At 46.4% G+C, this 135018-nt stretch overlaps 3 protein-coding genes and 1 pseudogene across 3 annotated transcripts; 2 read left to right on the top strand and 2 right to left on the bottom strand.

Annotated features, from left to right (window-relative positions):
• Positions 1–19529: 19529 nt before the first annotated feature.
• On the bottom strand, positions 19530–43239 carry Slc39a6 (solute carrier family 39 member 6). Its single transcript, XM_052201361.1, has 10 exons — positions 43147–43239; positions 40632–41510; positions 39061–39244; positions 37717–37886; positions 36252–36470; positions 30883–30988; positions 24847–25224; positions 23499–23579; positions 21826–22016; positions 19530–20738 (listed from the first exon to the last, which is right to left on the bottom strand). The coding sequence occupies exons 2-10, from the start codon at positions 41499–41501 to the stop codon at positions 20586–20588; spliced, it is 2352 nt and encodes a 783-aa protein (XP_052057321.1). The 5' UTR covers positions 41502–41510; positions 43147–43239; the 3' UTR covers positions 19530–20585.
• On the bottom strand, positions 26045–26635 carry LOC127664114 (proteasome subunit beta type-3-like; annotated as a pseudogene).
• Positions 43240–43797: 558 nt separating the features above from the next.
• On the top strand, positions 43798–78257 carry Elp2 (elongator acetyltransferase complex subunit 2). The gene is made up of 22 exons (XM_052201360.1): positions 43798–43982; positions 47206–47284; positions 49571–49641; positions 51598–51754; positions 52119–52196; positions 53888–53952; positions 54650–54716; positions 55364–55501; positions 56954–57049; positions 57991–58091; positions 58305–58436; positions 61392–61541; positions 61787–61975; positions 64601–64670; positions 65102–65194; positions 65356–65413; positions 65931–66003; positions 70362–70554; positions 71901–72022; positions 73468–73601; positions 74047–74154; positions 77775–78257. The coding sequence occupies exons 1-22, from the start codon at positions 43845–43847 to the stop codon at positions 77926–77928; spliced, it is 2466 nt and encodes an 821-aa protein (XP_052057320.1). The 5' UTR covers positions 43798–43844; the 3' UTR covers positions 77929–78257.
• An 11042-nt stretch (positions 78258–89299) lies between these two features.
• Mocos (molybdenum cofactor sulfurase) lies at positions 89300–134212 on the top strand. Its single transcript, XM_052155752.1, has 15 exons — positions 89300–89539; positions 95301–95390; positions 99706–99772; positions 101263–101904; positions 105845–105921; positions 109628–109827; positions 111970–112086; positions 114487–114912; positions 118198–118360; positions 121616–121694; positions 125183–125307; positions 128714–128819; positions 131950–132088; positions 132653–132757; positions 134023–134212. Exons 1-15 carry the CDS (start codon positions 89398–89400, stop codon positions 134131–134133), a joined length of 2589 nt encoding a protein of 862 aa, XP_052011712.1. The 5' UTR covers positions 89300–89397; the 3' UTR covers positions 134134–134212.
• The last annotated feature ends 806 nt before the right edge of the window (positions 134213–135018 follow it).

Here is a 135018-nt window from a genome sequence, read left to right as displayed (position 1 = left end):
AGTTTTTGCCCAGCAGCCTAGCATGCAGGAAGCACTGTCTTCCTTCCCCAGCACAGCAAAAACAACCTAGCCATCTGCAACCCCATGCCTGCAATCCCAGCACTTGGGATTTGAGGGCAGAAGAATCAGAAATTCAAGCTCAGTCCTGACTACATAGCAAGTTTTAGATCAGCTTAGGATAATGAGACCCCTGTCTCAAAAAGGAGGTAGGGGACTGGGAAAATGGCCCTGCTATTAAGAGTGTTAATTGATTTTGCAGAAGACCTGATTTCAATTCCCAGCATCTATGTGACTCACATCTTGTAACCCCAGCCCCAGGGAATCTAACACCCTCTTCTGGCTGTCTAGAAAACTGTAGGCATGCATACATGCACAACACATAAAATAAAAGAATTTAAAAAAAAAAATCAAAACAAGAACCAGATGGACATAGTGACACATGCCTTTAATCCCAGCACTCAGGAGGCAGAGGCTGATGGAACTCTGTGAGTTCAAGGACAGTCTGTTCTACAAAGTGAGTTCCAGGACAGCCAGGGATCTACACAGAGAAACCCTGTCTTTAAAAAACAAACAAAAAATCCAGGAACCAGTATAACTCACCCAGGGGATCCACAAGGTTTAGCTGTTTTTTTTTCCTTTCCAGACTCAGATATTGCCAACTTTCACAACTATGTCCACCAGTCGTCGTTGCTCTGTGGCCTGCCTGGGCCAAGCCCTACCCTCAGTACTTGCTTTTCCTGATGCTCCAGGTGTCTTGAATTTCAGAAGCCCAGACCTAGAAGGTGCTTTGTGTCCTCACTGCTAACTGCCAATCTCTTACAAGTTATTCCTGTTCCCAGGGAAGAGTATGCAAAAATTAGTCCCCAGTGTGCCATTGGAAGTATGGGATCACGACCTTCCTGACTCTACCCACATGTAAGAGCACACAAACCCTGGAGACTTTGACTATACGAGTGACAGTCACCACGCTGTGTGTGTGTGTGTGTGTGTGTGTGTGTGTATGTGTGTGTGCCAGGCAGTGGTGGCGCACGCCTGTAATCCCAGCACTTGGGAGGCAGAGGCAAGCGAATTTCTGAGTTCAAGGCCAGCCTGGTCTACAGAGTGAGTTCCAGGACAGCCAGGGCTACACAGATAAACCCTGTCTCAAAAACAAAAACAAAAACAAAAAAAAGATTGAGGATTACAGAAAACAAAAAGAAACACAGATCATTGAAACTTAAGGAATACAGGAAAAAATACATCCTTTGTGGTTTTTGTGACTACTGCCCACAGCAGAGCAGCCAAGCAATAGTAATCCACTCCAGGAGTAGTGTTCCAGCTGTTCTGTTCCATGATACACATCACAACATGCACATAGAGATTTGAAAGATGGAGTTAGTGGATCTGTTTGTTTATTTTAAGTTGAAACAAGAAAATTACCACTTAACGCCTGTTTAAATTTTTTTTTTTTTTAGATAGGATCTTGTCCTGTATTCCTGACTGTCCTGTGTCATGCCACCTAGCTCATATTAGCTTTGAACTCAAAGATTTGTCTGCTTCTGCCTTCTGAGTGCTGGACGAAAGGTGAGCACCACCACACCCGGGGTGTTTTTTAAATATGTATTTTGTATGAACTGAGAAGTACTTAAGTGTGTTGTCCTGTAACTCTCACTATGTAGACAAGGCTGACTTTGAACTCACAGAAATCTGCCTGCCTCTGTCTACTGAGTGCTAAGATTAAAGGAGTGAGCATTGTTTTCATCTGTTAACCACAATTTAGAAAGGAAGAGGTAGGGCTGGGCGGTGGTGGTGCACGCCTGTAATCCCAGCACTCTGGGAGGCAGAGGCAGATGGATTTCTGAGTTTGAGGCCAGCCTGGTCTACAGAGTGAGTTCCAGGACAGCCTGGAACTATACAGAGAAACCCTGTCTCGAAAAAACCAAATCCAAAAAACAAACAAACAAACAAACAAAAAAACAAAAAAAAACAAAAAAAAAAAAGAAAGGAAGAGGTAAAATGATTTATATCCATAAGAAGCTTGTTGAGTGTGGTGGTGGTGGAGTGTGTCCACCAGAGAACACTACTTGGATTAGGTCAATTGAAAGTTTTTATTAGACAGCGACTAGGGTCTTTAGGATCCCAGTATAATAAGAGCCTTTTTCAGGGTGAGGTTTTAAACACAAAAACCATCTCCTGTGTTGACATATTTCAGTTAACAAGAACACTTAACCAGAAGCAGAGCAACAGAAGACAAAAAAATAAGGTTAGTACATTTAGGGACTTTCCAAGAATTATGAGCTTTATGGACTACGCCTTTGTTTTCATGTTGGCAGGTGACAATGCCTATGTGCTGAGTTTTATGGCCTGAACGGCACTTCCATCATGGAGTTAGTTGTGCTAAGGCCTGAGGTAAGAGGATCATGAATGTATGTATAAATTACAGGCCAAGCTAGCCTATGAAATAAGACCCTGTCAAAAACCAAAACAAAATGCATAAGCCAGGACTAGTGGCGCACGCCTTTAATCCTAGTGCTTGGGCTGCAGCTGTAAGTAATCTTGGTGAGCTCCCAGCCAAGCAGGGATGCACAGTGAGATTCTGTTTCAAAGCAAAACACCATACTTCTAGCAAAAAGAAGACAGACACAAAAGACTGGATATTTTGTGATTCCATTTATATGAAATATCCAGAATAGGTTAGCCCAGAAATAAAAAGCAGTTGCCCTAGGACTGGGGAAATGGGTGACTTGTCAATGGAAATTTCCTTTTGGAATGACAAAAGTGTCCTGGAACTGATAGAACTGATAACAACATTGGAGTCTTGATGTACTAAACACCAATGACTAATATGCTTAAAGACAGTTAAATAAAGAATTAAAAATCAGCCGGGCGGTGGTGGCACACACCTTTAGTCCCAGCACTTGGGAGGCAGAGGCAGGCGGATTTCTGAGTTCAAGGCCAGCCTGGTCTACAGAGTGAGTTCCAGGACAGCCAGGGCTACACAGAGAAACCCTGTCTCAAAACAAACAAACAAAAACAAAAAAAGAATTAAAAATGAAAGTAAATGGTTATTTCTCCATTTGTATAAATTTTGCCTCAGTACAAAAGAGAAGAAATAAACAACAGGAAAAATAAATGTATTTCTTATAGGATATAATGCGAACGAGGGAGAGTCATGGGTACCTTTCATAGACCTGTGCCAAGAGAAATTACATCATGCAACAGATCTACTGTAAGAGGTTTTTTTGGGAGGGGGGAGAGCGAGGAAAGATAGAGGCAGACCTACAGACGGGGAGACAGGGAGACAGAAACGGAGGGAACAGGAGAGATGAGAGCGAAGACCAAGAGAAGACAAGGAGAGAAACAAGAGAGAAGGCAAGAGAACACAGAGGGAGGGAGAGAGAGAGAGAGAGAGAGAGAGAGAGAGAGCGAGCAAGGGAGGGAGAGAGAGAGGGAGGGAGAGAGAGGGAGAAAGAGAGTGAGGGGGAGAGAGAGAGTGAGAGAGAGAGAGAGTGAGGGGGAGAGAGAGAGTGAGGGGGAGAGAGAGAGTGAGAGAGAGAGAGTGAGGGGGAGATAGAGAGAGAGAGAGAGCGCGCTCTGGGGTGTCCGGGTGGCTGGGGGCCCTTTTATGTGCACACCTGGCACACCTGGCGCACCTGGCGCACCTGGCACACCTGGCACACCTGGCACACCTGGCGCACCTGGCACACCTGGCAGCAGCAGCTGATGACATAAGCTGCTGCTGGGTCCCTGAGAGCAGGCCAGTGGGAATGCCTGTTTACTATCAATTTTCCATCTATCAATTACACGTACTTTTGTATTGGGTGGTGAGTATTGAACCCAGGGTTTCATGCATGCTAAAGATAAAATACCACTGAGCAACACCTCCAGCCACATTCCTCAAATTTTAATTAATACCAAATTATTTTTTTTTCCTCTGAACATCTTCCACGTACAGGCACCAGCTTTTGGGACAGCCCTCACTCCATTTGTTCAGGACCCACATGAAGACCAAGCAGCACATCTGCTACACATGTGTAGGGAGACCCAGGTACTGCCTGTGGATGTTCTTTGGTTGGTGGTTCAGTCTCTGAGATCCCCAAGGGTCCACCTTAGTTGAATTGTCTTAAGGGGACCTCCTATTCCCTTAATAGATGTAATCATTCTTCCTATTTCTTTTTTTTTTCTGATGAATATATATGCAAAAAGTTCTTTCTTTCTTTCTTTCTTTCTTTCTTTCTTTCTTTCTTTCTTTCTTTAAATTTATTTACATTTCAAGTGTTTATCCCCTTTCCCAGTTTCCCCCTCCTGGATAGACTCTATCCCATCCTCCCTCCTCCTACTTCTATGAGGGTGTGTGTTCCTCACCCACCCCACTCCCACCTCTGTACCCTCAATTCCCCTACTCTGGGGCATCTCTCAAACCTTCAAAGGACCAAGGACCTCTCCTTCCATTAATGTCTGACAAGGCTGTCCAGTGCTACATATGCAGCCAGAGCCATGTACCCCTTGGTTGATGGCTTAGTCCCTGGAAGCTCGGGGGTGGGGGTGGGGTGGGGGAGGGGAGGTCTGGTTGGTTGATATTGTTGTTCTTCCTGTGAGGTTGCAGACCCCTTCAGCTCCTTCACTTCTTTCTCTAACTCCTCCACTGGGGACCCCGCACTCAGTGCAATGGCACTCAGTGCAATGGTTGGCTGCAAGCATCCCGACTCTTGTTTGTCCAGCTCTAGCAGGGCCTCTCGGGAGACAGCCATATAAAGTTCCTTTCAGCAAGCCTGACACCAAATTACTAATGAGGGATCTGTGTTTACCAAATTTAGAGGAAAGAGAAAAGAGGTATGTCTTAGTAAGGGCTCTGTTACTGTGAAAAGACACCATGACCGTGGCAACTTTTATAAAGAAAAACATTTAATTGGGGCTGGCTTATAATTCAGAGATTAAATCCATTATCGTCTTGGTGAGATGCATGGTGGCAGGCAGACAGACCTTCACGGTGCCGGAGGGGAGAGTTCTACATCTAGGTAGGCAGGCAGCAGGGCCACTGGGCCTGCCTTGTGCTCCAGAAGCCCCCAAGACCCTCCCCAGGTTACTCACTTCCGTCAATAAGGCCACACCCACTCCAAGGCCACGCCTTCCATAAAGCCACTCCCTATGAGCCTATGGGAATCATTTTCATTCGAAGCACCACGAGGTTAGTCGGCCCAGCCTGCGGGAAGCCCTGGGTCCAAGCTCCTGCCCCTCATCCGGAGCACGGTGTCACACGCTTGTTATCCCAGCGCCAGGGAGATGGAGACAGGAAGATCTTTCAATGTCATCTTTAGCTACATAGAGAACTGGAGCCTAACCTGGGAGACATGAGAAGTTATCCACATAAATACCAAAAAGAAGGGGGGAGGAGAAGAAGAAAAAGCTAGCAGTCTAAAGTAAATCCAATCTTTTCAAATGAAGTAATGTGTGAACGGGGCTGGAGAGAAGGCTCAGTGGCTAAGAGCACTGACTGCTCTACCAGAGGTCCTGAGTTCAAATCCCAGCAACCACATGGTGGCTCCCAACCTTCTGTAATGGGGTCCGATGCCCTCTTCTGGTGTGTCTGAGGACAGTGACAGTGTGCTCACATGCATTAAGTAAATAAAGCTTAGAAGAAGAGGAGGAGAAAGAAAGAGGAGGAGAAAAGAGAAAGAGAAGGAAGAGGAAGGGGAGGAGAAGGAGGAGTGCCAACATAAACCTGGACCTGTGAGGGCAATGAAACAGCTCAGCTAATAAAGATCTTTGTTACTGAACTGAGCTGGAATTCAGCCCCTGGGACTAGAGAGATGGCTTTAGCAGGTAACGTGCTTGCTAATGGACAATACAAGCCAGTAGACCCAAATTCAACCTCTGAAACCAAGGAAAGGTCAAGAATTTCACAAAGTTATCTTCTATCTTTGCATGTGTCTCCCTCCCTCCTCCCCTCTATCACACACACACACACACACACACACACACAATGTCTTTATTTTAAGAAAAAAATAATTCTGAACTTCCCAGAGCTAAAGAATCACACAAATGTTTATCTACAAGCACAAGTAAAAGCCCACAGAAGATTTTAGTCCCAGGTTCCCAGGTTTAAACACCCTTGTCAACTGATATCACATTATATGTTTTATTTTATTTCTATTTATTTATTTATTTATTTATTTATTTATTCCTGTTTTTTCCAAGACAGGGTTTCTCTGTGTAGCCCTGGCTGTCCTGGAACTTATTCAGTAGACCAGGCTGGCCTCGAACTCAGAAATCCGCCTGCCTCTGCCTCCCAGAGTGCTGGGATTACAGGCATGTGCCACCAACGCCTGGCACATTGTATGTTTTATGAATTAAAAGACTTGTTATTGTAAAAGATAATCTTGCTATCTACAATATAACAATATTCTTAGAATAAACTGATCTTTAATCAAGTCCCTAGTTCTCCTTTGCTTTGATAATGCCCTGACACAGTAAATTGGAGAAAGCAATTGAGCCTGAGTGTCAGTGGATAGGAACCATCCCAGCCCTCACCGGTCACGTAAGCAGGCTCATCAGGCCCTTGGACCAACCGCTTCTAGTTCTAGAGCAGATCGGAGAAGAGCCAAATGGGAAGGACTTCAACCAATTAAATGGCAGAAGACTCCGGAGTGTTGATAAAGTACTGGTGTCTAGGGTGGAGCCTGTGTGTGAGGGGGAGATGACCCGTCAGTTAAAAGTGCTTGCTGCTCTTGCAGAAGACTGGGGTTCAATTCCCAGCACCCACAGCAACAGCTCACAACCAACTTTTATTTCTATCTCCAGGGCATCTGTTAGCCCCTTCAGAACTTCTCAGGCACCTGCCTGTGCATGTAAGTATTATCACACATTCTTACAACATACGGAAAACTAGTAGAAATAAACCTTCTTTAACAAAAAAAGATGGAAAACGTGTCATATCAAAAAAGGCAATCTGTTGTACTTCCATCCCCATGGATGTCTGCAAAATTTTCAGTATTACTAAATAACTTCTAGGAAACAAAGAAAATGGAGATGAGATGCTTTGGTTGAATCTCCTGTTCATACAAATGCCGTTTCACAGCCAGGGTGACACCGCTTCAGCCAGAGAATCTACGTTTCGCTCCAGGTGGGAAATGGGTCTTTCTAGGCACTGGGTATCTTCATTTATGTCTGCCTTTAAAGTGTTATTTTTTTTCTTGTAATGCTAGCATAGCTATCCCAGTGCCAGCCCCGGTTAGTCCTGCCCCTGGAATTAATGCTAAATGCAAAGAGTTAGGTTTCCTCCTTTGTCTCATAAGGTCTCCCTCAATTTGTCCTACTAAGGCCCTCAATACCGTTTCCTCTGAATAACAGATTATGCAGGGCACTAACTGAACCAAAATATAGAACCCATCTGGGGTAGAAGAATTAAGAATCGTCCCATTCATGCAGGGAGTCAGTCCTGTCGAACAGGCCCACCATGCCTGTTCTGGGGAAATAATCCCTTTGGAACGAACTGTAGGAATGGTTCGATTGCAGAGGTGTTGATGTGACAAGGGGACTTTCCCTAGACAGATACCTTGCCCAGATATCATCTGGAGGGTTAAGCTGGGCTTTCCTGCGACCGGCTACATGCAGAGTCCCTTTCAGAAACATTACACTTAGCTATTAACCCAATGCCTTCATAAAAGGGGGTCTGCAATACACACAGTACATACAGTTAGCAGGGAGAGCAAACTCGGGACTGAGACTGAGTCAATCTTAACTCGAGGGGGTTGGTGCCCTCTATTCGGGTACACCTATACAGAGGATTCAGAATACTAGTAAATCTGCCCTTCAGACTTACTTCTCTATGGCGCCCTCTGCTGCACAGGCTTCCTCATTGCAGAAGGACAAAACCCGATAGGTTTAAATGTTCTTGGTGGTCCTTGTCAGAGAGAGCCTGGACCTGCCCAACAGTTAATATGGGCCAGGCACTGGGTATGCAACAGCAGCTAAAACAGACAAAAAATTCTCAGAAAATTTTTCTTACGTGGAAATGAAGAATGAGATGTGTAGTTTCTGGTATAATATGCGGCATCAGTTCATGCCTACTGGTTTGAGGCAAAGGGAGGTATGGGTTCTAGAATTTTCCAACTAGTTTGCCAGGAAAAGCTTTCCTGAGGTGACATTCCAAGATATAAAGGAGGGAAGCATGAACCGCATACCTGTTCAGGATGTCAAGCCCAAGGTAGGCTGGGGACCTTGAACGGTGATCAGAGAGGAAACGTGGGGAAGAAGACGGTTTATATGGCACCTGTAAGGGCTTTGGCTTTTACTCCGACAGATAGCACATTCTTGGAAAGCACTTGAACAGGAGAACAGGATGGTCTGGCATTTCAATTAAAAACAAAAGCACTCTATCTGTTCTGACCAAAGGAACCCCAGGTGGACAGCATAGATCTACAGAGACCAATTACTGCTAGCACAGGAAGAGAGGAACAGGCAGGCTCCGGGGGAGTTCAGACCGGGCTGACGAGTGGGAACGCAGATGAGAGACAATGAGGTCAAAGATGTTAAGCTTTTCAGCTGAGCTGAAACCGGAAGGCTGACGCTATCATTAGCTGAGACAGAGAAGACGATGGGAGGGCAAAGTTTTGAGGAGCAAAACATCAGGAATTCATATTAAATTTGCAATTTAAGTGGGCAGTGTTAGGTAGGTGGATTCAGGGCAGTCTGGGCTGCAGCTATAATTTGGGGATCGTGAGTACAGACAGTTGGATCTACAATTGAGACAAGCAAAGGCAGCTTGTAGACAGATGGGGGTCATGGGCTGAGTTCAGGGCCCCAAATGCCCAGAGGTTGGGAAGTGAGAAGAGACGAATGACAAATATTCAGTGTAATAACCACCAGCATCAGGGGACCGCGGTGTGGAATCTTGGCACCTGGAAGAATGGATTCAAAGGCAGGAAGTCAGCTGTTGAATTCTTTTGGCAGATCAGTAAGATAGGATCTGAGACTCCACATCAAAAGCGTAGTTGAATCACAAATCAATTACCTTATTTGGGCTTTTTCAGGAGAAACACCTGATTTCTTTCTTTTCTTTTCATATTTATTTATTTATTTATTTAATATATGTGAGTACACTGTAGCTGTCTTCAGACACTGCAGAAGGGGGCATCAGATCCCATTACAGATGGTTGTGAGCCACCATGTGGTTGCTGGGAACTGAACTCAGGACCTCTGGAAGATCAGTCCGTGCTCTTAACCACTGAGCCATCTTTCCAGCTCTAACACCTGATTTCTTAACATTATTTTATTCTGTGAATTATATAGATATTTTCATACAACTATATAATGTACATTGGATATATTCTACCCCATAATTCTTTTTCTAAATGTAACTTCCTATTGATTCCCTGTGAACATCACATCATGCACCCCAAACCTTTCCTCTCCCTATCCCTTCCCACTCACCCTCTGCTCCTACAATCATCCCCGCAAAAGAAAAAAAAAGTCTCATTGTGGAAGCTGCAGTGTGTCACAGTGTGTCCCCACCCCCCAACACACACACACACACACACTTTTGTTCCTACTTCTTTACTTACAAATGTAAATGTTCATTACAACGAGGCCTCTGGCTTCTGCTACACTACCAATACTGGGTCCTTGTGGAGACCCCTCTTGCATATCCCATTGATGCTTATTGTGGAGATCCTGCAGCTTTGGATCTACAGGACCAGCTAGCTGCTCATGTGTTGGATGTTGCAGAGGGCTAACTCAAGGGCCTGGGTGGTAGTTAAGCTGGTTAGATCACCAGCTTTCCCACACCCACACCACCAAGGCTAGCCCTCCAGCATTGTCCCAGATAGCTCACCCAATGTCCCAACCGGTAAGGAGCTCTTTCACTGTCACGCCCTCAGGGCCAGCTTACTCTTACCCATGGCAGCAGGGCTAGCGCTATTGTTCTACCCAGGTGAGGTGCAGGGTCTGCTCTCCTAACTGCTGCAGCCAATGAGGGGCAGGACCAGCTCTCCCACCTGCCACAGGTAGTGAAGGGTGAGGGTGGAAGAAGGCATCTCCCTTGCCCACGCCACCATGGCAGACAAGTGACAGGGCCAGCCCATTCACATGCTCTTGGCGTACCACCAACAGGGTCAGCTCTGCTGTGCTTCCTGGGGGAGGTGCAAGTCCAGTTAGCAGAACAGCGTGTTTCAATGTGTCAGATGGCTCATGTCCACTGTCCTAGCACTTGAAAGGCTGGAGTGGGAAGTTTGCAGCAAGCCAGAAGCTAGCTTGGCCTCCATAGTTCAAGGCTAGCCTGGGTAGAACACTGGGACAACTTCCCAGCCGTGGGAGACCGGTGTCCTTGTTTATTGGTGTCACCGTCACCATTTAACTGTAGTTAGATTCTGATTTGGCACAAACAACATTCCTCACGGTTAAAAGCCTGCGGGATGCCAGGTTATTGGCATGCTTTTCTGAACTGTTAATAAAATGTTTCTAGAAAACACAACAGAACACCACCAACGTAGAAGGTCTCTGGTCACAGTAGGAGCTCAGAACAGATTTACAAATCCATCTCGACAGTAGTTCATTCTTTGGACTGTGTTCCTAATGATCAAATGATCAGGCTATGCTTAGCTAAGTCCTGGAACACTAGGCTGACTCCTCTCCATGCAAAGCCTGGTGTTTTATGGTGCAGCCAAACAAGTCCAGCCTGTTTGACAGATGTACCTCCTAACTACATCATGCCTCACTACTCAGAACCACACACTTTCCTGGTGTGGGAAAACAAGATCCATGACCAACGGAGCCCTCACATCTCAGGATGTGTGCTCATCGCCAGTGGAGGGGTCCCACGCCTCAAATGAAATAGAATAGAAGAAAATGAGGCTTTAGAGCTGGAAGTCTCTCAGAACAAGGATGCCTAATGTAAATTCCCAAAGTTTTCACCTTGGGGTGGTGGTGGCGGGAATCAGTAGGCAGGCTCTTGAATACTTTTTGGAAATTTCATGAACGCAATTAAACTCATAGAACTTCATTCGTGGGCAATGTAGAACTGATAGGTGAATATTATTGGGCTCTTTGGAGAGCTGGGGGAATTACGTAGAGGACTCTGGTAGACATTAATAAATTACATGTACATGTATACATATGCAAGTACATGTATATAACTCATATATGTGCAATGTGTTCTTTTTTATTTCATGATCCTACCCAATATTCAATTTGCCTCTTTTGTTGTTTGTTTTTGTAAAGAAAAACTGAAGGCCACCGTCTTAGTCAGGGTTTCTACTGCTCCGACAAAAAACCATGACCAAAAGGCAAGCTGGGGAGGAAAGGGTTTTCATCTTACACCTCCACAGCACTGTTTATCCCCAGAGGAAGTCAGAATAGGAACTCAAGCAGGGCAGGAACCTAGAAGCAGGAGCTTATGCAGAGGCCATGGAGGGATGCTGCTTGCTTGCTAGTTCAATCCTTACGGCTGGCTCAGCCTGTTTTCTTAGAGACCCAGGACTACCAGCCCAGGGATGGCACCACCCACCACGGGCCCTCCCTGATTTATCACTAATCGAGAAAATGCCTTACAGCTGGGTCTCATGGGGTATTTCCATTTCCACAGAGGCTCCGTTCTCTCTGAGGACTCTAGCTTGTGTCAAATTGATACACAAAATCAGCCAGTACAGCCAGGGAGGTGGCTCAGCAGGAAATTATTGCCAAACTCGACAACTGAATATCTTGTGTAAGGAGAGAGCAGACTATTGTAAGTTATCTTCTGCTACTCCTGCCACTAAAAATAACGATATTATTATTATTATTATTAGGTTTTTTTCAAGACAAGGTTTCTCTGTATAGCCCTGACTGTCCTGGAACTCACTCTGTAGATCAGGCTGGCCTTGAACTCAGAAATCCACCTGCCTCTGCCTCCCAAGTGCTGGGATTAAAGGAGTGTGCCACCACTGCCCAGCTTATTATTTTTAAAATTGATAATACTAATACATGTCTTTATTCCCACTTGTCTTAGAGTTTCATGGCTGTGAAGAGACACCATGACGAAAGCAATTCTTATAAAGGAAAACATTTAATTAGACCTTGCTTACAGTCTTAGAGGATCAGTTGGGGGAGGGGCATGCTATGGGGGCTTTTGAAGCTTCCAAGCTCACCCACTGTAGTTGCCCACAGCCACAGGTGAACTGGAGATCTGGAAGAGAATTCTGGGGATAAATGGGGAGGTGACGAAAGAGAAATGAGTCAGGACGACATTAGCCGATCAAGACTGAACTTTACTAATATTTAGTCAATATATAAACAGTCGACACCTACTCCAACAAGGCTGCACCTCCTAATCCTTCTCAAGCAGCTCAGCTCCCTGGTAACTAAGCATTCAAATATATGAGCCTGTGAATTCTCAAACTACTGTAGTTGCCTTGCTTATGGTGTTTCATCACCACAATAGAAAAACAACGGAGTTCACACGCACAACAGCCAGGCCATGTCCAGAAGATGCATTTCATAGCATCCTCTGTATCCTTTGACTCAACCATCCACCCTTCTTCCATGGCATGCCGGAGCCTTGCAGAGATGGTAGAGATGTTTCATTTGGGGCTGAACATTAAACCAATGTTTAAAGTGCATGTCCTTTTTTCCCCCTTTAAAAATCGCATTTCCTGCCAGGCAGTGGTGGCACATGCCTTTAATCCCAGCTTGAAAAACCAAAAAAAAAAAAAAAAAAAAAAAAAAATCACATTTCCTCTTATGAGAAAGGTTGAAATCCTGTGAGGCGAAGTTATCTATCGTTTTCCCATGAGCTCTCAGATCATGTCTGTAGTCCCTTCCTTCTATCTATATGGGTATTACCTTTGCATTCATGCAAACATTTATGAGCACAGCAGGGTTTGAAGTTCTCTTCATATAGCTCTTGAATGAAACTAGTTCTGCATATGTGGGAGGGGGCTATGGGGAGCTGAAGCCTCGGCCAGGGCAGCCTACGCAGGCACTCTGCCACAGAGCTGGATCCTTAGCTCCAAGCTGATTCTTCTTTTTCCTAGTTAAATTTATTTACATGTTAGTCCTCATTTTTAAACTTTTTATTTAATTTTTTAAAAAATATTTATTTCATTTATGTGACTACACTGTCACTGTCCTCAAACACACCAGAAGAGGGCATCAGATTCCATTACAGGTGGTTGTGAGCCACCATGTTGTTGCTGGGAATTGAACTCAGGACCTCTGGAAGAGCAGTCAGTGCTCTTAACCACTGAGCCATCTCTCCAGCCCTTAATATTTTGAAAAGTAAGTTTTCAGATTCACTTTTTATTCCTCCCTTCCCCCATAATTCCTGCCCCCCCCACACCGCTATTCTCTCCCAACTTCACGTGACCTTTTTCTCCCCTCCAATAGCCAGAGTCCACCTAGTGCTGCCAGTGGGAGTGAGCAGCACCGGAGAGGCAGAGGCAGTGGATGGCGGAGCCGAAGCGCTGCTTTCTGCACATGTGAGAGCAAAGAGTCTGTGACTGCGTCCACGAGGCTCATGCGAGATCAAGACAGTCAAACTCTACCATGGGTGGGAGAGGGGTGACAAAGTCAAAATGACTTATCAACAAGGGAGGAATGGCTAATAGTTAGGCTGTATATATCATTTCTTAGTCATCTTGTCAATTTATAACATGCAAAGTTTAATTAAAATGTTTGTACAAACACTCCTCAAGGACACACTGGGACCCATGCTTAAACTACTGTTACAAATCATATAATTAAATCAAAAGAGACAAATTAAATCAAAATATATCATTTTGTTTTGCTTTCTATGACTGGGTTTCACTATGGGCCAGGTCAGCCTCAAACTCACAGAGATCTACTCTCCTCCTTCCTTAATGCTATACCAGCATTAAGGTGTGCACCACCATGCCCAGGTACCACATCCTTTTAAACACTAGTTAGGTTTGTTGTTGTTGTTGTTGTTTGAGACAGGGTTTCACTATGTGATCCTGTCTTGGAACTTACTCTGTAGACAAGACTGGACTCACACTCAGAGATCCACCTGTCTGTCTCCTGAAAGCTGGGATTAAAGGTGTCTGCTACCACTCTAACCACATCCATTTTTAAAGTTGTTTATTTTTTTTAGTAGTTTTTTATGTATATATTTGTCTATGTGAGTTTATGTGCACCACCTGCGTGCAGAAATTGTGAATGTCAGAAAAGGGTGTTGGGTGTCATGTCAATGGTTTGTATATGCTGGGCCCAGTGAGTGACACCATTAGAAGGTGTGGTCCTGTTGGAGTGGGTGTGGCCTTGTTGGAGTGGGTGTGTCACTGTGTGTGTGGGTTTTAAGACCTTCAGACCAGCTGCTTGGAGGCTAGTCTTCTCCTAGCAGCCTTCAGATGAAGATGTAGAACTCTCAGCTCCTCCTGCACCATGCCTTCCTGGACAATGCCATACTCCCACCTTGATGATAATCAACCAAACCCCCTAACCTGTAAGCTAGCCCCAATTAAATGTTGTCTTAGAGTTGCCTTGGTCATGGTGTCTGTTCACAATTGTAAAACCCTAACAAAGACAGTATTAAAATGTAACAAAAAAATTAGAAACAAGACAAAACCACTTAAAATTAACTTCCTAAGAACATTGCCTGATAAGTGGCTTCAGAGAATTGATGTGAAAGATGGTTATGATTCACCATGTAGGTTCTGGGAACTAAACCTGGGTCCTTTGTGAGAATAAAAAGTGTTCATAATCACTAAGTCACCTTTCTAGCCCCATCACCATTTACTTAAATTGTTCATTTTTTTATTTATACGTCTGTATGCGTACGCACTTGGGTTCAGGTGCCCACAGAGGCCAGATTCCCTGGAACTGCAGTTACAGGCAGTCCTGAACTCGTTGACAAAGGTAAGGGGATCTGAACTCCAGCCTTCTGCAGTAGCACCAAGCATTAGTAACTTCAGCACTATCTCTCCAGACTCTCAGCCTTTCTCTTTCCCCCTTAGCCCCCCCCCCACTCCACTCCCCTCTCTGTCCCCTCCCTTTTTATAGGAAAATATTTTTACAGGAATTGTTTTATGCGGTTGATTACTATAAAATTTAATACACATACAGATCTGTGTAGTTATCACCACGTAGCTGTGGATGGCTCCATTGCTCCCAAGCCCTGTGTTGCTATTTCCTCGCCTCACAGTTTTCACAGGAACTATGGAAAGCTTTCACTTTCCCTTCCCGATATCTTTTCTAGACTCTTACGGGCCTGGAAACCTGCAAAACAAGCTCCCCCCACCCAGTGACAGCCCCACAGGCTGCTTTTATTTATTTATTATTATTTGGGAGTCTTACTTACATCATGCACCCTGATAGCAGTCACCTTCTAGTCTTTCCTTGTCTGCCCTCCTCTTTTGTGTCTCCCTCTGCCCCCTCGCCCCAAAAAAGGAAAAAGCAAGTCCATTTTGTGTTGTTCATCTACTTACTGAAGCATGGTCAGTTTCCTAGTGGCCAGCACCACCCAATCCCCAATGGAGAATGAGTCTTTCTCTGCTTGCATCCACATCACAAGCCATCCACTGAGGAAAGCTGTGGCCTGGTTGGCCAGGGGCGGGGCCAGCTCCCCCCACCCACTGCGGCCCCTACAGGCTGTTTTATGCACCAACACTTGCATTTCAGAGAGTAGTATTGCACTACAGGAACACCACAGTACTGTTTATGCAAAGCTGGTGATGGATAAATATATGGGCTTTATTTTCTTTGGTTATGAACAAAATAAGTTTTCGTGTAAATGTAAGTTTTAATGGCTTCAGGAGAGGAATTGCTAGGTTATCATGAAGATAGCTGTTTATGCTTGTTAGAACACACCAAAGTGCGTTTCATCCCAGCTGAGCTATGCTACACTGCCAGCAGCCAACTGAGAAGCTCGTTTTCAGTGTGATTATCTTATACATCATTTGCTGGGATTATACTGGGGAATGACATATTGGTAAGACCTGTTGTTAAGTCAAACTTAATTTTAAATTGCAGCATCCAATTGCCCCATTGTCAGTAAGTACAAATCTGATGTGTTTGTGTGTGTGCTAGCATTGGAGCCTGGGTAATAGGTTGCTTTAGAATCACACAAGAGGTTACGAAGACTACTGATGTGTCTGTATTTCCAGATGGAATAATGGAATAGCGGGGGGGACGGGGGACGGGGGGGGGGCTCTGCCTTCCACATGGATGGGGGCATAGACAGAATAAGAGGCGCAACAGAGTAAAGCTGGCATCCTCCTGCCTCTGATTGCTGCTCAGTTGTGATGCCCTCTCACAAGAAAGAATACCTTGTTTCTTTCAGGTATTTTGGTCATCGCTGTTCCCAAATGTAACTGATACATTTCGCACAATGTAACAAAGTAACTGATAAAAACTCCACATCCCAGTGTTGGAGGAGGGTTTTAGGCTTGCTTGTTTTTTGTACCTTTTGTTGAAACCTTGAGACTCTTGTGACACTGAGAATTGAACTCAGGGCTTCGTGCATGATATCCAGCTACCATCCTTGGGATTGTCTATGTGGATGGTCATGTTATCTGTGAATAGCAACAACCTCGCCCTTTCAAACCTGCATGCAACTTACTTTCCTGACTTTGAGATCTAGGAGTTCCTGAGTATGGAGAAAGTAAGCAGTGACATTAGACACCCTACTTATTCTCCTGGGCCTAGCACTCTCTTTGACTCCACATTAGCTTGTAGTTTATTGAGGTTTCTTCCTCTCTGTTGGTTTCCATCTAACAATCATGTTACTGCCCTTTTTGATTTTTAGTTGAGTTTCTTCATACTGTTCTTATTAGAGGTCCCCCCCCATCCCCATATGATTTACTTATAGGGCTGGAGAGATAGCTCAGCCATTAAGAGTACTGACTGCTCTTCCAGAGGTCCCGAGTTCAATTCAAAACCACATGGTGGCTTACAACCATCTGTAATGAGGTCAGGCGTGTCTGAAGACAGCGACAGTATACTCATATAAATAAATAATCTTAAAAAGATTTATATTACTTTTTAATTGTGTGTACATGTATGGATATGATCACATGAGGGCAGTACCTGCAGAGGCCAGAAGAGGGTGTCAGATTGCAGAACTTTTGAATTACATTTCTTTCTTTCCCCATGTATATGCCCATGCCCTGGCATGAGTGCAGAGGCGAGAGGACAGCCTATGGGTGTCGGTTCTCTCTTTCCGTTATATGGTCTTGGGGACTGAAGCCAGGTAATTAGGTTTGGTAGTTCAAGTTTACCAGTGAAATCATCTCAGTCTGGTATTCACTTTTTTTCACAAGTATTAACTATGAATCCTATTTTTCTGATCAGACAGTATACTTGATGTTAGTCCAAAGGCCGAGAGGTCATAGTTTACAGCCAGCCCTGCTCGCATTGCTCATTGGTTATTGGGGAAGCTTTATTTGTAATTGTTTTTAATTATTTTTAATTAATTGTAATTAATTCTTTGTAATTGTTTGTTTTTTTACGAACTTGCTCCATCTCATCTAACTTGCTGGATTTATGTAAGTACAGTATTCCCCTATCCTTTTAGCTTTAAAGTGAACAAAAATGAAAATATAACATATTTAATATTAAAATCAGTTAAGCAAGTACCGAGGATACTTGCTTAACCATACTGTTAAAGGGAGAAAAGGGAGAGCCCGGTCCTTCGGTGGTCTCACTCAGTCGCCTGGTCATCGACTTTGGTCTGTTCAACAGTTCCCGGTTTTCCTTTCTGCTTTACACAGAAACACAAGAACCAATTGCTTCAATGTACCACACGCGCTGAACATGTTCAAACTGGACTGGGAACTGCAGAGGGGGCCTGTTGTTTCCATGAGTCGGCTCACACGCTCTCACCTTCAGAGTCTCAGAATAGACGAGGGGCAGTTCCAGTTAGGACAAGAACCCCTTAGGAGGAGCAGCATAGCAGGTCTGCAGCTCTCTAGAGCAGAGGTCAGTTAGCCAAGAGGAAGCTTTTCTCTTTCCAGCAGGCTCTCTACCATGTAATTCCGTTACCCATAACCCTTTGCATTAGGGAAAAGAAATGACGGTTTCCCAGTCTGTCAATAGGCCCTAGGTAGGAGGTGGGGAATTGCTCACTTGTTCTGATTCTATTTAGAATGTAGCTAATAATACTTTGAACACTCCTCCATCTTTAGGCACTGTTTCTTTTTTTTTTTGTTGTTTGTTTCAAAGTTAGGGACAGCTGGGGCTGGGGGATGGCTCAGTAGGTAGAGTGTAGACCATCCAAGCATGAGGACCTGAGTCGGCATCCCCGGCATCCCCGGCAACCACATAAGAAGCCAGAGGGGTGATGCTCACCTGTCATCTCAGTGCTAGCAGGGCGGAGGAGCAGACCCCTGGAGCTATGCGGCCAGCTAGCCCTGCAGAATCCAAGGGTTCCAGGTTCAGTTAGAGAACCTCCCCAAAACTCTGGTGAATGACTTTGGAAGCCACCCAAGGTGACCTCCTGGCCCCACATGCATATGCACATACCTGGATGTATAACCATATATTCTCCCTTATTCCCTCTCTTCCAAAGTTAGAGAAAGCTGGGCTCAAACTGTGGAGCATGGCTCTTTAAAGTATCCTTCGAAATCAAGAATTCAGAAACTGAGTAAGGCTATACAAAATTAAGCAATAGATAAGTGAACTGCCTGGTCTATTTTAATCTAGATTATTAGATAAAAGAATGAAATCTTATTTTTGTTATGATAAAATACCCAATTGACTTAATGGAGGAAGAGTAGATTTGGGGTGAGTCTATCTTGGGGGCCTGGGGACATGCTGAGGGGCAAGGAAGGTTTGGTGATAGAAGCTGGGCAGAGGCTGGGTGTCACACTGAGTCAGCTGCACTGCGCCTGCACTCAGGAAGCAGAGAGTAAACCAGCAGAGAAACTCAAGGTTCACCTCGAGCACCCCACTTCATGATCATCCTAAAAGACATCACCAGCCATTCAAACACATTGCCATGTATTCAAACATGAGTGTAAAGGGGACATTTCCCATTCAAACCACAACTACTAGACAGTGTAATTCTGACGTGTCTGCACACATGTATGTAAATATGCACACTCTTGTGCATGTGGAGGCCTGTATAGTCTCTTACTGGACTTCAGTTTGGGGTAGGCTGGTGGCCAGCAGACCCCAGTAATCTTGCTGTCTCTGGCCCTGGCACTGCTGGGGTGCACAAGAGTACACGGCCTGCCTTTTCATATGGGTGCTGGGGCTGTGACCTCCTCCTACTGTGCTTACAGTAAGGGCTCCTACCCACAGATCCTCTCTCCAGTCTCAGACATCTCCTCTTTATAGAAATGAAGCACAACAGTCCTCTGGGTGGGTAGGGGAGATGGGGAGGAGTTTCGTGTTGAGACAGGGTCTTACTCTGAAGTCCTGGCCAGCCTTGTATGTGCAGGAATCCCCCTGCCTCTGCCTCCTAAGTGCTGAGATTAATGGCATGTGCCATGACGTCAGGCTGGAAGTTTTTATTGGGTCTAGCTTTCATCTCGCAGGATGAACAAGTTCTGAAGACAGTGTGAGTAGGCTTGGTGCTACTTAACAGTGGGGAAGATGGTAACAAGGAAGAGAACAATGCCTGACACTGGGTTGACACTTTAATTTTTTAAGAAAGAAACATCCAGACAGTGCTATAGACAGCCCTAATGTATCTACAGTGTCATACATACAAGGACTGCTGTTCACAATGACATTTTAAAGCACTGAGAGAGAGAGGGAGCGCTCGAGCGAGCTAAGTGCTTTTTGAATCCAAGAAGCCAAAATATTTTCAGAACAGGTTTTTGACGTCCTCCCCTGGATCAAGGTTTTAACACTTGCCACCTGGGAACCCAGGCGACCGGAACATCCAAGTGACTGCAAGTGTAACTCACTGGTGGAAACCAAGTCTTCTGGGACACACACTCGTTCCTCATTTTGTCCCATCTCCACACGCAGATGTAAACCCTCATTTCTCAGCCAAGCGACACGTGGCTTGGATTTACATGTTTAGACTTCTCTATTACACACATGTACAACCAGACCAAGTGTACCAAAGTGCTCACTTAGTTTATAGGAACATTCACAATCTGACAGATGTTCTCAAACGTACTCTGAACTAAACATGCCCCTTTAAACACACATCTAGAATTTCCCTGCTCTATGCTATAACCAATCTTGTGATTTTTCGAAGCAATATACCCCTTCCCAATCCCCCCGTTCTCCTTTCCTCCTATTTCTTGGCCACGCCCAGTGTGAACTGTTGTTGTCTCGGGTTTTGTGCCATTCTTTCTCACCACGAGCAGGCGCCCAACTCCAGCAGGGAACTAATGCTAAAGCTGCACAGAAGAGCATTGAAGACACTTTCTCTAAAATATACAGAACATGGCATGCCAAAACATCCAGTAAGCTGGGTAATATTGGTGGATCGCACATATAATTTACATTTCCAAAACAGAATAACTTAAATACTAAAACGTACCTTTATGCCACCCAATGGAACTGACTTTATAAGCATAACAGATGGCACAATTTGATAGAAAAACTGCAACCCGCTGGTTTTAAGTGCTGTGTGTCACAGCATATGAACATGCTCCTACCTTCCACTCACACTACAAACAGCAACACTTCTTTAATCGGCTCTAGGGTTTAGGACCTAATTAGAAATTTATACGAAACACAATTTTATGCTCAAATATGGAAATGAGCAACATAATTCCAAAACCCAGAAGTATCCCGGCATTCTGCAGGAAGAAGTATCCCCAGCGGCTGCAGCCGTGATCGCTAGCATCGTTGTGTAGCATCTCAGGCACCTGACAGAGGCAGAAGCAACAAATTAGAGTTCAGAATGGTCAAAGCAGAGGATCTGAAGGTCAGGGTGGGGCTGGATAAAGTATTGGTCAGTGTCCTAGAACTCGACTGACTACGTGCACACGGCTCTGGGAGGGCACTGAGCACGTCTTAGCAGCTGACTAGGTCCCAAGCATGTAAACATTCACCCACTGTTCTGTGAAAGGTAATGCTGGCTTCCCTGCTTCAGGTTCTGCGGGCAGGCCTAAGGTTCACCTCTGATGCAGAGGCAGCTCTCACGGTACACGGAATGCAAGTGTAGCAAGAAGACTGCTTTAGGAGCGTTAGGTGGACTTGGTGACAAGTGAATTTTAGTTTGTCAATAAGGGTATTTTATGGGCTGGAGAGATGGCTCAGTGGTTAAGAGCACTGACTGCTCTTCCAGAGGTTCCGAGTTCAATTTTCAGCAACTACATGGTGGCTCACAATATCTGTAATGAGATCTGATGCCCTCTTCTGGTGTGTCTGAAGAGAACAATGGTCTATTGATACACATAAAATAAGTAAATCTTTATAAAAAAAAAGGGGGGAGGCATTTTAAGTAATGCCTGTTGATAACACGTGGCCTGGGCTGGGGTTACTGTGAGTTTATAGACAATCCAGGGCCTGATTCTACAAAGTGAGGCGTTTTCATGTGATTCCTGGTAACCCATGGGTCGGAGAAAGGTGTGTAAATGGAAACCAACAAAGACCACGAGCTCAGGGGGCACTCACAGTCCTAACCACCACCCTTCTGGAGCCACAATCCCGTCTCACCGCTGGAATTAACACCATCTTTGGAATGATTTTTTTTTTTAATTAAAAGATTACTTTTATTTCTGTGTATGTAGGTTTGTGTTTGTGCATTGTCTACAGGGGGTTCAGATCCCTGATGATGACACTGTGGGGGGTTGAGTCACAGGAGGTGGGTGCTGGGGACCAAACCCTGGTTCTCTGGGAGAGTAGCATGTGCTCTGAACAGCCAAGCCCTTTCCCCGGACCCTGCAATGACTTTTTACCATGCACTTCTGTTTTCTTTGGTCTGTGTCCTCTGACTTCTTAGAAACTTACCATGTCAACCAGAGCAACATACATGAACAAGCCAGCAGTGAGCGCAAAGATCCACATGGAAACATTTTCTGCATAATGCCCGATGAATATCCCTGTCGCCATTCCAAGATAGGCCAGCATGGCTGACAGGGCATTGTAGAGCACCGCCTGCTTGACCGTCATGCCAGCCTTTAGCAAAACAGCAAAGTCGCCTGTAACAGAAAACAAACAAACCGATGAGGGCAAAGTCACTGAAGATGATTTTGATACACATCTGAAAGATTTCTCAGATATAAAAAAGTTCCATCTTTTTACAGGGGAATAAAAAGAAAGAAAATATTCAGGGCTAGGTCAGCATTAGCTGCCCCACCAGTTCACAAACTTAATGATTTCATGCAGCAGTGTCTGCGGCTGCTTCTTTGTCAGTGACAGAGGGTGATGCACAGGCCCTGCTGTGTTCTCGCGCTGTCTGTAAGGGGCTGGCACTGCAGTTGCAGGCGGGAGCGGCAGCAGTGCAGTTGTCCTAGCTACCCAGGGTGGTTAAGGCCTGCCCGGATGACATGAGACCCAATCTCAGAAACTAAAACAGAAACATAAAACATCTGGTGATAGAGGGAGGGGTGGTATGGACTCAAGTACAATAGTCAGCAACTGACAAAGGCAACACCTGAGAGCCACTGAGTCACAGAGAAGGAAATGGTAAGAGCCCCACAGGGCAGGGAGGACTGAGAATCGGGAACAAAGCGAGGGCTTACACAGCGCGTGCCAGGCAGACGGGAGACCTTCTGAATGGCAGGATGCATGCCAAAGAACAGAAGTGAAAACTGTCCAAGTGTCTGTGAATGAATGTGTAACCATGAGAAGAATCATGAACTGAGGAAGGTTCAAATTGTGGTAAAGCGAGAAGTACCGGTCACCAACGCCTTCCCTGCAGCTCCAGGCCTTCCTGCTGTCACTTTCCACTTTATCCTGAGGCAGTCTCTTACTCAACCCTCAGCTAGCCTGGCAGTCAGTAAGCCCTGTGACCCTCCTGCCTCCATCCTCCAGAGCTCAGGGGTTCTGGGAACAGAGAGCACTGGGATTTGAACTCAGGTCCTCAGTGCTCTTACCCACTGAGTGTCGGCCCACACCTGTCGTTTGGGTGGTACTGGGGACTAAATCTAGGTTGTCATGTGCCCTACCATGGAGCTGCCACTACACAAGCTAGAGCCTCTCTCCTCTCTCCTGACTTCCTGATGTAATTGAAGAGGTATTCCTATATATGCTGTAGTTCTGGTTTATTTGGGTCTTGGGAAGCAGGGCCTCCCTTAGCCCAAGCTGGCTTCTAACTATGTGGATGAGGATGACTTTCAATTCCTGATCCTCCTGCCTTTACCTCCCAGGTGGTGGGATGACAGTCATACACATCCACTTGTAGGACCCCAGCCACCCACGTCCCCAATGTGTCAACACAGAAAGGAAGAATACTGAAGCGACCCAGGTAGCGCTAGACCCACGCAGGCATTATGCACTCATAGGGTCAGAATTATGGCTGGAAACAAATTTGTGTCCAGAGAGAAAGAAGGGCAGTTTGGTGAGCAGATGCCGGGAAGGCAGGCCTCGGCTATGAAGCAGCCTGCTAGAGTGCTCCTTAGCCACCAGCGACTGCAGCGTGGTTCAGCCTCACAGCAGAGCTGCTCACACGCTTCTCTTACCTAGTTCGTGAGGCAGTTCATGACAGAACACAGCAACAGAGGTGCTCAGCCCGCTGGATAAACCCTCGGTGAAGGCGGCACCTGTGGAAATGAAGTCACCAAGGTTAGTCTGAGGTCCTGAGAGCCTGGGTACAGAGACAATGGGAAACATTGTGCACAAACCACAAACACCAGCTTCCTAGCTCAGCCCCCACCTTCTTATGTAAAAAAAACAAGCTGGGCATAGCTGCCCACACATTTAATTATAGTACCCAGGAGGAAGAGGCAGGAGGATCTCCGAGAGTTCTAGGCCAGCCTGGTCTACATAGGGTCCTCCAAGTGAGCCAGAGCTACACATACAGATCCTGTACCAAAACATAAATAAATAAAAATAATAAATTATTTTACTTGTGTGTGCCCACGGTACTTGTGAGGTCGGGACGGCTTGTGGGAGCTGGTGCTCTCCTTTCCCCGAGTGGATTTTTGCAACTGAACTCAGACAAGCAGGTTTGGTAGCAAGGCAAGGGCTTTTTCCCCCTGAGCGGTCTCACTGGCCTCAACCCTATGTGCTGTATAAGGAATCTCAGAGCACATTTCTTCGGGCCCACACGGCCCTGGGAAGCACAGGCATGCGTGATGTCAGGTGTTTAACAATGAGCCGACATCTACAAACCTGAGAAGAGACTGCTACCACACAAAAGCCTGAGCTGAGAATGTAAACCACATTAGCAGAAAGCCCTCTGCAGTTGGAAGTGCATAAGCATTTCACCAGCCTCAGAGGAATTCACGATCCATCGGACTTGTGGCCATGAATCCTTTTACCTCTGCACAAGGAGACTCAAGACAGAGCCCCTCCCATTCAAAAAGCTAAGTCTGCTGACCAACCATCTACCAGCACTTCCTCTCTGCCCCGGCAGCCTCTGCTGCCTACTTCCGAATCCTTTCACATTTGGGTCTGGAACCCAGGCACTCATGCACGTGAGGCAAGAACTACCATTCATGTTTAAACCACGATCTCAAGAACTCATGGGTGAAGAACGACTCTGTGTGTTTGATGCAAGGGCTCACACCCAGGGCTTACGAACGCTATGTAAGTGCTCTGCCACTGCGCTCGAGCCCCAGGCTAAGCACAGCTATTGATGAGTACAACTCAGGCAACAGATGGGGTGCAGATCTGAGACTGATTTGTAGCCCACACTTTAAGTACTTCACTGTCACAAAGTAGACAAAAAAAGTATTTTGATAATTTTGGAAGTCAACATCCTCACGTAAATCAAGCTATTTTTGTTGTTGTTGTTGTTAAATTTGGCAGATCATTTAATGCCCTATTTCTGGCTAACCAGCATGGACCAGCTGCGCAGCGGCTTACCAATAGCAAGGCCGTCACTGAAGTTGTGCAGCCCATCGCCCATGATCACCATCCAGGCCAACGTGGCAATGCCAGCATCCTTCAGCTCCTCTCGAGAGTAGCGCTGGCTGTGGCTGTGGGGGTGGTGGTTCTGGTGGTGGTGGTGGTGCAGAATGTGATGGTAGTCGTGGTGGTGGTGGATGAGGTCATCGGACTGGCCCAGCGTGTCATGGAAGTGTGAATGGCACTTGTTCTTGCAGCCCCTGGGCACGTATTCATTGTAGACTTCCTGTGGGTGTGCATGCGCTATCATGACCTCTTCCTCTTCCAGCATGGTCGGCTGCTGGGAATCAAAGGGGGAGGGCTCTTGGGAGTCCGCTCGCAGATAGCTTTCAGGTCCTGGGGATAAATACAGAGAACACTGAGACCAAATGAACATTTGTTGGTGTTCCTGAGCACAGTTCAGATGTCCCCACTGATGACCAATCATCTCAGGGCCCAGGAACTCTCAGACCTGCAGGGTTAAGCAGCAGAGTACTGTTCAGAGAATGCCAACTAGAGAATTCTCTAAATGTGAAATGCATCATGCTTTAAGGATGGGTTTCAAGTGCGTAATCGTAGCTCTGTAGAGGCCGAGGGAGGGTCACGTGAGCTCGAAGCTCCAAGATTAGTCCTGGGAACACAGCGACATTCTACCTCATAAAATAAAAGTTTATTTATTTATTTATTTATTTATTTATTTATTTATTTATTTATTTATTTAACTTTTTCTCTGTGTAGCCCTGGCTGTCCTGGAACTCACTCTGTAGACCAGGCTGGCCTCGAACTCAGAAATACGCCTGCCTCTGCCTCCTAGAGTGCTGGGATTATAGGCGTGCACCACCACTGCCTGGCTAAGACTTTATTTTTAAGTTTAAATTTTAATTACACTTATTTATTTGGTGTGCGCAGGCTTTTCGCATGGCCATAGCATGTGCGTGGAGGTCAGAAGACAACTGCCTGGGCTGTCTTCCCGTCCACCGACTGAACTCAGGTAACCAGGCTTGACACCGGGCACCTCGTGCACCGAGCCGTCCATCTCACTGGCCCTATCCTCTTAGTCCCTCTTTTTTTTTCCCAGTTAGTTTATTAATGACTCTTTTTTTGGGCGGGGGGGGGGGGGAAAGGTGGTTTTATTAAAAAGAAAAACAACAAAAGGGAGACAGGACCAGAGCACAGGTTAGTCCATCCAGGCCTTCAGGGTCCTGGTGGTAATCTTGTCTTTTTCAATGACGTGAACAAAGACGCCCATGCCTGATCATGGCCTGAGAAATGGTTTCAAAGAGGTGTTCTGGATCCATGGTGGGCTCCGAAAGAGACTCACACATCCCACACATTTGTTCGGAGCAGGTACCACTGACTACGAAGTCATCAGTCACCATGGGACAGCCTATGAGGTCCAGAGAGCAAATGAAGGGCTTATAGGTCTTCCAGTTCAGGCCAGCAGTGACGAGCTCTGTGTAGTAGGGCCCAGACCGTTTCTCATACACGAGGTTGGCCATGCTCATGAGGGTGTAAGGATTGCTCTACCGACATTCCTTCAGCTCATACAGGTTCAGAACTTGAGACGCTGGGCAACTGTCTGAAACTCAGTGGCCAGGCCGGCCAGGCCTATGTAGAGTCTGTCACCCATGGGAAAGATCTTCTGGAAGTCCGTGGTCACCATCTGGGCCTGAATCCCGAAATACCTGTCTGCAGCGATGGCTGCACAGTTCTTTCCCTTCATGGCTACGACAGCCCCTCCATCACAGGACATGATAGACGTGATATATCATCACGCTGTAGTGGAAGCCCGGTCTCCACTGTGGCCTGCAAACCGGCTCTCTTAATGACTCATTTAATAAAATGATTTATTTATTTATTTATTTATTTTATGTACATTGTTGTTTAGCCTGCATGTTTGTCTGTGTGAGGGTGTCAGATCCTCTGGATCTGGAGTTGTAGACAGTTATGAGCTGCCATGTGGGCGCTGGGAATTGAACCCGGATCTTCTAGAAGAACAGCCAGTGCTCTTAACCACTGAGCTATCTCTCCAGCCAATTAATGACTCAGTTTTTTAATTACGGGAAAATTTTTCAGAATTGTAATGCATTCTGGTTTAAAAATCATTAGAATATGACTGTTCTCAAAGTGCTAAAAAGCTAGTGGGTTTTGTTTGTTTATTCACTTTCTCTGATGTTTCTGTCCAATTATACATCTCTAAAACTGTTGTGATCACTAGTAATAGTAGATGTATAGGTAACAGTGGATGTATAGGACTTTCACAAATTGGAACTGAAAAGACTAAATTCTATCATAATTATCCACAGCCCATTTGAAACTCAGTCCATGTCAGACAAGCTATTCTCCGTTCTTCCTTCTTGTCAGCCAGTCAGACTCGTCATAATGTAAAAAGCGAGATGAGGGGATCAAATTCTGCAGTCAGTATGTAAAACACAGAATTCCATGTTGCAGAACTATCTGCGGTGCCCAGTGGCTTTCCTGTGAGCTGTGACAGTGTCTCCCACATGGTTCTTCTGGGTCGCCAGAAACGGATGAGTATGGTTAACAGTTACGCACTCCCCTTGCTGCACCACTATTGGTGGAAGAGAAGATCCCCTTCCCAGCTCCCCAGAGCAGACAGATCAGTGGGGGAGTGGCCCAGGCTTGGGAAGACACGGGTCCACCTACAGCCAGTGCCACCTACAGCCAGTGCCACCTACAGTCAGTGCCACCTACAGCCAGTGCCACCTACAGCCAGGGTCAGAGCTTATTTTTACTTTGGTTTGTGAGACAGGGTCCACATAGCCCAGGCTAGCCTTTGGATTGTTATGTAGCAGAGGATGTCTTTGAACTCCTGATGGCACCACTTCTCAAATGTGGTGATTACAGCCTTGCATAAAGCCTGTTTTTATGTGGTGAAGAGCAAGGAACCCAGGCATTTATGTATGTTAGGCAAGAGCTATCAACTGAACTGCATCCTTTGAATGAAAGAATTTGGGATATTAGTCTTCTATAATTACCCTTATGATTATCCCTTAAGATCTTCTACCTCCTCGTATTTAAAAAGATGAGTTTTTCTTCACATTAAAAAAAAAATCATGCAGTGTTGTGGTGGTGCACACCTTTAATCTCAGCACTTGGGAGGAAGAGGCAGGTGGATCTCTGTGGGTTGGAGACCAGCCTGGTCTACAGCTCAATTCCAAGACAGCTAAGGCTATACAGAAAAACCCTGTCACAGAAAACAAGAGACAACAAAAAGGTGTAGCCCTATCAGCTGACTTCGTGTCCATTAGATGATGAAATTGAAGGAAAACAGTAACAGCAAAATAACCATAACTACTTTCTCATCATCACTAAGAAACAGTTACTGGCTAGGCTGTGGCTCCTGCCATAGTCCACAAGGACTATCTGCTTGGACAAAGGACAGGAGCCTGGGACAGTTAAGGCTGCCCTTTGCTTTCTGTAAGACAGTGCCCTGTACACTGTCACCAGTTTTCTGGGGAGCATCCCTGACTGCTGGTCCATCCTTACAAATGTCTCTGAAGACCATTCAGAATGCTGAAGAAGGTCCAGTTACAGAAAGAGGAGACATGTTTTATTTGCTATTTAGAGAAAAGCAGCATGCCTTAGTCAGGGTTTGTATTCCTGCGCAAAACATGGCCAAGAATGCTCTATCTTTCCTTCCCAAGTTGGGAAGGAAAGGGTTTATTCAGCCTTCACTTCCACATTGCTGTTCATCACCAAAGGAAGTCAGGACTGGAACTCAAGCAGGTCAGGAAGCTGATGCAGAGGCCACAGCGGGATGTTTCTTACTGGTTTGCTTCCCCAGGCTCGCTCAGATTGCTTTCTTATAGAACCCAAGACTACCAGCCTAGGGATGGCACCACCCACGATGGCCCTTCCACCTTGATCACTAATTGAGAAAATGTCTTACAGCTGGATCTCATGGAGGCATTTCCTCAAGGGAGGCTCCTTTCTCTGTGATAACTCCAGCTTGTGTCAGGTTGACATACAAAACCAGCCAGTATATAACATGTTAGAAGATGCAGTGGGAACTTACCAACAAGTAGCAGGTTCTAGTCCTTAGTCAGTAGCTATCTGTTGAGCTCCTATCCTGTGCTAAGTATTCTGGGTTATTTATTTGTTTTTATAGTTTTGCTATGTAGCACAGGCCTAACACTCCCAATCTTCCTGTCTGGAGATCCTAATGCTGGGATTACAGGCCTGTGACCCCAGGCCTGGCTGAACCATCTGTTCTCACAGGCCCTGGGGATACAGGGACACATTAGAAAACAGCTGCCTTCATCAAGTTTAAGTTGACTCTAGTGATAGAGCACGAATTTGTGAAAATCTCTAAAACTATTCTTAAAACTGTGACCCTCAGTGAGTAGAAAGCAAAGAAACACAAGTCTCTCTCATCAGCTAAGAGGAAGTCTGTGTGTAACAAGAGTACTTCCTTCCCGAAGACTCACGATCCATCAAGATTTCCCCAGAACTCAATGCGCTGCATAGCGGCACTCAACTCACCATGGTCTCACATGACCTCATTTCAGAAGGAAGTGTCACTAGGTTCACGCCAAGTTCCTGGAGGCATAGCTCCGGGAACAAACACTGTGGCTTTAAGCTTGGACCCTCAGGATTGAGCCTGTTGATAACTGACAGTCCCTCACAGCAGGAGGCACGGAGTGTGGCGACCTCTCACCTGAGATGCCAGCCAGCAGTGTCTTACTCTGCCCTAACTGCACGATCTGGAGCGGGTGGAGTACATGGAGGGTGGAGGTGAACAGAAGGGAGACTCTACCTATGCAGCTCTGGGGCATTCATCGGCTGCACTGGCTGAGACTTGGGGGTGCTATGGCTGCTTTAGGGTGCCTGTGTTATTAGAAGCTCACTGATTCTCCAAGTAAGGCTCTGGTGAAATTGATATTTAGGTTTGTCACTGCTGCCTGGCCATGGTGGGTGGGGAGAGCAGGCATCTGTTTCTACTTCTCCAGGGAAAGAATCGTAACACAGATGATCACACAGGAACCCTCCAGCAGTGGTTTCTTGAGGCAGTTCCTCATGACTCACTCAGGTGTGGAGGAAGGTCTGCGACACGCTGACCCATATTCTCTGACTATAGCCAACACTGGCTCACATGAATTCAGTTCTGTATTTTGTAGGAAATAAACAGTCTCACATGCACCAAGTGTCCTTAGGAGACTGTCCTGCATGCAGCCCTGTGCAGCAGTACCCACACCCTGAGTACTTCCTGCATGCAGCCCTGTGCAGCAGCACCCATACCCTGAGTACTTCCTGCATGCAGCCCTGTGCAGCAGCACCCACACCCTGCACACCTCCTGCATGCAGCCCTGTGCAGCAGCACTCACACCCTGCACACCTCCTGCATGCAGCCCTATGCAGCAGCACCCACACCCTGCGCACCTCCTGCATGCAGCCCTATGCAGCAGCACCCACACCCTGCGCACCTCCTGCATGCAGCTCTGTGCAGCAGCACCCACACCTGCACACCTCCTGCATGCAGCCCTGTGCAGCAGCACCCACGCCCTATGCACCTCCTGCATGCAGCCCTGTGCAGCAGCACCCACACCCTATGCACCTCCTGCATGCAGCCATGTGCAGCAGCACCCACAACCTGCACACCTCCTGCATGCAGCCCTGTGCAGCAGCACCCACACCCTGCACCTGGGATCTCTGCTACATGTTCCTTCCTCTCCCTCCTCCCTTCCAAAGTTTACTGTGTCTTCTAGAGAAGACTCCATGCTTGTTTCCTGGGTACCAGCCACCCCGTGGATCCCAAGCCTGCAGAGCACTGCCTGCTGGAGTAAGCCACTCCTTAGATGCTCAAATCCTGCCTCTCAGGTGGCTCCCAGCACACGCTGCAGATCCTCATCTGAGCACTCCAGAGATAATTTTTTAAAACCATGAGATACTTTAGGAAATAAACGAACGTAAAGGTCACAGCCCCATCTCTCCCAAATGGTCCCTGGTGCCCTGTGTCCCAGCGCCATTCAGTCTGAGCCTTGAAAGACTTACGTTCCCCGGGATCCACCTTCTCTTCATTTGTGGAAAGCTGAGATTCGTATTTGGACAGCTGCTTCTTGCTCTCCACATCCTCATCATTTTCAGGTTTCTTTTGATTCTGAAACAGCCACCAAAAACGACATTTTGAAATAGCTGATTTGCTTCTGTGGACGCCTTTCAGTAGGCTGGCCCTGTGGCTCAGAGCTAGCGCGCCTGCCTGACACAGGTGGGACCTTGGGTCCCAATCCTGAGCACCACAACCAGTCAAAACCCAGGTAAGCAAAAGACAGAAAAGGCAACCTGTACTGAACTAAAAGCCATCCGAGGACAGGGCCTTGCTTGCTTAGCACAGTGTGGATGTTTGGCTGTAACAGCTGTCGAAAAGGCAAAGAACTCCCAAGTCCGATTAACCAGTTACTCTTCCTGTGTAGTCGCTCCACTTACTGTAGTGTAGACTCATGTGGTCAGGGTTAGAGACACACATCTTGGGGCACACGAGTCCTGGCAATGGTGCAGAATGTGGACTATAACTAGACCCTGGGGTGATTCGTCCTTGCGCTAAAACCCCTAATGGACCCGTTATGCTGAGGGCCAGCTACACTGTCCCTTCAGGCTTACCTCAGGCCGCTTCTTGGACACTGAAACCCACATTTTCCATACATTTTTGTTATGCAGACTAAAGTACTTATCCCTAGTAAAATACCAATAACATTTTTAAAAAAAGATTTAGTTTTCATTTGTGTGTCTGTCTGTGTGCCCAGAGAGGCCAGGGAAGGGCACTGGAGCTGCCTGACATGGGTTCTGAGACTTCGTCACTGGGCCACCTCTCTTCTCCTGTGCTTTACTTTGAAATATTTATTATTTAGCCTTGAAATTACCAGTTTAAAAAAATCTTAATCTTTTGTAACTTAGGGACTATTACTGAGCTCTGTGACCACGCCCAGGGTTAGGCTCCTTGTGCACAATGTTTACGTTGCAGAGGTCCCTCAGAACAAGTGAGCCTGAGTGCTATCTACTTACCTGGAAGATAATACTTTAATTATAGGAATTATCACAAGTTGTACTATTTTCATTACATTCATTTACATGAGCAAGACACACCTAGTCACTACTGCCGCTACTGAGCAGTTACCCAAAGGACTGAAGCCTTACCATGGCTGAGGATTATGTAATTTTTTGCTTGTCGTCATTGATACATTATATGAAGGAAAACCACAGGGTGCTGTTAAGAGTATATAACAACAGGCCCCAAAGGACTTTCAGAATGGGCTCCTTAAAATGCAGCAGTAAAATCAAAACATAAGAGTGAGCCGGACTCTGGAGAAGGATGGGGAGGCAGTAATCTACATAGTTTTTTAAGTGTGAGAGATGGTCCTCAAACAGCAAAAATCCAGCTCTCTTCTGGAGCTAAAAGAAACTCCTAATGGCCTGAGAGGCCGCTCTTCAAGGTGCTTGAGTTGGAAGAGTGGAAGCTGTAGCTGAAGGAAGCCAGGTAACACAGGGCACACTGGGAGTGGCCTCTGTCTAGAAAGCAATGGGAAGTCACTGGAGGACTCCAGCAGAGCTGTAGAGCGCTGCCTGCTATGTGTAAGGATGGGAATCATGTGAACAGGCTGGGTTGGAGGTGACTTTTCTACTCAGAGAGGGAGATTCGTAAGCCTGGACTACAGCAGCAGCAGTGGTTGGGTGGAGGGGGACAGGAAGGTTGTGGACACAGTGACTATGTCCTGGCTGCATCTGGAGAGGGATGAGGGCATCACAGTGACGCTCTGGTTCCCAGTGAGAGGTGAGCTTTCACTGGCTGGACGCATACGTGACGTTGAACTGCTGTAAGGGTCTAAAGACATAGACTGAGCAGGAGCAGGAGCCCTAGCTGGAATGCAGACTCCACCCTGACAACTACACTGACTGAGGGAAATGCCCTCTTATGATAAATGGTTGGGTGGAGGGGGGGGGGAGGACAGGAAGATTGTGGACATAGTTAATATGTCCTGGCTGCATCTGGAGCTTCTAGCAGCCATGAAATATGCTGAACTTTTTTTTCCCCCTTTACTTATCTTTGTGAGGGAGAAAAAAAATTAAGACATAACACTAAGACCTGAACGTTCTTAAAAAATAAACCCAACATTGAAACCTAACATGGGGACAGAATAGCTAATGCTTCCAAGCTTGGTGAGGCTACGTGGAGCGGTTTCTGTGTTTCCTGTGCCTCACGTTTCCTCTGCTCCAGGAGCATTTCTCAGCATCGTCTGCTATGTGCCAGACACAACATGGACAGAGGGACCTGCACAGGACCGAGGCCCTGGATCTTCAATGCTTGTGTTACATTCTACTGGATGTCTTAAAATAGAGGTACTCAGCTTCCCTGCGGCAAACCACAGCAGTGTGAAGATCATGTTACTGCTGCGCTTAAAGACACTGGTACCACACATGGTTCATAGCTTACCAGAGACCCATAGTTGGAAAATAAACTGCTATATTTTACATAACAGCCTGTCTTTTAGAATCTTAAGGTGTAGAGTGCCGGATTAAAGCATGGTTAGGACGTGGATGGCAGTGGATGGAAGACACTTTCTGCCAAGCTCGGTGACCCGAGTTCTGTCCCTGGGACCCATGTGGTGTTTGGCATGCAAGCTGTCCTCCTTCCTCTCTGTGTCTTGGCATTCACGTGTCTCCCCCTTATAAACATAATTTAAAAAACTGAAACTGATTGAAATAAAGACATTAACAAATTACCGTTTTGGACATTTGGAAAAAAAGCAACAACAACAACAACAAAAAAAAAAACAAAAAAAAAAAAACCACAGCTGGGCAGTGGCGGTGCACGCCTTTATTCCTAGCACTCAGGAGGCAGAAGCAGGCAAATCTCTGCGTTCAAGGCCAGCCTGGTCTACAGAGAGTAGACAGCCAGAGGCTACACAAAGAAATTCTGTCTCAAAAAAAAAATAAATGAGTAAATAAACATATAAATAGGCACAGTAAAAATTAACCAAAACCTCACAAACCAAATTCCAAGTATCCCCTAAGTAAAAAATGAACAAATGTTAAAGTATTCTTATTTTTACTTTTTCTAATTATGTGTATATGTGTAGGTATGTGCACATGAGTGCAGGTGCACGTAGACACCAGAAGAGGGCGTAAGATTGCTGGAGCTGTAGTCACAGGTGGCTGGAAGCTGCTCCACACGGATTCTGGAAACAAACGTGGGTCTTCTTTAAGACAGGATACACTTGCTATGTGCTCTCTAGTCCCATGATCTTATTTTTAAAACTAAGAGTAATTCCAAATATATTTCTGTATATATAAAGGAATATATCTTCAAACCAGTCTTGGTATGGAAATGGAAACAGCTGAGCTGGAGAGTTGGTTCAGTGGTTAAAAGCATTTTAGCCTTGCGGAGAACCAGGGTTCCGTTCCCAGCATCTATATGGTAGCTCATAGCTACCTGTACCTCTAGACCTTGGGAATCTGATGCCATCTTCTGATTTCCACTGGCACCAAGAACATATATGGTATATATATGTACATGCAGGCAAAGCATTCATACATATAAAATAATAAATATTTTAGAAATTAAAAAAAAAGCAAGAAGCTTTTCTTTGTGTTGCCCCTTGAGACCCACATAGCCCAGACCAGCTTCAAACTTGCTATGCAGATGATGACCCTAAGATCTTAATCTTTCTGCCAGCATCCTCCAGGTGCTAAGATCACAGGCATGTGACATCATGCCCAGCTCGGGAGCAAGTCATTTTTATAACTTCCCTCTCACGGCAGGGGCGTGAAACGGAGGGTTCACAGTTGTAGTATGAAATTTTTTTAATCTGATTTTTTTTCCTGAAACAAGTCTCCCTATATTGTCCAGACTGCCATGAAATTCACTATGTAGCTCAAGCTGGCCTTAAACTCATGATACTCCTTCCTCCAAGTCCTAAGCAAGGGGTTCACAGTGTTTCACCTGCCCAGTTCAGCCCACGACATCTCTCTGAGTGTGAATCCCTAAGGGTGACCATTCGCAGGGCCCAGGCGGCACTTCCATGCCCACGTGCTCCGTTCTCACCGAGAGCCTGAAGCTCGGCCGAGCCAGCTATGCTTCATTTTCAGACCTTTGGTGCCAGCTATGCCGGTTGGATAATTGCACAACTTAATTACAGGTTGCTCAAACTCAAAATGACGGTGAGAATAGTTACTTCTGGGAGCAAGAAGCTGAATGCCTTTAAAGAATGCAAAGGCAAGTTCTGACAAAAAAAAAAAAAAAAAAAAAAAAGCTAATTTATGTAAGGTGTCCATGCAGTATCTTCAAACTCTAGCATCTATGTATCTATGTTCATGACAGCTCTACAAGTATGTAACCTCTTGTTCAATTTTAGAGAAACCAAAAGAATCAAAATTGGAAATGTAGATGACCTACAGCATAGGCATGAAGAAACTAGATACTGAAATCATCGTCCCACCCCACCTGCCAAGATTCTGAACCAGGCGATGAGCATTTATCTGGCTTTAATCTACATTTTGTCGGCCCATCTGGTCTCCAGCTGACTGTGGCAGCCGAGGCTGGCCTTGCAGCGCTGGGATTACAGTCAGGTGCCCCGTGTTGCCTGCACTCCTTATTTTTGAGAGCTCTTCTGCCAGTGTTCTGACTGAGCTGTCCGCTCACATCAGGTTAGAGGGACGCCACCTCACGCCTAGAAGGTAGTATTTGCAGTTTGCAAAGCCATGTGCCCTTTGAAACCCAACAGAACCACAGCATAGCGCTTGTGCTAATGCGAGCGAGGCGTTTGCTTTGGGTGTGTGTGCCTGTGTACACAAGAGTTACAAGGGATAAAGCAGTTACAAGGGAACTTAATGGTCCAGGCTTGCGTGAGGCTGAGTTGGCAAAGTAAAAGCTGTGCAACTCTGAGGACCTACCTCAGTTTAGATATCCAGACCTCCAAAACTGAGGGTGGCAGTGACCTCCGTAACTGAGGGTGGCAGTGTGCGCCTGCGACCCAGTGCTGGGGAGATGGAGATACAAGGTTCTCCAGGGTTTCCTGGCCCAGCCGGCAAGCTCCAGGTTCAGCCCACACTTGTCTCAGATAATAAGTAGAGCATGACTGAGGAAGACATTGATGGTAACCTCTTTTCTCTAGTCAAACCCGTGTGCACAAGAGACAGGCAGGGAGGGAGGCGGGGAAGGAGGGAAGCTGGGAGAGAGGCAGGGAGGCAGGCTTCTCCTTCAGGGTTATCAAGATGCAGAAGTTCGACATGAATACCTCTGGGGTCCAAAGCACCTTCAAAGTACAGAATGCCTCTCACATTCTGGGAAGGCTATCCTAATGGCATTCAGAGCGCCACTCTAAGTACGTGCCTGATGCATAGCAGGTCCTCAGTAACTGTAGCCTTACCTTCTTTTTCTTATCTTTAAATTGCTTGATCAGCGTGAGTACGTGTTCCACAAGAAACATGAAATATAAGCCCCCTAGAGCCGTCAGACCTTTCCAGGTGGAATCGAAATAGGAGCTTTCTTCTATGTTCTGGGCCGACAGGTGGCTGAACAGGGGGCCTCTTTTCATTTCCATTGCTGGCTCTTCGTGGCTATGACTGTGGTGATGACTTGCATGAGACTAAAAGGGAAATGATACACAGCTTTTAATTCGTTGGTTCCTTATGTCAGCATATGACATAAATCAGAATTAAGCTATTAGTGGGAGACTTTAGAATTAAGGAGGCATTGAAAAACGAAGGAGGACCCTGGGCAGCTAGCTACCCAGAGCTTAGTGAATGCTATCTGCTATGCACTTAACAGGGTGGGTCTGTTGGCATGAGGCAGATACACCCCAAATTGAACACCATAACTTAGAAACAGAATACTCTCAATGTCAGCCAAGTTGCCATGGCCACAGTGAACAGAGACGTAACATGCACCGTATCTATGACTTACAGGTCCCACTAGAAAGGTTATCAGCTTCATCACATCAGCCTTGTGAGAAGCCCAGACAGTGCACAGGGATGGGCCCTGCAGGTAACCTGTGCACTGCATCTGAAGCCTGCAGCAGAGTGTAACAGTAACTGGCCGATGCTACTTGACAGGAAACTAGTACGGTGTGCAACACTATGCACGGGCCACTTCCTGCAGATGGTATGCCTAAACACTCGCCATTTGGTAGTCAGGGAGACTGCCACTCAGAATAGTTTTTATTTTGAACCCAACATGAGATTGCCAGTGTTGTAGAAAGGAATAGCTTCCCTGTTCTACCAAACTGATAAATCTCTCAGCTAATTTCCCTTTTTAGTGTTGTGTATTGAAGCCAGGGTTTTTATTCAATCCCAGCAAGTGCTCTACCAGTAAGACACATCCTCAGCCCTCTGAGAGAAACCAAACACAGGGACTCCCAAATCCTTCCTGTCTGGGACTCATCACGCCTGTTTATTGAAATGGTCATCCAGGTCATGAGGAATGAAACACACAGATTCAACTTTGAAGAAAACTTCTAAATTTCATGGATACTTGAAGAGGCACACACACTCTCAATCTGTGCCGACAACAGGTAAGCAGGCAGTGCCTTCCCACTGTGGTAGCTGTCACCGAGCTTCAGATCCAAGCTGCATCGCTCTCCTTTAGCGATAGAGTTCAGAAGGCTGAGTCCAGCTTGGTAGAGTCAGTAACAGACACAAGCAATAAAGCAAAACAACAAAAACGAAAGTCCCCACAATATGTACTACAATCTTGCATGTTATCAAATATACTCTAAAATCAACTTTTCAGAATTCCTAACCTCTGATAAATACCAAGAGCAGGAGTCTGAGTGCAAAGTCAACGCTTGTATTTTCAATAAATCACAGCAGGGAAGGACCAGCCTGGGAACTTACATGCGGGAGAAGATGTAACAGAGCATCACCGCTCAGAGTCCCGACCGCCAGCGCCACGAGGAAGCTCAGCAGGAACTTGAAAAACACCCGGTTCATGAGCGGCACCAAGATGACTCCCAGCAGGGACAGGAAGCTGATGATGGAAATGGCTATGAAGCCACCAAGCCAGGCTGGCAAACCAATCAGAGCAGAGGAAAGTCATGTGACTTATAAACCTAGAGGCTTCCCACGAGGGCTTCAAACATCGGGTAAGCAGAGCAGCTAAATTCGGGGTGGCCAGGACCATGGCACCCTCACGTGATCCTGTTGGAGGTCCAGATGAAGAACCTCACATACAAATACAGAGACTTAGAGGTCAGGGGGTAAATCCAGTCTATGTAGGGTCTCACTATGTAGATCAGGCTGGCCTGGAACTCACATATCCACCTGCCTCCGCTTCCAGAGTGCTAGAATTAAAGGTGTGTTGTTTCTATGCCTGGCTACAGTGGAAAAATCTTCAAATGGGGATTAATGGAAGAGAAAAATTTACAAGGATGAGCTGTCTCTTACTTGGGACCCAATGATTGCTTTCATTCTTAGAACAGCTAAGCCACCCAACAGGAGAGGGAAAAAACTAGGAACTCACTCATTTCCTTGTAAACAATTTTTAAAAAGTATTTCTTTCATTCTCATTATAGTGTTTTTCCTCCCCACTCTGTTGTCCTCTTTACTTTGACTCTCTCTCTCTCTCTCTCTCTCTCTCTCTCTCTCAAAGGTACTGAATGCCCCCCACAAATATTACACATTCTAGGCAGCCTATTCTTAAAGACACCCAGAGTGCATACATACATAACTAGGCTAGTTTTGAACTCACAACCCACTTTCCTTAGCTTCTCCAAGGCTGGGATTACAGCTGCTAATATACTGGGCTTTATTTACCTAAAAATGTATTTATTCTGTCTTATGCATATGTGTGCATGCTTGAGTGTATGTCTGTGCACCACATGCATGCAGAAGCCCTCAGAGGTCACAAGAGAGCATTGGATTCCCAGGAGCTGGAGTTATATATAGATGGTTGTGAGGCACCAGGTGGGTGCTAGGAACTGAACCAGGGACTTTGCAAGAACAGTCAGTGCTCTTGAGCCCTGAGACATTTCTCCAGTGCCAACAAACCCCGCCCCCCACTGCCATGCGTTTTTAAAAGAGGCAAACAACTTTTGAAATTTATATTCAGAACATTCAGGTCACAGAACAGCTAAAACACTGTATCTAGAACCATAATGAAAAATAGTCTCAAATATAAAGAGAAGTACAACCTAAGTGTATCTGCTAGAAACTGTTCTTATGTAATAGAGGCAACTGTACCTATTTGTAAAGAATAGGTCTTTGGAGGGATTTCCGCCTTCTTCTCACTTGCTGTATGAATCAGACAGGACCGAGCATCAATTTGATTGATCATGGCTGGGCAGAGATAGCTGAAGTCCGAGGCATTCAACAGAGCCTGGATGCTCATGCCATGGGACACCAGCAGCTTTGTTGCATTGAAACACTGAAGGAAACAGGAGGGAAAAAAATCACAGACAAATTCCCACTGGAAGACTCGAAAATGTCTGACTCATCAGCTTTACTCTACTAAAGCTACTTTGTTGATAAAATTGATGCCAGTTAAAATCAGCTCTGCTTTCAGCACTTGGGAATTGGCTTCTAGTAGCCTGATGAAGATACGATGTCACAACGATGGTATGTCATTCTCCAAGGGAGAAAACCTCCTGTGGAACAAGCTTGGGATAAGTGGAGATTCACAAGCCTGTTAACTCATTGTATAAAGTTATTAAGGAAATGAGCTTTAATTTCGAAATGGGGTTCATTAGAAATTGAGAAATAGGCTTTAGGACTAACGCTCTCTGAGTTGGCCTAAACAAGCCCAAGGCATGTGGCTCCTCCTGCTATGACACTACTTGCAAAAACTCAGCTCTGTTCTGTCTACGTGCCTGGCAGAGTGATTCTTTGCAAAGAGAGATTATTATACGGATGACTCTTGCAGAGTGCAATGCTGGTTTAATGAAACAAACCTGCCCCAGCAGGCAGATGCGTACAACAGTTTAATTGGATGGCAAGCTTAGTTTGAAGAGAAACTCCTCTATGCAATTTAGCCCCTCTCCAAAAAAACAAAAAGCTCACCTGGTTCAAGTATCTATTTCTCATCTACAAACACATTTTGAACTCTCACAACTGCTCACTAACACTACTCAGAACAACTTCATGGCCAGTGTTGGTGGGGCTATGGCCACTCCTACAATTACTCCAAACTTCAGGGTCATATACTGGCATAGCTACATTTTGATCACTAAAGACTAGCAACTAATACTTTTGCTGTTGTTGTTGCCTGATATTGGCCAGCCGAAGTGATTTATGTAGTGCTGGAAAGTCTAGTCTAGAAAAGTCACATGATCTGAGACTCTCACTACCTGACATTCTTGGTCTGACTTACTCCAAGTTCAGTCACTTCACAAGTCCCTGTTGGCCGTGTGTGCCAAGGAGAGACAGAGCTCCTGTTGTTTTCAGCACCTGAACTGTGCTTGTCCCTAAAACTTCTTCAGATCCCCCACTGTCTATTCATTAATATCCATCCCTAAACACTTTCTCCACAATTAACCTTGGCATCTGTCCATGGTGGTAATAAACCCTGTATTAGGAGAACTCAGCAGGCAGCACTATTCTCCTGCAGAGCTAGTCCTCAAGGATGTTTACAACCAGTACTATTCTTCAAGCTAGTCTTCAAGGATGTTTACAACACAGGCTGCACACTGAGCCAATGCCTTGCTGAGAAGGAAGAAAAGCTCCTCTTTTTATAACAACTGTTTTATTTTTATTTCACACTCACCCCTGGGAGGGGACAAACAGGCGCATTAGATACTGCACAGCATTCCTCTTACCTCCTGGACATTGTCATTTGCGTTTCTGGAATACATAAAGCTCTTGCTGGGCTCACTCACAGACTCGTTGCTTTTCTTCCTAGCCAGCCGGCTCAGCCGGCCCCCTCGGCTCTTCTCTGTGATGCTGGCTGGGGTGGAAGGGTTTACATCTTTGCTGCGTCTCCCAGGTTTCGGAGTCTCCATGGTCTCTAGAAAGTGAGTTCCTTCAGAGACGGCGTTGTACACTGCTGAGGTGACTTCACTAGAGCTTGCACTCTCCTTGATGTTCCTCCTACCATTCACATGCTCTGCAGGGCGAGATCCTTTCCCTAGGCTGGTTCTAGGATTTTTACCTGAATTATCAGAGTCAAGGTCTGGGCAAAAAGCTTTCCGATTGTTTTTACCAGTAGCAGCGTGACTGCGGTGGGAATGGTGCTCGTGTTCGGAGTGGTGCTCATGGTCATTGTGGTGCTCGTGGTCGGCGTGGTGCTCGTGGTCATTGTGGTGCTCATGGTCGGAGTGGTGCTCGTGGTCATTGTGGTGCTCATGGTCGGAGTGGTGCTCGTGGTCATTGTGGTGCTCGTGGTCGGAGTGGTGCTCATGGTCATGGTGTATGTGGACTCTTTTAATCTTATCTATGCCGATATTCTGAAGCAATTTTCTGAAGCCTTCAACTGACAAGGAATCGTTCTCTCCATAGCGGTAGAATAGCTGCTGCAGATGATGTCGCTGCATAGTAACTGCCAAGTCAACATTAATGCCAGGTTCCCAATTTGAATTAATTTTCTCAGTGGTCTGAGAGAAAGCAGCTGTTGATTGTAGTTCATGAAGGGGGTTTGTAACCCAAAGGGCAAAGGTCAAGATCATGATTACAGATAAATTTGTGGCCATTGCACCTTCCTAGAAAAGATGGGGGGGGGGGGATTCTTTACCATACTTCTAGAACAATTTAAGAAACTTCATGCAGAAAACTGATGCCTAATTACACCACCATCATCCACACAGTTAGTTCTGGTTAGGGTAGCACGGGGTGCTGTGGAGAGAGCTACAGGTTTGGGGTCTCCTGAAGCAGGTGCAGGACAGTCATGTGCAAAGATAAATTCATTCACCCTGCAAACGCTCCAGGAGGAAGAAGAGAAAGAACCACGTGCTCACAGCCACACCATCAGCGTCTTCCTGAAAACCACGACTCAAAACCACTTCCGCCATCACCACCGTTTTACAGATAGAAAAAGTAGAAACAACAGTCTCCGCTGACAATCTGAATTTTTTTTAAAACATGGTTTCATTTTCTTTGGACACACACACACACATGTTCCTTATTCCATACATAATTTTACCAAGTTTGTTATTGTGTGAATCAGGTCATTTCCTGTCCATCTTCAAACAGACCGGAACACACACACACACACACACACACACACACACACACACAAACACAAGATCTCCGAACCCCCATTCATCACTTAATCAGACCTGATTTCCTAGCAGTACATCCAGATTTCCCAATTCTTCTGAATAACTGCATAACAGTTCTTTTTAACAAGTAAATTACACTTCTTGAAAATGCACAGCATTGTTCTTCAGTTGCTACATATTAGCTAAAGAATGTTTTTTCAGATAATGTTTAGAACTCAAGGTCTGACCTCACTCCTTTTCAAGTGGAACTTGAAAAGCATAATTCAGTTCAGGAGTAACAGTCTAGTCTAGTCTAGTCTAGTCGTATTTTTGGATGGATTTTCAAGACATCTCTAGTAAAAGATACTGAGGGATTTTGAACTATACAGGGGCACTGGGAAAGACTACCATATTCCAAGCTGTTCCTTGGCAGATTCTCACATTCATGACCTCATCTGAAAAGCCAGTAATATCTATTTGCAAGGATGATTTCAAAGTGGAAGTGCTTGTTAAACTCCTATGTTGCCCAAGTGCTGATTATCATACTAGGCGCACAGGTAAATGGAAGCACACAAAACCATATCGGGCCAGAATTCTGCCAACAATCTTTGGGGCCTCACATTTTGAGAATTCATGTGATAGGCAAAAAGATTCATGGAAAAAAAAAAATCATTCCCAGGGGGGAGAAGAGGCGAGTCGCCAGATGGGTGGGGCAGATCTGGCATTGAGCCAGGGTAAGATGCTGCGAGCCAGCCCTGGATCTCCTCACAGGCCAAGTCTGAGTGTGTGTGGAAGAAACAAGCAAGCCACAAGAAGAGGCCTTGAAAAAGGAGGTGGTGGAGAAAACGGAAAAGGGCACAAAGCTTGTTTTATGAGGGCCTCTGTAATGAAACATGTTAGTAAGCTTCCTTGAGGGTGAAAAGTTAAACCATCGCAGAAAGTTCCTAGTTTGGGGCTCCCAAACCTATATGGGGCCCCAAGTTGGGATGGGCAGCTATCCAGGGCTAGTGGAGCGTGAGGCGGGGCCCCTCGAAGCGTCCCTTCTCCGTCGCCCGGCACGGTCCCAGACCCCGGTCTCCGTGGATCCGGGCCTGCGGGGCTCCGTCCTCCCGCCCCGCTGCGGTCTTGAGGAACTCACCTCTCCTGGTGTCCCGCCGCCCAGCCCCGCGTGCAGGTTCGGTTCCCCGCGGTCGGTCGGAGGGGGCTGGGAACCCGCGCAGCTCCGGTCTCCGAGAAGCCTTTACGAGCAGCGGCAGAATCATGAGCCCGGCCGCCCCTCGGCCCCGGGTTGCCGCGCCTCCTCCAGGCAGGACAATTGGTAATTACCGTCGCCTCCCGCGGCTAGCACCGTGGCGCACGCGCAGTGCAGCTCCGGAGCCCGGTCTGCCAAGACCGATCCGCTTTTCCGCGTGTTCTCAGACGCCACGAGCTCGCCGCGATGGAGGGGCGGGTGCGGGTCCTTTCCTCGCGCCCTTCCGCTCCACGCCAGGACCGCAGCCCACTCCAGTCCGCTGTGGGCAGCCGGGCCCGATGGAACCGTCCGGGACCACGAGCTCCTTCGAGAGTGCCCTGCACACAGCGGTCAGGCCTGCCTAACGCGCGGAGCAGCGGTCAAAGTGATGCGCGAGGCAAGCAAAGGCTACGGGAGAGAACCACGCCAGCAGGCGGGGGCGTGGCCGGGAGGCGTGGCCTGCGGAGCTGGGCGTCTTAGCCCCGCCCCGGCCCCTTCGAAATACGGACGGCTGGCGAATGCCGGAGTATCCGCGGTTAGCTAGAGTAGTTCCGCTCTGGGGCGGAAGTGCGCGGGAGTGTCTCGGCCATTGACCACCTAGCATCATGTTGTCTTCTGTGCTGGAGGTTTCTCATGTGTTTTGCTGCCCGAACCGGGTTCGAGGAGCTTTGAGTTGGAATGCCGGGCCCGGAGGACTCCTGGCCTTCGGCACATCCTGCTCCGTTGTTCTCTATGACCCTCAGGTACGAGGAATTAGGTGGACTCCCAGCCTCTAGGGTGCGTGCGCTGTGGGCCCAGCCTGCAGGCCGAGTGCGGGGTCTAGCACACTCCAGGGGTCTAGGAGGAGAGTCTCCCGTGCGACCTGGGCTCTGCTCTCTCCTGCTTCTGCAGCGTCAGCCTAGGGTAGCCGACCGTGGCTTGTGATCCTTGAGCTGAAATCCCACGGATGACATCTTTCTCAATACCCTTATAAGAATTGAAATTTAGACGTGGGTTAAAGCATCTGACTTCTTTATTTCCCCCGCAGTATACTTAACAAACTTACATTGAATTTGCAGAGAAATGTTAAGGATATTTTAGGTACGTGAATGCAGCTTTTAAGGAACTGCGGAGAAAATAGAGGATGGAGGCTTAAGCCTGTTAATAAGGCAGGACTTAACCCATTTTTTTTGAACGCCAGCCAGCTATTTGGCAGTTTTCCTATTCAACTTCTCAAGTGAGTAATTAATGCACGCTACCGGAGTTAGAACCGTCTCCCCCACCCCCACCCCTGGTTACTTTAGGATGGATGGTGCGGTTAGTGTTGCATGGGTCCTTTTGTCTGTTGAAACGCTGTAAACTAAAATGTGGTGTAGATGCCTGTCTGTTTCTCACGGTGTTGCGTTGTTAAAATTTGATTTTAAATCCCATTTTCCTAAACTTTGCAGATACAAAGTTCTATATGAAAAAATATTATTTCCTCTAACGTGTAGCATGCTGGTCTTATTTCTTATCAATTTGCTATAGGTAGTGTTATCAAGAAGCACATCAAACCAAAGGTAAACTTTATTACATTGGCGTTCAGCCAGTGGTTAACTAAACTGGTAGAAGCCCATCGTTGGGCAGAAGTCAGTGGATTCGGTGATTTTGTCCCCGATAGCTTCCATAATTTTTTTTGGGGGGGGGTGGGTTGAGACAGGGTTTCTCTGTGTAGCCCTGGCTGTCCTGGAACTCACTCTGTAGACCAGGCTGGCCTTGAACTCAGAAATCCGCCTGCCTCTGCCTCCCAAGTGCTGGGATTAAAGGTGTGTACCACCACCACCCAGCCCATAATTTTTTAAAATGCTTTTATTTTTTTAGTGTTTTACTTTATAGCCCAGGCTGCCCTGCCTGTGAATCCACTGTGTAGTTGAGGTTACCCTCAAACTCTCCATCCTCTTGCTGTAGCCTCCCAGGTGCTGAGACCACAGACCCGAGCTGCCACGCCCACCTCTGTCATATTTTGTAATGATAACCTGATAGCCATGTTAGAGGATTTTTTAATGTTTTTTTAAATATTTATTTATTTATTATATGTAAGTAAGTACACTGTAGGTGTCAGATCTCTTTATGGATGGTTGTGAGCCACCATGTGGATGCTGGGATTCGAACTCATGACCTTTGGAAGAGCAGTCAGTGCTCTTACCCGCTGAGCCATCTCTCCAGCCCATGTTAGAGGATTTTAAGCATATATTTTAACAGAGAACCCCAAAATACTTTGTTAAGTATTTTTATTGTTGGATGTTTAATTAAAGGAGTGGGAATACTTGAGATGTGGGGCTGGAGAGATGGCTTCTAAGGGTAAAGTGCTTGCTGAGCAAACATGACTTATATTCAGGTTCCCTGGCACCCAGGTGAAAGCCAGGCATGTCTGTGTGTCTCTAACTCCAGAGCTCACTGGCTACCCATCTAGCCAAAACATCTCAGGTTCAGAAAATAAGGTGGAGAATTTGATTGAGGAAGACATTCTGAGCCAGCCTGTGGTGTGTAGGAGCACACACGCCCATGCACACTCAGGTGTGCACACAAAATGCTGCAATACAGATTTTAGGATGGTGTTTAGTCAGCATTTTTAATTTTTAGTTCTGTTTATATGAGTACACTGTAGTTGTCTTCAGACACACCAGAAGAAGGCATCAGATCCCATTACAGGTGGTTGTGAGCCACCATGTGGTTGCTGGGAATTGAACTCAGGACCTTGGAAGAGCAGTCAGTGCTCTTAACCACTGAGCCATCTCTCTATCCCTATTTAGCTTTTTTTTTTTTTTTTTTTTTTTTTTTTTTGAGACAGGGTTTCTCTGTGTAGCCCTGGCTGTCCTGGAACTCACTCTGTAGACCAGGCTGGCCTCCAACTCAGAAATCTGCCTGCCTCTGCCTCCCAAGTGCTGGGATTAAAGGCGTGCATCACCACCGCCCGGCTCCTATTTAGCATTTTTGAGAGCCCTCCTCTAAGCTTTCTGTAGGCGTTGTGAAGCTACAAAGATGATGAATAATTCTCAGTCTAGTGGGAGAGACAACAAAATCCATCATTCCATTCCAGCCTCTGAGGTTTCATTTGTTAAATATATTAATTTGTCTGTTTCTTTTTCCTGGCCATGAGAAATTTTGTTTGGTGCACAAGCTGACAACAAGTCAGTACTGTTGATAACAAACATGGGAAGGGCTATAAAGATCTGCAAGTGAGCAGATCTTAGCTGTGCGTGAGGTACGGCTGCCCAGGGCAGCTGAGGATCTGCTGGGAATCTGTTTGTAGAACTTGCAGGGAGCAGATTTTGATTGTTAATTGTGGCCTCCTGACCTTGTGTCACTGGCCACTAAGCCTAAAGGACCTACCACTTGACTAGCCACAACTTTGTATACATGACGGATTCCTCAAAATGAACCATGAATTTGTATACATTAACTGCAGATTTTTCTTTTTCTTTCTTTAAACCACTAACGTGGCAGAGAGATGGCTTGGCAATTATGAGCACTGGCTGCCCTTTCAGAGGATCTGGGTTCAATTTCTAACACCCACACGGCAGCTCACAATGTCTATAGTTCCAATTCCAGGGGATCCAACACCCCGATACAGACATGCATGCAGGTGAAACACCAGTGCACATGAAATAAAAATAAATGAATTAAGCCTTCAACTCATAGTATTTTGCTAAGGACTATGGCAGTCCTTCTCAGAGAAGGGACTACTTGCTTGTCTTGGAGCATTGAGACAGGTTTGCTGACAAGGTGGGTTGGGAGAGCAGAGCTGTGTAGATGAAGATCCAGGGATCGAGTGATGTGAACGGGGCCTTATGCCACAGTTAGACGTGTATGGCTTGAAATGCAACTTTGTTGATGGAATTCTGCTCTTTTTATTTCGACAAAATATTGATAACTGATCTTACTTACTTCCCGATTCCTTTGTAGCTTCCATTCTAATACACTAATTGTTTTGTTTTTTCTCTAAAGAAAAAGGTAGTTGTCAACAATCTGAATGGGCACACCGCTAGGGTCAACTGCCTGCAGTGGATCCGCACAGAGGACGGCTGTGAGTAGTGAGCGGAGAGGGTTGCTCTCAAATGCTTTCTGATAAAGTATGGCTAGTGGGTTTTCTTTCATGTTTTTTTGTATTTTAGCATTTCCTTCACTGACGTTTTATATTTGGAAAAAATTTAAAAGGTCTACCCTGTGAAATGGCTGACTAGTGTTTTTACTTGACCTCAGGTAAAGCATGGATATGCCCCGTGCCATGGCTTTTGATCAAAAACCCTGTGAGCGGGGCGTAGGCCGAGTTAATGCAAGTCTATCTGCTGTCTCAATAAGACTGTTGGGTTATTTGGTTAAGACCTTGTGTTTTGTTGCATTGTCTGAAACGTAAGGGTTGATACTGAACCAGAGGAGTCTAGGTGGTTCTGAGGTGTGGGAGGCCCATGTTGTTTTCATAATACTAAAAAGTATTCATTCGCAGGCTGTCATGAGTGTGCTGTGTGGTTTTCTATCAGCCACATGACCTGTGATACTTAACAGACTAAACAAAGAAGCAGATATGAAGCTGAAGATGTTCTTTAACATAGTCATTAAAGAGCCTTGTAGACATACAACATTGTGCTTTTGTTCTTATTAATTTTTTATGGTTCTAACATTAGAATTCTTTAGCAAAATGAAAATTTCTATTAACCTTTGTCTGAGTTAGGGCTTCTATTGCTGCAATGAAATACCATGACCACAAACCACAAGAAAGTTTAGGAAGAAAGGGTTTATTCAACTTCCAGAGTACTGTTCACTATTGTAGGAATTCAGGACAGGAATTCAAACAGGGTAGAATCCCAGAAGCAGGAGCTGAGGCCGAGGCCATGGAAGGGTGCAGCTTACTGGCTTGTTTCCCCTGGCTCGATCAGCCTGCTTTCTAATAGAACCCCGGTCCACCAGCCAGGGATGGCACCGCCCAGCATGGCTGGGCCCTCCTCCATCGATCACTAGTTGAGAAAATGCTGCATAGTTGGATCTCACAGAGGCATTTCCTCTCCAACGCCTAGTTTGTGCCAAGTTGACACAAACCCAGCCAATACAGCATATTTTGTATATCAGTAATTAAATTACTATTGCCAGTGGGTTAGGGTACATGCTACACACAGTGCATGTGGAGAAAGTCTGTCCACCTTTGAGGGTGTGGGGATCAAACTCAGGTAGTTTTATATACTCAGGTTTGTATAGCAGGTGCCTTTCTTCACCTAATGAGCCGTCTTGACTGTGTAATTATTATTGTTGTTTTTTAAAGATTCGGTTTCACTGTGTAGCCTTGGCTGGCCTAGAACTCACTATGTAGACCATACTGGCCTCAAATCCACAGCACTCCCCCTGCCTCTTTCTCCTGAGTGAGGGGCTAAAGGTGTGAATTCCCAGGCCCAACATCACTTGTAGTTTTTAAGTGAACTATTAAGGAGTAATTTTTAGTTTTAACTTCTACTAGTGACATACATAGCCCACAGTCAAAGCTTTTCAGGGTTTTAAGAGTGTGAAGTAGAACACAAATTCAGAATGCTTGACAGCATTGGATTATCCCCTTATTTAAGATTCTCTGATGCCAGGGTTTTCTATTACCCTACTGGTTGCTGGTAAACTCTCAATCCCGTGGACTTCTCCCAGTTGTCCTCCTGTATCTACTGTCCTGCTAAGTTCTTCCCGTTCTGATTATGATCTAGGCACAAATGCAGAATTTGCTTGAATTGCTGAGACTTCCATGGTTTTTATCTGTGATATTAAAAGAGAAAAGCTTAATACATCCTCTGCCTACCTCGATTGGTAAATCAGAGTAAGCTTTGCATCAGGTCGGTAAAAGCCACTATATAATACAAAGGACAGCTCTTACTGAATGTGCGGAGACACAGCTGTAACTGTATTCATTGCCACCACTTGACATCAGAGACTACCAGAATTACCTCATAGGATGTTGCTGTGACATATTAATTTAACCTTCCATTTAAAAGTGGTGTTACATCAAATGAATTATATGTGTTAAACTGTAGCCTGTGATCCTCCAATAAAGCTCTGTCACCAGATAATTTAGATTTCCTAAAACCTTGATTATGAAAGTAACTTGATTTAAGAAAAGGTGGTAGCTCATACCTTTAGTCCTAGCACTCAGGAGGTAGAGCCAGGTGAATCTTGGTGAGTTCGAGGCTAGCCTGGTCTACAGAGGGAGTAGACAGCCAGGAGCTACACAGGGAAACTCTGTCTAGAAAAACAAACAAAACAAACAAACAAACAAGAAAGAAAATAACTAGGTAAAGAAATGCTATGAATGCAAACATTTACTGAGCTCCAACTTTTCCAGCGCCTTCCAGTGAGCTGGTGTCTGGAGGATCCGACAATCGGGTGATGCACTGGGAGCTGGAGAATAATCAGGTCAGTGGCTGTGTCCAATTCTAAGAAGTGATAGTTACTTTTCACGCTTGAGCTCTCCTTTCTGGTTTGTTCTTTTCTTTGTTTATGAAGTGCCCTAATTTCTTCCTTATCTGTGACCTTCCTTTATTTGCTTATCCATAACCCATATACTTTATTGTTCTTTTAAATCTGAAGATAAAATGATAAAATCCCGACACTTAGAAGGGGAAGTGGAGCTGGGCAGTGTTGGCTCATGCCTTTAGTCCCAGCACTTGGGAGGCAGAGGCAGGTGGATTTCTGAGTTTGAGGCCAGCCTGGTCTACAGAGTGAGTTCCAGGACAGAGAAACCCTGTCTCGGAAAACCAAAAACAACAACAACAACAAAACAAAACAAAACAAAACAAAACAAAATAAAAAGAAAGAAAGAAAGAAAGAAAGGAAAGAGAGAGAGAGAGAGAGAGAGAGAGAGAGAGAGAGAGAGAGAGAAAGAAAGAAAGAAAGAAAGAAAGAAAGAAAGAAAGAAAGAAAGAAAGAAAGAAAGAAGGGGACGTGGCTGGAAAGCTCCACCCTAACCAGGAAGCTGTTTGCAGTTGATACCTGCTGGGAAAGGGAAAGTCGTAGAGTGGACTAGAATAACGAAAGTCCAAAGAGGTCCAAGCCCAGGAGTGTGAGCTTGCTGTACCCCCCATCTCCCCAAACCATGGGTGGCTTTTGAGTTGGATTGCAAAGTGGAGGGTTACTGTCTTGGGAAAAATTTAGGGGGTGAGGATTCCAAATAAGAAAAACCTTATAGGAATGAACCCACCATCCCCATTTAAACTCTCTTAAGGTCCCATTGAGTTTGGAGGAGACAGTTTTAGAAATTTTACTAGATAATACATGTGTGCAGGAGAAGAGGGAAAGATCATATTTGAGTATTAGCTTTAGGAGTTTGTGTTTAGGCTGGTCATGTGGTAAAAGCCTGTATTAGCACTTAACAAGGCTGAGGCAGGAGAATTATGAGTTCAAGGTCAGTATTGGCTATACAATAGAACACTGTTTCAAAGTTTTTTGTTTTGGTTGGGCTGGGGTACAGATGAGTGGCATACAGCTGCCTAGTATGTCTGAGGCCCAGGATGTTCTAAGGAAGGGAGAATGTCAAGTTACTGTGACAGCATAGGAGAAACAGGAAGAAAGAAGGGGTCTAAAAGAAGCTCTCGGCACTGACAGGTTAGTTACAACATAAATTGGGACTATGATGGACAGGGAGATGAGTAAGTAAAGCTTCGGTTCTTTCTTAGGGCCCTGGAGAAAGGCACTTCTGCAGAGAATAGGCAGGCAGGAGGATACAGAGCCAGGTGCAGTCATGTGGGAGGTGCTGGCTCTGTGACCAGACTTCTGCTCCATGCCCCCAGCATGAGATACAGGAAATAGAGGGCCAAGTGGAGATGGGTTTTGGAGCCACCTGCATTTGAGTGAGAGCAGAATGCCACCCCCACTGGGCCCAGTCTTAACAGAAGAATCCAGGGAGGAGAAATGAGCTCTTAGTTTTGAGACCTGAAGAGACAGACTTGCTAGACTTTTCCTCAGTGCTTCCCTAAGCGCCTAGTAGCGGGACAGTCAGCTGAGGGGAGAGTGAGGCCAGGCTACGTGGGGTCGGCGTATGAGAGGAATTGGGGTTTAGGGAAGGCCAAGCATCTGGGATTGGATACCCACTCATGCAGTTCTGTGTGCTCAGTGCACCTCTCAGCTTGTGTAGCTGAGGATGACTTTGAACTAATGATCCTCCTGTCTCTACCTCCCAAGTGCCAGGAGACCGAATGTACAGCTGTCACGTTCAATCTGCAGCCTTCTGATCTTGATTTTTTGAGACAGTCATTTGGTAGCCCAGGCTAGCCTCAGACTTTATCAGCCTCTAGAGTTCTGGATTAGAGGCTTGAGCTAGCCGAGTTTTATAATTCCTTTGTTCTCTTAACACGTGTGTCATTCCCGATTCAGGTTTTAAAAGCAGTCCGTCTCCAAGGCCATGAAGGCCCCGTTTATGCCGTGCACGCTATTTACCACAACAGGCCATCGGACGGCGAGCAGCACACCCTGGTAGCTTCTGCAGCTTCAGATTCCACAGTGCGGCTCTGGTCTAAAAAGGGGTCTGAAGGTGCGTTTGTAATCTGGGGAGAAGACAGAGGGGCTGTGAAATGAGCAGCAGCTGCCAGCACTCCCAGAGTGCCACCGTTAAAGCAGCTTTAGACCGTTATAATTCTAACATGGATGTGTTTCTTCTTGGCTTTTTCAAAATATCCCATAACCAAACTGACTAAGTAAATTCCTCCTAATTTTTAAACGAGCTATTTTGTTCTCTCTAATTTTGTTGAAATTTAAGAACTTAATTTCCCAAGATCACTGAGGCTTGGGTTGACTTGTCTCCATCTGTCTACTGACACCCTGACTAGTGACACCACACAGCTTCTTTAGGTAGAGAAGCTGAGAGGCAGTTGTTCATGGTGAGTTTTGTTTTTCAGTAAAATACCTTCAGACCTTGCACTTCGGGGATGCATTCGTCCTGGCTATCTGCCTTTCTATTTTGCCCGGAACTAATGGTGAGTGTCCCACTGTTTATGAAGGAACGCATAAAGAAATGTTTGGAGCCTTGACTTTGTATCTGTTACACTTATTTCTCTTGTGTTGGTGAGCCAGCTGGTAGCCTCACACAAGCTAACCAGCTCTCCCACTGAGCTCCCAGCCCCGTATCTAAATGCACTTAGAAATAAACTGGGCATTGGAATAAATGTCTGTAACCTCAGCATTAGGGAGATGGAGGCAGGAGGATCAGCAATTCAAGGCCAGCCTGGGCCACATGAGACTCTGTCTCAGAAACAGAACAACAAATAGCTGAGATGTCTATAAAGTGACATTTATTACAGGATACAACACCCAAGTCTAGACATAAAGTTAAGGTCAGCTATTAGGAATTTAGCTGAGAATTTTTTTTTGATTTAATATGTACTCCAAATTGATATTGCTGCTTATGGGATTTATTATGGATGTATCTAAATATAATTTGGGGAAAGTATTTCTTTGAAGGTTGGACTAAGTGGAAAAGGGCTCTCCTGTGGCGCTCCTTAAGATGGCGGCTCTTCATGTCCTGTGTGAGGGGCTTGACTTTACCTGCCTCTTTAGTGACAGAAATGGCAGTTGATGTGAGACTGTGGTTCTCTTTACCCACTCCTTTACTTGGAGGACAGGCCCGCCTGCCAGAGGCACGGCTGGGAACTCTGGCCTCTTCTGCTCTCCGCCTGGACAGCAGGGCTGAGACTCTGGCTCCAGGTTATGCTTCCGTTATGCAAAGGTGGCTGGGAAGGGAGGTTAGTTTTGTAACACATCTTTCAGTGACCTGGGGCTTCTTTTTTTTTTTTTTTTTCTTTTGTAAGATTTATTTATTTATTATATTTAAGTACACTGTAGCTGTCTTCAGACACACCAGAAGAGGGCATCAGATCTCATTACAGACGGTTGTGAGCCACCACGTGGTTGCTGGGAATTGAACTCAGGACCTCTGGAAGAGCAGTCAGTGTGCTCTTAACCACTAAGCCATCTCTCCAGCCCACTTCCAGCTTCTTAACCATTTGTTTGATTGCGTGCTCTTGTATTTTGACACAATTCATTCTCAAGCAAAGTGTGAAGTCCTTGAAGCCATCCAACACATAGATGTAAAGATTTTTAGTTGATGACTGATGCTGGGCTCAGGCTCCTCAGAATCAGCTGGGGTAACAGTTGTTCCTGTTGGTCCTCTGGTGGTGCTGTAGGAATGCATCTTACTTGTTACTTAAAATTTATTTTGGTTAGATGACAACTTTTGGGAGCCCTTCTGTCTGTTCACTCAGTTTCTAAAGCAGGGTCTTTCTTCACACATGCCAATTTTTCTGCCTCTCATCTTGCCAAGGAGAGCTGGGATTATAGGTGCATATCACCACATCTGGCTTTTTTATATGGGTCCCAGGCATTGAATCCAAGGATTAAAGTCAGGCTTATGTGGCAAGCCCTTAGCCCGTGTTTTCTCCCAGTCTCCTCCTTGTTCGTCCCCTCCCTGTCTCTCCCCTTCATTGTAATATACAGAGTGGAGGCACTCACTGTCTTAGAGTTTGTCAACAAGCACTGGCTTGAACCATGTAGCATGTCCAATGATTCCTGGAGACCTTATATTAACTGTGATGGTGTGGGGAGCAGAAGGCAGTTTGTTTGCCTGTGACTAGCTGCAGGACTCTCAGACATGCCCGTTTTTCCTTCCCAGTGCCAATATTAGCATGTGGTGACGATGACTGCAGAATTCACTTATTTGTACAACAGAATACCCAGGTAACTAGTGTTTGTACTTGATCTTATTAATGTTTTCTCTCATACGTTACAGCCTCCCTCCTGCCCCTCCCTCCTCTATCCCCCACTCCTCCATCCTCCTCTCCATCCTCTTCCCCCTTTTCCCTTCAGAAAAGGGAATGCTCCCAGGGATATCAACCAAACATGGCACGTCAAGTGCAGTTAAGAAACTAGAATTACATTTTACTTAGTGACATGTCTTAATGTAGGCTATTTCTAGATGGTCACATTTTAGGAATGCTACAGTTCAGACCAGAATAATCCACGGGGTAATGTTCTCGACAGTTCTGTTAGATGCTCTTTCATGTTACGAACACCACATAACTACTTCCTTGGTCATCAGGCCCAGTGTTATTAGAGGAAAACTGATAACTAAAACTCGTAAAACTGCTATATGGAAGAGAGAGAGAGAGAGAGAAGATGGCATGCTGGTGTCTCCCCTAAAGTTTCGAGTGCCGTACAGCATACCTGCTGAAGTACTCCCTGGTCCTGCTTGTCCTCTACGCAGACTGTATGCTCTTTCTGAGCTAAAGGACAGAGTCCCAGGAATAGGAATCGTTACTCCTAGGCCCTGTTTCCTGTCATTCTGTAAGAAATGTTGGAATAGTCATGAAAGTCCAGGTATCCAGCATGGCAGTGCTGTGTCCAAGGTGCACCTTTACTGACTGTTATCTTCCAGTTTCAGAAAATGCTTTCTCTCTGTGGACACGAGGACTGGATAAGAGGCGTGGAGTGGGCAACCTTTGGTCAGTCTGAAATTTTACTAGAAGTGAACATGATGGGGACATGTTTATGTTATTCTAGGAAAGCAGCCTTTCCTGCTTTAGTTTCTAAGTTTTCTTTGTCTGCTATATTGCCTGCTGTCCCACATAGAAAGGGGACTTAAAACGTTTTTTAAAAGGAACACACATGCTATGACATGCATTTGGAGACTGAAAAACAGCACTGGGGGTTGGAGGCAGGTTTTCCTTTCACCAAGAGATTCCCAAGATCAAAGTCACAGGGCTGAAAGTTCCTTTGCTCACTGCGCCATCGTACTGGCCCAGAAAGGGCTTCCTTAGCCTATTGTTAACTCCTGATTGAATTTATCAATTGAGATAAATTGACATTTGCAGAATGGTAATAGATGTCTTATTTATATGTAGATGTTCTTGAAGAGTTCTTTCTAGAGCTTCGTGGCCTAACTACGGAGAGCCACTTGCTGTGTGCATGTTTATTAACACTGTGTGTATTTGCCAGTGGCATTAAAATGAATGCCAGTCAGATAAATGAAGGATAAGGAAACAAAGTCTAATGTTTTTGAATCTGGAAATGTATACACCATAGATGGAAAAGTCTTACACCTAAATTTACTGTGTTTTAAAAAGTAATGTAGTCTGTATTCTCTAATTAGGTAGAGACCTTTTCCTAGCAAGCTGTTCACAGGACTGCCTAATCAGAATATGGAGACTGTATGTGAAACCAGCACCTCTAGGAACCAAGGATGACAGGATAAGGCTGAGGGAAAACACGTTCACTATAGATAATGGCGGTGAGTGACAATGAGGGCTAGATGCGGCAGCGCCAGGCTCTGCTAACTCTTTCATTTGTCTGGGTCTCCACACGTCTGGGTGAAGGGCAGCTTTTTATTTTTATATGAGATCTGTTAGTTTTCATGTTTAAAACATTTTTATAAACTGTATTAGTGCAGTCTTTTTAATTACTGAAGGGTATGCTTAATGTTTATCAACGAATTAGTTTGTGAAATGTTGCAAACATAACATGAGACCTAAAGGAATAGTGTGAATTGAGGTCCTCCTGGAGTACACTCAAAAAGGACAAGCTAAGTTACTTATATACAAGTGGCATGTGCAATTCAGATTTTCTTACGGTATTAGATGTAATAGACTGTTACACAATTACGGTAATAGACGGGGTTCCCCACCCACAGATCCTATGGGAATGTTGTATGATGGAGACTATTTGAGTTTGCCGGTCCTCACTAGATCTCACTCTCTAGGGGTACTGTTCTTTGTTAGTCTTAGTTACAAAGCCTGTTAGAGTTGTGACTTTGTGAGCGTTACATAGGGAAAAACCAAGAAATGATATAGCCAACATAAATAGCTACAGTAAAATATGAAAATTTTCATGTATTTGTTTTTAAAGTCTATAATAGGAATTTAGTTTTTCTTATTTTTTCATTTAGGTTGTTTTAAAAAAAACTGATAATTATTAAGTAGGGAAATGAGGAGGCTGGCTTACCTGTTTTTACTGTCTGTCTGTCTGTCTGTCTACTATGTATGTATGTATGTATGTATGTATGTATCTATCTATCTATTTATCTATCTATCTTTCTGTCTATCTGAATGAATGACAGGGCTCATAAACCCCAGGCTGGCCCTCGCTAACTCTGCTGTTGGAGACTGTGCACACTGCCCTGTTAATGTCACAGGGGTAGAAGCCAGGGCTGGGGCGTGCCAGACTTGCGCTCTCTAACCCGAGTTATATCCCAGCCTTGGTTTTACTTTAATGCTACTTCATTTGTTTATTTTTTATTTTAGTTGTGCTGGAGATTAAGCCCTGGGCTTGCACATGCTGGGCAGGGCACAGCTGATGTCCAGTCCAGCCCGAGTTTTGAGCTGACACATAAGAATTGTACATGTGGTGTTTCAGAATGTAATCGTGTGTGACTTTGCTCCTTAATTGCTATGTAATAGCCTTTTTAAGAACAGCTCAAATAGTAAAATATACTCTTTAATATTGTTGCCAGATAGAGAAAAACGTAGGAGAAAAATTATTTTTAGCTCTTTTTCTCTAGTGGGGGAGGTTAATAAAGTTTAGGGGTTTTGTTTGTTTGTTTGTTTGTTTGTTTGTTTGTTCTTTTTGTTGACTTTGGGTTAAGTTTTGTTCTAATTTCTTGACATAATTACACAGCAGACTTGACTTTACAAATGTTCTCTTTGAAGAGCTATGAGGAAGGGTCCCTGAGTTGCTTCTGTTGTAGGTGTTTGCCTGACAGCTGCTCTTACCCTGGAGACAGTACTGGCCGGACATGAAAACTGGGTGAACGCAGTGCACTGGCAGCCATCATTTTACAAAGGTAGGAGGACACCCACAGCTCTGGCTGCACTACATGGAACTGGGGATTGCTTTGAGTGTAACTGAAGTTCTCAAATGTCGGGCCCTTTGACCTGTGTGATCAGTGTGCTGACGGCTGGCCAGCTGCTGCAGGCAGTGGACACTGCCATCCTGCTAGCTGTGGGCCTTTCAAGTGTCTGTGGATTTGGGAGTTTAAGGAACATTGACTCAAGCCAACGTCACTGGACCCTTCACGCTCTTATAGTGTGGAGGGGGTGACACTGAGAGGGAACTTGGGAAAACAATGCTTTTTCTTCAGTCTTTTGCCCTTCCCTCTGTGTGAGGGACAGGGTACCATGTTGAGGCCGGTGTTGCTGCAAAGCTGAGGAAGGCACGGGCTGGGCTTTGACTCAGGAAAAGCATCATTAATGCCCAGTGGTCAGCACTCAGCTCGTACATACATGTCTGCCGCTGTGTCGTCTTCACCGTGTCGTGCTCCTCTGAATGCCACGCAGCCTTGCTTAGAAGTCACTTTCTTTTCAACCCGCAGCCCCTCCACTTTTCCTGACCTACGTGTGCTACTGTCATTAACACAGGTGTCACACCTGCTCTGGTCCAGGCCCCACGGTTTGCTGTCTCCATAGCTCAGAGCTGACTAGCTGTGTGACTTACATTTTCTGTTCTAGCAAGCCAGGTTTAACTTAAAACTAAAAAATAATCTATTGCACATGATGGTGCCTCTTGTCCTGCCTCGGCTTCCTAAGTCCGGGTTCTGTGAGCTGTCACAGCTGGGTTCTAGGTGTGAGCTGTCACTCCTGGTGTGAGCTGTCACTCCTGGTGTGAGCTGTCACAGCCGGCTCTGTGGGCTTTGCTGCTGTAATCAGTGAGCTCCCTGCCCTTCTCTTTTGTTCTGGTGGTCTGAACTCTGTTTCTTGATCATCTAAAGGCAGCTTTTCTCTTCAGATGGCGTTCTGCAGCAGCCAGTGAAACTGCTCTCTGCCTCCATGGACAGGACCATGATTCTCTGGTCTCCAGATGAAGAGTCAGGGGTTTGGTTAGAACAGGTAAGATATGGATATTTAAGAAATAGCAGATGGATCTTTTTAGAGTCAGTATATATACCCCAAATCTATATTCCTAGACCTGTAAATTTTCACTCTTTGTATACATTACACATTAAATGAACCGTAACTTACTATCTAGACACATTTTCCAGTGTGAGAATTGTAGTTTTGATTGATTGATTGATTGGTAACTGTTTTTCTGTTCTTGTGTAGGTCCGAGTAGGTGAAGTAGGTGGAAATACCCTGGGGTTTCTTGATTGCCAATTCGGTGAAAATGGTTCCATGATCATCGCTCATGCATTCCACGGAGCAATGCACCTTTGGAAACAGAGTACAGTAAACCCGGTACGAGCATATGGGCTGCTTGCTGGCTTGAGTCTTCCTAGTAGGCACTTTTAGGCAGAAATTACATCCATTTCTAAAGATAGTCTGCGGCGTTTATACTAGGTTAGAAATTTGGGCTTTTCTAGGAAGAAGAATGCAGAGTTGTATAGCAGTGTGGCAGTATTGAATGATGCTGTTTATGTGAGTTTGCAGTGTTTCTCAGAGGCCTTGGCCCAGCTTACGTGAGGCCCTGCGTTGTCCTCTCCCCTCCCGCCAGTCATGTACAGATGAACGTCAGGGTCTGGATGCTGTATAAGTGATTTTTAAATTTAACAAACTAAAGAAATAAGAATATTTGGTGAAATGTGACTTGCATTTTGAACGCATATCTCAAACCTTCCTATTTTAATATATTTTGCAAATTTTTGTGCGTTTGTTGGTGTGCATGTGCAAGTATGTTGGTGCACAGGTGCAAAGGTTAGAAGGTGACCTGCAGGGCCCGCGCCCTTCTTTCTATTCTGTGGGTGGCACTTAGGTCAGCTGTCAGCAGGCTTGGGGGCTAATGTCTTTATTTGCTGAGCCATCATCTCACTAGCCCAGTAATAGCTCCCTTTATAAAGTAAATTCATGGGTTTGCATCAGTTTTAGTTTGTGACCTTTGTACTAATCCCCTCTGAGGTTTTAACTTGTTGTTTTATTGGAGAATTTATCTCCCAGCCTCCATTTTGACCTAGCCTTTAGAATTATTACCATAGTTAAACCAACAACTAAGTCTATGACCTTGTTCCTTTAGGGACTATTTTTTCTAAAGATTTATTTATTTTATTTATATGAGTGCATTGTAGCTATCTTCAGACACACCAGAAGAAGGTGTTGGATCTCATTACAGGTGGTTGTGAGCCACCGTGTGGTTGCTGGGAATTGAACTCAGGACCTCTGGAAGAGCAGTCAGTGCTCTTAACTGCTGAGCCATCTCTCCAGCCTTAGGAACTTTTTTTTTTTTTTTAATTATTTATTTCCTTAACTCAGCTGGTCTTTGAGGACCTTTGCAGAAGAAAAGCACAAGATAAGGAAGGAGGCACTCAAATCTGAAGACAGTGTCACTGTGCCTGCACGCAGGACATGCACACTTGGGGTGAGGGGTTTTCCGTGGACTGTGAGCAGTGTTGGGCTGTCAGCAGAGCTGAGCACACGGCCCGCAAGAGCTGCTCACTTGTAATCAAGATGAAGCTTTGTAAGATTTGTTTTTATGTGTCTGTGTGGGTGTGTGCATGGAAATACAGGTGCCAGTGGAAGCCCAGAGAGGGCGTTGGATTTGTCAGCTGGCTGACATGGTGCTGGGTACTGAACTTGGGCGATCTGCAAAAACAGACTCTTAACCATTGAGCCAGCTTTCTAACCCCTCAAGATTGATATTCTTTATTTTTCAAGGATTGGCTTTGTATGCATGTGTGTCTATGTGAGTGTGTGCTCAGATGTGTAGGTAGGTGTTCACACCTGCCTGCCCAGGGCCCAGGAGAGCCCTTGAAAGCTGGACTTTCTCGGTGACATTCTCGGTGCTCCTGGCTTGTCCGTGCTGCTGAGATCTGCACCCCAGCCTTCGGGCTGCTCAGCAAGCACTCACCGCCGAGCCAGCTCTCCAGCCAGGGCTGATTTTTATGAACAAGTAGAGAGTTACTATTGGAAGACTGTACTGATAACCCCAAAGTTCTGTCTGTAACACTCAGGGCCTGTTATAAACACCCATTGGCATGTAACTTTACAACCTGTACTTGTATAGTAGGGGAATTAATATAATTTTGTTGCCGTATGTTCTTATAAGATATATCTTAGTTTAGATATTGAGCTAGCATGTTAGTTCATGACTGTAATTCTAATGCTTGGAAACAGAGATAGGAATATCAAGAGTTTAGTGCCAGCCTCTGGGGTAAAGTATGTTTGGGGCCAGCTTTGGTTACATGAGGCCCTATTTCAGTAAAACAGAGGAAAATATTGACTGTCTTCGTTGGACTTGGCTTCTTTTTTTTTTTTTTAAGATTGATTGATTTATTTATTTCATGTACATGAGTACACTGTAGCTGTCTTCAGACACGCCAGAAGGGGACATTGGATCCCATTACAGATGTTTGTAAGCCACCATGTAGTTGCTGGGAATTGAACTCAGGACATCTGGAAGAGCAGTGCTCTTAACCACTGAGCCATGTCTCCAGCCCTAGACTTGGCTTTAAACAATCTGTTGGTTGCATAGTTAATTTTATTTTCCTCTCATTTGAATTTATTGAAACGGGCTGTGAGGGCAGGGATGTGGCTTCCTCTGTGTGCATGGCTGCTGCTGTGAGCTGAATAGGTAGACTGTCTTGATGTGGTTCATCCTTCTGTCCTTTGTACCCACAGGGCCTCTAACTTTTGTTTTTGAGACAGGGTATCTCTGCAGATCTCTGGCTGTCCTTGAGCTCTCTGTAGATTAGGCTAGCCTCAAACTCAAGAGATCCCTCAGCTTCTGCCTCCCCGGAGCTGGGTTTACAGGTATGCACTAGCATATCTGGCTAAGCCCCCTAACTTAATGTAGAAACCCTCTAGGTTCATACTCAAAAATTCATCTGATTTTACTTAATATTCTTTCTTCATTTGGAGTTTAATGAGTGTCCAGCGAGCACATGGCATGTGTTGTCACTGCCCGCACACTTCACGAGTAGAAACTTATTGAGTCCTCCTAGTTCATTTGCATGGTGGTCATTATTTAATACCTGTTTTCCAGGAGAGTTGTTAGACAGGTAACAAGCAAGCTCTTTGGCTGCTGAGAAATTTCCCACAATTACTGTTTCAACAGATATAATACACATTTGGATGTTACGGTTTGATGTGGTTGGTTGGGAAGCAGCTCCTTTTATTTTGTGGTCTGGTCTTGAATATTTAGCAGTTTCCTCTTGGCGGCCCCTGCTTATGTGGCTATGTATATGCTCATTTTCATTGCAGAGGCAGTGGGCTCCAGATATTGTCATTTCCGGACACTTCGATGGCGTCCAAGACCTGATGTGGGACCCAGAGGGAGAGTTCATCATCACCACCAGTACTGATCAGACAACTCGCCTGTTTGCTCCATGGAAGAAGAAAGGCAGGTCACAGGTAAGACCCCTTCCTCCTTAACTCGGGGCCTTCCCTCCACTGGGCGTTTCCCGAGTGAGGAGCCTGCGTTAGCATTAGGATGTCCAGGCTGAGGCTGCCACGCGGGCTGCTGCACACCCTGGATCACTGGCAATGGAAACTACTTGGCAGTAGCAAGTTTTGCATCCTGTGTTTTGCTTGTTGAAGAGGGCCGAGTTTTGAAGTGTGTGCTCATTTTCGTTGCATGTGCTGTGTTTTAACCTCAGGTGACTTGGCATGAGATCGCGAGGCCTCAGATACATGGATACAGCCTCAAGTGTCTGGCGATGATTGGTCGCTTTCAGTTTGTGTCGGGAGCAGACGAAAAAGTTCTTCGTGTTTTTTCTGCTCCTCGGAATTTTGCGGAAAATTTTAGTGTCATTTCCCGACAGTCACTGGATCACATACTCTGTGATGTGAGTATTCTCTAGTTTAGATATAGCATACAGGTAGAGAAGAAGTTAAATCATGTTTCAGGTTTATAGACTTTTATGGGAGCCATGGCTGTCCTAGTTGTAATGTTAAGCGCGGATGGAGAGGAGGCTCACAGTGAAGAGCATATGCTGCCCTTGCAGAAGACCCGAGGTTCGTGTCCAGACAGACCCATGTGGTGACTCACAGCCTTCCTTAACTCCAGCTGCCTCCACGGGCACCAGGCACACATGTGGCGCACATATATACATGAGGGTAGACACTCATGCATACAGAAAATAACTCTGAAATAAATAAATGCAGAGTTTTGTGGAACAAATGAGTTCAAGACTCTGAAGCAGCAGTACCACGGACATTGATGTGATGGTAACGTGGCTGTCATATGTTGTCTCTACAGTAGGGGACTAGATGAGTGAGGACGAATCTTGTCTTGATAAAGATTCCAGTCTTTCTCTAGGGCAGAAGTGGGGCACTGGCCTAATGGGATAGGAAGAGTTAATTACTGCTCTTTTTTTTTTTTGAGACAGTGTTTCATTATGTAGCCTTGACTGGGCTCTAATTTGCTGCGTAGACCAGACTAGCCTCAAACTTGTAGAGATCCCCTAACTGTATCATATGACAGGAAAATAAGCTGTGGAAGAAAGAGATCACCACTTAGAATAATGAGCAATTTTTTTAAAAATTAAAATGACTAGGATTTGTATGTATGTGTATCATGTGAATGCCATGCCCTAAGAGGCTGGAAGAGGAGGGTCTCCGGGGACTAGCAGTCAGACAGCTGTGAGCCACCATGGATGCTGGGGATGGGACCCCGGGTCTGTGGAGAGCAGCTAGTGCTCCCAACCACTGAGCAATTGGTCTAGCCCCAGTGAAAATGCTTTACTGAGACATTTTTTGTTTTTATTTATTTATGTCTGCTTTTACATAAGATTTAGGGTACTTAAAAAATATTTGAATTTGGATTTAAAATACAGCTTGGGTTACTTAGCATGTACATGGTCCATGGTTCTAGAGCTGAAAAAAATAAATAACATGGATTATAAGATTATGGAATAGGTGGTGTATGCTTTTAATGCCAACAATTGGAAAGCAAAGGCTGGTAGATATGTATGAGTTCAAGGTTATCCTGGTCTTCATAGTGTTAGGTCAGTCAAGGCTATGTAGTGAGACCTGTCTCCAAAAAAAGCAAAGAAGGGAAGGGAAGGAAAGAAAACAAAATAATAAAATAATAGAAATCACTATAGGAATGGTTCTATTGCACATTAGTGCCTGTTTATACTATATTACTAAGAGTTGGGTCACAGGTAACAGGTAGGGGGCTGGGGCAGGGAAGCCAGAGCTGTTGGGGTTGAAGAGGGAGTTGGAGAGTTGACAAAAAGTGCTGGAGGACTTTATGTGGCAGGTAATTATCTCTCATATTGGTGCTGTTGGAAGAATGGGATGAAAAGCATTGAGGAAGAAGAGGATTATGTGGGAGCCCAGAGTGTGTGGGGAACCAGCAGCAACAGCAACATGGGAAAGGCAGGAGCCAGGCAGGGCGGGCAGGGGTTGCATTCAGCCTCATTTGGCAGCGTTTCCTGTTTCAGCTTTTCAGTTGCTGAAGGCAGTCGCATCTTCCTTCCTTCCTTCCTTCCTTCCTTCCTTCCTTCCTTCCTTCCTTCCTTCCTTCCTTCCTTCCTTTTCCTTCCTCCCCTCCCCTCCCCTCCCCTCCCCTCCCCTCTCCTCTTTCCTTTCTTTCTTTGATTTTTTTGGAGACAGGTCTCACTACATAGCATAGTTCTGTTCTCCTTGTGCTGCCATTGCTGAGGGATCCAGGGGAGCTCTGTGGGTGGAGAGAGAGCAGGTTCAGGGCCTGTCCAGTTCTAGGAAATAAAGTGGGGTTTGTGGGATTCAGGAAAGGCTTAGCTGCAGACCTATGCATGTTCTGTGTGCTAGAACACAGACTTCATCCTCATGATGAGAGCCGGTGGCCTCTCGCTGCCCTTTCCACAGTGTATGGGATAGCCTGCAACAACACCCCCCCACCCCCACCACCCCCACTCCCGTCCAGGCTGCCGGTCTCAGTCCTTGGGTGTTTTAAGTTCGTGTCACTCATGTCTGCTTCCAGTGTGTGTGTAAAGCTGACTTACCAAGTATAATGCAGTCAGCATATGGTTGTGTGCCGTTTCTGATGGTTAGCATATGGCTCGCATGTGGGTACAGGGTCTAGGCAGAGCGGCCTCTTCCGATCGTATGTCACTGAGTTGTAAGAGTAGCTTAAAGTTATTTGCATATATATATAATAAAAATGTCACGACTATACCTTTCTGTCTTGGGGGCATCCCTTCAGGCTTTTTGTGGGGGATAGAGTCCTTGGCCTTACATTTTCGCCTACTGCACCAGTTACAACCTGCAGCCCACTGCACTGTGGGGGAGGTGGGATGGTGGGTAGGACCTGTCTGTTGGAGAGGGATTAGAGTGGCATCTGCCAGTTTAGGAGTTAGAAAGACAGCAGCCACACAGCAGGCTGGAATTGTTCTTACCATTTATGAGCATTACTTTTTTTGTGGTTCTTGACATATCAGTAACTTTTATTGTTTAAACTGTACATATTGTGCTTTTCATTATAGGAAGACGATGATCTTCCAGAAGGAGCCACTGTCCCTGCATTAGGGCTATCAAATAAAGCTGTCTTTCCAGGTAAGGATTTAGTTTCTAAAATTATTGAATGGCTCTAGGTCTTAAAACTTAGTTATAGACTTGTGTAATGTACGTCTGGTGTTCCTCTATGACTATTTTAAAAATCTCTTATTTTGTGATAACTGCTCTATTCACAGAGCCGTTCAATCACCAGTGAGATTGTGAGCTACTTGAACGATGTATATGCCAAAAAAAAAAAAAAAAAAAAAAAAATCCATGCAGATAGCTACGTGAAAAAAAATGGACAGAATCTTTATGGAATTCATTCCTACTTCGTGAGCTAGTGTGGAAAATACTAGAGTAGAAACACATTTGCAGCACCTAGACACAGCTCTGAAATAATTCTTTGGAAGGCTGCTGCGCTCTGGTGTGCAGCTTTGAGGCAGTGCCATGGCACCTCTATTCGTGGTATCTGTGTTTTTCTACACTAGAAGACTTGGCCTCTCTGCCTTTTGAGGAGGAGGAGCTCTTAAGCCCTGCGTTCCGGTATCCCCAGGTGACCTTTCAGCCTGCTGTCCTTCATGGTAAGACATGACAAAAAGACAAGGATTTAATGAACTCCTTAGCACACAGTCTACTCTGTGGCTGTGGACCTAATGTAGAGCTATGGCTTTTACTGTTTGGCTGAAGAGAGGGAAAAAAATGTAGTATTCAAGATTTATTATAGAATAAAAATGTCTTGTAGAACCTCCCACTGAGGATCATCTTCTGCAGAACACTTTGTGGCCCGAGATTCAGAAACTGTAAGTTGAGCTGTCTTTTTGGAGTTAGCTGTGGCCTGAGGGTCCCCTCAACCTGACTGTGGCCTTCCCCGTCCTCCTTCCTACACTGCCTTCCTGCCCAATAGCGCTTCGTAGGGGTGGGGGCACCTCATGGGGTTTTTGATTTTGTTTGTTTGTTTTCTCTTGTTTATTAGGCTTCTTGGCTGGCTGGTGTTAGTTCCCTGGTAGAGAGGTGTAGCACAGTCTCCATTTCTGCCCGTTCCTCAGATGGACGCTTTGACTGTAGTTGGTTCCCAGCCGCCTGTTTCCATGGTGGTTTCTTGGGCTGGTGGGCTTTAGACATGAAAACCAGAGTGGAGTGATGTTACCTTTAGAAGCTGTTGCTTTTCTCTGGTTCCCCAGTTTTTCCTACATAGTTACCTAGGCCAAGTGTAATACTCCTTTAAAGAGTTGTGCATTAGGTTGGGGGTGACCCTTTTCACTTGACATTTTTTGCAGTATAAAAGTAAAGGGCGTGTGCTTCCTCTTTAATCTTTAGGTATGGACATGGCTACGAGATATTCTGTGTTGCTTGTAACCCTTCGAAGACTCTGATTGCCTCTGCTTGCAAGGTAGGGTGTTTGTGGGGTGTGAATATTTAATTTTACTTGGTCATAGGTAATTGCAATCATTGGACTTTTGTAAATTCAGCCGATATGGGCAGAGTCCGAAGGAAACGGCCTTTCTTATATTTTCTTTTCCTCATCTTTCTTTAAAAAAACATATGGTTACAATTTAAATCCATTTTAGAACTCCTTCATTCTTAGAGTTTATCCTTAACTTTTTGGGTTTGGGGGTGCTGACCCTATGCATACACACAAATAAGATGCATATGACATTTCCAGTGCTCACATCACTGAAGAGAAAGCCCATGACAGGCAGGTAGGCCGCCCAGGTCTTGTCCTTACAGGGTGTGCAGTGGCCCAGCAGCACCTCCCTGGGAGAGTCTGTGTTGTCCTTGGGGCCTTGGAGACAGAGCTGGCTGGTCTAGATGCATGTTTGAGGTCTCACTTGGTCCCCGGGGTAGGCTCCAGGCATGTATGGGGTGCCTTTGAGATGCTTCAGAGCACAGTGGCTGGGTCATTTTGTTTGTCTTCACCAAGCTGCTGAGTAAAGAACCTGTGACTGAGGCCCTGTGCAGGGCCAAGGTCACCTTCCTGGTCCACTGGCTTCCCCAGATGCAGGTGAACCTGCAGATGTAGCCTAGGCGTGGCCCCTCCCTGAGGGCCTTGCTGAAAGCTGGTGTGGGCTGAGTCTGCCCCTCCCCCAGGCGTGTTCAGTAGTAAATGCCACAGCCCACCACTAGAAAGAAAGATCCCTCAGCAGCCTTTCCAGGCCTCCAGCTCCTAAGTGGGTGAGGCCTTAGGAGCTCCTCCTGCCAAGTGTTATTTTTATAAAATATCTTTAAGTTAGGAAAGTAATTGTACAACTGTATCTTCTGTCTATTTTATTTTGTGTGATTTTAGAATTAGATCGACAGCTTCTACAGTCTCTGAGGACGGCAGAGAATCTATAGAGCAGTATGAGGAGAATTCTAACAGTAAATGAATAACACCCCTTCTTTATACAAGTCTTTAATTTCCCCTAGAGTAAATTTAGAGTAAATTTAGTAATTTCCCCTAGAGTAGACCTTTTAGAGTAAAGTTAGATTCAAAGGAAAATAGCTGTCATTGTCAGCTGCCTGTCCCCCTTCTGCAGAGACGCTACTACTCCCATCATAGCCTCGGGAAAGCTTATGGGCTGTGGTGTCTGCTCTCAAAACACACTTATGAGATTTACCCTTTTCCTATATTTTGTATGTTTTTCTGAGACAAGAAAATTTACTTTGTACACCAGTCTGGCTTTGAACTTACAGAACTCTGCCTGCCTTTACTTCCTGATTACTGGGACTAAAGGCATGAGCTACCACACCTGACACATGGTATGATTTTTAATCTTTTTTTTTTTCATTCGTATAACCAAACCCCATTTCTCTACATATTATTCAACTCAGTTCAATACAAGTTTGTTAAGAACTTATCAAGGACTGGTGCTGTGCTCAGTAGCTAAAGGAATACTATTAAGACTGAGCCTGATCACTAATGTCCACAGTGGAAGGAGAACCAACTCCTGCAAGTTGCCCCCTGACCTCCACAAGTGACCCTCTCCCCATACCAGTGCCCACAGACTCATGAGAAATAGATGAAGGTAAAGGCCTTTAAAGTGATCGTACATAGCCGGGCGGTGGTGGCGCACGCCTGTGATCCCAGCACTTTGGGAGTCAGAGGCAGGCGGATTTGAGTTCGAGGCCAGCCCGGTCTGCAGAGTGAGTTCCAGGACAGCCAGGGCTACACAGAGAAACCCTATCTCAAAAAAAAAACAAAAACAAAAAACAAACAAAAAAAACAAACAAAAAAAAAGTGAGCACACACACGTGCAGTGTCTGTACTTGGGGGGCAGAGGCGGGAAGAGCAGGACCCTAAGGTCAGCTTGGCCATAGCGTTAGGTGTGACCCAGTTAGGGCTATCCCAGAGCCTGTTTCGGAAAGCTGAGAACAGCAGCAGCAGCAAACCAATGTCGTTTCCTTTGGTTTTAAGGCATGAGCCATTTGAGCCTCATGGAAATATTTCCTTCTCTACAATTTTCCTGATTAGTTTATAAAACCGGATTTGCTCTTTTTTAAGTTTTAAGTATGTGAGCATTTGCCCGAATGTATGTCCATGTGTCGTATTCACGCATGCCTGTGGAGGTCCGGAAGAGGGCGGTGGCTCTCCTGGTTCTGGAGTTAGAAGCAGTGTGAGCCATCCTGCGAATTCTGGGAACTGGATCAGAAGTGCAGCCAGTGTTCTTCTCTGACCACTGACCCATCTCTCCATGCCCCTCCAATAGTTTTGTAAAACTTTCATAGATTTTTCTAGGTAAGACAACTGATGGAAGTAGTTTTTGTGGGAAAGGTTTTAACTTAGTTTTAAACCTGAGTTTAACTTATTTTTAAGTAAAAACTAAGGTTTTTAACTTAATATTCAATTGCTGTGAAGAGACCAAGACAGCTCTTATAAAAAGAAAGCCTTTAATTGGGGCTAGCTTACAGTTTCAGAGGGGCAGTCCATTTTCATCATGGCGGGAAGCATGACAGCATCCAGTCAGGCAACATGGTGCTGGAGAAGAAGCTTAGAATTCTGCATCTGGATTCACAGGCAGCAAGAAAGGAAAACCAGTGGGACTGGCTTGGGCCCTTGACACTGCAAAGCTCACCCCCAGTGACGCAGGTCCTCCAACAAGGCCACGCCTCTTAAACCTTTCAGTGACCAAGTATTCAAATCTACGGCCTATGGGGGCCATTGTCATTGAAAACACCACACTGTATGTGAATCCTTTAGTGGGTACTAAATAAACCTGTGTATTACATAGTTATCCCTTAGGACCCTTCAGAAGCTACAGAATCAGTGGTGCTGGATTTCTATTGTTGTGGTAAAAACCATGACTAAGGCAACTATTGAAGGAAGCATTTCTGTGGGCTTACGTTCCAGAGGAATGATAGTCACCACATAGTGGGGAAATGTGTCAGCAGGCATCCATGGCGACAGAAAAGCAAAGAGCTGAGGGTTTACCTGTCGAACCACACATGGAAAACAGAGAAAGAGGGAGAGTCTTTTGACCTCAGAGCCCTCCACCAGTAGCACGCTTCCTCCAGCAAGGCCACATATACTCCCAGGTCTCCCCAAACACTCACGGGCTGAGGACCAAGGAGTCAAATGCCCAGAGTCTTTCCATGGTGTGTGTGTGTGTGTGTGTGTGTGTGTGTTCACGCGTTCATGTACGCCTCCGCCTTCTGTCATTTACAGCAAAGCACATCTGGTTTTGTCTGCATTTTTCTTCTGTCTCACAACACTGTGGCCAGTTCTCATAGCCTTGGAACTAGCCATTCCAGAGTAAGGCTTCATTCCGCAAATTTTAGTATGTTGTGTTTTTATTCAGTTAAAAATACTTTGCAACCTTTTGATCACCTTTGGCCTCCTGGCTATTTTTAAATGTATTATTTAGTGTCCATAAACAAAACATTTTCTAGATATTTTTCTATTGCTGATTTTTATTTTTGTTTCACTAAGTTTGAGACCATATTATGACTGGAATCCTTTGAAATCTGGTGGTGGTAAAAAATCTCATGATCAGTTGAAAAGAACATTTGGTCTGTTTTTGTTTTTTTTTAAGATTTATTTATTTATTTTATGTATATGAGTACACTGTAGCTATCTTCAGACACACCAGAAGAGGGCATTGGATTCCATTACAGATGGCTGGGAGCCACCATGTGGTTGCTGGGAATTGAACTCAGGACTTCTGGAAGAGCAGCCAGTACTCTGAACCACTGAGCCATCTCTCCAGCCCTGGTCTGTTTCTTTTGGATAGAATTGCTAGTGACTGTCAGTCATGGTGCTAGTTAAGGATGGCGTTAAGTGTTCATGCTCTTTTGCTGTCCTGAGTAGAGTTTGAGGTCTCTTCCTATACTTAGCTTTTATCTTTCCATCTCAATTTATTCTTTCTGTGTTTTGAAGCTCTATTGGTAGGTTTATAAATAGGGTGAAATCCTCTTCGTTAGTCTATTTGTTGTTGTGGAGCAACTCTCTGTCCAGTGATACTCACTCCTTTGTTTATCAGAGTAGAGACTTTAAACTGGTCATCACAAAATTGACACACACACACACACACACACACACACGCGCGCGCGCGATTCTTGTTATTCTTGTTATAAAGCGTTCAAACATCCTCATTGTGCCTGGGTCCCTGAGGAGTCATCTTTTCTAGTCCCACTTTTCTCTACCTTTTCCTAGAAATTCATCTCTGTGGTTGTGCGTGACCTCCCAGGAGTTTTCTGGAGGCTTTTGTTAGAGACACCACACTATTTTAAATGTGTTCTTGGTTTGTGTCCATTCTCCTCCCTACCCTGCAGGCAGCTCAGAAGGAGCACGCAGCCATAATTCTTTGGAGCACGGAGTCTTGGAAACAAGTACAGAGTCTTGCTTTCCACACTCTGACGGTCACACAGATGACCTTCTCACCTGATGACAAGTTCTTACTGGCTGTTTCCAGAGATCGAACTTGGTCTTTGTGGAAGAAACAGGATGCGACCTCAGCGGAGTTCGGTAAAATAGCCTGTATAGTGAAGGTTATCAGTAAGACTCTCACATCCATTTTGTGAAATGAAGAGAAAGAAAACAGGGTGGAGACAGCCTGTGACAGGCTGTGAGGGTTCAGTGTTCTCGGGAAACTGGAGAGCACTTGGCTTTTTTAAGCCTTTTTCTTTTTTAAGATTCAATTGCTTATTATTTGTAGAGGGGTGGGCATGGTCAGACACAGATCATTCTTCATAGTGATGTGAAGGTGATAGGCTCACGGAACAGACCATATTTCAGGTTTTGAATCTTGATCTTCTCCTGAACTTAGCCATGTGGTGTGTAATGTGCGTGGTGGACCCACAGCCATCACGGTGAAGCCACTGCTTCACAGCAGACTGTGTAAGCTGGGACATTCAATAGACGGAGTATAAATACTGTTAAATCCATTTGTCAGGATGTAATGCCACTGTAGGTTTGGAGCAATCGCTCTCCTTTGGCATCACTAGTGACTTCCTAATTTGCAGCACTTCATTCTAAAAGTTGAAGTGCTGGGACTACCAAGAGGTCCGTCTCCACAGGTCAAAGTACTCACCAAGCCTGAGGGCCGGGCTCAGTAACTGGATACACACATTCCAGGAAGGAAAGAGCCAAGTCCTACAAGCTGTTTGTTCTCTGACAAGCACTCATGTATGCATGTGGGTGCACACACACCCACTAAGTAAATAAATAAGCCAGTGCTAAAAATAAACACAAAAAGAAAAGGTTGAAGTACTATAAATGATGTAGGTGTTAATTTCTAGTATCTTTTTGGATTATGGATTAATAAGTTTATTCTCTTTTTCATAGCAGTTGCATAGTCCATATATAGGTTAGAGTTAATTTCTTGTATCTTTTTGGATTACAGATTAATAAATTTATTCTCCTTTTTATAGCAGTTACATAGTCCATATATAGGTTAGATGTTACCTTTAAGCCTTCTGCTTATATATTATAAGAAAAATATGTCTTCCCTCCTGTCTTTGTAGTATTTTTTCCTGTAATATGCAACTGGTTATTTCTGGAATACAGTTCAATCATCGCAGACTTGTTTTAGAACCATAAACTAGCCTTTAGTGGAATGCATAGAGACTCTTGTTGTCAATCACATTGGCTGTGTTGAGGGGGGCTTCCTGGCTCTGCTGCAGAGGGAGTGCAGAGAGGCCAAGCGGCCCCTGAGTGTGTCTGTGCCAGGCAGGCCTCGCTGAGTGTGTCTGTGCCGGGCAGGCCTCGCTGAGTGTGTCTGTGCCGGGCAGGCCTCGCTGCGGCTGCGGAGAGGGGCAGCCTGGCCTCCTCCCTGAGCACTGTGTAAGTGGTTTGTGTCTTTTTAATTTCAGATCCATTCTTTAGTCTCTTTGCATTCACCAACAAAATCACTTCTGTGCATAGTAGAATCATTTGGTCTTGTGACTGGAGTCCTGATAGCAAGTACTTCTTCACTGGAAGTCGAGACAAAAAGGTAATTTTTTTTTTCCAACCAAACATAAAACTTAATATTTTTGCAAATGTGAGATAATGTTTTTGCATTTATATTTAAAAGTACATTATTCTGCATTACTATGTGATGTTTACAAATTAGTTCATGACTACTTCACTATATATGTATATTAAAAGGGTTTTTCTTTTTAAGCTTTATAAATATATTCTCTGAAATGTGAAGAGAAGAACTCTTGGTCAGTGTCTGTTATCAGGTAGTCCCAGTGCAAGATGAAGCAGCAGTTTGGTTAAGAGGGACCCAGGAGAGCAGGCGGGGCTGGAGACAGCACCTCTAGCTTTCTGAGTGATACACCCGTGGGAAGGAGCTTTATTTGTGGCTGTTGAGCCAGGACCTCATCAGTGCTGGGTTTGGGTACAACACCTTGCTTGGGATTTGTTTATTTTGTATTGGGTTTTATTTTTAACACGAGTACTGGGAATCAAACACAGGTCCTCGTGTTACTGTGACAAGCCTTTAAGGACTCAGCCATCTCCCAGCTCCCATTTTTGGTAGTGAAGGTCATGAGCTTTTAATTCAGTGAAGGAAGAGCCAATCACGACTAAAGCCTGAGAAACCCCTGGGGCTGAGGCAGCCCTCTGCACGAACGCACCCTTCCCCTGTCGCCTGAGCACTGCCACGGCTCCTGGTCTTCCTCTGCTTTCATGCTCTCTTGAAAAGCATACCCTGCCTTTCTGAGTCCCCGAGTCCAGGGTGTAGTGGTTCTTTTTATCGCTTTTCCCTCTGTGAAAACAAGCGAGAGAACTGGAGCAGAGCTGGCGTGGGCCTGCCAGTGTCACTCTCCTAGTCCAGCTGTTTGTCCCCTCCTGGGGAGCACAGATCGCTGGCTGGGCGCTGAGGAAGCAGGCTTTATCTACCTAGCTCTCGGGGATGTGTCAGCTAAAGCAGACCAAATGCCTGCTGCAGTTTGAGAACTGCGTGCCTCTCAGAGCCTGTTCAGACCAGGCGTCGGTCCTGCCTGGGTAGCTCTGTCCGGTTTGCTTCCTTCTCCGTTTCTGTGTGCCAGTCACATACCCTTGCGCCCTGGACTCACAGGGAAGCCGTGTGTCTTAATGCAGGATATATGGTCAACGTTCTGTCCTCCTGATAGCCAAGTTGACTGCCTAAGAATTAGGTAGTGCAGAAGAGGAGACTGGCTTCCTCTCTAACTATGTAGCAAGTTCTGAGGGAAGCAACTGTAGGCAGGACATATGGGTGGGATTTCACTGCATTGCAATCATGGTGTGTGTTACAGAACATAATAGACAACACTCCATGTTCTCTGGTACACTTCTATATCTGAGATCTCAACCTGTGTCTGTCACACTGTGACTCTGCTGTACAAAACCCCAGAGCAATCAGTCTCCTGACACCGGAATACGTCACTAGAAACCTTGCAGAGAGTGCCTCACAGTGTGTTTGTGCTCTAGGTGGTTGTCTGGGGCGAGTGTAACTCCAGCCATAACCCCATGGAGCACCCTGTTCGTCCCTGCTCCTCGATCCTGGATGTGGGCAGTTCTGTGACAGCTGTCAGTGTCTGCCCTGTGCTGAACCCGGCCCAAAGGTGAGTCTCTGTGGGCTGGCTGTTCAGTAGCGGCTCATTCTCTGTCTGTTTTGGTGGGTGGACTTAGCTTCAGAGCTGCTACTGCTGCTGCTGCTTTGAAGGTGCTTATGCTTCTTCTAAGAAGTTTTAAGTCTTGGAATTCTGTGATTGGTGGTCAAATGGGAATAGGAATGAAGATTCTTATTCTAGACTGCACTGCCTTGCTTTCTGTCACAAGCAGCCTAGGAGAACAGGAGTCAGGGCACATGGTGGGAAAACAGTAGCTGTGGGCTTTGGCAGCTCAGGGCAGGTGGACCTGCATGCATCTTCTGCAGAGAAGAGGCTGGAGATACAGCAGCGCAATGCAGGCTGGGCGATTGAGACTGTGGAGAAGTACGCAAAGCAGGCAGAGAGAAGAGAAATTCATGCTGAACCAACCTCTATCATCTCCCTGCCATGAAAACAGATACATTGTTGCAATTGGATTAGAGAGTGGGAAGATTTGTATATACTCCTGGAGCAAGACCAATCAAGAAATCAATGACTGGACCAGCTGCATAGAAACGAGTCAAAGGTATTTTCTCTCTACTTTGTTTCCATCTGATTAGATAGAAACAGGGGTGGTCTTTGGCGGCAAATTTTGTGAACATTTTTACATACAAGGACAGAAATCTCTGTCCCTGGTCTTAAAACCAAGTTGTACCTCCTAAAATGACAGCTGCTAGTGTGTGGGACTCAGCCTTTGGTGTCCTCCATTAGATCGCTGGGTTTTGTCGCACTGCAATTACAGACATTGTCCTTCGCCTTTCCTCTCTCCTCTTCTTTCCTTTCCACGATGGGGTCTGGGGAACTCTTCTATGCCCTGAGTTCTGGGATCACAGGCCTGCACCATCACACCCATTTTTTAATAAGGTGCTTGGGTAGAACCTAGGGCTTCACGCTAACTAAGCAAGCATCCACTCCACCAGCTGAGCTAACCCCCTGGCCTAGCAGAGGCTGTTCTCATCCGCACGTTACTGTTCTTAACGCCTGAGCTTCCAGTAAGTCATCGATACCTTTATGTGTCTCAGTTTCTTGAGCTTCCCCCCTAACCCCTCCCCCAAGACAGGGTTTCTCTGTATAGCCCTGGCTGTCCTGGAACTCACTCTGAGGACCAGGCTGGCCTCGAACTCAGAAATCTGCCTGCCTCTGCCTCCCAGAGTGCTGGGATTATAGGCGTGCGCCACCTCCGCCCTGCTTTTCTTGGGCTTTTCAGTCTTTGAGGTCTGCCCTGTTTAAACAGAGTTTCAAATGCTGTCCTAGTTGACAGTATCTGGTGCTGGTGAGAGATTAGAGAACAGGCCTTCCACAGCCTTAGTGCTCACTGTAACTGCTTGTTAAAACCTGTGTTTGCCTTGCTACTGCAGTTGAAGTGGCTCATGCTTGGCTTGCTACAAAAGGAAGCAGCTGGGGGCATCCCTCGGACACCCTGCTCCTGCTCCCTTTCTCCTTACTTCCTTCTGCCTTGTTGTACACAGTGCTCAGCCCCTGGGCTGGCATTCAGACTTCTCCTGTGGCCCCCGTGTGGGAAGTCAGCATGGGACGATGTAAGAGTTCAGGGCTTTCATTTGGTGATTATTTCCTTGTGGTTGTAATGATAGGCATGGTTTGTAACATGAAAGTAATTCTAGATTTAATATGCTGTGGTATTTGAATAGCTGGTATTCTAATTACTAAATTTTAGCTTTTGTTAGTAGTGTGTTCACTGAACTAAATAAAAGCAGGACTTTCAGATTGGCTTCTTAGGGGCCATGTCCTGTAATTAACTGATGAATCTTGTGGTACTGGAGTTGCCACCCAGAGTCTTAGGCATGCTGGGAAAGTACTCTACCACTGAGTTACAGTTGGGAAAGTGCTCTACCACTGAGTTACATCCCCAGCACCCAAATCTCTTTATCTTCCCTTCTCCTTCCTTACTTCCCTTTTCCCCCCTGCTCTTCGTGTGTGTGTGTGTGTGTGTTCCCCCACGCCACCCCCCCATCCATGCACGCATGCTTATATGTGTGTGTGTGTGTGTGTGTGTGTGTGTTCCCCCACGCCACCCCCCCATCCGTGCACGCATGCTTATATGTTCAAACATGTTCCCATTTCCTTGTACATGTACAAAGGTCTGAAGGGAACAGCAAGTGTCCTGTTCTATGCCTCTCTGCCATCTTCACTTGAGATAGGGTCTCCATGGGATCGCGAGCTGGGCTGGGGGCCAGCACGCCCTGGCAGTCTTCCTGTCTCCGGTCCACGTAGCACTGGGTATGGTTATGGGTATATGTAGCTTAAGCTGGTTTTTACACGGCTTTTGGGGGTGTCAACTCAGGTGATCCTGTTTGTATGCCAAACTATTTTTCCAGGTTCCTCCATATCTTTTAAATGTGATATGTCAACATGCTAGTTTTAAAGGAAGAAATAAGACAACTCCCCTCACAAAACAAAACTCCCATCATTTTATGTAACTAAGTAAGTTACATCCTTCAGATCAATCCATGAGAGAATTGCAGGATTAGACTGATGACCACTTCCAACTTTTTGTTTAGTAGGACAAGATGCAGTGAGTCGGACAGGGCGTGTAGGGAGGCTGGGCGGGGCCTCCGCTCAGGATGCTGTCCTCCTCATTGCTTTCCTCTCTGTTCGTCTTTCAGAACTGTCCCAAACCTTGATAACTTGAGATACAAGAAAAAAATAATTATGGCCTTTCTAGTGTTGCTCATTTATAATTTGCCTTTTTAAAACTCAGCACCCATATTTATAGAGCTCGATATTCATAGCAGATTCACTGGTGTCCAAGTGACTCATGGCTGCTTTAACAATCTGGTTCCTCCTCACAGAAGGAGGAGCTCTCACTAGGCACTCAGTCTGGTCTGCGTAGCATGGAAGCATTTTCTCTAGAAACTCTCAGAAAACATTGCACATGGCAGCATGAGTCCGTGGCTGGTTTTGTAAGTTATAACACCTCGAGTCTCCTCTGGGTTGGACATGACTCCCTGCTCTGAAGCAGATCAGGCCTATTAGCGTGCTCCTGTATGGGGGCACCAGACACTCAAAGGACCCTTAGTAGGCCCTGGGGCTCTGGGATTATGAGAGGTGAATAGCTGGTAGGTGGGTAGTTACTTATCCATCTCCCGGGCTACTTTGAATAACTACGGTTCACCACGCTTGGCTGGGCGGAGTCCTGTCCTGCGACTTCTCACAGGAAGGGCTCATCTGCGCTCAGGGCTGTGTTTTCAAGCCCAGTTCCTCAGACTTGCACCTCATCCATGCCTGCTGGCCCCTGGCGTGGCTGAAGGTGAGGTCCATGTCCTGCGCTCACTTTCACTCTTTCTGCCTTAAGACCAACCTAGGAGTCTTGCTCTTGACTTCATTTACAGGAAGTATGGTCCCTTTTCCAAGAGCTATGGCTAATCTGTTTTGTAGTGTTTGGGGCTGGCCTTTTGGGAGATTCTAGGAAACAGGAGCCCCTAGTACAGTTTCTTACCTTACCTTACACCCTGCAGTTAGGCCCCCCTGAGACCATGGCTCTGACTGTGTGGTTCACCAAGGGGTTCAAATCATCTTTCTTTACCCTGTAGTTCCATTCATCTCTTAGCAATGTCAGCAGAAGAAAATAATCTGAAATATATTGCAAAATTAAAAGATTCAGTCATCTTGGAATTAGTGAATTAAATAGATTAAATCTTGAGATAAAATGTTATCTTAAAAGACTAGCTTTTAGGGAATTTTGCCTTGTGTAAGACTGTGTTTGTATATGAGCATACGCATGCAGTAATGTGAGTGGAGGTCAGAGGTCAACCTACAGAAGTTAGGTTGTCACAGGCACTGAACTAAGGTGGACTGGCCTTATAGAAATACCTTTATATACTTAGCTGTCTTGCTGGCCTCTGTAAGGTTTACACTATTGTACTGATGATTAAAATATTAGATGGAAATTTACAATTTCTTGTTCCTTTGGGCATTGTCATTGGCCAGTGAGTAAAGTATTAGTCTGTTTTGAAAGTAAATAGAGCAAGATGTTTTTGATATAGGATAAAATTACTGGAGTATTAGCCTTCCATCCATGTTCTATCTGCTGCGTGGGCACCCTGCCTACATCACTGGAGGAGAACACCAGTGGAGTGTTGTATAATCATGACTTTGTTGACCGTATGATTTCTGTCTTGGTTGCAGCCAGAGTCACACCCTGGGTATCAGAAGGTTATCCTGGAAGAGCTGCAGCGACAGTGCTGAGCAGAGCGAGGAGGGCACGGAGTGGTTGTACTTTGCCAGCTGTGGCGAGGACCATACTGTGAAGATTTACAGGGTTAACCGATGTGCACTGTGAAGACTTGACCACATCCTGGCTGTCTTGATTGTCTTAAGTGTTTGTTATGTAAATAGGTCCCCTTTCTTTTCCTCCCTGATTGAAAGAGTTTCCCCATCTACTGTGTGTTGGCATGTTCCCTTATTATATGCTATATCCACCCAGAACTTACCCATGCTGTCAGAGGTGCTTGGGTTTACCTCTGTGTGTTCCAGTTAAGAACATCTTCTAATCTGTGCCCAGCTTTATCTGACTTTGTATTATGTAGAGTCTTTAGCTCTCTCTTTGCCTGCCTTGTGTTATGATCAATTGTCAGAGGATGGGTACTCAGTAAAGCTGTTGAGTTCAGAGTTGTCGGAGTTGAAGAGCGTGCTCCTGGAATCTGCCTGGCTCTGGTGAGGGCCTTGTTGGTGGGGAGTGCCTGTGGAATGGGGAGAGCACTGTGAGCACAAAGTGATGCCACCACCTGAGGCAACACAGATTGAGGGAGTGGCCACATTTGCATACAACCCTCTCTGGAGGCTGCACTCCCCTTTAAAGGCCCAGTTAGCCTCATTAGACTCCGCCTCTTCCCTTCCCTTCCTTCCCCCTCCCCCACAGGCTTTCTCTGTGTAGCCCTGGCTGCCTGGAACTCACTCCAAGACCAGGCTGGCCTCGAACTCAGAAATCCGCTTACCTCTGCCTCCCAAGTGCTGGGATTAAAGGCGTGTGCCACCCTACGGCTAGACTCTGCCTCTTAAAGGTTCCCCTAACTGTCAATGTCACCACTTGGGCTGTGTCCACCGCACCCTTGGGATGCTTATTATTGCCTTTCTTCAGGGGCTGGAGAGAGAAGAAATACCGGAGAAGCCCAGAGTGTTCGACTTTCATTTTTATCCTCCCTGTAAATAAGCACAGCACACCCGTGTGCTGCCCTGACCTCTCTGCTAGCTGCCTTGTATCCCAGAGCCTGGCAGGCGGTCACAGGCTTGAGCTGCAGCCAGAGCCTTCCTTACCTAAAAGCATTGCGATTCTCCTTCTGAAAGGCTTCAAGTGTTATTTCCGGATAAAAAGTCATAAATTGTGGGGTGGACAATAAGAGCTATCTGAGTTTAGGTGGAAGCGATGTCATGAGAGTGAAGGAAATGCATCATCGGGGCGACTTCAGAAGGAAAGGCAGGGCTGGAGACGCGATGAGGAAGGCCAGTAACAGTGGGCGTCGGGAGCCACGTGAGGCTGCAGCCTGCTGCAGGCCGGGGACTCCACAGCCTCCGGACATGGTCGCCTGGCAAATTGAATGTGTAGAAGGGAAGGACACGAGGGTTTCTGTGGTGGGAGCAGATGCCATTGTCGAGCTGAGGAGTATTTCCGCCCTGGTTTACCCTCCCCCTACCTTACGTACTTGCTCAGTTCACAGCCCTGGTCAGTGTCCAGCACCAGCAAATGACACGGTTGGTTTGTCCTGACAGCTGTCCTAGGCAGAAGGGAGGTGATAGTCTTTCCAGTTACATACTTGCCTTGAACACCAGGAGCCCGGCACGTCCCTGGAGCCCGGCACGTCCCTGGTGTCTCTCTTTAGTCGCATCATAGGGAATGGCTCTGTTACTCTTTGCAGAGGGAGAGCATGGGAAGTGAAGACTCTGCACCAGCACTGTCTCCTTGGCAGTGTTGGGAAGGCCTGACTGGGCTGCTCTCAGCAGCTCTTTCAGGTGTGTGTGTGTCAGTATCACCTGCCAGCTGGGTATATACACTGATGCATCTCTGGCCATGTGTGGTTCTGCGTTCCATCTCACTACTGGGGTGTGTGAACTCTTCTGGGCAAAACGGGCGTAGGCTGTGAACGTAGCCTAAGATGGGGTTCCCGGCCCAGGTGAGCGACGAGGCAGGCTGAGGCGAGGGCATGGGTTACCAAACCCCCGGGGGGCATCCAGTTGCTGCTGGAAACTTTGTGGAGTCAGGAACAAGAGGCCTCTCGGGTCCAGGGGGAGGGGAGCTCGGCTTAGCTTAGGGGGTGTCCGGAAGCAGGGAGGGGCCTCCTATGAGAGGCTTAAGCGTTACGGCTCTATGATGAAGACTCCCCCCACAGTAGTTCTTAATGAGAAAGACAGTCCTTGCTTGTCCATGTTGTTTGTTCATTGTGGAAAATGCATAGAAATCACTCAGGGTGGACCAGGAAGGAATTTCCAGGAAGGAAAGCTCATTGGCTGAACCCTTGGGGCTGGCCCATCTAAATCCTTCACTAGCATGGAGAACTCTGTGCTACATAACTAGGGGTCATGATCCTAATGTGGGGTGCCGTGGTTACGTGCTCCCTGTCAGGGGCAGATGAAACATCTCCCAGTCACCGGGGTTTATGGATTTGCTCAACCTTGCCAGTGTCTGGTGGCATGGCCCCACTTGCCCCGCATCTCCTGTTTTGTAAAGGAGAGGAGTCATCATCAGACACCTCCTATCCCTATGTTGGGAACAGTTTGTTATTGCAGCAAGACCTGATCAGTAGTGATCTTCAATGCTACTCACCGGCTGCTTTAGAAATTGGATGAGGCAGGGGGCCAAGAGAAGCAAGGCTCCAATGGTGAGTATGGGGCCAAGGAGGGGACAAAGCCAGACTACCACGGGGTCAGAGTGCCAAGGGGCAGGGGGTTAGGAGCATAGGGTGTGCGGAGATCCCCCCACCCCAAGCTCTTTGAGCATTTGTATATCTTGTTCTACCAGCCCAGATTCATTGACACAGAAACAACATTCCTCCCCCAGCAAAACACAAGACCCTCCCCATGCAACAGTCAGTAAACCCAGGGCCCTCCAGTTCCGGGGAACAACCCCTGCCCAGGAGGTTATCTAGCATTGAAAAAACTAAAGGCTGTCTGCAGTGGAGGCCATTGCCTGGTCAAACTTGTCCTGGAAGCCACTGGCCAGATGTTTTTGGACAAGGACTGCTCCAGCAGTTCCTGTCACAGTGAACAAGACACAGTCCTCTGAGCAGAGGGATGAAGATGTCTCTCTTCTTCCAGCTTCCTCTCATCTGCAAGGTGAGTTCTTCAGGTTCATAGATATAAACGTGGGGAAGTGCAGGGTCCTTGAGAAGGGTTAACACAGGCCCCTGTAGTGCCTTTGCACCAGAGGAGAGCAGGAGGTTTAACACATTGATTTAGTCATGATGATGTCACAGGCACATGTAAGATGGAGTTTCGAGGAGGGTTCTACAAGACAAAGAGGGTGGCGGGTGGGTCGAAGAGAGGAATGTCTTGTGGGTTAGGGTCCATGGAGTTTATGAAGAGAAATGGGAATGGGAACAGCTGTTAATAGCTGTCAGGAGAGAAGCACAGCAAAAGCACTGGGAGGAGTGGGGTGGGTTAAGGGGCGGAGGTCAGCTGAGTATTGGGTGTACTGTAGCCAGGAGAGGGTGGCTTGGAACTCCTTCTGAGACTGATTTTCCTGTTGAAGAATATTAACATGGGTAGACTGATGTGGAGGTGGGCACAAGCTCACGGGAGACACGGAGGCCAGAGTTTACCTATGACTCCTGTTCACTGACAGGAAAGCTGAAAATGAGCTTTAAGGTTGGCGAGCTGCAGTTGATGGATTCAGTTCTGCAGCTCCAATATCTGCAACCTCTATGTGGAGACCTGGAGACACTCACCTGTGCTTCAGCAAGGAAAGCAGAGGAAAGGGCTGGGGGTAGTGGAGATGGAATCCAGTCCTGGTCTGACATCCTTCCAGTGGGCAATCCTGGGTTCCTGTGACCTTGTGTACATTGTAGGTTTCCCTAGAGAAGAATCTCCAGTGGAGAGTGTTGGGAGAGGCTGGGCAGTAGCAGACTTAGTATGGAGAATGGCAAAAGCAGCCATGAGAATAGAGGAGAGGGAGCAGGTGGGGGGCACACGGCCTGGGCGGCAGTCACCAGGTCCTGGATGTCCTCCCAGGAGATCTTGTTCCTTTGGCTCGGTGCTTCCTCCTCCGTCCTTGATCTGCCAGCAAGCGGTGGGGGCCGCCATCTTCTCGTTCGGGGGAGGGTGTCAAGTGGTTTCTGGCAGGAACCCAGATAGTCTTAGACTGCTCCTGTGGGAAAACACGAATGAAGCCCCTCCTGGTTGTAAGGAGAGGGTCTGGTCCCTTCCAAATTCCATCCAAAGGATCATGCCGTGGGGATGGGAGGTGGTGGTGTTAACTTCGGTGTGTGCCAATGGAGGCAGCTAGGAGGGTGTTTGGAGTTTTTGTATATGTTAAATATGTTTAGTGTAGTCAGAGTCATCATTAATTGTACATTAGGGAGGTAGGTGGTTGTCTTTTGTTTTAGAACTTGGGCTTTTAGGGTTTGATGTATTTTTTTTTTCTATTATTCCTTGGCCCTGAGGGTTGTGGGGGGAATCTCTGTATAGTGGGCAATTTCCCAATGTGTGGAGAAGTGAGAGCTAGTGAAGGCGGGGCCATTGTCAGTTTTTGTCTGCTGAGGAATGCCCATGATGGCAAAGGTGGAGAGCACACGGTGAATCAACCTTCTTGAATTTTCACCTATTTGGACTGTGGCCCATATAAAATGCAAGTGTGTATCTACGGTGACAAAAGCATACTTCTGTCTACTGAATCCAAGAATATGGGTGACATCAATTTGCCATAAGGCATTGGACTTGAGGCCTTGGGGATCGGTACCGATCATTTGTAAAGCTGGGATGGTAATGAGGGACGCACAAGAGGAGCGTGTTTTTGTTATCCCTTGGAGTCAAGCAAGAGGAGGGTGGGGGAAGCGGGCATGAAGCCCCTTTATATTTGTATGTGTGCGTGAATGAAATTGGTCTGTTTGCTCTGTACAGGCCAGGAATGTCCCTGTTGAGGCGGTTTGATCAGTGAATGCATTTCCCTTAGATATAGGACCTGGCAGGGGACTGTGAGATCGGATGTGCTGGCTGGATGGGGGAGGCTCTTTCCTGTAGGAGAGTGGAGGCCTGTATGAGTAGAGGGGAAAGTGGGTTGGCATCTAGTTTGACAAAGGATCTTGACAGTTGGGGGAGCAAATTAATAGCATATACACAGTCTGAAAAGAGGTTGCGGGGGCCCTTTACTATTTTAGAGCTAGATAGGTAGCATATAATTCTTTATATTAGGGAGCGTGATGGGGCAGCTCTCTGAATCAGAGAATGGGGGTTCATCCTCAGAGGAATAGCAGATTACTGCTGCAGCCCCCCTCTTTTTCCTTATTGGTAAATATTGAAGGGGCTCCAACTATGGGCTTTTATGAAAATAGTTTGGGGGGCAGTCATTGCAACGGAGGGTAGAGCCCATTTTTTGTAGGATAATGGTTGTCAGTTTATCCTGGGAACCCTATTAAGCTGATAGCAAAGTGGGAGCAAGTTTTGACCAACCATTGGGCCTTCAGAGAGGGAGAAGGGGGTGACAAGAGTGACAGGTTCTTTTCCTAGGGTTTGTGGGGCTCTGTCCAAGGGGTGTCGTGGTCACATGCTCCAGGACAGGAACCTGGTTGGGGACAGATGAAAAGGCTGCTGGTCTCAGACATGAGAATACCAAGGTTTCTGAATCTGTTCAACCTTCCAAGTTTTTGGTGGTGACACAGTTTCACCTGCCCCACAAACATGGTCTCAGACATTTGCATTTGAATGAATCTGGGAGCCTGAGACTGTCTGTGACAAGTTTCAGTGTTGATGGCACTCCTGTCATCCTGTAGCCTCAGCCCTCAACCCCCCACACCCACGCCTGCACCATACATCCACACACGCTGGCATCAGTCCCAGGGATGCAGAAATGGAATCCGCTTCAAATCTCCAGGTGACTGTGAAACAGCCAGAAGCTTCAGAAGCCCTGTGGCACAGCTGGGCATTTGCTTGATCACACAATCAAAAAAACTACCAGTGCCACGTTCTGATGGCTTCCTGGGGTCTTTAAATTCTTTTAGAGTGTCTCTGTGGGCCAGCCTGGTCTACACAACAATGAGAGGTCAGTATTTGAGTTTTCAAGGCCACTCTGTAAAGCCCATGGAATGGGTAGTATGGCTTTAACAGCTCCCAGAGAGTGGGTATGGTGATTCACACCAGTAATCCCAGCGCTTGGGGAACCTTTATACCTATGTTCAGTAACTGTGACCTCAGAGAGCCCATGGCAAAAGACCTCATGGACATACATATACATAGAGTGGTTGGAGCAGGGAGTTGGTCTGTTGCTGGTGGTATCCTGATCTGAGAAAGGAGATTCTCAGAATAAGGATCAAAACCAGATATGGGAACACAGAAATCAGCGTTTGAATAATACAAGGGTGATCTTTACACAGTGCACGATGCCCTTATGCCTACATCTTGGTGCTTGTTTTTTCTAGTGTGTATTTCTGGCCTCGGGTGTTCATAGGTGTGTGGACTTATGTCTGGGTCTTATTCAATTCCATTGATCAGTGTGTCTGTTTATGCTAATACCATGCTGTTTTTATTACTGTAGCTCTATAGTGCACCTGGAAACCAGGGATGGTGATACCTCCTGCAGTTCTTTTCTTACTTACATTGCTTTTGGTATGGTGGCTATTTCTACTGTATTAATCCTAGTGACTCATGAACATGGGAGATCTTTCCAACCTCTGATATCTTCATTTCAATTTCAATTTCTTTAAAGTTTCTATTATGCAAGTCTTTCATTTGATTGGTTAAAGGAATCTCAAGATTTTTTTTTTGAGGTAATTATGAAAGGTCTTATTTCTCTGATTTCTTCCTCAGTCTGTCATTTGTATATAGGAAGGCTACTGCTTTTGGTGTGTTACTTTTGTATCCTGGTACTTTGCTAAATGTGTTTATCAGCTGTAGAAGTTTCCTGTTAGAGTTTTTAGGGATTCTTATGCATGAAATCATGTCATCTGCAAACAGAGACACTTGGACATTTTCCTGTATTACTTGCATCCTCTTGATCTCTGTATTTGTGCTTTGGGGGCCACCCACTCTTTTCACTTTTTCAGAATGACCTTGAAAAATCAAATACTTAAACCTTAGGCATTGGTATATAGACTGCTATTAAAACATTTCATTATTCTTTATTAATTTTGTGTGCATGTGTGAAAGCATGTGAGTGGAGTTTAGGGAACAATCTTCTACAGACAATTCTCTCCCTCCACCATTTGGATTCTGAGGCTCAGACTTGGTGATCCAGGATGGTGCCAAGTATCTTTCCAGATGAGCCATCTTGACTAGCCCTAAATTTAGGGGCACTTTACTGAGGTGAGAAACTTAGCTTTAAATACATAAAAATACAATTGATGTATGTTGGGATTCAGTTTGGGACAAAATATGCTTGAGTTGTGTACTGGTTTTGTGTGTCAACTTGACACAGGCTGGAGTTATCACAGAGGAAGGAGCTTCAGTTGGGGAAGTGCCTCCATGAGATCCAGCTGTGGGGCATTTTCTCAATTAGTGACCAAGTGGGGAGGGCCCCTTGTGGGTGGTACCATCCCTAGGCTGGTATTCTTGGGTTCTATAAGAAAGCAGGCTGAGCAAGCCAGGGGAAGCAAGCCAGTAAGAAACATCCCTCCATGGCCTCTGCATCAGCTCCTGCTTCCTGACCTGCTTGAGTTCCAGTCCTGACTTCCTTTAGTGATGAACAGCAACATGGAAGTGTAAGCTCAATAAACCCTTTCCTCCCCAACTTGTTTCTTGGTCATGATGTTTATGCAGAAATAGAAACCCTGACTAAGACAAGTTTACATACTGAAGAGGACCTGACCTCCAGGTTCTCCCAGCATCCCTCACTCCCTACATGTTATGAATGACTGTCATACCCCACCCACTATGCTGAACTCTCCAGAGTTTTGGAACCATGTCAAAAGGCATCCTCCTGAGATACCTAGCTTTGTGGGCTCTCTCAAGGGCTCCCTGAGTCGAGTGGCCATTGACTGTCCAGCTAATTCTTTGGGCTGAGTTCTGAGTTCTTTTTGTTGTTGTTGTTGTTGTTTTGTTTTGTTTTTATTTTTGTTTTTGAGACAGAGTTTCTCTGTGTAGCCCTGGACCTCACTCTGTAGACCAGGCTGGCCTCTAACTCAGAAATCCACCTGCCTCTGCCTCCCAAGTGCTGGGATTAAAGGTATGCGCCACCACCGCCCGGCCAGAGTTCTGAGTTCTTGACAACCACTCAGGTCCTCAGAACCCATGATTGAGCAGTCAGTGGAGACACCGGGCTCACCCTGGCTCCCACCCACCATGGGTAAGCTGTCCCTTCGTCTCCGTGAGTGGGAAGTATATTATCATATTAATCTGACTTTCAATTCAACTGTGTCTGAAAGAAAATGCAAAATTGTCTTCCTTTATAGAAGAAGAGTATTTCTCAAACAAAAGAAGTCACTTTAGGCAGCCCAGAATGGGCAGGGAATTTCTCAACTCTAGATACCCGGGCTTTTAATCTGCCCCGTGTCTTCTATCTGCCAGCTGTGTGGCCTCACACCATGCCATGATCTCTGCATTCCAGTCAGAAGAGAGAGAGACTTTTTCCTGACGAAGGGCGTTTCTTAGTTCTGTCCAATATCCTTGGCCAGAATTTAGGATCGTGGCTATATTCAGTACAAAGAGAGACTGGAAAATTAATCCCCACCCCCCAGACACTTTGGCTTTTGAGTCAGAGTTTCCACTTTCTTTCTCTTCCCTTCCCTTCCCCTACTCCCTCCCCTGCTGTGCTGGGGTTCTAACCCAGGGCTTCCCTACTCCAATGGGGGCTTCACTGCTGAGTCTCAGCCCAAGAATGCCCTCCCCAGAACCTAGCTGGGTGCATTGTCACCCGCTTACAGAATTAGGGGATGCATTGATTTGCTTAGGCAGATAACCCAGGAGGAAGCATCCTCAGATGGTACCTGATGGCTGCTCCGAAGAATGACTAAGGTCCTTTCCTCTTCTTGGTGGCAGAGCTAAGAGTCAAAGAGTCAAAGGCAAGGAGAGGTGAGATATCCTAGCATGGAAGAGAGGAGGGGCAGATCCACACAGGGGAATCCTGTACACACAATACAGGGGAATCCAACTCCCAGGATAAAACAGCGCCTGGAGGAGCTAATCCGGGTGCGCCCATGCTGGCTGTGGTCTGCCAGCACACTTAGGTTTTGTTTTGAACACTGCAGTATAAATATAAATATAACGGACCCTTGTTCCCAATCTCTTCGTGGTTCCAAGCTGCCCTTTCAGCTTCTCCCACAGAAAAGGCCTCTCCAGTCCCTCTGGGGAGGGAGCTTCCTGTTTTTGTTTTGCTTTGTTTTGTTTTTCCTCTGATTGCTGTCTAGTTGGTTCTACTATAGCAAACTGCTGGGCTTTGACGAAAGCCGCCATTGCTCAAGCGGCCTCTTTTGGTTTCCTAACCACCCCAGTACCTAGACTGGCAGCTTCTCTCTCTCTTTTTTTTTCTATTTAATATCTTTATTGTAGTACAATTGATGCATTAAACACTGAAAATATTCAATGTACATATTTTGGTGAGCTTTATCCTGTTCGTACAGCTGAGAAACTGTTGCCCCAATTGAGGCAATAAACATAGGGAGCACTTCTTAGAGTCAATAACACTTTCTCTGAGTATGTGAGTATTCACTGTTTAATACAGTATTATAGTTTCTGTACAAATAATTGTTAGCATATGAAATAATAGATTGTATTATAGATCTTTTACACACATGTGAAGCATACATACCTACACACACACACACACACACACACACACACACACAAGGATGTAGAATCTATATCCATTTTGCCCTCTCCTACTGTCCTCCCTTGTCATCTTTGCTCTGGTCTTTTTTTTTTTTTCATTTTTATTTTTATTTTTAGGGGGGGTACCTGCTACTTAGGTGGACATACTTGCGTGATCTCGGGTGAATCTGCTCTTGGAGGGAACACCCACCCAGACCTCGTGATAACCTGTCTGGAGATTTGCTTCCTGAGGATGAGCCTGTGCCCTGCTTCCTCCAAGACCAGTTGGCAAAGGCCCCCTGGGGGCCTTTACCAACTCCCTCCCTGCCCCTGTCACCCATCTCTTTCCCAAGCTCCCGAGGTGCCCTCCGCAAGCCCCCCATGTGTCCTGGGTCTCCAGCCTATCTTTTTGAGTACTGACTGGGAATCTCCACTTAAATGGTCTGAATAGAGCCGGGTGGGGGTGGTGCACGCCTGTAATCCCAGCACTCTGGGAGGCAGAGGCAGGCGGATTTCTGAGTTCGAGGCCAGCCTGGTCTACAGAGTGAGTTCCAGGACAGCCAGGGCTACACAGAGAAACCCTGTCTCGAAAAAAACAAAATCCAAAAACAAACAAACAAACAAACAAACAAAAAAAAAAAACCCCCAAAAGAAAAAACCCAAAAAGAGAAAAAAACGGTCTGAATAGAAGCCCACCTGTTGCCTGAGTCCAGCAACCCTACCCCGCATTCCCCACCCCTTCTATTCTGTCTCCCAATCCCACGGAGCTGAGCCACCCTGAGCTGGTCTTCAGGATCCCATTTGTCCCCGAACCCCACTTCTTTTGCACTACCTACCTCGTAACCTCACTGTTCTGGACGCTCCTGCCCAACCTTTGAAGTAGCACTGGACCAGGAGTCAGTCTTACCACTAGGCTTCCCTACCATCACCACCTATCCCACTGTATCTTTGTCCAGGGGGTCAGAAAGGGGGGTGGCTGGCCTTGACCCAGATTTCATACTTGGGTGTGGTGGCTTCCCATCTGGTCACCCAGTCTTTTGGGCCTCAGTCTGGGTCCTCCTTTGTGTAGGGATGTGAACCTCTTTCCAAGTACATGCAATTCCTGAAGACAGTGTTTTGCAGTGGTGCCCTCCAAATTTGGTTTCTCACCCGCGCCTTGCCTGAGTTTACTTTATCATGTCTTCCCTTGCCACCAGGGATTGCACAACCAACCCACCTCCCCACTTCTGTTGTCTCAGATTTAGGGAGCACGTGTGACACAACTGTCACCTCCCGGCCCTTGGCCCCAACTCTGCGCTGTTGGGTTTGTCTGGCTCTCCCAACACCCCTGAGGGGTGCAGGAGGTCACACCAGAGCGTCCAGGCTCCGAACTTGCACAATCGCTGGGAGTGTATCAAGCAGCCCGGTGGTTTCCTTTGAAATGCGGGGAGTGCAGGCGATCACAGCCATCCAAGTGGACTTGCTGGTGTGGAGCGCAGGGGACAAAGATCCCAGGTTCTGGGCCAGTAAGACACAGTCACACACGCCCAGTGAAAAAGAAACGTACTCCGTCGTTCCTACCACCTGCCTTACTGCTACTTAGATATCCCAGGACTCACGCCCAGGTGTCTTGGGTGTCGCTTGATCAGCGCTGGTCTGTGGCGATGACGGCAGAGTACGCGACCGGGTCCTGTCCCAGGTGGGCAAAGGCCGCACCGAAGTGAAAGCTCTGGGTGAGTCAGCGAGCTGCGAGGAGGCCGGCCCGCGAGGCGCCGCCCCTGGGTGGGGACCCGAGTCACCCGGGGTTGAGCCCTGGCGAAATCGCCTGCCTTGCTCACTTCCCGGGCTGGACGGTCTGGATCCCCGCAGACTTCAGGCGCGACCCATGGCCTGCGGGGCGGCAGAGCGGGGCCCTGAACCCCGGGCCTTCCAGCGCCATCCAGAAGCCAGCGCACCGCGCCTGGCCCACGGCTACCGCTTGCGCAGCATGAGCGAGCTGCGGGACCAGGAGTTTGGCCGCTTGGCAGGTGAGGGATTGCTGCGGGGACCCTCAGGGCTGGAACCTAGGTGTTGGGCGCGCGGTCTCATCTGGGACGCACTTTGCACTAGATCTTAGCTAAAAGGTCAAGCAGAGATGGACTCCTCGGGAATCGAAAGTTTGGGAGGGATTGTGAGCGCCTGCTCAGTGTCCCGGCTCCCGCGCAGGCTTCCCGCTGTCCCATCCGCAGTAGCAAGACTTCTTGCTATAGTTGTTACATAGACTGCTCCGTGGTGTGAGACCAGCCTAGCCTCTCTTTAGGCCTCGCCACACACTGCAAATAGAGCTTAGGTTCTCTTTGTCCCCCTCTATTGCTGGGGGAATACTCGACCCTAAAGACGCCACCGTAGCCAAGGTCACACAATGTATTCCTCTGACGCCTCACATGGGGCCAGGGGGTGCACAGGGAGCTACTGCACGCAGTTTGAAAAAGCTACCCTGAAACAGAGAAGCGGAGATTGCGATCAATCAGCTGACAGGTCACACGTGGCCACGCCCCTTTCTCCGTAGGGATGTCCTTTCTGTCCACAGGGTTTTCAAAACATTATTTTTATTACTATTATTACGATTGGCATTTTAAACAGGGTTCCCTGTGGTTCTGTAGTCCGGGTTGGCCTTGAACTCGCCTTTTAGTTGAGGCTTACCTTGAACTTTTGATCTTCTTCACTCGGACTTCTGTAACTCTGAGTTTACAGGCGTGCCCCAAGCTCGCCGGCCTGGAACCAAGCCTCATTTTTCTCTTTTCTGCAGCTAGAACAATGCTCTGTCTGAGCTCTAGCTTGCTGGGAAAACTGGAAGAATTACAGAAGCATGCAATTTGAGCCTTAAGAACAGGTTGAGCCTGTGAGCTGGACCGGATCACATCCCTTGAATCATAAGGTAGAACTTGTTGATTGAGTTGGAAATTAAGCTCAGATTAACTGCAGGTGTAGCAGCCCAGCGCCCTGCCGCAGGTCAAGGATCTGACCGGGAAGGGGGCTTCATCAGATTCCAGAACCCGCGGCGGAGCAGGAGGATTACGGCCCAGGGAACATGGATGTCTTTGGTCCCTCGGGGGTTTCTGCCCCGTTGTGTACTGCAGAACAGCAGCGCTGTAGCCCTTTCCTCCGTTGGAATAGCAACTATTTTTCCTTTGTGGGCCTAGGGCGCTGTAGCCTCCTCTCCGTGTCCCTGCAGAGAGAGCTTTCCTACCAACTTCTGCCCATTCTCCCATGACTGGAAACAGCCCTGAGGCTTCTTCCCTGCCTCCCTTCCCCCTGTATCCCCTGCCCTTGCTGGGGAAATTCCCTGCCAGACAGAAGTAGTCGGATAGGAGTATCCACAGGTGCAGAGAGCAGCGGGCTCCTCTCTTTCTGAAGCAAATTCCAAAGCCTAGCTAATAATAATTTAGAGCCACCCTTCCCTAATCTCAGATCCTCTCCAATCTTGATCTCTCACACCCTCAACACTCCCTGTAAAGCAAAGGTCTGTTCAGGGCCATCCTGCCTCCGCTCCTTTCTCTCAGAGAACAGCACCCAAACTTGGCATTAGATTGTAGCACCAGTCTTCCTTTAAAACCTACACCTACAGTGAAGGAATATAAGTTCTTTCTTTTTCTTTCTTTCTTTCTTTCTTTCTTTCTTTCTTTCTTTCTTTCTTTCTTTCTTTCTTTTTTTTTTTTTTTGAGAAAATCTCACTTTACACCCAGTCCTAGAACTCATTATGTAGCCCAGGATAGCCTCAGTCTTGTGAGGATCTTCCCGTCTCAAGCCTGTCAGGTGGTAGGGTTAAAGGTGGGAGCCTATACCCAGATGGGCCCGTTATTTATTTAGTGAATTCCTTGGATGCATTGTATTGGATAGTTGAAATAGATACCCCCCCCCAGAGGGGTTGAGGAGGGAGGGAGGGAGGGAGGGAGAGATAGAGAGAAAGAGAGAGAGAGAGAGAGAGAAGTTGATTTTCACTGCGTAGTCCTGGCTGGCCTGGAACTTTCTATGTAGACCAGGCTTGCCTTGAACTCACAGATATCATCCCCCTCTTTCTCCACCATGCCTGGCTTGAAACACACTTTGAGTGTGTGCACTTCTGTAGGTACCTGTGTGTGGAGACGAGGGGATGACAACAGGGTCTTCCTCTGTCACTCTCTCCCTTATTTCTTAGGGCCGGGCCTCCCCCTGGCCTAGCGCGCTTGCTGATTGTCTCGGCTGTCTCCACCTCCACAGCTGTGGCTTTGCAGGTGTGCACCGCCCCGCCCCGCCATGCCTAGCTTTTGGACGCGACTCGGACTCCAGCTTAGGTAGTGAGCATCCATGGAGCAATCTCCCCGCCCCCGAAGTAGACTCCTGTGGATTAAACAGATGCCTTTTCCTACCTCTGGAGTATTGGGAAACATTCATCCCCCCCCCCCCCCGCCCCCATTGGAACAAACAAACTGGAGAGCTGTCCAACAGGGCAAGCCAAAGTGGCCCAACCCCCACCCTCCCTCCCTCCCTGGAGATTTTCTGCAGGTCGAAAATGTGCCTGCTTAAAAGTGGCTCCGAGCAATTAAACCAATTAAACGTGTCAGCCATAGGCGCCGAATGCTCGCTTGCCTCGTTGGAGAGGGGTTTCCTGGCCTTAGTGAAGGGGACGCACTGACCACCCGCTGTGGGCTGTGGCCGGAGCAGTCCAGCATCAGGTGCTGACTGAGGCGCAGGGCCCAGAGGAGATCCTGCTCTTTCCTCATCTCTCTCCACCTCTTGTGCCGGCTTCTCCTCCCTCCTTCCCTCTCCCTCTCCCTCTTTCCCCCTCTTCTCTATTTCTCCTTCATCTCTGTCTCCGAATATTAATTAGAACCAGACAGCTAATGAGACAGCTAAATATGTCAAAGAAAATAAAAGTTGTGTGAAGTCTCCTTTTTGAGGACCTGGTACAGCTGGCTTTCTGGATCGGACGCGTGCTTTCCTTCACTCTGAAAAGCCTGGTGTGTTTCCTGTGTCCCAGGCATCCCTCTGGGTACTGTCGAATACTTGCTAATTGTCACCCCACTTGCAGATGTCAGAACAGGGGACCAGAATGGCTGTCGGAGTCGGGTGTGTGTGTGTGTGTGTGTGTGTAGCAAGATTCAGTGTGGCCCGTTGGCTTGGATCTGAACTGCTGGCCTCTTAAGACCAGACCTCTATGTCACCTAACTCAGTTGCCTTCTTTTGCAAGAGTCACTGTTGACATAAAGCCAAGGGAAGCAAGCTCTTCCTGGTTGGCCTTTTAGCCCCTGGAAGGTTCTGGGTAACAAGCACGATGCTCCTCAGAGCCTGGGTCTCACCATGCTTTGGCTCACCCAGACATCACTTAAAAAATGTGATTAAAAATTTTAAATGTATTTTATGTATATGGGTATTTAGACTGGTGTATGTGCCCTTGTGTCACATGTGCGCCTGGTGCCTGTGGAGTCCAGAGATGGCATTAGATTCTCTGGGCCTGGAGTTTTAAGCCACTGTGTGGGTGCTGGGAACTGAAGAGGAGCCAATGCTCTTAACTAATGCACTGCCAGTCTGACTCTCAGACAAACACCTTAGCGCTTTGACTATTGGACGACCAACGCCTTTCTTTTGAGTTTGCTGAACATTTATTTCACAATCTACAGTAAAAGAATTCATTTCAAAAAATTATATTTTAATTCTTTGAGAATTTTATATAATGTATTTTAGTTATATTCATTCTCCATTTCACCCCAGATTCTCCCAAACTCAACCTCACCCTTCCCACACTCTCCAAACTCTCTCTCTCTCTCTCTTACACACACACACACACACACACACACACACACACACACATCTCTGAGTTTAATTTTTACTGACCACATACTTGTGGGTATGTGGCCATCTGAAACATTATTCTCTAAGAAATCACTTTACAAACATTGGGGGAGGTTAGGTGATATATTTTAATGGTATCAGATTCAAAAGATGACAAATGAGATAGAAAAATGGCCAAGGAACCTCCCCTGTGTTCCAACTACAGTTAACTGCCACCCGTGGACAGTGGTTGCCGCCAGTGTGTTTCCAGCGGCTAACCGTGCTTACATATGTGAGACCCTCTTTTCCTCCGAACTGTGACTTTCCACACTTTCAGACCCTGTACTTACTTGAGAGCATGACTCATAATGGTGATTTTCAGGGGAGGTGAATAAAAATGTTCCAGAATTAGGTAACATAAGCATGCAGCAGCCTCAAAGTTATACACTTACAGAGGATGGACTTTTATGGTACATGGGTTATATCCCAATGAAATTATTGTAAAATAAACAAAAATATACCCAGAATGACACAAAAATTGTTAAATGAATTACAAAATAAATAGCTCTATTAATATTCTATGAATTTGAAATAGTATCCCAGAATTTGCTTCATGTAAGCTCATTGTGTGTGTGTGTGTGTGTTTTCATGCAAGTTCACATGTATTAGTGAGCACTTGTTAAAAGCATAAGTCAACCTGTGATAAGTCAACCTGTGGTTCTTTAGGCACCTTTGCTTGTTTACTTGAGATGGGGTCTCTCATCACGCTGGCTCTGGTGGCTTAGAGCATGACGCCAGACCAGAGAGCCCTAAGGACCCCCCTGGGTCTAATGGTGGGATCGTAAGCATGGATCTGGACATCAAAGTCAGAGTTCCACACTTACACAGCAAGTACTTCACCAACGGAGTGCTGGCTCCATCTCTTGTGTGTTCCTATCTCATGTCAGTATTCTTGAAGTAGTACTGACAAGAGACAGGGCTTTGAAGAGCTTGGTGTAAGCTGAGCTTACCTGAAATAAATGCTAACAGACATTCCTTTCCAGTCTTGTGATTTTATAACGTTGCACTGAATATCTTCAAACACAAGTCATTTTGCAAAACCCTAGGTTTATGGGCTACACCTGCAGAAGGAATTGTTGGGGCAAAGTGACTTTATTTAAGGTGTGACTGATGTTGCCCAGATGTTACTCCACGAAGTCGCCTTAATTCGCCCTCCTGTCAGCCTTGTGCCAGTTGGTTTGCTGCCCACACTCTTGCCCCACAGGGAGGCACTACTCTTTTGATCTCTGCCAATCTGATAGGCAAATCACAGCATCTCCAGTTTGTCTGAGTTTGTCTTTTACCTTCAGAAGCAAGGCTGCAAGGAAGGCTTTTAGCTTTTATCTTCTCTGAAATTCTACTGGTGAGTCTAGACTTGAGGACGGTGGAACAGTGTGGGGAAGAGGGATCAGGACCCACCTTTCTGGGAATCACTTCCAGACCAGGGTGTGAGTGAGCTTGAGGCTGCTGTTTCATTATCCCTCACAAAGCTCTGCTGGGCGCTTCCTGTGTGGGCTGGTCCAAGCTGGTAAGAGGGTTACTTGTCGAGTAGGCTCCCCAGGGCTCTGGGCTTATATTAAGAAACAGATGTGAAGAGGTTCCAGGGATACCTGCTGTGTTGAAAGGTGTTGAGACAGGTGAGTGCAGTACACCTGGAGTCCCCGCTCTGGGTAGGCAGAGGCAGAAGGATCAAACATTCAAAGTCATCCTTGACTACAGAGAGAATTCAAGGCCAGCGTGGGATTATGTGGAATCCTGCCTCAGACACAGACACAGACACACACACACACACACACACAGACACAGACACAGATACAGACACACACACACACACACACACAAGAATGGGCCCCAGTGTGTTCACACTAGTCAGACTTACATAACGTGATGAAGACTGGTGGAGAATGACCTGCAGCTTTTTTATCTGGGGTTTTGTGTTTGTTTGTTTGTTTTGCTTAGGAACTGTCTACCTTGACCACGCAGGAGCCACCTTGTTCCCCCAGAGCCAGCTCACAAACTTCACTAAGGATCTCATGGAAAACGTCTATGGTAAGGAACATTATGTACACTGATTTCTGATTAATCTGTTAATTTAGGTTTATCCTGATGGACTCATGGAGAACATGGGGGACACCTGGAGCAGATAAGTCAAATAAGTTTGAAAGTGTTGTGTTTGGTGCTGCTAGGACACCGTACAGTGCAGACAGTAGGGGATCACGAGTAACATTCATTCATTCACTCTATACATTCCGCTGAGTCACTGTGGTGTGTGGGTTGTAGTGTCATAACACTAGAAGAAGATATAGCTTCTTTCCTGCGGGAGACTTCGGTCCAGAAGACAAGACCTTAATCAAATGATCTAACTAAATGTGCTTGGTGACTGTATAAAAGGCTGTGTGCGAAGGTGGCGGACATCATGGGCATCTGCAGGAAAACAGGAGGGTTGGCAGTATGTACATCAGGGAGTGGGGAGGGGAGCAGATGTTGGATAATGAGCCAGAATTCACCGGGACAGCAGGAGATAGAGGCCAGCTACCATGCAGAAAGTCATAACAGCAAAAGCCAGCATCTAGGACCACTGAGGGGCGGAGAAGGGCAGAAGGCCATCACCCAGATAGGGTGATGGGGCAGGTCCATTGAGGCCCTGTAAATGATGTAGCAGTGGCCATTATTCTAGGACAGCCATCCATCCATCCAGGGCATTCAGCAGCATCATAGTGCTCTCAGAAGATAATTCAGAGGAGGGAGTCAGAAACCTTACTAGCCAGAGATGTGATGCGATGTATAATGCTAATAATGACCAGTTGATCAATACACCACTCACCAGGCACTTGTCATATATTAGGTGATGCTTGTAGGTGTGGCATGTATGACACTCTAAGAGCCATAGACTGCGCTATTAACTTATGTAGTGAAGCTGTTTCCTCCAGGTTGGACATGACCTCCATCTTATGTCAGAGCACCTGTGGTCACCTGCATGTGTCCCTCACAGGATGGGACCCATTGATGGTCCCTTGTGGGAGGTTGATGGAGGGGCTTGTGAGACTTGGTAGTGTTCTCAAGTTCCCCAAAAGTTACCCCACCCCCCCAGGTTTATACAAGAGGAAAGCAATTGACTGGTTTGGGACTATTCAAGTAGTTAGTAAAGTTGCCCAGGGAACTTTGTACAGTGTAGCTACCTTTAAGTGATCCACAGTCACGTTATCTAAAGACATTCACTAGTTCACCAAGCTGTCCTTGGATGAAGTCTTTTCTTTGGCCTTGGGCCATCTTCAATGGTTCTATGTCTTCCCAGGAAAAGTCTCACGGCATCTTGATTTACAGGTGAGCCAATGGAGGTCTAGAAAGGGCAAGTAACTAACCTAATGCTACACACTTAGAAAGTTCTGGATCTAGGGGAGTAGAGCCTAAGGCCAAGTCCTCCCACCCCAAGATGCTCCTGCCCATGACAATCCTGTCATGTTACAGTTATGCACAGGGGTTTAAGTCTGCACTCTGGGCTGTCAGGGGAGCTTTAATTCTGAGGAAGTCCTCAGAGAAGTGAGGGATTTTATCTTGATTTTCATTTATGATTTGCAAGGAGACCTGAAATTCTCCTTCTGTAACCTTGAAAAAAGCCCTAACCATGGGAAAGCAGTTATCCTGAGAGATGGCGGGCAGCTTCAAGTTCTAGGTGCTTCTAAAGACACGGGCTTTTAAAACGATCAGAGAAAAGGCATGGAGAGTATGCACCAAGTGCCACAGGTTGCTAACTGATGGGAAAAGGAACACGTGGTGGCTGCAGTGGCCGGAGAGCCAGCGTGACCGTTTGATGTTAGGGAAGGAGACTAGGAAGCAAGCAGGGCGAATCTGCTTCAGTGAGCATGACTTGCCTTCTGGGAATGACGGTGCCTGGTCCTGTAGTCCAGGCCTTTCCAGATATCAATGTTTGGATTAGTGACTTAAAAACAAAAAATGGTTTGATCAAATACTGGACCAGAAACAACTTAAAAGAGGAGAGGTTTGTTTTTGCTGATGGTTCGGAGGGTTACAGTTTTTCATGGAAGGGAGGGCTTTGGTTGTAGGAACAGAAGGCATCAGCTCCCATCCCTGGTACAGTCAGGAAGTGGAGAGAAAAGGAAGGGACGGAGCTGTGAAACCTCAAGGCTCCATGGACTCACTTCCTCCAGCAAAAACCTACCTCCTATTGGTTCTGCAACTCCCCCAAACAGCACCGCCAGCTTAGAAACCAAGTTTCAAACATAGGAGGCTAACAAGGTCATTTAATAGTCAAATTCCCACGGGGCTCATGTCTAAACAGTTTTGAGGGAGATCGTGATACTTGGGGAACACAAAGAAGAGGAAACATTTTCTCAAAGCCAGTGAAAGGAGAGGTGAGATGGGGTGAGCCTTCAGAGTTGCAGGCGGGAGGCAGGGCTGTTCACACCGGCCCCCTTTGGATGCTCGCAGGGGGATGGCAGTGTGTTTCTGCAGAGCCAGAGCTTCAGAGGTGGTGGGAATGACAAGGCTAGCCCACAGAGGACTAATTCAGTGGAGGTGTGGCTCCATCTGGTGGCTGGAGGAGCTAATGACAGAGTCCCTGACCACCTAAGGGGAGTTTGCAGAGAGTGTTGGTGTTTTCCTGGCTGTCCCTGATTTCCTGCCCACAATCCCCTTCCCAGGTCGCATGTTGTCTTATAAATTAGCAGAGTGGTTTTCATATTTAACAGTTTTAATTGATACATTATGACATTCATCTCATTCATTTGTGCAATTCAACCATTTAAAAAATGATTTTAATTGTTTTATTAAGTGTGTGGGTGTTTTGCTTGCATGTATGTGAACCATCACTGTAAGTCAGTTACACACTCTTTTTTTCTCCACGAGATTCCCTAACTATTCACAGTTAAAGCCTGTTAGCTCACCAGTTTTTTTCAAACTCTCTAATGGGCTCAGTGAAATATAAATTTTATTATATGAAACTACATTTCATATGAATGAAATACATCATGCAGCTTCTTGAGACTGGAGCTTTGGCTTAGTGTGTGTTTTTTAAAAAGTTTTTTATCAGTATATATTAATTATACATAGTAATGGGTTTCATTATGACCTTTCCATCAAGTTATGTATAATGTATACTGATCACATTCACCTCCAGGATCTCCTCCGGTCCCCACCCCACTTCTCCAGATTCCTTCCTTCTTCTTAACTAGCTCCTTCAACTTTAGTGTCTTTTGGGGGTAGGAGGTGAGCCAAGGAGTTTCACTAGGGCAGCTTATTGGAGAATGGTTGAGGGCTTATTTATAGGACCCTGAGCAACTTACCAGTGGCTACTTCACTGAAGAAAACGTCTCTCCTTCCCCCATCAACCATCGACTGTATATAGGTCTTCAGGGATGGCCAGGGCCTTACGAGCCCCTATCCTACTCCATGATGGAGTGTTTATAGATCCAATCTTGTTCAGCTCTTACGCTGGTCATCACACATGCTGTGAGGTCAAGGGAGCAACGGCCACAGCATGTCTAGTAGACAGGAGCCTGCCACACTCTTCCTCTGGCTCCCACATTCCTTCTGTTCTCATTAACATGTGTCCTGGGACCCGGAAGGGTGATATTGATGTCCCATTGGTGGCTGAGCACTGAGTAGTAACTTGTCCTCAGCACGTTGACAAGTCACGTGTCTGTAGTTATCCGTGCCCACTGCAAAAGAAGTCTTTCTGACCAAGGCTGAGAGAAAGTATTGCTAATCTATGGGCATGAGTATTAATATTTAGAAAGCAGTTTGACAGGCACACTGTGTCTATTTATTAGAATAACAACAGAAGCTTTTTGATTTTTTTGTTTTGTTTTGTTGTTTTGTTTTTTACTGGGCTCTATTAACATTGCTAGCTACAGGCCTTTGACCATGGTTACAGACCCAGGTATGAACTTCCTGCCATGGTCTCAATCGGGAAGCAGTTGGTTGTCATCATGCCTCTATTGCAGCTGTGGGCAACAATGTCCTCCCCACAGCCTGCATAGCACATCCTGTACTGTTTTTTACATGCTTGGCATGTTTTTGACATTCATTCATGTGATAGCCAATAGTTTGTTCTTTTTTATTGTTCCCTGGATGGGGCCTGCTGTATTCCTCTATCTGTCCACAGTCGCTGGCCATTTCTGCTCTTTCTAGAATTTGGCTTTATGATTAGGGCTGGTATGACCACTTGTTCAATCTGTGTGAATATAAACACTTATTCCTTCTCAGTCGGTCCCAGGAGTGGAATTGCTGGATTATATGGGAATGTTACGTTTTAAGTTCATGAGAATTGGAGGGAGGAGGCTTTGAAGGGACATAGGGAGAAACCACGTTATGACTCTAAGGCTTTGTTTCTGCAACCCGCCAGGTAACCCTCACAGCCAGAACATCACCAGCAAACTCACCCACGACACTGTGGAGCAGGTCCGCTACAGGTGAGCCACAGGGGTGCCTGCCTGAGCCTGCTTCCTAGATGGACAGACTGTCTAGTAGAGGTCTATACCCCCAGAGATTCTGAGATGGTTTCAGAAAGAATTCAGCTAAGAAGCAGCACATGTCTGAAAACAACCTCAGGTCAGAAGACAGAGGGCAAGAGCAAGGGCGATATGCACTGGTAACCACATGATCATGGGTCTGGGTGGGGTAACGGGCATGGCCCACGGTCCAGGTCAGGTCAGGACGAAGCACATGCTCTGGTCTCCCTATTGGTGGACTGTCTTACCAGGGCTTTTAATGTATTTGTAATCCTCTCATCGCTCTGAGACAGGGCGTCCCATAGCTTGCCTCTAACTCTATCTGTAGCAAGGCTGACCATGGACTCCCGATCCTCCTGCCTCCACCTTCCAAGTCCTGAGACTGCAGGCGTGCACCACCACACTCAACTACCCCATTGTTTTGACTAGTTCTTGCACGGTGGAGAGCTCTCTAATTGTTCTCCATGTATTATAACTGGTTTGTGATAAATAAGCTTCACATGGTGTAGGTTACTTAAGTCAACAAAATTCAAATGATTTCAAACTTGAAAGTGCTATCAGGGCACCAGCAGCAAAGGCAATGCCGGAGAAATGGCTCAGGGGTTAAGAGTGCTAACTACGCTTGCAGAGGACTGAGGTTTGCTTCCCAGCACCCACCCCACGGGGTGGCTTACAACTGTCTATGATGAGTTCTGGGGAATCTGATGTCTTCTTCTGTCTTCCATGGGCACCTACACACACGGTGCACATATATATACATATATATATGTATATATATTCAGGTACACACTTAGGAAAGCAATAAACAAATGAATAAATATCTTTTAAAAATTCATTCATTAAAATTGTATAGGGGAGGTAAAAAGATGAATGCATTTTCAAATAATAATCAGGTTGTTACAGGTTTAAAACCCTTTTCAGGTTTATTTATTTTATTTGATGTGTGTGAGTGTGTTGCCCACATGTATATATGTGCATCACGTTCATGCCTCACGTACACAGAGGTCAGAAGAAGGTCAGGACTCTTGGAACTGGAGTTGCAAATGGTGCTGGGATTTGAACCTAGGTTCAAATATTCCTGAATTTGTTATCTCCTGCTGCATTCTGGGTACCATTATGTAACACTGGGGACTGAGTCCAGGGCTCTTGTGCTCTAGGCACGATTCAGCCTCATCCCTATGTCGTCGAGTTCTGCTGTGTCCAAGCAGGGACGGCACTCCAGAGGCAAGGAGTTTAAATTTGATCTTTTACAGAATTTAAGGTTATCCTTAGTTAAATAGAATGTTCCAGGCCAGTCTGCATGCATGGCTTCCTCTGCCCTGCTCTTTACATGACAGTGGCAGAGCAGTCCAGGAAGGCAGAGATGGCTTCCCCAGTAGACCTAAAACAGCTTGGACACCTTCTGCTCGAGGCAGAGAGCCCGCTGTGACCCACCCCGTGCTTCTTTCTAGGATCCTAACTCACTTTCACACCACCCCAGAGGACTACAGCGTCATCTTCACAGCTGGGAGCACGGCTGCCCTCAGGCTAGTAGCGGAGGCCTTTCCGTGGGTGTCCCGAGGCCCAGAGAGCAGCGGGAGTCACTTCTGTTACCTCACCGACAACCACACCTCTGTGGTGGGAATGAGGAAGGTGGCTGCAGCCAGGAACGTCACATCTACCCCAGTGAAGCCCGAGGACATGTGGTCAGCGGAGGGAAAGGGAGCTGGAGCCTGGGACCCCGACTGCCAGCTCCCGCACCTCTTTTGTTACCCAGCTCAGAGTAACTTTTCAGGCACCAGATACCCACTGTCATGGATAGACGAGGTCAAGTCCGGCCGGAGGATGCCCGTGAGTGCTCCGGGGACGTGGTTTGTGCTGCTCGATGCAGCCTCCTACGTCAGCACGGCTCCCTTGGATCTGTCGGCTCACCAGGCCGACTTCACACCCATCTCCTTCTATAAGATCTTCGGGCTTCCCACAGGCCTGGGGGCTCTGCTAGTCAGTAAGCGCGTGGCTCCTCTGTTGAGGAAGGGCTACTTCGGAGGAGGGACTGCAGCCGCCTACCTGGCAGGCGAGGACTTTTACATCCCAAGGTCATCGGTGGCAGAAAGGTAACCGTGCGTGGGGTGTCCTGCGTGGGGTGTCCTGCGTCCTTCACTAGGGCAGGCTGGCGTGTATGACCTATAAGATGGTGTAAGTGGGACCCAGCGCTAGAACACAGGTTAAGAGAGTTTGATGACATCAGTAGGACAGTTTGGGGTGGGGCTCAGATCTGGGAGGCAGCGATCAGCCATGGGTGCTATGGTGGCTCTGTGACTCTCTGCCCTGTGCGTAGCTTCTTCACGGAGATGGAGAAATGGACGGGCAGGTAAGCGAGGCAAGAGGAAGGAGCCCGCGGGAAAGAACAGTGTCAGGCTTTGGCCTCAGAGCACTGGCGAGAAATGACAGCGATCTGCAGTGATCCGAAAAGACGCTTCTCTGAACACACGAGCCCACGGCTCACAGCAAACTCAGTTTCCCAATACCCAGGGGGAACCCTGCTTAGCTCCTCAGCAAGAGGTAACCACGCCCAAAGCCAAAGCTGAGGAGCAGAGTGGGTGGCAACCTCCCTGAGTCAGGCTGACAGTGCTTACCAAAACTACAGGGCAGGCTGCCGCTAGCCTCCCACATCCAGGGCCTTTTCCTCAGGCTGCGTGGTGGGCTGTGTGGCTCTTGCCGTGGGCCTTCCTGATGGGGACGGTGGGACCCATGTCCAACATGTGGCAGGTCAAAATGGCCCCTGACTTGGGAGGATGGTGTGGTGCTGGGGTAGGGACCTGGGTACCTACCTGGTGCTTGAGAAGGCCTGAGGGGAAGGCGGCTCAGATCCCCACTCCACACACAGCATTCAGGGGCACACTCAGGGTCCCGCTGAAAGTCAGTGTTAGTTATATAGCCTCTTACCAGACCACAGGGGGATGGAGTAGTTGCCCACACAGCAGCTGTGGGTACATATGACCTGACCTCTGAACTTTTATATATATGCTTTTATATAAACAATGCACATCAGAACATGTTAGGGGGCTGTTGGGAGGATCTTCCACTTAGGATTTCTCCATAGTGAATGTTCTAATGTGGGGTTGTGAGCTGTGTGGTATCACTCTTCGTCTCACCCTAGCCTTTGGGAAGTGGAGGCAGGAGGATTTAAGTTAAAGGCCATCCTTAGCTACACAAGAAATTGAGGCCAGCTATAGGAGACCCTGTCTCAAAAAAACCAAAATCAAAACCAAAACCAAAATAAAACCACCCTCCAAAACCAAGAAAGCAGGCTAAGGAGCGCCCCCTACCTGTCAACTAGGAATGCTGATGTGAAATCCTTCAAACTCAAATGTAGTACTTCATTATTTAGAATAAGTAAGTGAGAAAAAAATAGCATTTGTGATATAATGTGCCTTAGTTACTCTTCTATTGTTGCAGATGAACGCCATGACCAAGGCAGTTTAGTTTATAGAAGAAGGCATCTAGCTGGGGGCTTGCTTACAGTTTCAGAGGGGTAGTGCGTGATCATCGCGGCAGGAAGCCGGGCAGCAGGCAAGCAGGCAGAGCACCAAAGCAGTAGCTGAGGGTTTATCCATGAACACCCAGCAGAAAGAAAATGAGACCGGTCCTGACTTTTAAACCTCAAAGCCCACCCCTAGTGACACACCCTGTCCATGAGGCCACACCTCCTAAACCTTTCTAAAAATTTCTACCACCTGGGACCAAGCATTCCAACATATTGACCATGGGGGACCATTCTCATCCAAAGCACCACACAACATAAATAAAAATCAAACAAACACCAAACAGGACAAAGACACAGTGTGGTTAAATCTGGCCCACTAGGGAACCTGAAGGTCTGGAGAAATGGCACAGCTCTAGAGACTGGATCCCAGGGCCTGGCTGGGTCAGACCACATTCCGTTGGTTCGGATGGAATCTTTTTGGCTAGAGTGTACTAGATGCCCAGAGAGAAGAGCGTATTCCTTGCCTTTGAAAGCCCATCTTCTCTACAAGCTCCAGGTTTGAACTTGGAATGAAAAGCTCAATACACGGGCATAAATCTTGTAGAAATTATTTACCCCACCTTAGAGCATTTAGTTCCCAGATAAAACACACGCACAAGCCGGGCGGTGGTGGTGCACGCCTGTGATCCCAGCACTCTGGGAGGCAGAGGCAGGCGGATTTCTGAGTTCGAGGCCAGCCTGGTCTACAGAGTGAGTTCCAGGATAGCCAGGACTACACAGAGAAACCCTGCCTTGAAAAAACCAAATCCAAAAAACACAACAAGAAAAACCCCCACACACAATACACATACACATGCACATGTACACACACACACACACACCACACACACACACACACACACACACAGCCTTAAAGAGCACTAGAGCTGGACAGATATCTACCCTCTATACTATTAGAACTTTCCTATTGATAACCCCGAGTTATTATTTACTACCTACTATATATTTCATCTGGGTGCTCTTAACTCCAATCAGCCAGCCCTCAGGCCATGTTCTCTTGACTCCTAACTCGTGGCTGCCTCTTCCTTCTCCTGCACTTTGCTCTTCCGTGTGGTCCCTCGCTGACCCCAAACCCAGGCAACTTCAATCCCACCTCCATCTCTTCTGCTCAACTATTAGCTGTTGGCATCTTTATTGACCAATCAGAAACAACCTCAAGCCAAGCTGTATGTGTGGACTCTCTCATCTCCGGGACAACCAGGCCTTGGGGGTCAGCTCTTAGCAGCGACAGGGAGCAAAAGACCAAACCTCAACGCATATGGGGTGAATGACCCACATCTTCAGCCTTAGTCGGGACACGGCTGCTGCTGTTCCCGGCCTCCCTTCATCTGGATGTTTGCGAAAGTCCCCAGTGCACCTTGGAGGTCCTTCCCCAGGGGTCACACTTTTTTTTTTTTTTTTTTTTTTTTTTTGAGACTGGGTCACAAAACCCAGATTAGCCTCCACACGGCTCTGCATCTGAGGGGACCTTGAACTTTTGGTCTTCCCGACCCCACCCCAGTCATGTGGGCTTTGTTAGTCATGTTAGAGCCATCCAGCATTTCTGTCTCACGTCACATCCGCTTCTCTGACAATTTCCCGCCGCTGTCCCACTATCCCCCACTCCTCGTAGCGTGCTGGGCTTCTGCGAAAGACTTTTCAGATTCCCTTTGTAAAATGTTGTTTCCCCTGGAACTCATCATGCCACCTCCTGTCCTCTGACGTGTACTCAGCCTCCATGCAAACCTTCGTTAGACAGGAGCCGGCCCGGCCCCACCGTCTCTGCGCTTGTGCTGTCCCGCCTTGGGGTGATGGCTGCTTGTTTTCCCTGCCCGTGCTTGCTCAGCCTTATTCCTGTTTCATAGAAGGTGATGCTGTGGGAAAGGAGCCTGCCTATTCGGTCACCGCTGTATCCTTAGCACCCGGGACAGTGCCCCAGGCACCGTGAACCATCGGTGATGAGTCAAAGAAAAAGCTGATGAATTGTAAACATTTACAATTCATCATAAGCATTTTGGCAATGAGGAAGGTTCAGATCTTTGATATTAATGAGATTTTCACATTTAACACAAACCCGTGCTTCCATACATTTTGGAATTAGAGACTCCTTTTGTCAAAGTCGCTCTCAGGTCAGTGGGATGCTCCACTTGGTGGTCAGTGGTGCCCTCTTGTGGTCAGAGGTCAGTACTTCAGGAGTTTGTGGTCAGTGTTGTCTGACTTCCTCTTGAGATTTGCAAAGTGTGTCTCATTCATGTTTTAAGTCTCATTCATGTCTTTTGGTGACCCCTGTCACTGCTGCCGCCCACCCTAGGAAGTCTGAAGTAGTTTGGAAGGCTGCAGAGTTGGTCAGGGCCAGAGACAGCCAGGTGGGTCTTGGCCTGGGAGGAGTCCCATGGAGGGGAGAGCCAGTTTTGAAAGGCCTGAGAAGGAAGCTATCAACCTGGCTCAGCCTACGCCTAGCTGTCCTCATCTAGCACAGAATGCATGTGGAGCGTGTTGGCCAGAGGCTGATACCTTGTTCTCTACAGGTTCGAAGACGGCACCATCTCATTCCTTGACGTCATAGCGCTGAAGCACGGATTTGATGCGCTGGAGCGCCTCACAGGTCAGTCAGTAGACATATTCACCCCAGTGGACCAAGGCTTTGCTGCCTGTGTCCTTTCGAGGTCCCAGGGATAGGTGTGGTGCTGCTGAAGGGGAAGAAGACAGGGTTCGGGGAAATTTGTGGCATGTTCTCTGAAGTCTGATTCTAAATGTCTTCAGAACTGCTCTGAGTAGACTCAGGAGGGCTGGGATGGTTGGCTTCCACCTCTCCAGGCACAACCCTGACAGGGGTCATTCAAGAGACAAAGATTAGTAGCTGCATGGTGGAGGCACAGTCCTGCGACCTGGGTGGGGCGTGTTACCAACCCTGAGGTCTTACCAGCTCGTGCCTATCTGGGCTCTCTCTATAGCCCCACAAGGGAGCTGCTGTCAGACCACATTACCCCACAGTGGAGTGGATGCCCGGAAAGCCAGCTGCCTTCCCAGACTGGCAAGCTGGTACCTGGGAGGGCTCGAATGTAAATCCAGGTCTTGTTAATGCCTCACCTCAAGGTCCCAGACACTCTGCCTTCCAGAACCTTTGTATGATGCGTGCTCTTTTTCCTGACAAGAGCTCTAGGTGCCTTGTCACAGGCAGAAGCCACACCTCCTCCTATGGGGATCAACATGAGGCCCATGACTGGAGAGAGAGTGTGTCTGGTGAGCCAGGCATTGCCTGGGGTGTTATGCTATTAGAGATTCTTTCCAGAGCTTCCAGAACTCTGTGACATGGCAGGTACCATTCATAGTGTGTGTGTGTGTGTGTGTGTGTGTGTGTGTGTGTATGTGTGTGTGTATGTATGTATGTGTGTATGTGTGTGTATGTGTCTTAGTCAGGGTTTCTAATCCTGCACAAACTTCATGACCAAGAAGCAAGTTGGGGAGGAAAGGGTTTATTGAGCTTACACTTCCACACTGCTGTTCATCACTAAAGGAAGTCAGGACTGGAACTCAAGCAGGTCAGGAAGCAGGAGCTGATGCAGAGGCCATGGAGGGAAGTTTCTTACTGGCTTGCTTCCCCTGGCTTGCTCAGCCTGCTCTCTTATAGAACCCAAGACTACCAGCCCAGGGATGGTACCTCCCACAAGGGGCCCTCCCCACTTGATCACTGATTGAGACAATGCCCCACAGCTGGATCTCATGGAGGCACTTCCCCAACTGAAGCTCCTTTCTCTGTGATAACTCCAGCCTGTGTCAAGTTGACACACAAAACCAGCCAGTACAGTATGTGTGTGTGTGTATGTGTGTATATGTGTGTATGTATGTGTATATGTGTGTGTGTATGTGTGTGTGTGTGTGTATGTGTGTGTGTATGTGTGTGTGTGTGTGTAAGAGGGCAGGTTTTATGTTCTCTCTTTCTCCCTGGTTGGAGTCAGGGTCTGTTGTGCTCTTTCTGCTGCTGTGCGGTGTACACCGGGGTGGCTCTCATGCGGATTACAGGCACCCCTCCCCCCACACTGTACAGATTCATGCCACTGCATCTGGCTCTTACATGGGTTCCAGGCATCAAATCCAGATCAGCGAGCTTGTGTGTGCTCAGCGGGTGCTTCTGCTCATTCAGCCATCCTGACGCACCTCTCTCAGCTGTATAGTGACCACCACTGGTCACCCGTATAGTGACCACACTGGTCACCCATGTAGTGACCACCACTGGTCACCCGTGTAGTGATCACCACTGGTCACCTGTATAGTGATCACCACTGGTCACCTGTATAGTGATCACCACTGGTCACCCGTGTAGTGATCACCACTGGTAACCCGTGTAGTGATCACCACTGGTCACCTGTGTAGTGACTACCACTGGTCACCCGTGTAGTGATCACCACTGGTCACCTGTGTAGTGACTACCACTGGTCACCTGTGTAGTGATCACCACTGGTCACCTGTGTAGTGATCACCACTGGTCACCCGTGTAGTGATCACCACTGGTCACCTGTATAGTGATCACCACTGGTCACCTGTATAGTGATCACCACTGGTCACCTGCATAGTGATCACCACTGGTCACCCGTGTAGTGACCACCACTGGTAACCCATGTAGTGATCACCACTGGTCACCCGTGTAGTGATCACCACTGGTCACCTGTGTAGTGACTACCACTGGTCACCTGTGTAGTGATCACCACTGGTCACCTGTGTAGTGATCACCACTGGTCGTGTGTATAGTGATCACCACTGGTCACCTGTGTAGTGATTACCACTGGTCACCTGTGTAGTGATCACCACTGGTCACCTGTATAGTGATCACCACTGGTCACCTGTATAGTGATCACCACTGGTCACCTGTGTAGTGACCACCACTGGTCACCCGTGTAGTGATCACCACTGGTCACCTGTATAGTGATCACCACTGGTCACCTGTATAGTGATCACCACTGGTCACCTGCATAGTGATCACCACTGGTCACCCGTGTAGTGACCACCACTGGTAACCCATGTAGTGATCACCACTGGTCACCCGTGTAGTGATCACCACTGGTCACCTGTGTAGTGACTACCACTGGTCACCTGTGTAGTGATCACCACTGGTCACCTGTGTAGTGATCACCACTGGTCGTGTGTATAGTGATCACCACTGGTCACCTGTGTAGTGATTACCACTGGTCACCTGTGTAGTGATCACCACTGGTCATGTGTATAGTGATCACCACTGGTCACCTGTATAGTGATCACCACTGGTCACCTGTGTAGTGACCACACTGGTCACAGCCAAACAGTTGATCATCTCAAACTGAAGCTCTGTTCATTAAATGTGGTCTGCTCAGCCTCTTCTCCCCGTTCCCAGTGACTCGGATCTACTTCCTGTCTGTATGAATTCGCCTGCTTCGGGCGCTTGTTTAAGATCTAAGAGACATAACACCTTTACTAACTCAGCTTAGCCTGCTTTTATACATCTGACAGTAGGTAAACTTAGCTGCTGTGCATTATGTTAAAACATTTAACCATTAAGAACAAAAACATTAACCATTAAGGGCAAAAGATGATTAAATACATTATTTTTGCCACTGGCTATCAAAGAGTTTATATAGTTGAATGTTTAAGTAATATATATGTATATGAATATTTCTATGTACATATATATAAGATGTGTATAATTATAAGTGTAAGAGAATATAACAAGAATGCCTCTGGAAATAGTCCATAGAAACAACAGGAAACAGTTGGAGAGATGGCTCAGTGGTTAAGAGCACTGGCTGTTCTTCCAGAGGTCCTGAGTTCAATTCCCAGCGACCACATGGTGGCTCACAACCATCTGTAATGTGATCTGGTGTATTCTTCTGGTGTGTCTGAAGACAGCTACAGTGAACCTTCATATAATAAATAAATAAATATTTAAAAAGAAAGACTTTAAAAAAAAGAAACAACAAAGACAAACTCATTCAGTGCCAACTTTGGGGCTGAAGAGATGCCTCAGGGGTTAAGAGCATTGGCTGCTTTTCCAGACGACTTAGCTTCAATACCAAGCATCCGCATGACAGTTCACAAGTCCTGGGGAATCAGACTCCCTGTTCTGGACTCTGCAGGTACCATACACACGGTTTGCAGATAAAATGTAAAATTAAATAGAAAAAATACTTCAACTTTGTCATAAGGAAAGCTATATTTAAAGTCATCAGCTGGAGGTCTGGGTTGACCGGTTGTAATAAGCATGCGTTATATGGAGCAGGTGACTTGTGTGTGAGGTCCGTGTCTAAGGCCATGCCTATCTCCTATGCTCTTGTCCCTAGGTGGTATGGTGAACATACAAGAGCACACCTTCGCTCTGGTGCAGTACACCTACTCTGCTCTGTCTTCCTTCCGCTACCCCAACGGGGCCCCTGTGGTGCGCATTTATAGTGATTCTGAGTTCAGCAGCCCTGAGGTCCAGGGTCCAATCATCAATTTTAACGTGCTGGATGATGGTGGGAAGATCATTGGCTACTCTCAGGTGGGATTTAACTCATCGTTTTTATTTTTAAGAGAGAGTCTCACTGTAGCCCAGGCTGGCCTTGCACACATATGAAACAATCCTCCTATTTCTACCTCCTGAGTGCTGGGATTGCAGGTGTTAGCCGCTATACCTGGCTCAACTCACGAGATCCAGCTTTTCCTACATTCTGCTTACTGTCCCTTTTATACCAGCAAGGTTCTTGTATAAACTTGGAAGTCTTTCTGACTCTTGAAATTTTCTTAAAAGTCCCCAGAAATAGCTGTGAGAAAGCCCAGGCTCTTTGGGACAGCCTCACTCAGAGGAATTTGCTTGTTTATTTTTATACAGTCACATATAGCCAAGGTTGGCGTAGACCTCACTATTCAGCCATGGGTGGATGACCTTGAACTCTTAATCCTCCTGCCTCCTCTTCTTGAGGGCGGACATTAGACATGTCCCCCATCCTCAGCTCCAGGGCTTTACAGCTCTCACGGGCACAATTCTGCTCAAGCTGGGCTCTGTATGTCTTTAACCTTCTTTACTTAGGTAGAGAGAAAGGGTCAGGGAGCAGAGGACAACTTGCCAGAAAAGGAAGGCACCTAAATCAGGCAGAAAAGCAGAACACCGCAACTGAGGTCACTTCACGTGGCACAGAGAGACGTCAGACCACATCATAGCATCGCTGGCCTGAGGTAGAGCCCAGAGCCTCCTTCTTTTGTGTGTCTGTTTTGTTGTTTTAAAATAAGCATCGCTAGGTATTCACCCAGCTTCGAAGAAGCCCTCGTTTCTGCCTTAGCTTATGCATGAAATGACTTTAAAGGATCCGTGAACTGGTTAAAAGTAGTTCCTGTGCCCTCTGCGTGAATCCCCCCACCCCCACCCCCAATCGGGAAAGAGTGAAACCACGGTTTGCAGCTTGGGAAGGGTTAGAGCTGGCACCGACTCAGCTAAAGCTGGAAGATATTGCTTATTTTCCCCTGAATGTCCCAGAACATCTGCATCTTCGTTACACCTCAAATAAAGTCTATTTCTTAGCTAAGCACTGCAGCATGTGGCTATTCTAGAGGCTGAGGCCAGAGGATTCCTGTGAGCCGGGAAGTGTTGGACCAGTCAGGGTACATCCTACAGTCCAAGCAGGCTGTACATCCTACAGCCTCCAGGGGGCAGCAGAGAACCACAACGCCTGGACTGAGTGGGCAGCAGTCCTAACTGAGTTGGAGAAATTTGAAAATGGACTTAGATCTGTCATGTAACACCCCTGTGATGCTTGAGACAGGCTGGGAGGCAAGCTGCTGCTGCCCTCACTGGGCTCTGCTGTGTGGTCACAGCCCACGGTGGCCGATGTGAAGGAGCTGGCAGTGGCCCCAGCCTGCTCACTGTTCTGAGGCTCACTGGAAATACACCGGCTCTTAGTTTGGACTTCGGTCTGAATTTGATATTTTCTCAAGTGCACTTCAGCCGGATAAACTCTGGTTTATAGGACACTTTAAAAATGTTGAATCAACCTGTAGATCCTTATCTCAGTTATTTTCCTTGTCATAATGATAAAATACCTGGCTAAAGCTTTTTCAGGGAAGGAGGTTCTTCTCACAGGTAAAGAGATATGGTGCTTCACTGGGGTGAGGGGTGGTGGATGACAGATCCACTGTGGCTGGGGTCTGTAAGGCGGCACCTCATGTCTGCACCATTCGGCGGAAGGAGGAAGGGCTGGCTGGATTATAACTTCAAAGGCTCACGTGCTAGTGGTCCGCTTCCTCCAGTGAGGCCGCAGCTACCAAGGGTTCCACCACTTCCCAGAACAGCCCTAACGGCCGGGGACCAAGTATTCAAGCACGTGAACAATAATCCTATTTGAACTTAAAGTTGGAGAAACTTGAAACTGGACTTAGATGTCATATAACACCCACATCATGCTTGACACAGGCTGGTGCTGCCCAGAACAGCACCTCACTGGACTCTGCAGTGTGGTCACAGCCTGTAGTGGCCAGTGTGAAGGAGTGTTTTATATTTGCAATATAGCAGCCATGGATTTTATAGCAAGCATCCAGACTCACATCACACACCATGCTTTTGTTAGGAAAGAGACGTCCAATTTTGATCCAGGCAGTCATAGCAAAACTACAGTTTCTGACGTGGACTTCGTGTCATCTTTCTCTCTAGGTAGACAAGATGGCTGGCCTGTACAACATCCACCTGAGGACCGGCTGCTTCTGTAACTTGGGGGCCTGCCAGAGGCACCTGGGGCTAAGTGAAGAGATGGTTAAGAAACATTTTCAGGTCAGTACAAGACCCCGTAGGCCACGCGGACTGCAGTCAGCCAGGCTGTGTGGTAGCTGATCACTGAGCTGAGCGGCACTGTCTCTTCAGGTTCTCTCTGTGGATGGACTGAAAAGAAAGGGGCGGAGAAAATAGAAAGAACTTGACGCCGTTATTAGCTCTGTGGCAGTATGTTCTGATCCATTATTTTGAGAGTGATGTTTAAAGTCACGTCACGTTTATGCGTGTGTAGAGGTCAGAGGCCAACTGGCTGCAGTTGGCTCCAGCCTTCTGGAGATCGAATCTAGGTTTTCAGGCTTGGTGCCAAGTGCCTTTAACCCAGGGAATTGTCTCAATGGCCTGGGGTTAAAAATGTAACTGAAGAGGGTTGTTAGTGGGAGCCGTTCAGCCACACACCCTTGTTCACTCCTCCTTGGGAACAGCCTCCCAACCACACGTAACTTCCAGGCTGGGAGTGTGTGGAACCCTTCCATGGCTCCAGGATCCTCTCCTCCTATCCCCCTCCCCTCCCCCTGCTTCTCCTGCAGTGGAGGTTTTTAACCCTGGGAACACATGCGCAGTTTTGAACCCTTTCATAGAAAGGTTTCTCATTTTTTGACAGAACATCCAATGCAAATGACTCGCCTGGGCGGAGCGACTTGCTTTGCTCCTGGTTTCAGGGGGCTCAGTCACGGTCACTTGGCCCCAGTGCTTGGGCAGGACATCATGGTGGCGGGCAGAAGAGAGATGCTCACTAACAGGGCAGTAGGATGTGGATAACAAGACAGGACACCCTACAGCAGGGACCTGCCTCCTGCATCTGGGTCTCACCTGTCAGTGTTTCCACAACCTCCCAAAACAGTGCCCAGAGATGGGTGGCCAACTGTCAAACAAGAGCTTATTCCGGAGGCAGGGGCATTCTGGTTTCAAACCTTAGCAAGTGGCAAAGAGCCCTATGTATTTTGCAAGAGTTGCTAATTTGAGTTTCTTTTTCTTTTTCTATCTTTTGGATATGCATGTGCTAAGTCCCAGCTAACAACAACAACAACAACAACAAGCAACAACAACAATAATGATTGTATGTGTATGCATGATATGTGGACACTTGGGGCACGTTGCACATGTGGGAGGTTAGCAAACAACACTTTAGAGTCGGTTCTTCCCTTCCACCTTTGTATAGGTTCCAGGGTTCAAACTCAGGTCACTAGGATCGTGTGGCAAGTGCCATTTCTCCAGCCTCTGAGCTAGGTTTTATTCTTAAAAGGAGAGTGGGCCTACTGCTGGTAGGTCGAACATGCCCCCGTCAAGATAGTCAAATATCTATGAGTATATGGGCAGCACAAACTGTACTTGTTAAAGACTCATAAAAAAGGGATTACAGGGGAAGGAGAAATGGTCCTGTGGTTAAAAGCACTGACTGCTCTTCCAGAGGACCTAGGTTCAAATCCTAGCATCCACCTACCAGCTCCCAACTGTCTGTAACTGGAAGATCTGACACCTTCACACAGACATGCATGCAAGCAAAACATCGATGCACATAGAACATAAATAAGTAAATAAATAAATAAATATTTTTGAAAAAAGGGAGACACAAAGTTGGTTGGGTGGGGGAGGGGTAAGGTTATGATTATGTTCAAAATATATTGTACAAAATTCTCAAGAACTAATCAAAATGAGAAAAAATGTCTTCTCTGTCTGAGAAAGGAAGAGACAGGAGACAGAGACGGAGAGGAAGAAAGGGGAGATGGAGAAAAGGAGAGAGAGAGAGAAGGCAGCGAGATATACAGAGCTCAGAGCCTGCAGCCCGGCCTTGGTTTTGGATGGAAGGCTGTGTCACATCTCTGAGTGTTGGCCTGGAGTAGGGAGGTGTCCTGAGCATCTGATGCACTGCCTGTCGCCAACACCAGGCAGCTGGGCTTGGAGATGGAGTGACCCCGCCTTCCCCATCCTGGCAGGGTTCTGAGCTGACCTGGGTCTTCAAGGGTTGTGGGCTGGTATTGTGGGCCTTTCTCCTCTCCAAGGGGCTGCTGTCAGGATACCACTTCCCTTTGATACTTAGAGAGGTTGTCTGAGGGAGGCCAGTTGGTGTTCTGTCTCAGCCTGGGAACATTGTGAAGTAGAGCCCTTGGTGCTTCTGAAACTTTGGTCTTTCTGACGAGCCCTCTGGGAAAATGTTCTTCATGAAGTTGCTAATCTCTTTAAAGGCCCTTGAGCCTGATATCAGCTCCAACTCACAGCTGACTAAAGCAAGGCCCAGGCAGTGTGTCATTGTGTCTGCAGAGTAGGAATGGTTTCCCAGATATCCAGCGCCTCTGTCTTCCTGAGTTCATTCTAAAATAAATGCAATTTATTTTTTAAAACATTTTTTTCCCAATTTATCCATGAAGCATGAGCCTGGCTGATGTATCTGACTGATTCTAGGCTGGTCACGTTTGTGGGGATGATGTTGACATTATAGACGGACGCCCCACCGGCTCTGTGAGGATTTCCTTCGGATACATGTCCACACTAGAAGACGCCCAGGCCTTTCTCAGGTTCATCAGCACTAGCTACCTTCGCTCGCCCAGTGGCCAGCCTGTTCCTCAAGCCAGCAGCAGTGACGCGGGAGTCTTATCCTCAAAGAGTGACTGTCACTCACCTCAGGAAGGTTCCTGCACAGACCCTGCAGTTTGCAATGGCTCCTATCCTGACACAAACACTGTGGACTTGCATCCGTGTCTGAGCAAAGCTGGCAGCATTCAGCAGACCCCTCAAGACAAAGCTGTGCGTGTCCTGAATGGGGACCTGGGGTCCCACATTGTCACCAACATTTACCTCTACCCCATCAAATCCTGTGCTGCATTTGAGGTAAGGGCTTTACAGAAATGGCTGCTTTCTTTCTTTCTCTGAGCACTGTTTCTCCCCCTCTCCTATCTTTTGATGCAGTGTATAGCTTTAATTTTGTTTTTATTTATTTATTTATTTATTTTTTACAAAAGCAAAAGAACAATATAGCCAGTAAAGAAAAGCAGGCAAAACTCAAACCAAATATCAGAATGTTGTCCTTGGGAGAGTGGTTTTCCTTCTTGGTAGGAATGAGGTTTTACATATGACTCTGCTTACAGGGTGCACAGTTCTGTGTGTATACAGGTGCACATGTGTATGGAAAGGTGTTGCACATGTGTACGCATGCATGTGGCGCTCAGAGGAGGATGCTAGGCATCGTTCCTTCGGTGCCTCCATCTTGTTTGTTGAGACTGAGGCTCTCACTGACCTGGATCTCTCTCAGAAGGCTTAATGGCTGGCCAGGTGGACTCAGTTATTTTCCCGTCTTCACCTCCGCAGTGCTGGGATTACAAGTACAAGCCAGCACACCTAAGTAACACAGGTCCTGGGGAGTTAAGGAAGTTTGTTTACATAACACACACTTCACCCACTAAGCTCCCTTTTCTGGCCTAGGTCTGTGTGAGATGCAAAAAAGTACCCAGTGGCTGTATCAGTTGACTGTGACTGCACCTGGATGTATTGGCTCTTTGCTGAATCATTTGACACACCTTGTTTCATCTGACCCCTAAAATTACTGCACGAGAGGGATAGTAATATTATCCCTAGTTTATCATCATACAGACCAGTGGACTGGGGTTATAACCTTGTCTAGACTATTGGCAAACATTTGTAATGTGGTTCTGTGGATCCAGGGTCCTGCTCTCATGTGATTTCTCTCCTTCGGCTTCCCTGTGGAGATAAACTACAGTGGGTCACTTTGATCCATGAGTTTAGTATCAATGGAGCCAATCAGTGATGGCCTTCAAATATTAGGAAAACCTGCAGCTGTAATGATACTTCCTAAGCAACACGATGCAGCAACCGTTCACCGAACACTTACATTGTATTAGGTAATGTCGGTAACTTGGAAGATTTTATAGGGGGATGTGCATAGAATATATGCAAACACTATGGGTTAATAAGAAGGATTTCAACACCCACCAGACCTGGGTGTTTTTAGGGGATCCTGGAAGTAACCTTTTGTGGGTACTGAGTTATGTCATACATCTGAAAACATGCTGTCCTGGAGATCCTTCAGTTGGGGGACAGGTGGCTTGTCTGGACTGGCAGACAGCCTTAGTTATCTAAAAGATAGTCTTCCTTCTTGTGGCCAACCTGAGGTTGTGAAGACTCCAGACTCCTGAGTCTCTGGGATGGCCCAATCTCTGGCTCCTCATAAGACTGTGGTTGTGTTTACTGGCCTGCTTTCCAGGGTGGGTCTGTGGGAGCCTGGATGTAAAATGTCTCACAGGTCATGTAACTCTTCATCCCCAGTGGGTGGTGCTGTTTTAAGACACTGTAGGATCTTTGGGGTGGATTCAAGCTGAAGAAAGTGGATTTTGATATTCACAGCTCACCGAGTGAGCAGCCCACACTTCCGCCACCGCAGGCTCAAGCCATTCCCATCACCATGATGGGATGTAACCTCAGACCAGAAGCCAAAGCAAACCATCCTCCTTCCCATAGCTTCCTTACTGACATTGCTTCCATAATGCCAGGTTTCGGTCACAAGACACAGAGAACAGGTAAGCTCACATGTCCTGAGCAGACAGGACTCTGCCTTGCAGGTTTTCACAGACAGGTTGCAAGCACAGGAGGAACACACCAGGACTCTGAGGTTCAATGGGGTTGTGTTTTCCTTCAATCCATTCTTGCTTTTTTAAACTTTTAATTGATTCTTTGTGAATTTCACACCATGTACCCCAGTCCCACTCATCTCCCCATCCCTCCATATCCACCCTCTGCCTGTGTAACTTCCCTTCAAAAGAGAACAAACATCTCACAGTGGAAGCTGCAGTGTGTCTCTACCCTTTGCCCAAACAGCCTTTCTTGCAAATTCATTGCAGTGAGTCTGGGGTCTGGTTCAAGGCCTCTGGCTTCTGTCACACTATCAATACTGGGTCCTCACTGGGACTCCTCTTGGATATCCTGACTTCAATCCAATCCTTTTAGTTGTGATTAGTATTGGCATACAGGATCTGGACACGTAGATATGCTTTGTATTTAAATTCTGCACAAATATGAATAATGCAGGTTTGCTGGCTAATTTTTATTACCAGCTTGCTATGAGCTAGAATCACCCAGAGAGAGGAAGCATCACTTTGGTTTTAAAAACCCAGTCATGTTATGTGATATGTTTTTGTTTTAATCTCAGGTGTGGGATAAGAGGCTGCTTCACAGCAGGTGATTATGATTTGCCTGGTGCACTAGCAGGGATGTGATTTTTGCCAGCTGCAGATAGTTTAATCCTGGGGACTCTGAAAAGGGATAAGCGGGAGAGCCCTGAAAGGGCAGTGGCTGTTGCTCCTGCTGGCCCTGCTGCTTTTGCTATTGCTGAAGTGCTGGGTTGCTGTTTTACTGTTTTACTGTTTTGCTGGATCGCTGGATCGCTGGATTGCTGGATTGCTGGATTGCTGGACTGCTGAATTGCTGGGTTGCTGTTTTACTGTTTTGCTGGATTGCTGGATTGTTGGATGATTTCTGTTTTGGTAGTTGGAGATATCCTGATGACAGATTGGATTTGCTCCAAGAAACCTGACGTCCCTAGTCAAGTAGTCTAAAGGGGTCTACCCCCCTTTCCTCTTTAGTCTTCTTTCTCTCCAACCTAGAATAAGCCCTTTTGTCCACAAAACTGCTCTTGGTCAGAGTATTTGTCATACCAATTGAAACTAGGACAACAAGAAAACTTGTTGAAGAGGGCCAATTCAGTGACCTTTCAGTACAGTCACATGTGTGTAGTGTAGTAAGGATACACCTGGACCAGCATGCACTGCTGTGGAAAGGCTACACAGAAAGCAGGGTCTTGGGTCCCTAGGGGGGGATGCTAGCCTTGGGGTAAGATAGAATATAGTTACTGTAGACTCCTGCATTCTGAATGTTTTACATGCACATACCTCTCCTTATCAGTGGAGCAGGGTGGACACTGGATCTGGAGACTGAGGGAAGGTCTTGAATTTCCACTTTTCCTTGCAAAGCTCTCTCTGTTGTGTGTCTTCCTCCACACATCCTTTGAGAAGATGCACTGGGTTTATGAAGGCCATCGCATTTGTATAATGATATGAAAGTCTTTGATGGAATGATGTGACTAACTCCTCTGCTTTCCTTTAGGTGACCCAGTGGCCTGTGGGGAGTCAGGGGTTGCTGTATGACCGGAGCTGGATGGTTGCGAATCACAATGGCATCTGCCTGAGTCAGAAGCAGGAGCCACGGCTCTGCCTGATCCAACCCTTCATCGACCTGCAGCAGGGGATCATGGTCATCAAGGCAGAAGGTGTGAAATGGTTCATTTCCACAGAGAGACCACTGGGGGGGGGGGTTTCCATTCTCAGACTGGAAAACAAAACAAAAACCTGATGGCCTCTCTTCTACCAAATGTTAGTTAGCATTATCTTCAAGTAAATGAAACCATGTCCAGAACAGACAAGAGAAAGGTTGTTTTCTTTTCTTTCTTTCTTTTTTTTTTTTGAGACAGGGTTTCTCTGTGTAGCCCTGGCTGTCCTGGAACTCACTCTGTAGACCAGGCTGGCCTCGAACACAGAAATCCACCTACCTCTGCCTCCCAGACTGCTGGGATTACAGGCGTGTATCACCACCGCCCGGCAGTTGTTTTCTTTTTATTTGGGAGAATTTGTCAGAACAAACAGGGAAAAAGCCTGGGATCTTAGGACTCTCTGCACTTGCATTCTTTCTCCTTACCCACCATGCTCTGGGTTTTACGCGTTGTTCTTTCCTCTTGAACACACATAGGAGAGCTCTGTCCAATGACTTTCTCAGAGGATGGGGTGTTCAGCATCTACACTGTACAGTTGGCAGCCGCTGGCCATTGAATCTTCAAAATGTGCCCAGCAGATACCAGAATTGAATTTCAAAATGTATTACATTTTAATTCATCTAAATAGCTATACACACATCTAAATGGCTACATTGTATGGCAGAAATTAACATAATACATAGCTATGCCATCAGTTTAGACAATATCTAACATCTTGCTTAGTTTCTTAAGCTTCCCCCTCTTTTTCCTGTGTTTTTTCCTTATACAGATCATTGTATGTGTGTGAGTGTAGGTGCACATGTGAGTGGACATCACAGAACCACTTTTAGGAGTCAGTTCTCTCTTTGCACGTTGTTTTTGAGGCAAGGTCTCTCTTGCTTCTGCTGCTGTGTTGTGTACAAGGCTAGCTGGGCCTTGAGCTTTCTGTTCTTCTGCCTCTGGCTCCCACCTCATGGCAAGTGTGCTGAGATTACAGAGGCATCCCGCCATATCTAGCTTTCTATCTGTGTTCTCCGGATTGAACTCAAGTCATCAGACTTGTGTTTTAGGCACTTTTATCCATTGAACCAATGGTAATGGCGATAACCATTACATATAATATACAATATGTAATATGTAATATACAATATGTAATGTGTAATGTGAATGTAGAATATAGAATACATAATAATGAATAATATAATTTATATTATATAAAGTAAGTATAATATATAAATTGATATACTTATATTTATAACATATTATGTATATTATATATTATGTATTTATATATAAGTATATTTATATATTACATATAAATAAAGACTGTAATATTTAACATATATTATATAAGCTATATATATGCTTATGTATACATTATATATACTATTATATATCTATATATGAACTTCTCTACAGCTCTCCTGTACCTTTCCCCTCCCCATTGCAGAATATCTTAGTTTTTATCCAACTGTGGTTGAACTTTTATGATGTCCTTCAACAATGTCTTCATGACTTTGTCTTTTGCCTGTGTTTTTTCTGGTCTCATGGTTGAGTTTTCTTTAAACCAATAGGTGATATTTCTGAAGTTTCAAAGTGAATCCTGATATTGACCCTTTGTTCTACTGTAAGAATTTTAATACATGTGCATATTTCTGTAACCATCCCTACAGCTCAAGTGCAAAACCTCTTCAAGAGGCTCATGGGCCCCCCTCTTGTAGTTTCTCTTTCCGCAACCTTAATGTGTGATGAGCAGAGTCTGTGGCATCGAGGGCTCCCATGGCGTATGAACTGCAGCGGCCACTGCCTTCACTCAGCATGATTGTTGTGGGACCTACCCAAGTCCTGCATGTAACATGACAAGTAGCTTCATGTCACTGAGAAGTGTGTCTGAGTGTGAACGTCATAAGGTGCATTTGTCTATTGCATCACCAAAGGGCATCTCAGTTGCTGCTGATTCTTATTTTTGTTTATTCACTTAGTATTTTCAGATAGAAGAACAACACATTTAAAAAGCAAGTCTCTCTTGCTCAGGCCTCATGTTTTCCAGTGTCTTGAATATCACTCCAGATACACCTTGGCTTCTATAAGACGTAACGCACCAGCAGTCTGACAGATCTGCAGCTACCAATGGACTGAAAAGCCCTGAGTGCTCTGGCTGGCCTCTGAGTCCTCTCTGCTCTGCCATGGGAGAGCTTCCTGTAGCTGCAGCTTCCCTCCCCACCAAGGCACTTTCGCAGCATGGGGCGAACAATAGGAAGCCCTGTTAGACATGGCTTGCGGCCTTCTGCCCTTTCTTAGGGGCACAGTGCTTGGGCTCTTGTGCTGTTCTTTGTCCTCTCCTCTCTGTCTCGGGGTCCAGTTCTTCTCTAGACAAGTGGCCATGGAGGACCCTTGGCACAAACATGCTTGGGTCCTGTCCTCTGTTAAGTGTGTGATATATTAGTGGATTATCCTGTCTAGAATTATCCTTCTGCCTTGAGAAAAAAAATAGTATGTGGTGATGTCTTAATGCTTTGCTCGGTTTGACTAGATAGTATCATGTTGAGTATTTTTGAATCTTTTTTTTAATTAGTGATGTTGGAGTATAGCTTTCTTTTTTGTATATATTTTGTTCAAGTTCATGTACCCAGGATACTAATATGTTATTATTTAATCTTCTACATGTGTATATTAGTCCTGTATGTATATGGTAAATATAACAATTGAAGAATGTTGGAATTCCTTTCCAATCCCATAAGTGCGAGTTTTTAAAAGCAATAATGATTATTGATACATGACTAATCAGATTCTGGAAATACATGCTCTCTGTTAGGTTCTTCACAGTACCATCCTTCCTGTCTATTTCTCCCATCCAAGTGCCAACCAGGCCTGACCCTGCTGAGCTTCCTGGCCCAGATGAAATCAGATGCAATTGGGGCAGTGTGACTGCCTACTTGTCTGTTTCTAATGGCTTTAGGTAGCTTTGAGAACAATGACTTCAAAAAGTGAACTCCTAGAACAGAGGAATCTATTAAAGAAATCTGTAAAGGGTCCTGGGGACTGTGGTTGCGATGGCCCAGTATAAATGCTACACCGGGAAGCTCTTTGAAGCACACAGTGTGGTGCCGAGAGTGAGGAAGGAAGTCTCTTTGCTGTCAGCATCTAGAGCCAGCCACTGTCCTCATCTAACCAAGTTCCAATGCCATTAAAATCCATGAGTTTCCTAACAGTGAACATTTGCACAGTCATCTGCCTTGTGTGATGTTCAGTTTGCTTCTGCCTTCTGTTCATTAGGGATGGAGCCTATCCAGGTGCCTCTTGAGGAAGACGGTGAACATGCCCAGATTTGCCAAAGCAGAGTGTGTGCAGACAGGTGAGGCTCTGTGGACACAGTGACCCAGAGGGAGGAGCGAGCTTTGCCCTCTGCAGCCATCTCCTTATTCCTTCTGCTCTATCTGCCGCACACTCTACCCCGACCACGCAGGCCTCATGCCTAACCAGCACGGCTCATTTTCAAGTCTGCATTTGCTGTTCCCTCTGCCTGCCATGCTCTTCCTTATGACTGACTCCCAAGGGCTTACTTGCTGCCCTCGCCTGTCTCATTCTCAGCAACGCTTTAGCATCTGTATCTCTTGTGACCTAAATACGACCTATTCCTAAAAACATGGAATAGTACATTTTTCAATAATGAAAACCCTGTGCAAGCAAACACCAACCAACCTTTTCCCTCAATAAAATATGTGACCATAGACAGTTCACTAGAAATTATGTAGAATAAGCAGGAGCTGGGGAGACAGCCAGGTCAATAAAGTCGACATTTCAAGCAGGAGGAAAAAAAATCTGTGTGTAATGTTATACCCTTGTAATACCAGCATGCGGGAGGAGGAGCAGACAGGTGATCCCCGGGCATTTCCTGGCCAGCCAGCGAGCCACATGGATAAGCCCAGGCTCCAGGAGAGACTCCGATAGAGAAAGTATGGGATTGAAGGACGACTCAGAGGTTAAGAAACTTGCTGCTCTTCCAGGGGACCTGGCTTTGGTTCCCAGCACCCACATGATGGTTTACAACCATCTATAACTCCAGTTCCAGGGGTTCTGACACCCTCTTCTAAGCTTGGCAGACACCCAGGTGTTGCACATACATGCATTCAGGTAAAATGCTCATATTGATAAAATAAATCTTAAAAGGAGACATATAGTTAATAAATTGAAGTTTTGAAAGACATAAAGGCAAACAGCCTCTGAGGAATGATACCCAAATTTGACCTCTGGCCTTCACAAATACACACATGCTCCTGTATCTGGACATAGATGCGCACCCCCACACGTAAACATGAATATACACCCACCCATCCCCCACCACATAACTTCTAGACTATGAATTATCTATTAATTAATGCAAACCTTTGGATGGAAAGAAATGCAGGTATGTTCAGTAGATAGTAGGACTGCATAAATAGATGTGTTTCCCTTGGCAACTGCTGTGAATTAAGTCACCCAAGTCATGATGCAATTTGCTAAAGTTATACTCAAACTGAGCCCAAGTGTCTGTGTAAGTTACTCTCTTCAGTGCTGTGACCTAATACTTAAGAAGAGCTACTCAGTGGGGGAGGGTTAATTTTGGCTCATGGTTTGAGGGTTCAGTCCCTTCCCCCATGATTGGGAAGGAATGGTGTCAGAAATGGCTGCTGGCTATGACAACCAAGTTCAAGGATGCTTGATCATATCTTGACAGATAGAGGCAGAGAAAGGGGAATGTAGCTGTTGGGGTAGCCTTCTCTTGTCTTCCTTTAGACAGCCTGGGATACAGCCCATGGGGTTGATGCTACCCCATGTCTCGTAGTGTCTTCCTTACCTCAGTTCGCCCTATCTGGAAGCATCTTCATGGGAACTCTCACAGGCATGCCCCAAGGGATGCCTCTAATTAATTTCCTAGTGTTTTTCATCCAATCAATGTGTCAATCAGAATCAACCACAGTGCTCCCAAGAGACAGGCTAGGATCCCTCTGGGACATTTCCCTCTAGGAAAGAAGGAAAGGGTGCTAATGTGATGCCCAATTGAATGTTTGCCTTCTTGGAGGCTAAGGTGTTCATCAGTGCTACATCTTCTTGCTAGTAGTATCTGTTCCGATTTTTACAGTTTTAACAGTTTAAATATTCATTCCAGTACATTTTTTTTACCAGGACAATGAATTTAGGGTAAACATTTTCCCACATGGCTATAAGCAAACCTTCTGACAGAAAGAAATATATTCATATATATATGTGTGTATATACATACACACATATTTTATATATATATACAATTAATATATATATTTTATATATATATATATAATTATTTTCCCTATTTATTTATTTGTGTGTGTGTATGTGGATGCATCATAGCATGTGTATGAAGGTCACTGGGAAACTTGTAGGGCCTGGTTTTCTTCCTCTACTGTGTGGGTTCTGGGGGTTGGCTCAGGTGATCGTGTGTGGCAGTGAAGGTCTAACCCACTGAGAGGTCTTACCTGACTAGAATATGTGCAGTTATTTACTTGGTTGTACATAAATTTCACTGGCTTCATCTGTGTTGGACCCAGTGTCAGTAATGCTTTCCAGATATCTGGAGGTCAGAGGCACTTCTGCTCAGAACCATGGGTCTGTGGTGATGGCTGTGACCTTAGTGTGGTCGCTGAGAGTACAGGGGCGAGTGCTTCTCTGTTGCAGGTCCTTCCAGAAAGGAGCCAGCTATTTTCCCCAGGAAAATCAACTGTTTCAGCAATATCTACTTTGTAACCTAAGATATTGTGATCCTCTAAGATGTGACCTTGAATCTTTTTACCTTATACATTTAAGAAGATTCTGGAGTATCTTCGAGTTTTATTTTATTTCATGCATCTGAGTGTTTAGCTTCTGTGTGTGTATGTGCACATTGTGTGTTCCTGGTGCACTCAGAAGTCAGAAGAGGCATCCTCCCTGCCCCTATTTCCCTGCCCCCCATCCCCCTGCCCTGAGCTGGAGCTACAGACAGTGGTGAGCTACCATGTGTGAGCTCTAAAAACTGAACTCAGGTCCTCTAGAAGAACAACTGAGCTATTTCTCCAGCTATGGATTCTACAATTTTAAAACACCAGATCAACAGATGTACTTATGCATCGTTACCTCATAGTCTCAGCATTAATTTTTGTGAATGAAACACATCGGCCCATGTGATCTGACTGTGAGAGAAAACATTCCATCAGACCCATTGTGAAAACCAGGACACGAGGGCTGGAGAGCTGGCCCAGCCTGCTCTACTGACTGCTCTTCTAGAGGTCTTGAGTTCAGTTCCCAGCAACCACGTGGTAGCTCACAACTGTCTATCCTGGAATCTGATGCCCTCTTCTGGCAAGCATGTGTATATACAGATAGAACACTCACACATGAAATAAATAAATCTTTAAAAAGACAAAATGAAACAACAACAACAACAACAACAACAACAACAACAAACCAGGACATGATTCTGGGCTCAAGGTCTTATTAAAGCAAAATATTATGCTAGAAGTCTCAAAGTCTGAGTTCTGTGTTCCCAGTGTCAGTAATTAAGACAAAGAAGGCCTTTCGGGAGGGTGTGTAAAGCTCTGAAAGCCTCCCATGGGCCCCGCCCGTATCTCAGATTTTCTTGGACTTGGGAGAGATCTCTGGAGCTCTTCAGGCTGTCTGCTTCAGGCTGCCTGGTAGTGGAGACTTGGTAACATTTTATTTCGTGTTATCTTATTTTTTAATTTGCCTATTTGATATTTGAATAATTGTTCAAAGAGCTACTACATACACATTTTATTTATTTATTTATTTATTTATTTATTTATTTATTTATTCATTATTTTTGGCCAGGGTAAATACTTATGATTGCGGAGAAAATGTTTCAAGATGGCTGTCAAGGTTTTTTGGCCGTCCATGCCATTTAATCAAGCAAAGTCCACACTTCCAGCGAAATGCAAGGAAGACGCCTAGAAAAGGTACCTCACGGACATCGAGTGTTAGGTTTATCTGCATGTCACACCCAGCCCAGAAAGTGGATTCCCAGGGCAACTGGCTCCTGACTTCATCTCGTGACTGCAGGACACACTGCAAGGTTCTAAGCTGGGAGCTTTGTGACCTGCCTTGAGGGTTGGGGTACAGCTGCATCATAGTAGGAAACAGGGGACGTAGAACCACAGCTGGCACTCCTGGACGCAGCAGTGGTGGTGGGCACAGGGGAGAGACCAGGCCTGTGGGTGCACAAATGGGATTGGGGCAGGATAGCAGTGGGCTTACGATTGCTTCCGGGATGCCTTTCTCAGGGCAAAGCTCCCTGGGACTAGGTGGCCTTACACCCGTTCTGTGGTGAAGATTTTAGGGGAAAATTGTTTCATGATGCCCTAGAGCAGAGCACTTCATTTTTATTTTGTGTGCACGAGTGTTTTGCTTGCATATATCTCTGTGCACCATGTGAATGCAGTGCCCTTAGAGTCCAGATATGGGAATCAGATTCTCTAGAGCTGGACTTATAGACAGTTGCTAATCCCTGTGTGAGTGTTGGGAACTGAACCTGGGTCATCTGGAAGAACAGCCAGTGCTCTTAACTGCTGAGACATCTCTGTAGTCCCTCAGCACATTCTATCTAACGTTATTTTGAGTTAAAACGTGTACAGGATTCCTTCCAACTTGTCTATAGCTAGTTCAGTGCTGTGATAATCATCTTAATGCCATAGCAATGTAAATTTCATGAGTTTTTATTAAAATACATGTGAGCATGTGAGCTTATATCTCTCTGTGTATATATGTAGCACATATGTGTATATATATATATATGTGTGTCTTTTAAAGTGTTTATGATGTGTGTGTGTGTGTTTGTGTGCATGGTATGGTGTGTATGGTTTGTGTATGGTGTAAGTGTATATATATGATATGTGTGTGTATGGTGCATGTGTGTGTGCATGTGTGCATGTGTGCCTTGCTTGAGGCTGCGTTTCTGGCTCACCGCTGCATATTCTAAACTACATGGACTCTAAGCTCTTAGTGTATACATGGGCCCTTTCACCCAAGCCCCTGTTCTTGAGTAACGACTCAGAGGCCCTCCGAGTGAGGTGGGGAAACTTTCCACCTCACTGTTTCCCAGAGTTCCTCTCTCACTGCCAGATGTCCCATCTTCTAATCCTGCATCATCCTATTGGCCATCAGATTTTTATTGACAGGCGATGCTTCCATAAAGTACACAGAGATTCTCCTACATCCTCGGTTCTGTCTCCCATCTCCCTTAGGTGTGCAGGAATTACAAACACGCAGGACCGCATCTACTATTGCATAGATCCTGACAATCTGAGCTTCTGCTCTCTTGCTCTCATGGGAACTGCTTTATCTGTTGAGCTATCTCCCTAGCCATATGTATGTCTTTTGTTTGTTTTTGTTTCTTTCTTTTTTTCTTCAGGAAAGGGTTTCTCTGTGTAGCCCTGGCTGTCCTAGAACTAGCTCTATAGATTAGGCTAGCCTTGAACTCAGAGATCTGGTGCCTCTGTCCTTCTGTCCCCTAAGTGCTGAGATGACAGTGTGCCACCATGCCTGGCATTTGAAGTCTTTTCTCTTCCTTTTAAACGTGCATTTCATTTCTCCTTCAGTAGAATCTTGTCAGACATGTTTTATGCATAGAACCCTCTTTCTGGTTACCCTCTTACTTCTCTATAAAACTAAAAACATTATAAATTGAAACAGTAGGCTATGAAGTTTGCTTAGACCATCTGGGTTAGGAAATTTGCCTTGGATTAAGTTTTTATGATGTTAACAATGTCTAGTGAATCAAGACCACACAAATCTATAATATAGCTTGAAAAATAACTATTGAACATACAGGGCAAGTCTTGGACTCTTGCTGGGCTTTCCCACATTTGAGTCTGTCATTTGCACACCTGGTCTGCACAGCATCCTCACTTCTGGAAAGTCTCATGAATGAATGAAGGTCAGGGGAAAGGGGTCTTGGTTAGCGCACTGTCACTCAGACGTCCTCTGAGGTCTGTGACCAGATCACAGGGATACAACATGAATTGCCTTTCATGTCTGTCACTTGACAGCTTAATTGGGTCCTGCAGTTCCCCAGCCAGTGAGGAACTGGCTGTCACCTGACCTGTGGGAGGGTCTTTTGCCCTGGCTCTGCAGACTTTTATTTCCCCATTCCTGGCTCCAGGGCTTGAATGGGACTTTTGTTTGCTGTGCTGGAGGTGGTCAGTCCCCAGGGCAGTGAGCACTGGGAGCCCTGTGGCCTTTCCTCTGTGACAGGGAAGAAGGCCCTTTGTAGAGGATGAAATAGTAACTCCCTTCTTAGGCTGACCAGAGAGGATAGATAGAGTGGGATCACATACTCTGGAGACCACTGTCTCTGCTTAAAGATGCTCCACAGGTTCTGACCCAGCCAACCCTTTATCACCAGCTTAGAGAAAAATAAGAGAACTCCACAGATTCTTTTAGCAGTTTTTTTTTCCTTTTCAATAGCTTTGAATCTTCTGTTGACTTCTGTATAAGTACCATTTGTAGACCCACTGGCTGCTGGAGTGTCCTCTTCTGTTTATTGCCAAAGTCTGCTTGCCTGCCTGCCTGCCTGCCTGTCTGTCTGCCTGTTTCATTCTCTCTGGTTAGATATAGAAGGTCTCTGTGGGATTGTAGAGATGACTTCGTCGTGAGAGGCACTGGCTGCTCTTCCAGAGGGCCCAAGTTCAGTTTCTAGCACACGCATCGTGGCCCTCAACTGTCAGTCATTCTAGTCTCAACTGATCCAATTCTTCTGGCCTCTACTGACATGTAGGGAAACACCCAAATGAATTCATTCAAATACACATGCATGCAGGTGCGTGCACGTGCACACACACACACACACACATATACACACACATACACGCACACATGCACACACACACACACACACACACACACACGTATGTATGTATATGTAGGCCTGCACACATCACAAGCCTCTCAGTCTTGTCCAGAACAGGCAGGGCTTGCTCTAGCCCTGTATTTTGGCTTCCAAGTGTTGTCTCTGAGGCTGGGTATGGTGGCACATGGTCATAACCTGGGGAAGTAGAGGCAGGAGGATCAGGAACCTGGGGCCAGCCTGACCATGTACAGGCCTTGCTACAGAAACAAAATTTGTCAGAACAAATTCACACCGTTGTTTTATTATTCTCTTCCCTGAATTACTTGACGCGGAATATGCTAGAACCTTGTTTTCTGTCTTTGGAGAGGTTTGAGCCATGCTTAGAACATTCATGTTTTCCTCAGCATTGACATTTTCCCCTTGTGGAAGACATCTGCCTTTAGAAACCTCAGGGCTTGAGGCCGAGACGCACCAGCATTTCCTGGAAAGCAACCCTTCTGTCTGTGTTTCCTTTTCAGGTCAGCCTCCTGGTGCGGCTGTCGCCCTGTCCCTGGTGAATGAGGCTCAGTATCTGCTCGTGAACACATCAAGTGTTCTGCAGCTTCAGCAGCAGCTAAACACCAGGTTAGACCCTTTCCCTGAGGCTAGGAGACAAATAGAACTATTTGCCCATGGAGGTTGTGGTACCCACCTTGGAAGGAAAGATCTGGAAGGTGGTGAGTCCAGACTCTGCAGTTACAGTGGGAAATGAGGCCCAGTAATGTCAGTGAACCCTTTGGGTCAATTCTTGTCTGCCTTCCTTCCTTCCTTCCTTCCTTCCTTCCTTCCTTCCTTCCTTCCTTCCTTCCTTCCTTCCTTCCTTGGGTGTGTGTGTGTGTGTGCACATTCATGCATATAGATATAAAGGTATATATGTATACAAGTGACCTTGGAGGCTACAGATAAGTCTTAGACTTCTCTCTCGACCACTTTCCACCTTGTTTTGTGAGACAGAGTATCTCACTGAACCTAGGGCTCTCAGATCAGGCTAGACCTGCTTACATCAATCCCCAGGGAATCTTCCTGACTCCACCTCTTCAGCACTGGGATCACAAGTAGGTGCCACCAAGCAGGGCTTTGTATGTGAGCGCTGGGGACTGATGCTGTTCCTCATGTGTGCAGCATTTTACCATGTGAGCCCCTTCCTCAGTTCCTGTCAATCATTCCCAGGGCTCTCATTTACTTCCGGGGTCAGTCAGCCTACCGTTGCTATAGCAAATGTTTGGGGCAATCGACTTGTAAAGAAAATGCACATCTTCTGAGGCATCAGTGATGATTGGTGGCCCTATTGCTTCAGGCCCATGTGGCACATCCCAGCAGGAGTACATGGTGGGAGAATGGAGAAGAGATGGGGACACCCACAGTTCCCTTTGAAGACATGTCTCCAGTGACCCAATACCTCCCAGGGGTGCCACCTCTTAAAATGTTTACCATTTCTAGTGGTAAATGATGGGGATTCAGCCTCCACCATGGGCCTGTGAAGGTCAAGACTATAGTGTGCTCCATGGTCTTTCTTGACACGCTCATGAAACACGGAGAACCCCAGCTCTGGCTGTAATTATTCTATTTCTATAACTTGTTTTAATTTGTCTCCAGCTTGACCTGATTTCACCGCTCACCCCCCTACTGTCTCCTGCCTCTTAGGCTTCCTGCCCTACTTCACACAGGCATGCTTATAAACACGTTTGAGTGTGATTACAGGCAAGTTTTGTTTGTCAGCTACACCTTCAGACATAGCCAGTGCCTCTGGGTGGTCACTCCCTGCTACCGCTCTCCTGAGGGTACAGATGCTGTCAGGACACCATCTCAACTCTGGGACGTTCTGACCACACCTCATTTTTCCTCAGAGGAAACTCAAATCTGTTAACCAGGGAATTACTGAGGGAACATCATCCAGCTGTTCCCTCAGGCCATGGCGGGCACAGGCTCCTCTTTCCTGGTTCTCAGGCCAGGAAGGTAAGTGCACGCACCTGGAACACTTTTTTTTTTCTTCATGTGCCTTGTAGCCTTCTGCATGCGTGTTCACACCTCGAGCAGCCACACACACAGCTGAAAGGAGACCATGGGACTCCCCTTGACTTTCCCTCAAGATTGGCTCTCGGAGTTTCTAGTCTTCTGAGAGAACACAGCCTAGGGTTCCCTGGTCACAGACCTGTTTGTCTTCTTCAGGGGCAGAATTGTGACACAGCTTTGAGGTTTCTGGTGTTCTCAATTTCTCAGCATCAAGGGACCTTCTCTCCAACATGCAGAACAAGGGATAATGAATCTGACATTTTCTGGGTCTGTAATGTGGAAGGTTAGAGAAGACAGGCTTGCTGTAACCCCGGTTCCTACCAGCAGGGGATATGTTCCCCACCAGCTGGTTTAGAGCAAGGCCTGCCAGGCCCAGTGATGTCATAGGCAAGAGGCTCTAGGAGCCAGAGCTTGGTGTTCTTTTTCTCAGTGCTCTGGGTGCAGATAGTTGGGCTCTCCCATTTGCATGGTAGCACAGTAGTTGTCAGACAAGAAGCCTTCCTTTTTACAAAACACAAGGGAGCTGGTAACAACTTCTAGAGTAAATCCAGAATCAAAGGACTAAATCCTGCAGTCCCCTCAGTTTGCCAAAGGTGCATCTGGCTTGCAGTGAAGTCAGGCTTGGCTCTCCCTGTCGCTGCTCCTACGTGATCACTGCCATTTAGAAGGGACCTCACAACCCTTAACCCCAACCAACCCACAGAATTTCAGCTCTGTCCCCAGAACTTATTCTACCATGGTGAGGAAATGTCTCCTGCTCCTTCCCATCATATACCATCTTAGAAATTCTAGAATTTGGTCAAACTATGTAAAATGCAAAAAGCCCCAAGCCATGACACAGTGAAGTTTTAGAGGTATGTACATCCAAGTGACCCCAGATCAAGTAGGGATAACACCCCACTTACACCTCATCCGAGCCGACCTGGCTCAAGTCACTCTTAGTTAGATTTCTTTCACTCTGAATAGTTTTACTAATTCTTTGACTGAACAGAGTGTGTGCTCCTGTGTTTGGGGTAGTTGTAAGAACTGTTTGCAGTATAGTCCTCTGATTGGACTAGGGTGTATGGAAACACAGAAGGTCATTTTGTAGAAGTAAACAAACTTTCAAACAGGAATTGTATAAGCTGGGCCTGGTGATGCATGGCTGTAATAATAGCACTTGGGATGCTGAGGCAGGGGAATTATGTATTTGAGGCCAACCTGGGTAACATAAGGAGATCCTGTCTCATCAAACAACCAAAGAATCTTATCCTCTATGGTTTTTATTTTATTTACTTATGTTGTATGTTGTGGCCTGCATGAGAGAGTGGTTATCTCTGTGCAAAGCAGGTCTTTATAGTCCAGCCTGCTGACAGCTCTTGTCCTGTCTGTGCCGTGCTCCATGTTCCAGAACTGGTGTTTTCCGTATCCTTGGTCTCTTTACTCTGCTCATCTGACCTCTTCGTCACTTGCCCACCCTTTGCCTCCTGCTTGCTTCTCCTTGGAGGTGGGGCCGTATCCTAGGGAGGGGCCATGCCCGTATCTAATGGGTAGGTGTGTCTTGCTATTACACTCCTAAGAGAAGTTTGTTCTGAGCATCCAGGCCTCGGGCCACAGGGGAACTGGTATGGTCCAGCATGGAGGGCCAAGTGTGTAGAATTGTCACAGCGGCGTGGGCGTGGGCCACCTCCCTCCACTCACCCTTCTCAATCCATCTAAACAGCGATGAACGTGGAAAGGGGGAGTCATTCTCTTTGAAAGATCTCATCTCCCGCTTCCGTGCCAATATCATCACCGAGGGAGCCGGGGCTTTTGAGGAAGAAAAATGGGATGAGATTTCAGTCGGCTCCTTGCATTTCCAGGTAAGTTTTAGGAGGTGGTGAGCTTTCCCCAGCGGCTGCCAGTGACTGTTGTTCTCAACTCCAGAACTAGATGGTGGCTGGTGCCCTTTCTACTTGCCATCTTCCATGGACCATGTTTGGACTTAAGTCTGTTTCCTGCGCATGCTGTGTGTACAGGAGCACATCCTCCTATGTATGGGAGCACATCCTCCTCTGTATGGGAGCACTTCCTCCTATGTATGGGAGCACATGCTCCTCTGTATGGGAGCACATCCTCCTTATTGATGCTGGAGCTTCCAGTGCTATAGAGCACATAGGAGGAGCCCTGGGAGCTTAGTGACTGCCTAAGGCCTGTTCCCGGCTTTAGGAACCATAAAGATTGTCTTTCACACCTTTCTGTTTCTCCACAGCCCTCAGTAGCCTTTCAGCCAGCAACCCCACACGGGCCATTCTCAGAAAGTGCTGCAAAAGGGGCACTTCTGGGCCACTTCGCCTAGCATGTACCAAAGTCGGGGTTGGCCACATGGCTACGGTTCAACCATACAAAGCATGGCGGCCTCATTGCATGTCCCCTCTCCCTGCCAGGTGTTGGGGCCTTGCCACAGGTGCCAGATGATTTGTATAGACCAGCAAACTGGGCAGCGGAACCAGGATGTTTTCCAGAAGCTTTCTGAGAGTCGGGGGAGAAAGGTGGGTATTGTAGGTATGCGTGCCCAACATGGCGCCTCATGTTCACCTTAGCATGCTGTCGGCACATGGCCATGTTGCTATGAGTGTCCAGTAGTTTTCAGCAGTGGAGAGGAGGTCACACTTCCCAAAGCCAATGCTCCCATCTCAGGAAGTCCTGAGCTTCCCTGTGGTTCCCTATTATATTTTTCTTGCCCTCCAATGTTTTATCCAGTGTTCGTTGTTGTTTATTATGAGCATTTTAATGTTCTCCAATCTTATTGAAGATAGAAGGAATATAAAGATAACAGGGCTGGGGGTGTGACTCCGTGGTAGACTGCTTTATTCACCTAGCATGTACCAAAGTCTGGTTTCCATCTCCTGCCGCCTCAAGAAAAAAAAATATTCCACTAGCCAGATCTCTATTTTCTTCTCTGTAGATATTTTATAACAAAGTGAGTTAGCTCTGTGTGGATATGACCTGCTGAGAGGGCTCAGCAAAGCTCAGGATACTGAGCCCAGTGGTTCATCTCCTCAGGGAGTTAAATGACTCTGTGTTGTCGTAGATTCTCGATTATAAGAGCGGAGCATTTACTATATATTCATAATATATTACACATAAATGATTCATTAGAAGCATTTATTTTTAGCTCTGCATTTTCTGTTAGGACTTTGTGAAGCATTCCAGTCAGGCTGCATTGAAGTATACTTGAAGCAGGGTTTGCTGGTAACACCTCGATCCTCCAAAGAACTCAAGGACATCCATGGGTACATAGAGACTTCGAGGTCACCCTGGATTACAATGAAGTCCTGTCTCAAATAAATAATAAATAAACAGGCTGGGGAGATGGCACAGTCTGCAAAGTGCATGCCTTACAAACTCAAGAGCCTTAGTTTGATCCTCAGAATGTCCCCCCTCTGTCTCTCTGTCCCTCTGTCTCTGTCTCTGTCTTCTCTCTCTCTCTCTCTCTCTCTCTCTCTCTCACACACACACACACACACACAGACACACCCTTGCAATCTCAGAGCTGGGAAGGCAGAGAAGGCAGAGAACCCTGGGGTTCTCTGGCCAGGCTGCCCTACCTGGTGAACAGTCGACCATGAGAGACCCTGTCTCAATAAACGAGGTGGGCGGCATCTGAGGAACTGCGGTCAGGGTCTGTCTGCATGTATGTGCACACACAAACACATGCCTTTGCCTTCTGAATGCTGGGATCAAAGGCATGTTACAAATGGTTTTAACTTTTAAAATTACATGCCTTGTCTTCTGACTGTTGCCTCCATCACAGGTGAACTTTGGCGTGTACCTGATGCATTCGTCCTTGGATTTATCATCTCCGTGCTTCCTGTCAGTGGGATCTGAGGTGCTCCCCGTGTTGAAAGATTGTGGAGTGTCCTGATTCACCCTCTTCCCAGAAACACCCAAGTGCTGTCTCCTAACATTTCTTCTCCCAAGAGCATTAAAGTTTCTCTTTACAATGCTGTCTACCGTTACTGAGACCCGCAACTTGATTCGGTAGAACTTTGTCTTAGAATGAATGCTGCTCTTTGCCATTGGAGTGGAGCCCACTCTTACCACGTGACCTCTGATCTGACCCCTCTGCTCACTCTCCCTGACACAGCTCAGCAGAGGGCTGCTGTGCCCACCAAAAAGGCTCCCTCACATATCCAAAGAATGATCAGTTGTAGCCAAATTAAATGTTTCACGAGACTCTGGAGATAATTTTTTTTGTTTTTAGTTTATTGAGTACATTGCGACATTGCAGAAGATCAGCTGGCTGGCAGGAAATGGCAGCTCCCTGTCTTCCTAGTTTTCAATCTATGTATTTGTAGTGGCAAAGGCTGAGGCATAAGCTCATGCCGTCAGGCTGGCTCCACGGTCCTGCTTCCCCCTGGTGCTGCAGTGTGCCACCAGATCCAGCTTGACCTGTGAATTTTAAAGGTGTAAGTTTGTGTATGTGTGGGTTCACACTTAAGATTTCTAGGTCTTAGTTTTTCGACTTTTGTTTTTAGACAGGGCTTCACTGAGTATCCCAGGCTGGCCTAGAACTCACCAGGTAGATCAGGCTAGTCTCGAACTCATGGGGGTCTGCCTGCCTCTGCCTCCCAAGTGCTAGGATTATAGGTATGCTCCACACCTGGCTTATATGTCTTTTTGATGGACTGGGTCGTTTTTGATCTAAAATATCTTTTTGTAACCAGTATTTTTCCAGCTGTCTGATACGTCATATTATGTAGCCACTTTTGAGAATCATGAGCCTCCTCTCATAAATAAATATAAATTC

Source organism: Apodemus sylvaticus, chromosome 13, assembly GCF_947179515.1.
Source record: "Apodemus sylvaticus chromosome 13, mApoSyl1.1, whole genome shotgun sequence".
Classification (NCBI taxonomy): domain Eukaryota; kingdom Metazoa; phylum Chordata; class Mammalia; order Rodentia; family Muridae; genus Apodemus; species Apodemus sylvaticus.
The sequence above is the reverse complement of the archived record's forward strand: the minus strand, read 5'-3'. Positions and strand labels throughout refer to the sequence as shown.

What these genes read in the sequence shown, in the direction of transcription:
- Elp2 (XM_052201360.1), top strand. Translation starts at nt 43,845, where the DNA reads ATGTTGTCTTCTGTGCTGGAGGTTTCTCATGTGTTTTGCTGCCCGAAC. An exon ending in TGGCCCGAGATTCAGAAACT is followed by an intron (nt 65,414 to 65,930) that starts GTAAGTTGAGCT and finishes TTTAATCTTTAG; the next exon opens with GTATGGACATGGCTACGAGA. An exon ending in GTGCTGAACCCGGCCCAAAG is followed by an intron (nt 73,602 to 74,046) that starts GTGAGTCTCTGT and finishes CCATGAAAACAG; the next exon opens with ATACATTGTTGCAATTGGAT.
- Mocos (XM_052155752.1), top strand. Translation starts at nt 89,398, where the DNA reads ATGGCCTGCGGGGCGGCAGAGCGGGGCCCTGAACCCCGGGCCTTCCAG. An exon ending in GTGGAGCAGGTCCGCTACAG is followed by an intron (nt 99,773 to 101,262) that starts GTGAGCCACAGG and finishes GCTTCTTTCTAG; the next exon opens with GATCCTAACTCACTTTCACA. An exon ending in AGATCATTGGCTACTCTCAG is followed by an intron (nt 109,828 to 111,969) that starts GTGGGATTTAAC and finishes CTTTCTCTCTAG; the next exon opens with GTAGACAAGATGGCTGGCCT.
- Slc39a6 (XM_052201361.1), bottom strand. Translation starts at nt 41,501, where the DNA reads ATGGCCACAAATTTATCTGTAATCATGATCTTGACCTTTGCCCTTTGG. An exon ending in GAAGGTGGATCCCGGGGAAC is followed by an intron (nt 25,225 to 30,882) that starts GTAAGTCTTTCA and finishes ATTTATCCCCAG; the next exon opens with GACCTGAAAGCTATCTGCGA. An exon ending in ATGTTGCTCTGGTTGACATG is followed by an intron (nt 20,739 to 21,825) that starts GTAAGTTTCTAA and finishes TGCCTCTGTCAG; the next exon opens with GTGCCTGAGATGCTACACAA.